At 38.9% G+C, this 144179-nt stretch overlaps 1 protein-coding gene across 2 annotated transcripts; it reads left to right on the top strand.

Moving 5' to 3' along the window:
• The first annotated feature begins 3166 nt into the window (after positions 1-3166).
• On the top strand, positions 3167-110762 carry OLFM3 (olfactomedin 3). Of its 2 annotated transcripts, none has more exons than XM_007062618.3 (6): positions 3167-3928; positions 87999-88145; positions 92130-92285; positions 95478-95697; positions 106630-106736; positions 108045-110762. In XM_007062618.3, exons 1-6 carry the CDS (start codon positions 3860-3862, stop codon positions 108720-108722), a joined length of 1377 nt encoding a protein of 458 aa, XP_007062680.1. In that variant the 5' UTR covers positions 3167-3859; the 3' UTR covers positions 108723-110762. The 2 variants fall into 2 exon arrangements, with proteins under 2 accessions (XP_007062680.1, XP_043377252.1); XM_043521317.1 differs by lacking the exon at positions 3167-3928 and adding an exon at positions 82798-82927 and having other exon boundaries at positions 108045-110516.
• Positions 110763-144179: the final 33417 nt, after the last annotated feature.

Here is a 144179-nt window from a genome sequence, read left to right on the forward strand (position 1 = left end):
TATGTGGGGTCCAGTGGAGAGACTGAGCAGTGTACACAGGATTGTGGGATGTAGGAAGGATTCTGAAAAGGCATGGGTGGAGACTGAAGAGCATGCAGAGGGAAAGAAGATGGCAGAAAGGGAGAATGTGAAGTATGGAATATTGTTATAAATGGGCAGCAAAAAATATGGGGGAGGCAGGTGAAAATGGGGAAGAAGTGTGGGAAGGGAGATTGGATGGAACGTGAAGGGCGAGCAGTATAGTCAGCTTAAAATGCTTCAAAATCATGATTCAATCCCCCACCCCTCCATTATGAGATTTTAAAATTTTGGGTTGTCTTCTGACTTTGAACCGTTAGGATATACTCGGGTTACATTCTTAAGCTTTTCTGTGTAACCATGATTGCTAGAACCTTTTTTTAAATTAAATCTGAGATTGTTCTGTAAATACTCGTCTTCAGGAGCTGGGGTTTTAAACAAAAACTAGACGCATGATTCAATTGTGAGAGTTGTCAACAATAGGAAAGAGACCAGAGAAGATGGAGGAGATGGACAAAATGGCACTTCCCCATGCCAAGTGTTAGGATAAAGTAAGTAGATTCCCCCTTTGAGCACCCTGTAAAAAGGCTCTTTTTTATGACTACTTAGGCTTGAAATTTCAACTTGTATTGATCACATGCTAATTGCAGGCCAGCAGCATCTTTCTACAGGCTCAAAAAACAGAAGGCAAATAACTACCTGCCCTTACCCCCCACCACCATTGTATTGATTGTCATTATTATTATTATCCCTCATTATTACATCATGGGAATGATTTGTTTGTTTCAATTTGTTTTAAACAAATAGCTTCAAAACATAAGAGATTTTTAGGCATAAAAAGGGGAAGCTACTGTCTAAAAGGTATCCTCACGAGTCATCATTAAAACCTGATCACAAACTGACTCTATAGATTTGTGTAGTCAGGTATTTTGTTAAACGCTTCACAGAATTCCAGCATTTGTACACTTGTTCTCCTTTGACTTTTTTTAAAATTCTCATAGTGCTCAAGAGTGCTTCTAGAGGTCAATGATTGTGATGTCTTGCACTCCTGGCATGTTCTTGAGCTGCTCATTCATACCCCTAGGGATTGTTCCAAATGCTCAAGTAATCACTCAGATTGTCTTTGATCATTCCACTTCACAGAGCTCTTCGTACTTTGCTATCTTCTTTTCTTGTTTCTTTTTTTTTTTTTATGATTCTATCTGCTGGTATGGCAATATCAATTAACCTGGTCTTGTTTGTCTTCATTTCTACAACAGTTATGTCCAACCTGTTTGTCTGGACCATTCAGTCTGTGACAATATTCAGATCCCGCAAAATCTTAGCCTCTTCATTCTCTAGATTGTTCTCAGTTTGGTGGTCACAATACTGCATGGTATATTTAAATCCAGGGATGTATGGACAGTTGTATAATATGGACCTAGGATTGTCTGCCTCCATACAGCACAATTAATTAATTAATTAATTAAATTTTGGTGGGTTTAAAATTAGTCTCACGATTTGGGGAGTGACTCATAATTTTGGGGGGTTGGCTAGAAGTGAGGAGAGGGAGACTGAACCACTGGAGGAAGAAAACCAGTGGAGAAAGGGGAGAGAAAGGGCCAGGTAGTAGGCAAAGAGAGAGACCATAGTAAAGAGACAAAGAAATAGGAGATTGGGATTAAGAGAGGGGAAAGGAGGAAAGAAAACTGCAGGTACTTTGTAACTAGGGGGAGAATTGTCTAGTGGTTAGTGCACAAGCTTGGGAGACAGTCTTCCTAGTTTCAGTGCTATGTTCAGTGTTGTCAGAAGCTACCAGTGTGGTGCTCTGTTCGTGTTCGATGATGATAAGTGCGTGTTCCCTCTGTGCGCTGTCCCAGCTCTGTGCAGATAGCTAACACAGCGGACCCCGAGAGAACCCCCAAAGACCACAGACTCTAGTAAGGTATGAAGGCACGTCGGCCAGGTTTATTGCTCAAACGAAGCACTGTGATAGTTCCCTATAGACTCTACAGGGCATACTACGAATTTGTGCTCCCTGGCAATGAACTCAGCTCAGTCAGTGGCGGGACTTTCCACTGCCCGCTAGGCCGGACAAAGACACCACCCCGGGATGCATTCTTATACATAGGTACAAACAAGTTACACAGTGCTCTTGATGTATTGAGGTGCAACCCCTTTACATAACTATGCACCACCCTTCTACGTAGCGAGGTGCCACCTCTCACCTTGTACATGTTGGTTCGAACAAAACAACTCTATCCATCATACTAGCCTTTTGCCCCTGTCCTTGTTATCTATGTGGACGGTATAAGAATGTTCTTGTACCATTTGTATACAGTTCTGGTATCCAATACACTTTAGATATGTTTGTGCAACAGCATAATGTTTATGCAACCTCAGCCTTTTCCTTGCCAGCTTCTGTGAGCAGGGCCTGCCTCTGGCTCGCAGCTTAACTTTGCTTTATGTTAGCAAAGTCTTGACCATTACTTTAGCTCATGCCTTAGGTCTCATACCGGGCCTCTGATACCAAGGGTTTATGTTTCAGGGCCTCATCTTACTATACTCAGCTTTGCCCAATTCACTGTGTGACTTTGAGAAAGTCTTGTCATCCCTCTGTGCCTGAATGTACTCATCTATACAATAGGGACGGTGATATTGACCCATGCCCTACCTCAGAGGTAAGTGAAAGCACCTCAGGGGCAAGTATTAGCATTTATTTATTATGATTACATAGAGAGGGACAGGGTGACCCAGAATAAGCTTGCTCACTTCATGCCCTCACATCCACAATGATGTCCTTCAAGTTGCTACTTAGAACTTGACAGCTATGCAGCTCACTGCCGATCCCTGCCCTTCCTAGAGTCCCCATTAATTGGCTCTCCAGGTGGCCCCTAGGGGAACAGTCTGACAGCCCACGTGGCCTGTACCTGACCCTCCTGGGTCTCAGCTGCTTAGCTCCCTGGCTGCTTCTCTTCCTCCGACAGGGAGCGGCTCCTGGCTGATCTGTAAGAGCAGGGAGCCGACAGCACACATGGCCAATCCCTGCTCCTCGTAAAGTCCTGGCTGTTCACCTTCTCTGCTGCTTTTCTACCGCCCTCATCACCAGTCTATGTGTCTGTCTCTGGCTATTTCAAGCTGCCTATGGTAAGATTCTTGTGTCTAGCCGCCTCTAGACAAAGGGACAGAAATGGCGGGCTGCACATTGCTTTCTGGCCATAGTAAAATGCTTCTGTCACCAGCACACGGGATGGGAGAAAATGCAAACTTTATTTCGGGGCTTTGGGGAGCCAGCCCGCCCCCTGCCGGTGATTTCGGAGTGCCTGGGCTCTGCCAGCTCCAGTGCCCTGTAGCTCTTTCCTGTGTGGCTAGTGGAGCCCGCTCCGCAGCTCAGGCTGCCAGCAAATCCCGAAGTGAGGCTAGCGAGAGGGAGTGAGTCGGTCCGTGTTTGGTTAACAAATTCCCTGCAAAACAGCCCCCGAGCCCCCCAGAGCTGTGCTGATGTCACATCCGCTGCCCAGGTCTCAGCCCCTCTGCCAGCAGCTAGGGCTCCGCTCTTTTCTTGGGTCAAAACTTTTGCGGTGGGTTGGTTGCGGGCGGAGGGAAGGGGGGCGAGGGGAGGGGGGGGCTGGAGGCGCTTCAGCACCACGGCCAGCGCCTTCCTCGCTTGCCTTCCCTGGGCTGGCGCTCCCCTCCCTCTCCGCTCGAAGGATGCCTGCGGAATGATTGTCCCTCGGGCGGCTGCGGCTTCCATTCGGCTCCGGCGGGCGGGCAGAAAGTGCAACTGACTAGCCTGGGCTCTGCAGCGAGAGCGGAGTGAATGAATGAAGAGTGAAAAGAGCGGAGCACACCTTGGATCAGAATGCAGGCGGCCTCCAACATCCTCAACCTGCTGCTGCTGGCTTTGCTCGCTGGGCTCGATCCTTCCAAGGTAGGAGACGGTGTATTGTGGTTCGCATGAGACCATCTGAAAGCTGTCCTCCTATGCCCAAGGCTCCTTCCTTCCCCCCCCCCCCCCCCGCCCTTTCCTCCCGCTCCTGGCAGATGACAAGTTCACCTATCCCAGTAATGCCACCTCAAGGTAAATAAATAAATAAAAATAAATGTTTTATGGAGCAGGCAATGCGGATCTCTCGGGGTTTGGCTTTCGGCGTGGAAAGGCTTTTGTGTGTCCTTTTGTTGTCCGATCAGCAACACTGGATAGTAACGGGAAGGATATTTTGTTGTCAACATTCATTGAGATGTCTGGTTCCATTGTTTAAGAAAGAGATGCCCCCCCTCTCCCCGCTCCTTTTCTCTATGTGTATGCTGGAAATTGGTCAATAATTCTAACAACGCAGACGTGCTGCAGTTTGTGTCCAAAACATTTGGGGTGCTCCTACAATTGAAACCTCGAATAGAAAAGATTAATTGTCTCTGATCGCTGATATTCGGATTCCCGTCTCCCCCTCCGGAGTTTACTTTATCAGACAAAAATAAAAGAAGCTGGTGATAGAAGCGTTACAACGCTAAGACTAGGATGGAAACAACGGTTATCTGTTGAACTCTGGAAACTGTCCAGCTCTGGCTGAAATTAACACTAGACTACCCAGCACAAGTCAAGGAGATATTTATAGTGACCAATCAATATACATCAGCCATTATGAAACATTTAGCATTAGCATCAACACTGGTATCAGTGTTGTAAGAAATGAAAAAATATATATATTTAGACTGAAAAGCTGAAGTGTCACGGGGGAAAAAGGCTTAGGGTTTTTTCCCCTTGAGTACAATAGCCACGCTCTAGACTGCAGCAGAGTTTCATTATTTTCAAGTGCATTCAGGTATCAAAAATATCAGCTCTGAAACTGAATTATGAATACTTAAAAGTAAGCAATATCTTACATTATACAAGCTGTCTTGTGTAGCGAATTTAAAAATCCTTTAATAATTTATGGAAAATCAGCCTTGTGCAATACCATTTAATAGCACTGATAACTGAAAACCACTAGACCACTGTATTTTGTGCAGTATAAACTTAGAACTTGTCTCATCTGTCTCAGTATTTATGTTATGCAATCTTTGGATTCCTTGTAGGCTATATACGAAGGTAATGAGACAAAGTACTTTTGTTGAGTATATCAGTCCATTACCACAAGTAGTATACATTGTGTTGTCACCACTCATACAGTATGTATGCGAATGTCATTTTAATGATGCCTTTTTAATACTAAACAACTGTGTGAAACAGTTTCAGCACTAGTAAACAGCTTTTCTTCTCCAGGTAGATGTCAAAATTGACCACATAAAAAATAATGGGTTTCAGAGTAGCAGCCGTGTTAGTCTGTATCCGTAAAAAGAAAAGGAGTACTTGTGGCAACTTAGAGACTAACCAATTTATTTGAGCATAAGCTTTCATGAGCTACAGCTCACTTCATCAAATACAGTAAACAATGTCCATCTTGAAAAATACACTGAGATAAAACTTTAAAACCATTTCAATGGAAATCTAATTTACATTTGTAGAAATAAGTTTTGAGGATTTTTAAAAATAGCAATTCTAAGTGAAATTTACCTTACAAAACCCATAAGTAAGCTCAAGTAATTGTTAACATTGAAGTGTTTAGTAGCTATTATTGTAATTTATAAAGATAGATTCACCAAGCAAATACATGAGAGTTGTACATATGTATGAGCAGCAGCATGTGCTTGTTTTATATTAGTGAAATTCCATGCATACATTTTATGTTAATGAAATCCCATACTTACATTTTGTTTTATCTGTTTTTCTGTACATGCGAGAGGCAACAATCTAGCCACAGTCACACCCAGTCAACTCTTTTAATGTCAAAGGGAGCCACTGCCTGAGAGCAACTGTGGGCAGAATTTATATCAATTTGTCTATCTCCACAATAGTAAAACCCCTACTATAGGAACTGAAGTGAAGCTGGCATACTTCTTTCTGCCCCACATCAGGTGTCAGTGATGTCCCCCATATACATGATGGCATAAACTCTGCATCAACCATGTCTATACTCATTTAGAACAGAAAAGACGTAATGATCCACTTTAAAGATATGCATAAATTAACTTTTCAAACTTTGCTTCTAGCCCTTTTGGTACTGCATTATACTATGCAGAGGGCATAAAAATAGCCTTTTATTCTACACTCTGTGTGACATTTTAGGGGATATTAAAATGTTCATTGCAGGCTATTTTAATTTTGTAAAGGGGTCATGGACTGAAAAGCAAAAAAGTCCTTAGGATAATATAAAAATAAAAGGCCCTAGTCAAACTTTGCTATTTAACAGAACTGAGCTGGGTTTTCATAGATCTAAACACCAAAGGCATACACTTCTCTCAATGATTTTTTTCGCCAGATTAAGCATATAAAGTGTATTGAATATAGCAAATTATACATCTAATTATTCACATTTTAAGACTTTAAATAATAGCTTTCAAATTTCTGTGACAAATTATGTATATGCAAAACTCCTCTAGTTGTCTTTACTATTGTCTTTATTCTTATTGCCTTTTAATGTATTTATTTTAGTTATTGACTGTCTTCAGTAAATAAGTACAAATAATGACTGAAAGCACTTAGGAAATAGCAGTAGTACAAATATATTCATTTATTTATTTATTTAAGAAGAAATGAAGCAATAATATCCTGCCCTTCAGATTGGATAGCATATTTGCCATTTGAAATTAGTTGGGGGGACTAAGGGGATGTTAATATGCCTTTTTTGAAAAAGAATTATTTGTGATAACTTCGCTCAGCTTTTATACTTATCCCTTTTAGTGAGAGCTAATTCTATATGGTGTATATATATATATATACTTATGAATATTTACACACCCGCTGCACATGCACATTACCCTAATAAATCACATTAAAAGTTTTGGAATAGATGACATAATATATTTTTACTAATGTGCTAGATATTGTGATAGATTTACTGTGTAGACAGTAATAAATATATCCAATGTTATTTTAAAAAAAACAAATAAATAAATAGTAATAATAATACCTAGAGCTTATATAGCACTTTTTGTCACTAGACCTCAGAGCACTTTACAAAGGCGGTCAGTATCATTTTTCCCATTTTACAGATTTCACAGAAGTCAAAACGTTCCCCAGCAGAGAGGCCACTATTGACTCTTAGAGGATCATATGATATTTGCACTCTTATTGTGACAAGCATTCTGTGTTAGAACTTATTAGGCTATCTCCCAATCATAAAGTGTTTAAGTGTCGCCATCTCTTGGTAAGATATGTAACCAGAAAAAGTGTATAGTTTAGTCTTTAATTTCTGAAATGCTAAAGTATTTATATAAACTGAGTTCATTTATTTTCCACATTGACACATTTTCAGTATTTTTGTTAAACTTGACAGAATATTGACTGTGCATGGAAACTCTTCTTTAACTAAATGGAAAGCAGTTCACCACCAATTGATTTTACAAGTGTTTAATGCTGCTGACAGACCATCAATTTTAGTTCAAGAAAATGATTAAAATGTCTTGTCTCTTAATTAGACTACAATTATAATATCTACTTATATGGAAAATACAAAAAAATCATTGTTCATAATAATGTACTTCAGTAAAGTTTTATTTCCATCAGAGTGGCTGGATATTTAGCAAGAAGTCTAGTTTTAATCAAAAGGTTTCAATTAGAAATACGAAAGCTTCCCTCGGTATTTCACTCAGATCCAATATCTTGAGAGAAAGAACTATTAAATATTTGGAAATTCCTAAGAATTGCTGCTAGATGGCATCTCTGTGCTGCTTTTCTAAAAGCATGGTGTATTGTAATGATCTTGATAGTATATAAAGTGGCCTTCTGTTAAAAGGACCATTTTAGGCAGGCCATCATTTAATCACTATACCAAATAATCACGATAGTATAACAGAAGTAAGCATTTCAAAGCTATTCAGTGCTCACCTCTGAAGAAAATAAGCAGAGAATGTTTAAAGGACTGTCTTCATTCTAGCCAGAAATATTTAGTTTTAATTTTGAAATCCTAGAACTTAAATAGGCCTTAAAAATGTGCATGCATCATTCAAACACAAATTTTACATGTACATTATTTCTCTAAGTCCCGTAATTACTTTATGTTCCACATTTGATTGGTTTTGATTTCTTGAAATTTGCCAAAAAAAAGTTTCAGAAGAAGACGGACTAATGAAATCAGAACAGGACCAAACATATAGCATAGTCAGGAAAAAAGTGTAAATTATATATATGGCTTTTATTAACATGATTTTGGAAAAGCTGAAGAAACAAAAACAGATCTAAAATTCATTGGTTACTGCAGAATGCATACTATATCTCTGTATTTTCATCTTAAAATTGTTTGTACTTGTAGATTTTCAAAATCCATAAAGTTGTTCAGAAACTGTAATAGTCTTCATACTGTTTGCCCAACTAGCAACTAAAAACTTTTTTCCCAGAGAGTTAAAGGAAAAAAGGAGTTATATCAAGTATGCTTCATTAGTGTTACAAGTTAATTCATTCCCTTTATGAAATTCCATAACAGCAATATCATACATGTGCCAAAATACATTATTTTTATTGAAAATAATGACTCCATAGTTCTATGATCCATTGCAATGTACATGTAAAATCTCATTAGCCACTATGTAATTAATTTAGCCTATTTTTTCTACTATCTGTGGTTAGTTAATATGAAAATCTGGTATTAACCATCAAGCCTACATATGACATTGGGAGACATGAAAGTTCTAAAACATTCATTTCTGAGTCTTGTCAACTACCACCTGGTGTCTGATCCCCTATTTCTGAGCAAGATAATTTAGAATCCAGGGAAGAACTGTCTTCAATTACATGTAACTTTGTCCCCATCCTTGATCCTCCCATACTTGGGTTCAGAGTAGGATATAACACAGGGATGGCGTTAGCCACTAGCAGCTGTTCTATTTCCATTTATGAACAGGGTCCAAATACCACTGGTTCTCTCAGCAATAAACAATACGGTTGGTCATCAGACAGTAACTTTTTGCCTTAGAGACCTGGAAAGAGTGAATGGAATTGAATAAAGTTGGTTCATATATTTCCTCTCAATCCAGCCCCAAAGGGCACCACTTCCACATTGGCTGTGAAGTTACACAAGGATCTCCCTTCTTTTTTATTTTATTCTAATACTATTGGAAGAGATTGTGACAAAACAAGTGACACACAGAGTTGCCAATTCTTGTGATATTATCAAAAATGTCATAATTTTAGGTGTATATATGGGAGGAGGTGTTAAGCTGCTGCTATCAGAAGAAAAACAAAAACCATGTATTTTTAAGCACTAACTAAAAATGGCCACTGTTTCCCATTATTCTTAACAAGACTGGAGCCACAGGTTGTTTGTAGCCAAGATGGCTACTGTTGCAGGTGGAAGTTGGATGGTTATTGACTCCCAATGTTTTTAGTACAAAGACAGTTTCACACTCTCTAGATGAATGCAGACTTAGCTACAGCTACAGTTATCAATACATTGAAATCTCCCAGGTTGACAGTTATAATGACCTACATTAAGAAATGAACCTGGAGGCACTGAATAACCTACAGCTGATTCAGAACACAGCAGCCTCACTATAACATAGTGAGACACAAATACATCAATACACAGCTCTGGGTTCTAATAGAATCCCCTCCAAAACATTATTATTAATTAACGAATGCCCAAGTGAGACAATAAAGATGAAAAAGTTCAAATATAAAATATAAGGAATGGAGACAAAACAGATGCATAAGCCAAAACAAAAAAAATGCAAAAATGTCTAAAAGGCTTAGGAAGGTATCACACACATTTTAGCCATTCAGTAGCCTCGGGATCAGCAGTGCGGGGACTGGAAAGTCCTCCTGATAGTCCAACATGAGATGAGCTGCCATTCACTAGATGTGCCGCATTCTCCACTCCACCACAACTACACAGAGGGCAGTTCCTGAGTCCCCAGTTGCAGTCATTTGTACACCTCACCACCCTGCATTTGAAAATGTTGAGCTTGCATCAGAGCTAGCATGTCAGGTCATAGCCAGGCAGTCTCTCATCAGGCTGAGTAATGAGGAGGAAGTTTCTTACAGAGGGAGCAGCTCATTCCCATTTTGCTTGCAACAATGTGGCAAGATCCGATAGCCACTTGGTGTTTGCTGGTCTCATAGTTCCCGTTATTCTCATCATTTGTTTCAGCTGTACATCAACTAGCTTTGTCTGGGAAGAGTTTAACCACACAGGAGTAGCAGAGAGCTAGCAGCAAGCTGCACAATGTTTGTGCATTAGGTTCCCAAGTTGATCCTGCAAGCTTGATTAGGAGGCCATTTCTGGTCTTAATCTTCTGAGCTACCTAGGTGAGGTGGTCCTTGTAGGTAAGCATGTGAGCTAAAGTAACTCCTAGATAGAGTTTTGAGTCATGTGCCAGCTCTTCTCCATCCAAGAAAATGCTGAGCTCTTGTAGCTGAGATGGAAGCATGACAACATAGTCTTTGACTCACAGGACTTAAGTCTCTTAAGTAATAGCCACTAATGGTGGCTCCAGTTGTCCTCAATCTTTTTGAAGACTCTGTCTTTTGAAACGAGGCAGATGTTATCTGTCTATGTGAATTACCTTGAAATTGTCAGAGGCAGATCATTCATAAATATGTTCAACAATGTTGGAGCAAGAACATATCCCTGGGTATCATGTGGACATGGATGGTCATGCCCATTGGTTGGAGCAGTAGTCAGGCCTCCGATCAGAACACGAGTCAGGCATGGTGGTTAGAGCAGGAATCATTAGCCAGGATTCAGAGTTCAGGGTCACAGCTGGAGTCAGATGCCAGGTGTCAGAGCCAAGGCTCACACCTAGAGTCAGGAGCTGGAGCCTATGCTCAGAATCGGAGTCAGAGACCAGATGCCAGAGCCAAGGGTCAGAGCTGAAATCAAAGGTCAGGAATTAGAGCTGAGAGTCAGAACCAGGTTACCTGGAGTGAAACAAACCAGGGGAAGGGCTGGATCCAAGGCAGCAGCAGGGCTGGAACAAGGAGCAGGTCTGGGAACCAGCAGGCAGAGGCGCTATTGCAGCCATGGGCAAACACTTTGAGCAGCTAATGAACTGCTGCTACCACTGGTCTTAAGAGCTGATCTGATGACTTTTCCAACCAGACACTGTAGCCACTCAGACAGCCTCCTGCAGGTCAGTTGTGCTCATTAGGGTTGCCCAGAGACTGGCTGTGCTGCAGGTCCTTCTTCCAGACTGGCTCTGCTGCCAGACTCTGATTCCTGACCCTGAGATCCCATTGAATGCCAAATTAAATTCAAAGTCCTAGCCTTCATCTGTACAGCCCCCAATAGGCTGGGACTCTCAAAGACTTTCAGAAAGATGACAATCTATCATGATACCTTTAATCTCAGAGGCACTGGATATTTTAACAAGTGAGGATGAACCTCACAGGAGTAGATTCATGACTTTTTTTGGTGTCTGGACTTTGAGTATGACAGTCTCTACCACAAGAAATTAGAAAGACAACATTCAGGAGCAAACATAAACCCCATCTCTTGATCATAGCTTTCCCTGAATAACAACTGACTATAGTTATTGTAATTTATAAACATGATGATGTAGGTTTTTGAACTAGGCATGCTGCCGCACCATGTGGCTTGAAGCGATTTCCATTATATAGGGAGTTTACAGTTTGGTTCAATTGCTCTCAGCACCCCCACTGTACAAGTTCTTTCAGTACCCCTCAACTCCAACATAAAAAAGAACCCTCAGTATTCTCTCTGGAAGGGAGAAGAATACCAAAGGAGAAAACTAAAAATCATGTAGATCTTGCTTAATTTTTGTAAGACATTCACTTACCATGACAATGAACATGGCATATGCACCTAGAGACAGAGAGAATCTTTTAATGGCATATGTCAGTCAAATGTGTGTTTCTAAAATCATGATCGGGGGAGAGGGATGTATGTAAAAGTTCAACATGCTATCTAATTAGAGTGGAGTTCTGAGTCCCACAGCTAATAAAAAACTGAGGCTATATACAGTAATTATGCATACTATAATTTAAAGAATAATATTGTTTTAAATGCTGTTGAGGTAGAAACATATATAGTAAGCCTACAAAATATTTTAACAGATTTCAAGAACTTGGAAATTAGGATCAAAGAACTTTGAGGTCACCTACAGTGTAAAGGTGATAATCTGTCCTATGTCTCACAAACAGACTTGGCTGATATTCATGCACCTCAGTGCACCTGCAAAGCAGAGCAGATGTGCCTCATTTCACCATGTGATATTCATGCTTTTCTTTTTAGAAGAATATCTTTCAGAAGTACAAAAATTCCAAATATGGTCATAGCCACAATCCAAGTATGTCTATCACTACTGTTACTCAATCTGGCTCATTCAAAGACTATTTTTTCGCAGGTAAATAAGCTGGTTATTAGTTGAAAGGAACTTCCCAGTGGCTCCTGTAGTGCACATCACTGGTCTTCAGGGGCTTAGACTTGGCCATGTGGGCTTTGATTAATGCCTCTAAACAAAAAACAAACAAACATCATGTAAATTTAGTAATCATGATATCCATGCTGGATATGGGAATGAAGTTCTTTTACCATTGCTGCCGATAGAAGGCATGCCCCCACCAGCTACACACAGCCTAATTCTTACTGATAGCCTCTCCAAAACCTAAGAGGCATTAAGGGTCCTTTGTTAAAGGAGAAAGAGCTTTCTCTTCCTTCTTGTCTCCTTCCAGTGTAAAACCCATCTAATCGCCCATGTGCTTGAATGGAGGGACAGGTGGTATAGCATTTTTTTCTTCTGTATCAGAAAGTTGATATTGTGGTTGGTTAATTTATATTTATCTACGTTTTCAGGACAATTCTTGTAGGAGAATTTTGTAGAACAATAAGCTATTAAACTGGGGCGAGGCAGTCTTTGTCATCCAAGTTCATAACTGAGAGATCAGGGATTTTGCTATCCCAGGGTAGTGAAACCTTCTGGTAGAAACTGCTGGGGGTTGGCCTGGGCTAGTTCTAGGCCAGAATGTTTGCTGGGCTTGTGGTCTAGTCCTGTGGGACAGTCCAAAATTGATCCTCAGACCAGCCAGAAGGAGTTTGTTTGTTGATTCAGTCAGGAGAAAGATGCAGGTGCAATCATTTTGCAAGTATGTTTACTCTTGTTTGTTTTCCTCCCTTGGTTATTTTTGTTTTGTTCATGTTCAGTAACAGTTGCAGCCTATGGGCTTTTATTTCCAATCAGATTGTGAGCATCCTTTACAATGTTGCAGACTGAAGTCTTATATTTATTCACTGCACAGGTACAGCATAGGAAATGGCCTTACAAGCTTCTCCACCCTGCCTCGCTCACCTTGGGGATCACTTGCAGAAGTGAGAAAATAGTTCCATTTCAACTGTCCAATCTGTGTGCATCTTTGGCCTGGCTGCACAGCCAGCCAGCAAAGGTGTCAAATTAGTGTCAATGGAGGTGACAGTTTTTTGTTATATGGAAACTTTTTCACTGGGAACTGGACTGAGACACCCAAACTCATTTTATGTAAGTCACTAAACAGTCACAAGATGTTAACTTACAATCATTATCAGAACTAGGCTGGATTTGAACTGCCAGCCTAGAAATAAAAGGTTTTATATCTCATTGCCCAGTTGCCTCTGTGTCTTTGTGCTTTTTATTTAGAGGACAGATATTCTAGAACACATCAATTCCAACAAAATAAAGTTATTTACAAAATGTCTATTAGCATTTTATAAAGGATTTTATTGAGTGTGAGTCTACAGGATGAAAAAAATCCTTTAATATTTTGGCCCTTTCCGAGTCTCTCTCTCATGGAGTCTCCATGCAATCATTCACAACAGCTTTATATAGCCCAAAATGTAATACTTCTTGTTTCTTCATTCCCCTTGGAAATGATTATGATCAAGAAGAAAGTCATCAAATGGATTCCTTGACATTTATTCAAATGAATCCCTGTAAATCTGATTATAGCTTTAATCTCCAATGTAGTATTACTTCCCTTGAAAACATTTTTCAGTTGGGACAACCAGGATTTAGGTACATTCTACAAACAAAGGGGCCACACTTGTCCCTCTGATTTCAGGGAGTGATGCAAGTATTTGCACCTTTCTGCGGCTGTGGGGTAAGCTGTACTGGGGCAGTTGGGTGAAGGAGGATCCGCAGTAAAGGCATGTTGCAGAACTCCTTTATAAATTGTCAGTGGTAATTTTGGGAATGTGTTTGTTCTTATGTAGCTGATGTGCTCTGGGATAGCTTTCTTATTAATTGATATACTTTGCCATATGTATGCATGGTTGTTGGTTTCTATTTAATTAATTAATTAATTAGAAGCACCCAGATTAAGGTCCTGATTCAAGATAGCACTTATACATACTATAATCCATCCCTGCCTAAAATAGTATGTAAGCACATAATTAATTTTTAAGCATGGACTTCAGTGGGACTTGAGCACATGTTTAAGTGCTGTACTGAATAAGGATGATGTCTAGAATTAGGGCATAATGGTCCAATGATTCAGCAATATTTTATCACATAAATAGTTGTTAATTATTTACGGGAGCAGACCCATTGTACTTATTATAGAATTTAGTTGTTTTCAGTTGTTGTTTGTATTTATTTTATTTATTGCCTTTGGGGGTGGTGTTATTCCTTTATATAAATAAGAAAAGTAACTTATTTAGTGTCCAAATAAATATTTATTCCTACATCATTTGAATATGGGTTATTTCTGTTTCAGTTTCCAAATACTCTTCTGCATTTTTTCTGCCCTTTGTTATAGTCACACCAGTGCTGTGGTGTGCAGGTGAACTAACATTCTCAGCACACAATTTATTTCTGTATTTTTTCAAAATATTGGATTTGATGTTAAAATCAGTGGAGAACAGAGCAGCTGAAAACTTACAATGCTTTAACAATGTAATATATCATTTATGAAACATGCAACGACTGAGATTTACTATTCAGAAGCAGTTCAAAAGCATTTTATTTTTAACAATAATCCACACAGATCTTCATTAGATTTTAGTAATCGTAATACAACATTTTCAAAGTAAAACTGTTCTCTTTTTAACAAGACATGAGCAGTTAGTGATTTGCTTTGAATTGCCGGTCACTCTGGACCCAACAGAACTGATCCTGTTCCTACTACATTCCATAGGAGTTTTGCTGTTGTCTTTGGTTGAAGCAGAAGCAAGCCCATTATTTGTAGTTTATAGCTCTTTGGCTCCCCATTATTTTCCAATTAGCCAGCGCTAGCTGAACATGACTGTTCACAGGGACCCACAGTCTAGCACATTTTGTGAAAGCACAAAATTTTGATGTATTCCTTATAAGGATTCTATTTCTGTACCACAGAAACCTTATAAGTCATTTTCTTTCTTTGCTATTTAAAACAGGGTTTTTCTAAATGTTATTTTTAAAGGGAGACCTAGAGAGAGAAAAACTGTTAATAACTCCAAGTCCACATATGCCAATTATTATGCTCATACGTTATATTCATGGTGAGAAATCTCTCAAAATTAGTACTGGCTGGGAAATGATTTTTGTTTCCATAAAGAAATTTAAAAAAATATTTTGCCTTTCATTCAGATTTCCAGTTGAAATTTCTGTTTTGATGAAAAATGGCTTTTTTGTTAAAAAAAAAAATCAGAGGAAAAATTTCAGTCATTTCTTCTCAAAGACCCACTTCACATATAGTCTTTTATTTGCAGATTTTCAACTTTTTAAATAATTCTGAAGATACTAGCGGAAAGAAATACTTAAAATGCAAGGCATATATGCAGGTCCATTTGAGGATAACTAAGTCAGATCTTAAAACCCGTATGTATACACTGATGAATTATCTGAGCTTGTGTGGGAGAGTCTAAATTTCAAAATTACCTTAGTATTATTGTTCCTACACATGCTTCAGATTCAGTGGTCCAGTCTGGGTCCCTCTTTAATATTTAGCAAATTTTAAAGAGAGGTGAAATAAGCTTACATATAGAACTGATATAACGATTCACATGAGTGGAACACATAGACTATGGCTGCTCCTATAAGTTTATGAGTACTTTCTGTGAGATATTGTGTGCCCTCATCTCCCATCGGCTTTCCCAGAATTTGGGGCTTGGGCCCATAATGAGATCACAAAAGAGTCATACATGCTATCTGTGTAAGTATTTAAGTGCATTTTCACAAAGTGTCCAAAGAGACTTGTGTTTGACAGCCTAACAAATGTTAGAGCAGTCCAAATAATTAAGAAATGAACAGATTAAACGTCATAATCAACTGACAAGAGACTGATTCTGGTACCTTATTATAAAGGCTATTAAGTCAGAGAAGTGCATACAAGAGCCCCCAGAAATGCTTCAATTGTACCAAAGGAGAAGAACCAAAGGCAGTAAATAACATTAGGCTTATTGCATCAGTAGCCCACATATATAAACTACAAATAAATAAATAAATATAAAGAATCTGTAGACAGAAAATTTACTTCCTAACTGCCTTGCTAAGTTCTGAACTTTTTACTGAGAATTTGTTCCCTTAAATTATTTGTTACAGTATGCCCTGAATTAATTGTTTTAATGTTCACAATACATCAGCAACATTTTTTATTTTTGTGATTTATGCGGAGAGGATTTCTGCCTAATAGATTTAATCTAGCATTAGAATGCTTATGTCACCACAAGTTAAGCCAAACAATTACTTAAATGTGTATTTCAAACTCTTAGCATTACATTCAAGATTGTTGTTGTTTTAAAATTGTGTTTCCTACTGTCAGTCAGCAGAGTATTTTCATTTTCTTTTGTGTTGTGCCCTGATACACTCATTGATTTTTTTCCAATCAGAAGCCATTCATCCATTATATTTATATATAGATATAAAATCAAAAGCTCTGGTCAAGGTACTTGTTACTGTGTAATATTCATTCAGTGTGAGTAGAATTTCTGGTCCATTGGTTGTTATTTTGGTAACAAATAGTTTTCATCCATTATTTTACATACTTCTAATTGTATTTGAGATACAAAAACTGAAATGAATTGAGCAGTGTGACTATCTGACAAAGATTTTCAGAATGAAATCTGAAGGTGCATGGCCAATACATCATGGGTGACAATGTGGGAAAATGACTGATCTTCCACTAACTCACCTTACTTTTGTGATTATAGATAAATAGATGAAAGAAGAGATGATTGAGAGGAAGGATGGTTTTGTGGTTAAGGTGCTGGACTGAGACTGGGATCGATTCCTGGCTCTGCCACAGACTTCCTATATGACCTTGGAAAAGTCACTTAATTTGTTTGTACCTCAGCTCCCCATCTGCAAAATGAGGATAATATTCCCTGTCTATATTGTCGATTTTGACTGTACATTGTTCAGGACTTGAGGACTGGATCTTGGTTGTGTTTTCTCTAAGCGCATCCTAAATACTAATACTAATAATTTTATTATTTCTAATTTAACTAAAAGCATCATTCAGTCAACTGTCTTTACCATAAATTTAAAACAAGTACTCATTAACAAATTCACCAGTTCACACAAAGATAGCTCCTAGCTGTTGCTTAATCCAGCAGCTTCCAGTTCTTGATCTATCATCTCCCATTTCCACAACCACCAGTAAAGAAATGTAGCTGTCCAAAGTTACTATTGCCCTAGGGCTAAAGTTATCCTCATTGTGAACAGTAATGTGAGGGGGAGGGAGAAGGAAGAGAGCAACTAGTAGTGTGGTCTTCCTCCCTTAATTTAAAACAATTTCTATTAGGACAGGTTGGTTTGAGGTGCTTTTTCTTCCTGATTCCATAAATTGTGAAAATGGATCAAAATCAGAACCTTGAATACACTCCCTTTTACACCTAAGAGAGGGGAGGGACAGAGCAGACTATCTAGAGCCAAACCTATGGTTTTAGTTCTGGATTGGATTCCAAACTGGAAAGTGTCTATTGTTTTCTGTTTTTGTTTTAAATGATTTTACAGAAAAGAAATATAAAACAACAACTCAGTGCACACACATCTTAGGAGCTGATACTCACAAAGCATTCAAGATGCATGTACAGCAAACCAAAATGTGTAAAGAAGGAAATTATATCAATGTTCCAATAACCTAATTACAAAGCAATAAAAAATACCCTGTGACCATTCACACAACATAAATGCCTAGAGGTAAATAATTGTAGTCAACAGTTTACACACTACCTATAGTCTGGAAGTTGTTCATCCAATAATTACCTATAATTAATACATTTGCAAAAATCAGGAAAGGTTTGTATATTATTCATGAACCAGAATGAAGACCTAAATTCACTGAACTTTTGATTTGTTTATTCCTGTTTTACTAGCTCTACTTTATAGTTGATACACCCAGAGGTAATGCAATATCCCACAAAGGTAGCAATTACATATAGATAAGGGCATTTTTATTAAGCAGAAAAAAAAGAATTATAATTTTTCCTTCATACTTATGTTCTCTATCCATTACATCTCTTTCTAAATCATAAGAAGAAGCCAGGCACCTGCAAAGACAGATAACTTTATGAACTTCATTAACTGATACAACTTCTGGAAAAAGAGATAAAATGACATTTTTGATAACATGTGACTTGTATGATATCTGGGCTATTGAATTTTCTAACCATTTAAAAGATAATCTGAATAATGATGAGTTGTCTGAAGTATCCATTCACAATATATGACTGCATCTTAGACCAGGAGCATCTGACTGAGAAACAGAAGTCCATCCTTGTAGCAGAAATTGATGCATTCAAATTATGTAAATTATGGATGAGTCCATGTGAAAACTATTTTTGCTATGGTTTAGATATGCTCTCATCTGTTCCGAAAGTTTCTTTCAAATATGTATTACATTTATAAAACCAAATGTCCAATTCAGTTCTACCAAAAGAAATACTGGGCAATTTACAAAATGATGGTTTAAATATTTCAAGTTCTTTTCTTGATTTTCTACATGTCTGCACCATGCAATGTTGTCATAAATACTAGCAGACAACTGAGACTGTGAAGTTGTAATCTTATTTTTTCATTATCTTTTTCTTGAAGAACAGTTATTGATTTTTCCACATTGGGAACTCTTCTTCTAAAGACATTAAGAGATGAATATATATTTCCTAAAATAATTTCCATCTCCTCAAGAGCCATAATCATAGACTCTAATTCCAGACATTTGAGAATTGGTCAGTTGATCAGAATCAGAGTGGGCAATATCATGTAGGTTAGATACTAAAACGCTTCCTGAGGTGACAGGAATCTTTTTCAAAGTAACATATAAAGTGCCATACCAGACCACAAAAAGGTCCATCTAGGTCAGTAACCTGTTCTGGCAGTGGCCATTATCCATATATATATGATCATTTTTAAAAAAACTTACTAAGTCTAAATTATATCTTTTGGTAGTGACTTTCACAGGTTATATGTTGGGTAAGAAGTCTTTACTGTAATAAATTTTAAATTTTGGTCTTAGAATCTGCTATAAGAGTGGTTCCCAAACTAGGGGCACCGCTTGCTCAGGGAAAGCCCCTGGCAGGCCGGGCCGGTTTGTTTACCTGCCATGTCTGCAGGTTCGGCCGATCGCAGCTCCCAGTGGCCGCGGTTCACCACTCTCAGCCAATGGGAACTGCAGGAAGTGGCGCAGGTCGAGGGACGTGCTGGCCACCACTTCCTGCAGCCCCCATTGGCCTGGAGCAGCAAACCGCAGCCGCTGGGAGCTGCAATCAGCCGAACCTGCAGATGCAGCAGGTAAACAAACCAGCCCAGCCCACCAGGGGCTTTCCCTGAACAAGCAGCGCCCCTAGTTTGGGAACCACTGTGCTATAATGTCTCCATGTTCTTGTATTACTAGAAGTATCAATTTACCTTTTCTTAACCATTTGTTATTTTTCATACTTCTCTCATGGCCTCCCTTATCTGCCTTCTCTCCATACTAAAGGGTTCCAATCTTTTCAATCTCTCTGCATATAAAAGTCTTCCCAGGCCTCTAATCATTTTGTTGGCCATCTCTCAATGACTAGTTCTGCTCAATCCTTTGTGAGCCAGATTGATCAGAACTGAACATAATGATACAAGTGAGGGAGTACTGTTAATTTTTCAGGTTTTATGTTTCTGGTTCTGAGGAGAAAGCAAACCCTTGGAATAATAAGCAGCAATGCCATTCAGGGAGCATGTGTACGTCTGCAGCCACAAAGGCAGATGGGGGGTTGATAATAGAACTATAGGGTCTGGTTCTCATCTGACGTCAGTTTTACACTGGTGTGGAACCCCATTGATTTCAATGGAGGTACTCCTGATTTACACTGGTGTACATGAGCAGAATTTGGCCTGGTGTTCTAATATTAATCAATATCAATCTATGGATTAGATTGTGCCTCTGAAGCAGAGCTCTCTTTGGGGATGGTGCAAAGCCACACTGTACGGGTAAAGCACCAGGGGCACTCTGACCAGAGCGACATGGTGTATCAGAAAAGCACAAACGGTTTTTAAGGGGAGCGTAGCGAGCTCTATATATGGTTGACAGCTGTACGAGGCAGCAGGTAGGAGTGGGGAAGAGCCTGGATCTGTTTACTCTCTGCCCTTATTTGTGTATCAGACTCCCCCATAGAAAGCAGTTCCGAGGGCAGAATATGCCATTCACATATTCCTGCTTTACTCCTACCCCCCCCCCACCACCCTCCAGTGTACACCAGCATTAGAGGTGGCCAGGCTATAGCCCTATGTAAATGTGTCAACACATAGTGTAAACCACTGGGTGATGAATATGTCAACAATTTGATCTATCAGTAAAGACTGGCCTCAAACACCAACAAAGAAACTGGTCTCTGAGGCTCTCCTCTTTGGAGGCCCCACATTCCATGCCAGCTCTTTAACCTCCAGGCTGACCCTATTTATATGTCTCACAGTGGCACAAGAGGGAAGAGGTGGCTGATTTCCACCTATCATCTGGGGCCCCACAAATCTTGCCAGCCAGCCTTTCCATTTACTTCGCAATTAATATATTCCTATCACCCTGACACTAATACTACCTGACATGGTTTAACTAGCTGAGCAAGCAGTGATTTCTATACCTGTGTCAGTGACATATGCTACTAAGCTGAGAGTTGGCAAATGCATCCAAGGGGTGTGTGTGTGTAAAAGCTAGAAACTATATCTGTTTCCAATAGTTTGCATACAATTGTCATACAGTGCCACTACTCTTCTCCATCAGACAACTGTATCCAAATCAAAAAAGGTAGAAGGGGAAGTGCTCCCATAATAAGAATTTGTATAATTAGCAGGGCCAAAGTAAATTGTACACTTTTACTCCACCACATTTCAACATACAACCATCATAGTGGCATTTAGGCCCTGTGGTTGTATACTGCCTGTCTCCATATTCTGTGGTAGCAACTGCTAATTCATGATCCCCCTGAGCATGAACCAGTTGTGACTTTCAGTGGGTTAAATAGCAGGTTTGCATTCTAATCCTTTCTAATGGGAGGGTTATAAAGACAATCCTTACAGACCTTTTGCTGTTCCAGTACTGCTAGACGCTGCTAAAATAATACAGCTTTGTTAGCTGATATTTACAGAAATACCTCTCTACCCTGCTTTCCTCCAGTGACTGCACCACAACTAAGGTGGTGCAGAGTTTATCTGTGCTTACTCAGGAGGGGGAGCTCTGCTTTGTGGTGTGGGAGGAGGAAGGAGGTCAGAAACTGCTGTAAAAGAAGGTGCTCGGTGGTCAGCTTTGCAGCAGTGACTCACCCTCCACCCCAGGAATGTGTATAAAGGTACGAAACCTGGGTGGGGCAAGTCTCTTTGTTCCACGCAGCGAGGAAGCCAGCACCCACCCTCCCTCCCCTAGTGGAGGTGAATGGCGTGCTGGGTTAGGAACTGCTGTAGGCATTACTCTAGTCGCCCCTTTTAAAGGGGGGCTGGGAAGGAATTTTTCTCTGCAGCACCAGAATTGGCTTAGGTGGAGTGTGGTTTTTTCACTTTCCCCACAGCAGGTGTGAGGGAGGACCTTTTCTGGTGAGAAGAAAAGGTGGTAGGGCATATGTTGAAAATTATTTTGTAAGGTTGGGCAGATGTTCAGTGCAGGTACTCTATTGGGAGGGCAGCCAGTGACCAGATAAATGGCCTGGTAAAGGACTTAAAAGGAGGTACTGGATAAAGGAACAGAATGGGGGAGGGGGTTGGGGACTCCATTAATTGGCTGGGAGCCAAACTCCCTCCCACCCACCCCCGTGTTTCCATAGCCCTCCTTAACCCACTTATAAAGTTGGTGGATGGTAAGGTCCAAGCCATGGGTTGGCTGGGGGACCTGGATGGAAACAAGGGGCGGGGGGGGGGGGGGGCTGGTGGAAGCCCCAGAGAATTGTTTTGAATAAGCATGGAATTGCTCGCACTGTATACTTTATCTGCCGGGTAGTCCCAGACATCTATATAATAAAGTTGAGGCCTGATTAAAACCCATAACAAGTCTCCTGTCCTTCTTGCGGTATACCAAGACAATGCTTCCTGCTGTGTTCTACAATCTATACAGTACTATCCCAGGAACTCAAACTTCTGTGGCTTAGTCTTCATCTTCTGTTGATCTCTTTGCCCTCAAGAGTTATTTTCTCATTAGACCATGTATATATTCTATTACATGTTCAGTCAGTGAATTTGAAGATCTTTATTTCAGCAATAGATGAAAATCACTGAATCTGAAGTACTGGAGAAATTCCAATTACTGGGCTTACATTTTCCTCAGTGGCCTTTAAACTATTGCTATCCTCTTCCTCTGCAGTGGCTATTGCCACAACTCTCGAAGCTATTTAGAGCTGTTCACAATTTAAACAGCCTTTAAACATTCATCAGCCTCACAGCTGGAACACTAATTCAAGTCACTCTTACCAACTACATTTCTATTTAAGACATTTCTGTTTGCACTGTTCTGTTTGTCACAACATTAAGAAGAAATGTATAAAGCATAAATATGGAGCTTGCCTCATTCTGCTTTTTCCATCTTTCTCCCACCCGGTTACATATATTTCCTCATCTGTTTCTCTCCTCTCTGTGTTTAGTATGAACAATTTCTCTCACACACAGATATGCTCTTTGTATGATGGACCATTTCATTATTTATCTTAACAGTGAATGGAAAGAGAGTGTGTGTGTAATCTGCTAGATAGACACTGCAATGAAGAACAAAGTCCTCATCTGCAGCATAGGCACAGTAATGGGCAGTGAATTTTCCCACTACCCTGATAAGGGCTGGTCAATATTTTCCATTTGAAATCTTTCTTCAAAGAAAAAGGGCCCTCTTTTGAAAATAAAAATATTCATAGAAACCCTTGTTTTTTTCAAAATTTCTGATTCTTTCATGGAAAAAGCAAAGACTGCCTAATTGAAAACTAGTCAGTTTTTCACTGTTTTGGTTTATTGCTCTTTCTCTGGTTTGTCCTCGCCACCTTTTCTTTTTTCTTTCTTACCTGTCTTTCATTTTCTACTCTGCGACTGTAAAAGGAGCGAGGGAGTAAACAAGAGAGAAAATGGGGTAGGAGAAATAGTGGTGGGGGGACAAAAAAGCTGAAAATGGGGTTTAAGATTTTTAATTGAAACTTTGGAAAATTTGAAATTTTTATTAATTTTTTTTATGATTTTTTTAAAAGATCCAGAGAACAGGCTTTCCATTTGTCAACCATGAGCTCAAGTGCGGAGGACTTAAATCTAGGGATGAAAAAGCAATTCATTTTCCCCAAAATTCATTTAATTTTTACTCTCTGCTGAGACTGGTAGCTAGATTCAATTGTAATGGTGTTTTTTGGTGATGCAGGCACCTGTTTACTGACCATCTCTTACGATGCTTAGTAAACAGGCCATCAGCTCATTTGAGCAAAGCCAATGATCAACCATTGGATAGTAATGACTTTTCCTAAATGTCTGATCCTGCTACCATGCAATTCAATGGCAAAACTACCATTAACTTCTGCAGTGCAGGGAGAAATGTTAACATGGTGATTTAAAGGAAATAAGTTCTGTATCTGATTACAAATCTGCTGAGCCATGCATTTCTCCAGCTTAACTTCTCAGTAATCATTCCAGAAGCATAGTTAAACAAACTTCTTATTTTAATGTTTAATTTTTCTGTGCAAATATGAAGCATGTTTCAATTGAGTGTATCCATCAGCTTTCAGAAATCTAACTTCCACTTCAGCTATTCTCATCTCACAGGCTTTATGCCTGTTTTTTTAGGAAGTGAGGGATTGCTAGTGTTTTTTATCCTGTTCTGTAAATCAAATCCTTCTGTCTTGGCATTATAACAGTTGTTTTACTCAACAGTGCATTATGGGAATTTTCTTGTACAGAAATTCAGTCCCCATCACTGTCTCCTCTGTATTGGGTATAGTGTAAAACACTTTGAGATAATAAATCATATCACTAATAAAGATAACATTATTGCCATCTGCTGTTATATGGCAGCATCTAACAGTAAAACCCAGCATTAGCAGGAGAGCTTTGTGGTATCTGTGCTATCTCTCTCAATCCAGGGGAGAATGTATTTGAAGAAAATTCTGAATGTGTTTATTTAAGGAACCAGTGCTCTCAGAATGTTCCATTTGTTATGAACATGGCTTTTTAAAATATTAAGCACTACATCCTCTATGGTGCTGTTACTCACTTCAGAGACTAAGAAGTGAGATGCTGCTTTGAGAGTGAACCATGTGGTCATGATTAAAAAGTAAACATTTGCTGACAGCTAACATGTCGCTGAATTGAAGACACCACCTATAATAAGAGCTACAGTCTGGTGTTTTACGCCAGCTCTTAGCAGCAAGCACTGGCGAAGCACACATACTCAGGAGGCACAATCCTCCTTCCCCCAGCTCTTCACTTTTCAGAGCACTATCTACTGGGATTGTGCAGCCTGCTCCCCCTGAGAGCCCAGTGTGGATAGGATGCAGAACTATGGCTCTACCTGTTCATCAAATGCTATGTGTCAGGGGAGAGGAGGACAAGAGGAGTAGTCTCTAGAGCATAGGGACTGTGATTATCTCTCACAGATGGGGTACAAAAGGAGGGAGGAATGCTCTTGTGGCCTCCCATCCCTGAGCATTTGCACAAGAGTAATGCTTAGAATAGCCTCCGCCTTGAATACATTGTGCATATTATTTTTAAGATAAAAGTCATTCACACCTGTTTTGGTATGGCTGCTTCTGTCATCTGAGACCCATGGCTCAAATCAAGAGGACAAACATACAATCTTCTTTGATCTCCTTTTAGCCAGTGTCACTTACAAGCTTTTGGAAATATTTGAGTTCTTTAGGCTTATATTTGTAGGTGAGATCCATACTTGTCCTATCTTGAAAGACCGAGTGGGGAGACACATTGGGTCTCTGTTTGGTGGAGATTATCAAGACCTCCCTTTAGTAAGGGTAGGCTAACAGAGGTTCTCAAGGAAGCTCTAGTATGGCCCCTTCGCCAAAAACTGTCACTTGACAATCTTGCCAATTATCGGCCAGTTTCAAAGCTTGCATTTTGGGGATGAGTGATAGAAAGGTGGTGATGATGGTGCACATTTTTTTGCAGCACTTGCAGTCCTCAAGTCTGTCAGGTTTTAGACTTTGGCTGGTGGCCTTGGCTTACGATCTCTAGCCATGGACAAGGAAAAATTATCCATGCCGATACTTTTAGTCTGCCAGATGCCTTTGTACCATTGACTATGTTTCAGTACCTAGCAGGTGGGATGGATTCACCTTGAAGTGGCTATGATCCTTTTAAGAATTATATTATTTATGTATTTAGATGTAGGCAAGTAAAACAGCTCCCTTCCATTTGTTCTAGACACCTCTGACATTACTCAAAATTCACGTATAAAAAGTTCCTTTCACTATGACTCTCACTCCAACCAATAAATGAGACAAATTAATGATTCGAACAATAGAGATGTGATTCTTCCTGGACTCACTAGTTGCATTTTGGGTAAAGTAAGAGAGCAAGAGGCACTAGGAGCTGAGAGTGAGAATGCGGACTGTTGGAGGACTGAGGTGTACAAGCATTATCAGACACCAGGAGGAAGGTCCTATGGTGAGGATAAAGAAGGTGTTGGGATGAGGCCATGGGGAAGTAGCCCAGGGAGTTGCAGCTGTTGCACAGCTGTTCCAGGAGGCACTCTAGACAGCTGCAATCCACAGGGCCCTGGGCTGGAACTCCGAGTAGAGGGTGGGCCCAGTTTCCCCCCAAATCCTCCCAACTCCTGGTCAGACACAGGAGGAGTCGACATGGACTGTGGGTTCAGAAAAATGGCCAAGCTGAGGGCTGATGTGAAGCTCCAAGGTGAGGAAATCCACCAATAAGCACAATACCCACCAAGGTCACGATAGGTTAACCAAACATATGTCTGGGATGGCCTAGGTACACTTAATTCTGACTTGGGGGGGGGGGGGGGGTGGAGAGGAGGGGTATTGGACTATACACTTCTATGGATCTATGTTGTTAGACTTTTATGGGTATGTGTTCTTTTTCTTTCCTAATATTTTGTCACTCTACAATGAATCTGCCCCTATGCAAAATTTTGCTGCTAAAGACCACTAGGCTTTTCTTTCTTTCTTTCTTTCTTCCCCATTGAGATGTTAATTTTCTATGTATACGAATGTACCCATGGCTTTCCTACCTAGGAAATGCTTTCTGTCTGTCCTTTACCTGGTTCCTTACTGCTTTCTTTAACTAGGTTAGCTAGTGTTTGCTTTTATCACTTACCTTAAGAGGGTGATATCCTTACTCAGGAGTCTTTTCAATCTTGTCTTCCCCATCCTGCCCCCCTTTACAGCCCATGCCTTTGATCTACCAACTGTTGCACAGCAGGCCAAATTCACTACTAGCATAAGCTAGAGCAACTCCTTGGAGGTCAATGAGAGTTGCTTCTGCCAGTGGTAAATTTCTGCTATGATGTCCAAAATATTTTAAATCTGCTATTCCATCCCAAGACCTTATGTATTCTGTTTTAGGCCCCACAGCTCTCTGATTTTTCCTAGGAGTAAGTCCAAAACAGACAGATCTGATAAGCTGCTCTTCAGACTGGAAAGACTTTGGCAATCTCTGCAAGGGCACGCATCCATATTCTGGAGTTGCTACTCCAGCCAGGGTCAGTGTAACTAAAATAACTCATGACAGGCACAACAGAAAAATAAGAGAAACATTGCCCCAGACTACCCATTTCTTTATACATAGATTGCTGTGGGGAGGTTGTCTTTTTACAATCTATATCTACTACTATAATGTACAGAACGTTAATCACAGTTGGAGGACTTAATCAGCAGCATATCTATCGCTGCCAATTTAAACATGAGAATAAGAGATTCCTAGACTGGATTATTTTCAAGTCAAAAACGTTCATGCCTTCAGATCAGACAAAGTTTATATTTTCAGATCAAGCAATATTACTTCAGAATAGATGGCCACTTGATCTTTGAATATAATGTCCTGTTAAAAATCAATGTGTAAAATTCTACTAGAGAAGTCTTTAGAATCATGCAAACCCTGCCGACTTCTGCTCACAAGGGCTTTGAAATTCTGTTTTCATTAGAATCAGTTTGCATGGGTTCACTGGCCCTGACATTCAAAACGTTTGAGTTTGGATTAATTAAGTCATACACGTATCACAGTGTGAACCTATGGACAAATCTCACAGTTCTGCATTGCTTCTCAATTCATTCAGGTTTGCAAATGCAAACATATATTAGACTACTGTGAGCAATACACACACGCGCACGCGTGCACAGTTAGGACTCATTTTTGAATTGTTTGGGCGGGACCCCTTAACACACCACAGCTCAAGGAATTCTTGCCTCAAGAACAGCTTCATATCTCCATGTCATCTGATTCCGCTGGTTCTTATTTGAGCATCATTACTAGAGTTAAGACAGGAGCCTGGATGAGGGCTAGCTGGCTGCAGTTTAACCCAAGGTAATATAGAAATCAGTGAGAGCTCCAGGTTGTATTGCCTTTAAAGAGGGGGACATTTGTAGTTAGGTGTTTAAATATGGATCAAGGTATCGAACTTCAGGCACCAACATTTGAAGATGTTGGTTGCAGGTTCTGGGGAAAAGAGTAGGCTGAAGCAGAAGATGAGGAGGACAGTATCCATTGCATAGCTGTTTAATACTTGTTTTTATTGAAGATTACTATATAAGGCAAGTAGGAAAGTCATTTTTACTGGGTCACCCTCCTCCATAATTTGTATAATTGTCAATTATATGTTCAGTTACTTAGAGACATTAGAGGTAGGTGACTATATAAATATAATATGTAATTACATGTATGGATGGGGTTCCATTGGAACATGTTTGGCAAAGACTTTCCACTTACTCCGCACATCTCCAGGTGCCCTTGCCCCGGCTAGTCGTAGGGCTGCAACACTGGCACTAAACCGGGAGCTGAGAGTGGTTGGCACTGTCTCTATTGTACCTTTCCCTCCAGAAGCCCGTTTTCTACTTAGGGAAGTGTCTCAGGATCACAATGTTTGGGGGATAAGTGCCTCCATGTACATTTTGCTACTATATGCCACTTGCAAAATTAGCATTTGTTTCTATGTTTGGCATGCGGTACAATTTCTGTTATTTTAAAAGTTAAACTATTTCTTTGTTTTAGAGGGAGATGTAAAACAGAACTCAAATGAATACATCCTGATTTAGTTGGGGCTTGGGGTGGAAGGAGAAAGGACAGCTATTCGGAGCTATCAGAATGATGTGATATATCATCACAGCACCCTTAAAAATATACTAACTGTAATAAACAGGAATAGACTGTATAGGCCAGATAAGGAAAAATAGTAGGAAGACCAAATGCTAAATAATTGCAGAAAGGAATTGTGGGCACACAAGAGAACCAGGAGTATTGGGAAAGGCATTATAAAATTTTGTGGACTATGGATGGTATTTAAGAAATATATTGAGCTAATATTAATAAAGCATGCTAGAAATGCCACTTAGACTGTCAAGGTAGATTAGGGTTGAATTTCATGTCACTGAACTATAAGCTACCCCTTGCCTGGAGAAACCTCTGTCTCAGTCTCCCAACAAAATGAAAAAGAGAGTCTCCCAAGAAATAGTTAATGGTCACAGCAATTACAACAGTTTCTTTCTCACTGGTTCTGCAGCATCAATCAAATGTGAGTTAGGGTATGTTACCACCTCTGCGGCTAAAATAAAATAAGAGTCACCAGAACACCATCCATCAAAACTGATCTCCTAAAGGACAAGCACATCAGCGCTGACTGCCTGCAGGAGAAAAGCGATGATGGAAAAGACCTAGGTGGTTCAGTGCATTTGCCTTCCAAAGACACTATTCTTAGTAGACATGAGCAAATACTGAAAAAAAAAAATCTTCCACAAATATTCATTCATATGTTTAAACAAACTCACTTTGACCATTAGCATGTCCTTTTTCCTGTTTTCATTGCCTAATACTGAAGCAAGCAAGACTGCTGGCAGGCATGTTTTCTGAAATAGTGAATTGTGAGTGAGTATTCATGGAAAGTGATTTGTGATTTGTAATTGTATTGGCACAGTACCTGATTCTTTTAAAGTTTTGCTCATTTACGTAGGAAATAAAAAATATTTCATGTGACCTATTCATCAGATCAAAATAGCTCAGATTGTCATTTTCTCAGTTTTTCCAAACTATTCAGAGAAACATACATCAAATAATTCCTGGTCTGTAATTCATTCCTGGGCATTTTGTTACACACATTGGAAAGTTACAATCTGTTTGTGGACCACTGACCAATAGAATAGTAGACCAATTTTCTTAGATTACGTAGCACAAATTATTCGTCCAGTGACCCAACTGATGGAGTTTTAACCATGTCTCTATGTCGGGCTATTCCACAACCAAACACATTTCACTGTTAGGGAATTTTTTTCTGATACTGAATCCAATCCAACTCCCTCTGAAATGCATGAAATAGTCTCCAAAGGGCTGGGTCTGTGCAGCCTTGCCCAAATGGTCCATATCTTCATTTTACAACTTCTTGTTGTTATAACCCCTCATATCATCCTAAATCGTCCCTCTCTCGTGTCTGTACTCTTCAAAAATTGTCAATGATCATATCACCCTTGCTCACTTCTTGAAATAAGACAAGGAGCCCTGCATTCACTGTATAGAGTCAGGAGATGGAAAGTGAAATAATGTAATCAGTCAATGAGGCTTTGCAGAAAATTATCACACTATATTTCACTGGCAGTGAATACAAGGAGGAGGAAGACAGGCTGAGAAGATTGATTTTTTTTCAGAATGGATGTCTGAGGAGTACGTCAGGAAGCAAACAAAACAAGGAATAAGCTACTGTATGCTTCAAGCATCACCCCACAAATGTGAATCACAGCTATTTCCAAGCTGTATCACTCTTCTTAATCAGCCATTAGTTTCAAATGGTTTGCAATGAAGAAGAAAACAAAGTATCCTCTTTAAAAAAACAAACCTGCATATGAAAGGAGACATTTTAAAGCTGATTCCTAATATTATATTTTCATGCATATATTTATTTATGCACAATAAAACAAATACAAAAGTTACCAAAAATAGACCAGAACAAAAAATGTCGGGGGGGGGGGGGGTGTTTTTGTTTTATCTGTTTTGTATGTTTTTTTAAAATATGTATGAATTAAAAAACTTCACCTTTTCTATTATGTGTGTTACACTAGTATTGGTAGTCATTGGTATCAATACTGAGTGGGGCATGGAGAGGTCCACAACTGAAGAAAATAGAATTTCTGGCTCCTAGATCATTTCTGCTTTCTTTCCATTGTGCCTATTAGAATTTGTCCATTAATATTTTATCCAAATTTTTTAAAAACTAATTTTATTCATGCTTACATAGTTTTGCTTGTTTTCCATGAATATTTGTGCAATAGTGTTTTATTAGCACAATTCAAAGAATCATAGAAAAGTAGGGCTGGAAGGGATCTCAAGAGGTCATATAGTCCAGCCCCTTGTATTGAAGTGGGACCAAGTACCTAGACCATCCCTGGCAGGTATTTGTCTAACCTTTTCTTAATAACCTCCAATGATGTGGGTTCTAAAAACTCCCTTTGAAGCCTATTCTAGTGCTTAACTCTCCTTACAGTTAGGAAGTTATACCTAATATCTATCAAAATCTCCCTTTCTGAATATTATCACATTTCCCTAGTTTGCTTGTGAGAATGTCATGTGGCATTGTGTCAAAAGCTGGACTAAAATCAAGAAATAATATTTCTCCAGTTACCTCTGCCCCATCTACTAGACAAGTAACTCTGCCAAATAAATAAATTAGGTTGGTTTGGCATGATTTGCTCTTGACAAATCCATGTTGGCTATTACATATTAACCAATTATCCTCTAGGTGGTCACAAATTGATTTACTAATTTGTCCCAGTATCTTTCAGGTTAGGCTGACTGGTCTATAATTCCCTGGGTCATCTTTGTTTTCCTTTTTAAAGATAGGCACTATGTTTGCCTTTCTCCAGCTCTCTAGGACTTCTAGACCTCCATGAGTTCTTGAAGATAATCATTAACAGTTCTGAGATTGCTTCGGCTCATTCCTTAAGTATCCTAGGATTAATTCCATCAGGCTGTGCTGACTTGAATACATCTAATTTATCTAAATATCCTTTAACCTATTCTTTCCCTATTCTGACTTGTTTCTTCTCCGTTGTTAATATTAATTATGTTACATATCTGGTCAGAATTAAACATTTTAGTGAAGACTGATGCAAAATAAGCATTAAACATCTCAGCTGTCTTGATGTCACCCATTATTAACTCTCCTTCCCTGCTAAATTGAGTGCCTATGTATTTCTTCATGTTTGCCTTGCTCCTAACCTATTTATAGACTCTCTTCTTATTGACTGTGTCTCTTACTAGGTGTGACTCATTTTGTGCCTTAGCCTTTCTGAGTTTGTCCCTCCATACTTTTGCTATTTTGTACTCATCCATAGCAATTTGTCACATTTCCACAAAAGTGGAAACATGGACAAATTCCTTTTTCATTTTCAGGTCATTAAAGAGTATTTGCCTCTTACTGTTCTGTGACTCTTTTCTTTAAGAAGAAAGAACAAGGAGTAATTGTGGCACCTTACAGACTAACAAATTTATTTGAGCATAAGCTTTGGTGGGCTAAAGCCCACTTCATCAGATGCATGCAGTGGAAAATACAGTAGGAAGATTATATATATATATATATACACAGAGAGAGAACATGGAAAAATGGGGGTTGCCATACCAACTCTTAACAAGACCAATCAATTAAGGTGGGCTATTATCAGCAGGAATTATAGGTGCCACAAGTACTCCTCGTTCTTTCTGCTGATACAGACTGACATGGTTACCACACTGAAATCTTTTCTTTAAGAAACTGCGAGTTATCCCAAACTCCTTTTTTCTCTTAGATTTCCTTTCTATGGGACCTTACCTACCAGGTCTCTGAGTTTGTTCAAGTCCATTGTCCTAATTCTGCAGCACTCACTGCTTCCTTTCCTTGGTATCATGCATTCTACACAAATTGTCTTCAGCCTTCAGAATCACAACCAACTCCTTCCTATTAGTCAGAATCAAGCCTAAAATTACTGTCACCTGGCTATTTCTTCTGGAACCAAAATTGTCCCCAGTACATTCCAATAACTTATTGGATATTTTCTGTTTGTCTATATTACAATACATGTCTAGGTAGTGAAAGTCCCCCATTACTACCCACTCAGTTTTGGATATTTTTGTTATTTGTTCTAGAAATGCCTCATTCACCTATAGTAGACCCCTACCATGATGTTACCCCTGTTTCCCCCCCACCTTTTATCTTCACCCGTAGGCTTTCAACTGGTCTGCCTTTTACCTTCTTCTTGACCTCAGAACAAGTGTATATAATCCTGATGTATTATACAACCCCTCCTCTTCTTTTTTTCCTACCTATCCTTCCTGAACAAGCTATACCTTTCCATACCAATGTTCCAGTCATGAGATTTATCCTACCAAATCTCAGTAATGCCAATTAAATCATAATTTAGCATATGGACTAATATTTCATTCTTCCTATTTTTTCCTCATACTCCTTGTATTTGTGTATAAACTTCTAAGATGTTGGACAGATTCCCCCACTCATTTCACTCGTGTTGCGCCTATGACTCATAATGCTTATGGAAAGTTAGTTTCAAAGTCAGAAGGTCACATATTTGCAGAAATATAATTTTAAATTCACAAGGATGTATATTTATACTGGAAGTGCTCATTCATTCATAGAACAGAATGAACACGTGACTTATCTGACCAATCAAAATGAACCTATGCAGCACGAATACTGATTACTTGCAGCAAACTGTTCATGACTCGGGGGAGGGGGAGTTTCACCTTCCTCTGCAGCCTGTTGCACGGGTCTCCTGCAGGTTTAAACTAGTATAAATGGTGGATTCTCTGTAACTTGAAGTCTTTACATCATGAGTTGAGGACTTCAGTAACTCAGCCAGAGGTTAGGGGTCAATTATATGGGCGAGGTTGTGTGGCCTGCAATGTGCAGGAGGTCACACTAGATGATCATGATGGTCCCTTCTGACCTTAAAGTCTATAACAAAGCCATAGAGATTTTTTTAAAAAGGCAAATAAAGAGTCAGATACCAAAACTTAAATATGACAAACGAATTTGAAGAAATCAATCTAGTCACAGATGTTATGTGATTGGACAATTAGATTACATATATTTGATAAATTATGCTTTGAAAAAAAATCACCCAGCTCCAGACTTCGTAAGAATATAAGAACATCACCCTTCTTGCAAGTGACATGATTAGCATAACAGTTCAGGAGCCTGTTGTCTATGAACATCAACTGAACCTAGCTTCAGAGGCTGTAAATACAAATATTACTAAGCTGCTCAAGACAATGTCCAGGCATTCTCAACTTTCCAGGAACCACTTAGCAAATTGTAGACCCTACCATAAATAAATAAAAAATAATGAGCTGACAGAATGTATAGATTTCCTTTGTAGTATGGTGTAAAATAAATTTTTCATCGTGTTTATGGAAGTAGCTGAGCTGTTCCTGCCTAGTCATTTTTCTCTAGAGAAAACCATACAATAGAAAAGGAGACTGATAGCATCACTGTAGCAGAGAGAGTATACAAAGATGCATAACGTGATCATTTTTATTGACCCGCAAAGAATTTATATAATAGTTTTGAGGCCAAAAGTTCTCCTCTTGTTCACATGGAAAAGGGGCTTTGGGGGCTTAATTAGTTTGAGGTCCAATCAAAAGGTATTACATTACCTAACTTTTCATTTCTACTCAGAGATCAATGTGGTTCTAAATAATTTTCTGCACTGCAGCAGAAAAAACAGAGGCAGAGTCTTGTGATTGATTCATGACCAAAGAGAATCACGGATGGACCTGTCCTAAAAGTCCCATCCACAGAAGAGAAGCAGGAGTGTGAGCTGTTTTACAGTCTTTATTATTCTTGCCACAAAGCAACAAAGTCAGCTTTTCAGTTAGAAAAATGTAATTGTATTGCATTCCACAGAAATTCCCAGGAGGAACAAATGGTCTTTAAAAAATATAAACCTTTTTTTACTTCCCTAAAAAATGAGAACTTCTTGTAAGTTTTTAAATTATTTTTCACCCCTTAGAAAAGTTCATGAAAGCACAGGGAACTCTGACACTGAGCATTATAAACTCAAGATGGCAGCTGCAGTGAAGGAAGAATGAAAATAAGGTTATTTTTTCTTATAACACCACAGAAAGTCTTTGTCTCTTAAAGGGAGGAGCCAGCCAAAGCAGATCAGGACAGCTACTCTATTTCTTGGCTGATTCTGTGACTCTGGGAAGCCTAAGGGTCTGTCTGAGGAGCAGGAGGGTCGAATTAAGTCAAAGGCTGCCAGAAACTGTGACTTTCCTGATTAATTATTTATTTTGTGATTCCTTTTTGACATTCAGGATGTGTGCATGCAAATGGCACACTATTCCCTTATGTTCCTACTTCCTGCTAGAAATAGATGGGCCAGATCCTTCGCTGGGGTAATTTACAGCAGCAGAGGATCTGGCTGTGACACTTTGGCGTTCAACCCAGACCACCGCCTGCCCTGCAACTCTAATTGCCTCAGGTGCTACGCTGCTGTGGCTTACATCCCTACCATCAACAGCCAGCCAATCGGCTAAGGTTTCCAGAACTGTGAGGTTACCGTGTTACCACTCTCAGCCTCAGCAAATGAGAGTTTTGTGGCTGCTAAACTGTGTGGCCACTCCCTGACACACCAGATTGTCTGCCTTCCTAGCAAACTCTTCAGGACTCTGCACATCCAAACCTGGCCTTGCAGGTAACAAGCAGTGCACCCCAACTCCTGAGTTCCCCAGAAACATCTCTCTGAAGTGTCCAGTCGTCTCCTGGAACTCTCACAGAAGTTAAGTTTGCTGCTCCTTTAAAGAGACAGTAACAGCAGTTTATTAATTTAAAACTGGGGTGAACAATCACTCCAATTTCAATTACAGCTCTGGACTGGTTTATAGTAAGAGTAAAACAATTTTATTTAACAAAAGGACAAAGAATTAAGTGATACCCAGTATAAGGAATAAAGATAGGAAGTGTTACAAGCAAATAAAAGAAAAAATGCACTTCTACAATTAAAATTTCATTTCAGGAAGTTACACCCAAACTCCATTCCCAAAGACTTCAACCCCAATGGTTGAAGGATTCAAAGCTCTGGACCCTTTAATCCCCCAAGTTCTGGATACCTATGAGATTCTCTCCCCTTTCTTTGCATAGTCCAGTAAACCTTTGCAATGTATTCTTTGAAAAGTGAGCCCAGAGCAAGCTTCTCTCTCTTCCTTAGGTGTGTAGATGCCATGCCATCTTCCCAAAGTTCATTGACCCTGTTCCAAGAAGAAGAAAGGCTTCCTGCTGTTCTTCCCTTCCTGTTCACTTCCCAGTCCCTCTGCTGATTCATATATAAATAGGGCTTCCACTGTTCTGGTTAGTTTACACTGGAGACAAGTAGACAGTACCTTCCCCCCTTCTCGGGAGAAAACCCACAGACTTTAAAGCGTAATATCAGTGCGTAACTGTAATTCCCCATATAGTGTTAATACACACATTTCACAATGCTATTAATCACCAGTGTGTCACTCGCTTTCATAAAAGACCTTACTAGATACTCTTTGTGACAGACCCAGACAAGGGGAGTACAGGAGTCTGGTCGAAGGCAAATATACTGGCCACTGGATGAATAGTTTTCTGTTCCCAAAGTGACCAGAGCAGGAGCTACCCTAGAGCAATCAGAACCCTGCTAGAACCAATTAAGACAGGCAAACTAATTAAGACACCTGGAGCCAATTAAAAACTTACTAGACTCAATTATGGCAGGCAAGTTAATCAGGACACCTGGTTTAAAAAGGACCTCCTATGAGTTAGTAGGGGGGTGTGCAGCAAGTGAGAAGGTGTGCTGCTGGATGACTGAAATGTACAAGTATGATCAAGCTTCAGGAGGATAAAGAAGGTGCTGTGGGAAGGCCCTGGGGAAGTAGCCTAGGGAGTTGTAGCTGTCACACAGCTGATACAGGGGCTAGTGTAGACAGCTGCTATCCATAGGGCCCCGGGCTGGAACATGGTGTAGAGGGTGTGCCTGGATTCCCTCCATCTCCTTCCCCCCATCCCCAGATCCTGATTGGTCACTGGAGGAGATAACCTTGTCTGTAAAGCACACCAAAAGGGAAGGTCTAATTTGGAAAGGGATCTGGCCTGTCCCCAACCCACTAGGTGAGACACAGAGACTGCAGGGATTGTTCTCCATTTCCCCCATGCTGGCTAGTGATGAGGTTAGCTGAGTGAATGGCAGGCTTGAGCCTCTAGCAGAAGCGGCCAAACTGAGGGCTACCATGAACCTCTGAGGCGAGCAAATCCACCAAAAAGTGCAGGACCCACCAAGGCAGAGGAGGAACTTTGTCACAACTTTTATAATACAGTAATATTGTACACAACCAGCTGATTCAATTGCTTATCTGAGGTTCAGACCACTCTCTAATTTCATGGCTGTGTTTACCTTTTATATACACGTACCTTCATTGACTCTGCCTGAGGGCTAGGCAGGTCAGACAAGCAAATACACATTCCTTTATCTAGGACAGACTGCTTATGCATTGCTTGCCAAATACATTTTAAGAACGTAATTCTAGCACATAGAACTCTTTGTACACAATCCATACATGTACCATTCAATAAAATTAATCATTAGTGAGGTATTCATTTTTCCAGTGATATATTACATGCCACCTTTTGGGCATATATAATGACAACAGTGTGTTAGGTGTAGTGAGTGTTGGGCTTGACAAGAGTTGCTGACTTACATAGTGAACCACCAATGGCCCTCTGTATCACACTGGCTCAGCTGTTTTTGAAATATGCTGCATATGATCAACACTCTACGCTGTTCACTGTAAATCCACAGCCTGTGAACTCCATGGACTAGTTGTTTTCTGTCCCCAATTTCTACTGGGTGAATGGAAAGGAGAGGAAGTCATGTGCCTATCTCACTCTGGGGCTGGTTCTACAGCATCTGGCTGTGGCTCCTAAAGAGCCATCCACCAGCCTGTGGTCCTGGTGCATATGGCCATCCCCACTCCCTGCCCTGGCATGCCAGGCATGATGGGTGCTATGGTGAGGGTGATATAATATTTGGCCATGAGTTCTTAGCCTGCTAGGGATCCACCAAAACTGGAAGAATCCCAATCTGTGAATATCCACCAAGTTTTTGGCCCCTTTCTGTCACCAAAGCAGCATAAAGGGACCAGGCAGGTTCAGAGAATCTGATCCCATTTACATACTGAAGAGACCTCTGAGTTCTCTACAGGCAGTAAAACCCAGCACTGCCATTTCTTTTCTACTTGAGAGGTTTTTAACAAAGGCTGTCATGTTGCTGTTTACTCTCAATTCATCATTAGCTAAATAAAACTGCCACATAAATATTGCCTTGATATTTGAATAAATCAAGACACTCTGACACACATTTGTCTATTATTATGGGTTGCTCTGAGCTGACCAGGCATGTATAAAGATTTTTTTTCCCCTAGACTATAAACAGCACTGTTACAGTTTGGCAAGGATAAATTGCCCCTACTGATTTCATTCTTTTTATCTGATGACCCACTGATCTACAGATGTAGTGAGAGACTAAAATTGTGCTGTCAGTTACATTGGTGTAAATACAGAACAACTCCACTGGCATCGGTCAAGATACTCCAGGTTTTCACCAGAGTAACTCAGGACAGAATTTGGCCCTTTGTATACAGAAGAGAAACACGAACACACAGAACTTCAGTGGTTGCCAGTAAATATTAAGAGATGTCACCCATCATCCTAAAGGCAAGCCAAGAGCTATAATTAGAACATAGTGAAGTAATGGAGCTATGCTGATTAACCCCAATGGAGAATCTCACTCAACATTTTGCTATCAGCTATCTGTAGATTCCTACTAATGGTGGTTCAGTATCTACTACTAACATCAATAACTAAGAATCTGCAAAATATAAATGTTAATTCTGAACTTTCACATATCTTCTGAGCTATAGTGTCCTGGTCTTCAATGTATATTCTAGGCATTCTACATGTGGAATACTCCATCACTTGAAAACTAGAGGGACATGTCTTATTCTTTTTTCTTTTTTTTCATTCACAGTTCATTCATTCACATTCTCTCATCATGAATGTTTACAACCAGATATATTTGTTGCTGTATAGACCCTGAGAACCCAAGTCTGCAGTTCTTATTCACTCCAAAACCCTCATGGATGGTTTTGTCTGAATAAGAACATCAGGATTTGGCCCTCTGAGGTAGTACTTTACTGAACAAAAGTTGTGTGTGTGTGTGTGTGTGTATATACACATATGGTGTGTGAGAATATTATTTATATATATATAGCTCTTTAATTATACATTTCCAATAAATCAAGTTGCTAATAGAACTTTCCTATGTAGTATATATGTTGTATCAGATATTTGATTTACTGGAAATGTATAGTTAAGAAGCCAGATTCACTACTGGTGTACACAGGCACAAATCCATTGAAGTTGTATCCATTTCTGCCAGTAGTGCATCTGGCCAATGTTTTAGTGACCATTGTGACCATCTAGTCTGACCTTCTATATAACACAGGGCACGCAACATGATATAGTGGTTGTTTAAAGTGTTTGAGATCCTTAAGGCACTATATAAATTTGAACCATTATTATTAAAGAGAAATTATGGATTAATTTAAGAGTGTAAGTATCAGACGTGATTTAGCAGACTAAAGGAAAGCAGCGCCAACACACTGTCAAAGCTGCTCAGGATTTAGACCTAAAGGCCCAACCATTTGAGCAAGGAATTCAGGATTGGAGTAATATCTTACTAATGAGTACGGAGATGTCCTATGCAGCCCAGAAAGTGGTTGTCTGGAGATAGGACATGGTCAGAGTATACAGGAGACAGTGTATTCAGTACGTCTCCTGTGTACCCTCCACTAGTGGGGATTTTAGGAAACATTTTCTGTAAAATAAATTTGGCTTCTACTGGAAGAATCTCAAGGGGGGGGGGGTGGAGTTCCTCTGACTGCCTTCCTTCCTCCTAGGGTAAAGCCACCTTCTGGCACAGATGTCCCAATGGATGGATTGGGAGGTGATTCAAAACACTGACTTTAATGAAAATGGTGTGGCAAGGTTCTATCAATTCTTTAAAGATTTAGGGTCCAATCCATCACCAATTGATGTCAAATGTCTTCCCCGTGAGCGTAAATGGATTGTGCCCGTGGAGGTTATCTGTGCCTAGACTGTTTCCCTAGGATATCGCCCTCAGTAACGGGTATCGCATTGCTGTGCTGTCTCACAGGTGACACAAAGAGGAAATTGTGTTCCCCATTGCTCCCAGGGGTACTAATTTACTGCTGGTCTATGTGTTGCGAACCCTGGCAAGCTGGCTCATTAGCACTGACAGATGTATGGGGGGGAATGGAACCTAGGATCCACTCATTCCCTCTCCCTCCCCCTCCCCACCCATAATATTTGGGTATCCCTTGAAGGGGAGAAAAGAGGTGATTCTAATGCTTCCTTAATCCCCTGTGCAGGCACAAAACTCATTTCACAGTCTAACCCTTAGTTCTGACTATGTCTATAATTTAGAAACAGAAATTCCGCTTAGATGTTCAGACAGAGGTGGTAAGGCTTTTCCACAATATATACACTGATAAGTGTGTGTGTGTTGGGAGGAGAGGGGAGGCTGGTTGTTCATTTTTCATAGGAATATTGTACAAAAATAGACTTTATACGTAAAAACAATAATCTGTTGTTCCTACTGACATTTCCTTGGCATTTATTTTACTTCAGTTTGGTAAAATATGCCCCAACAGTTTTGAAGTTTGAGTTAATCCATTATGAACTCTGCATGAAGTATTTTAGATTTGATTTTATTGAACCCACTATGCATTAGTAAATTGTTTTTAATTCATATGAGTTACCTGAATCTCAGAGCTCCATTAACTTTCATTATGCTGTCTTTGCAGTTTACTGTGTGGCAAGATGCCAAATTTCTGAAATTTCTTGGGAGAGAATAAAGAACTAGAAAAAACAAAAAATTAGTCCTACAGAGAAAATGAAACATGTTAAGGATTCTACATTTTAAAAGGACAGACTGCAGCTTAATTAGCATATTTGGCAGATGCAGTCCTTTGTAGTGAGTATATAGGAAGACATAGCTTATCAAAAGGGTTGAAGTTCAAAGATACCAGTGCATTAAGTTTGCAGGTGTGTGTGTGTGTAAGTAAGCCGGTATCCTGAAATCTTTCTGAACTATCCATACACGGATAGCAGAAAAGACCAGAACATGACACCATGAACATTATAAATAATTTTTAGACCAGCAATTACACTAATGTTTTCTTGGTTAGGTTTTTTGGTTACAAAGAGAGTAAGTTCTGTATTATCAAGGACATGATGTAAGTGAAGACAGATGCAATATGATAATAGGAAAGAACAGGCCATGACTTCATTAGCCCTTGAATGAACAGGATGTTCTCAACGCAATGACTAATAGAACTTCTTCCAGAAGCAAAAGGCCTTATGATGATCTCTAGCCATTTTTCGACAGGCCCAAAGACCGCATGGCAAGAGGGATTCCGCTCATTGTGCTTTCTACCAAGCCCATTCTGGAGGTTTCTAACTGGGTTGTCAGTTTAAGTGTTCTGCTTTGTAACACTACTTGATCCTGCCATCTTCACCTTGTTCCACAGTTTCAAAAGCTGGAGCCCATTCCGTTAACACACACCTATATATTCAGGTTCACAACTAGACCTACTAATCCCAGCAAGGTCTGCTAGCCCCCACTAGCAGATTACTCAAATAGGGCCCAATCCAAAGCCCGCTAGGGTCAACTGGAGTCTTTTCACTGACTTCAGTAGACTTTAATCTGACTTTTGATCCTACTCTTCACAAACATTCTCTAGGTTTGCAGAATAATTTATATAGAACTAGGGTTCATTTAATCACTATTGTAAAGGCCTTCAAGAGTAAAGGAAAGAAAAGCAGCAGTCATCATAAGAGAACATTAAAAACATACAATTTTAGGCTTAGAATAGAAAAAGACAGGCCAAGTGGTGTAAAGCTCACCTGTGCACTCCCCTAATCTTCATGCAGCTTTTGGGTATGACTGGTCTCCCTGTACTGAGTTGCAGATTTTCTAGATACAAAGTTTCACCAGTTTAACTAATTGTGTGGTTTTTAAAGAGATTTAGTTAAACTGGTACTAAAGTAGTGTGGTGCTCTTAACACTAGTGTAACTTTTGCATGGAGACAAGATCTCAGATTATCATGGTTGCTACCCTTATGTAAACTGCAAGCCGCTGCAAGGAACTGAAACCAGAACCAAAGATGTGTGTGGAAGTACCAGCATCCCAGCCATGTCCCCTTTCCTCTGGCCACACCCACTTTCCCTGCTGTGTCAACAGAGGAAGTGGCATAAAAGCCCCTACACCAGGCTCTATGCCATAAGAAAATTGTTGCAGAGGGTAATCTTCTCTCAGCCAGTTAAGTTTGCCATTTGAATATAGCCAAAAGCTATGTGGTGCAAAAATGCTGCACAATTCTGGAGGTTCTAGCCCTACATTTTTGTACCTGAACGACATTTCTTTCTGCATTTTTTTCTAACATATTTGTCTTCAATATTAGTTCATATGATGGTAACAGGTTTGCACAAACATAATAACTGTGCTCACAGACGTAAAGAGGGATACAGGAGTCAGATGATAATCCAAAAATGAAATTTTATCAAACAAACTCCAGTGTGAGAGAAATTATAAGCATAGTTGGCATATATACAGTTTATATACACTTAGCCTTAATAAAAGGCCGCCATGGATCTAATGAACCGATGTCTGGTCCTTGAATGGTAATTTTCTAACTTTCATGGCCTGTTTCTGCCAGCTTCGTCAGAGGCGCTCAATTTCTGTCACTCCTGTGCCAATTTCTGTCACTTCTGTACCTCAGGCTAGACAAATCTTGTTTACAGTTCCTTTGGGTTTTTTACACCTGATATTAGAAGAAGCTGAGGAACTTTCAGGCAGGTGAAAGACCATTTCCTTCACAATCCCTGCTCTGCACAGCACAACTCCTGCAACTTCCACCTTCACTATTATCAATGGCCAGAGGAGCTAGAAGGGGAGCCTTCCAGGCAGCATGGTAGAGACCATTTACTAGAGCTGGTAAGAAAATAGGTTTATTTTTCACCAGAAAATTTTGACTTCCTGAAAAACCAAAAACTGAAAATTTTTAGATGACAAACAATGGAAGTCCTGGTGGGGGGGGCAGGAGAGGAAGTGGGAGAAATCAGCTTTCTGGTTTTCATTTTCCAACAAAAAATTGAAAGTTTTCTAAGAAAGCAGATACTTTCTGTGAAAATATTTGTTTTGACAAAAAACCCACCAATTTTTAGTCAAAAAAAAAATTTAGATGGAAAATTTTCAACCAGCTGTACAACTGAGTCTTGGGATCTGGAGAAACTGCAGGGTCAAGCCCACAGAACCTCCATATTTCAGTAAAACAGTTTTCATTAACAAAGGAATAAAATAGATATCATTTGAGAAAAAGTAAATGGATTTGAAAATCCATTTCAAATGCCTAAATTCTAAGGAGCACATTTTATAATAAACCATTAACCCTGCACTGTGCTTGAAATACAGTTGAAATTAATTATGTGAAAACCCCTCCTGGTTATCACTGATATCATGGGACCCTTTATTTTAGATGAAAATGAACAAAAACTGCCTCAAGCTAATAAAGATTTCAGCCTTCGCAGCTCTTGCCTAACTCTGGCTCCAGAGTCTCAGAAATCACCTTCCTGAATTTATCATCTAAGAATTACAAAGTTCTCATACACTTATCACCGTGGCAAGAGGCACTTCATGCAGTAGGCAACTGTGATTTGTGCAGATTTATAATACCATGCCATGGAAATGGAATAAAGGCAATAAAGTCAGGTCTCTGAGAACAACAGTAAATCTTATTAGGTCTCAAGTTCAATAATATGTTGACCACCTATAATTGACATATATTATGTTCACTTTAAACTGTAAGTCACTTTTGCTTCATTAGTTTCTTTGTTAGTGCAGCCTCAGTTGCTACAAAAATAAAACTTGTGATGTGCTTTAGAAAAAAAAGCATATTAAATAGCAGTGAATTATTCTCAGCTTCCCACAATAGCTTTTAGCTCTCATGTGTTGGTGCTGATGGAATGCTATTTATTTTAAAATGTTTGACTCTGGCCTCTACTTACTGATAGATCTTCCATCCTTTCTCTCTCTGAAGGACCTGGGGCAGGGAGGAAAGAGTGGGTATTGCTCAATACAGATGTCTGATCTTCTCCATGTCAGAAGAGGCATATTTGCATACTGAGGGTCCCCTCCAAGAACCAATTTCAAAGAGACAATCAAGCACAGACATTTGAGTTTATAGTTCATGAAGCTTTCACATACAATATTCCAAATGCTGATGCACTAGATAATGGAAATAAGGTATCATACTTTACATTGACATCAGAGTGGAGGGATAGCTCAGTGGTTTGAGTATTGGCCTGCTAAACCCAGGGTTCTGAGTTCAATCCCTGAGGGGGCTGTTTAGGGAACTGGGGCAAAAATTGGGGATTGGTCCTGCTTTGAGCAGGGGGTTGGACTAGATGACCTCCTGAAGTCCCTTCTAACCTGATATTCTATGATACTTCTAAGTATTCAAATTCTGTTTTTAATTGATTGCCCTCCATAAAAGATTAAAGTTATACCTATATAGAAATGGAAAATATTGTTAGACTGGTAGACCACAGGTGATTACACACCTTACACACTGTTTTACAAGGTATTTTTGTTAGCATGGTAGCACTGTTCAGTGTTTGCAGAAATGCTGAATAATTTTGAAATTTTGTGATGTACATTATTTTCAGGGAAGCTGTTGCAGACAGCAAGAGAGTTTGCTCTCTGTCTTAATTTCTCTAGTTCGAATAAGTTATGGAGCTAGAACTGCTCCCAGGGAGATGGGCACTGATGATGAGTGGGGCTGATTTTTTTTAAGTAAGAATTTATATAAGAAATTTGTTATTCCAGGCTGAACAGATGCATCGCCTTGCAGGCAGGCGTGGTGTAGCAGGTGAGCCGTAAGTTGATTTTTCCTCACCCAATGTATCAACAAGTCCAAACAGTCCAGTAGGTGCTAAATAACACCTCCCTGGAAAGGGTCTCATTTATTAACAGAAAAACCAGCCCAGAACATAAACAAAACTTTAACTCCAATATCTCAGCTGGTTGACTGGGTCATTCTTAGACCATCTGCCCACCCCGAGTCCAGTACTTACCACTCCCCAGGCTCTTCCCCAGGAGTTCTTTCTGTTCCAGTCTCTGCCCATGGTGTTAGGCTTCCTGTCCCTACTGAAGTAAGATTCTTTTCTGGAGTCAGGGTCCAGAGTCATCCATCCACTGCGACTCTTCTCCAGTGACAGCAAGTGAGACTTGCCAGGACAGGTTTCTAGCCAGTATCTGGGAGACCCCTGGCTAAGCCCAGGCCTTCTCAGATGCCTGCTGACTGCAGCCTTCCATCTAGGAGACTGCCCTCTCTATGCACCTTTTGTAGGTTCTCAAATCTGGTGGGTTCCCCTCTAGGCTCCCTGCTCAATCCTCTGGCTCAGGCCTCTCCTGGGAGCTTCACTCCACAGGAACGTCCTGTCTTCCCTCTTCTTCTTGGGTTTTATAGTGTAGCAGATTCACTTTCTGGGTCTAAGACAATCATGCATTGTAACTTTGTATCTTGTTCATGACTTAGAGTCTCACACTCTTTCCAGTATTCTTAAAACTTTGCAGAAATGTTTCCTTGTATTCTTGAGAGGTTCTGCAAGGAAAATTTAGTTACTTTAAGGCCTCTGAGTTTTCTGTATAAAACCCTCCTTTCATAGGTACAGTCTTTACAATCCCAAATTATTTCCTGGACCTTACATGTTACACATAATCCATCTTTATGCTTCTGAATTAGAAATTCCCCTCTAACTGAGAGTGGGTAACCTTTATTAGGTTCAGGTGCTCATTTACAAGTCAGCCACCAAGGGCAGTCAGTTACCCCGCCCCCCCCCGCCCGCCGGTGGGGCCTTCATAAGGCAGACAGTCAGATGAGCCCTAACTCCCAATACTGGGCAGTTGCCCCATGACAGTGCCGTTTGTGATTACCTCTGTTCAAGTACTGGCGTACACAGTGTAGATAAAGCAAGCCACACTATGAAAATTACCACACTCCATCTCATGGATTTCTCCTCTAATGGGAAACCAACCTGCAAGGCTGCAAAATTTGCTCCTCTTTGGCAGAGGTTCAACAATGTTATCTGAGAAATGCACAACTGCACAAGGGCTCTAGAGAATTCTCAGCTGATTGGGAATATGCATATGGTCATAAAGAGTTCTTTGTTTTGCTTTTTCTGGATCCTGACATTTTATTCTGTATCAGCTACTTATTCAAATAACAGCCAACCGATCTTCAGATTAAAATATCACTTTTTGCGTTGTCACACTGTCTGGGGAGGCTCATGATCATGAGTGCCAACCTCAGGGTGGACTGTCAAAAGGCCGGGCAGACACCCCAACCTGGTTGTATGATCTATAATTAAACTTCACCAGCCTAATAACAGGTGGGAACTCCTAAAGTTCTATAACAATCTGACCAGGGAGTCACAGACAGTCCTGTTGGGCATGCCAGTCTATCTTCCACCCAGACAAGATGGACTATGTGATAGATGGCCGCTTTATACCAAACAACAGACCAATATTCAGGTTACTCCCAGTACCAGGTCAATTATATTCAAATCTCAAACCAAGGACAATGCCTATAGCCAATCCTGTAATAAACTAACTAAAGATTTATTAACTACGAGAATTAATGAAAGTTATTTACAAGATTAAAGCAGGTAAGAATACACACACAAATGGGGTACAATCTTAAATGCAAAAGGTAATAAAAGCTTGCTTATTATAGAAGCTTATATATCCTTTGGGGATCACCCAAACCAAGCAACTGGGGGATTTCTTGCTTATATCTAGGAATCTTTGCCCCTCAGAGTTCAAACAGCACAAAGAGGCCCACTTGCTCCTTGTCATGGATTTTTATACCCCTCATCCCAAAATTCAAGTTGATCAGGTGAACACTCTTTCAGGTAACCTCTCGGTGGGTGGGTGAGTGAAGCAAAGGACAAAGTCTTTGTTCCACAATGGCCCATTTGGATTCAAGAGTACTTCCTGATGGGCAGGAGATAACACCTCTTGGGGTAAACTAATATTTCACACTTGGTAATGCTTCTCCCCTGACTGTAGGGAATGTACAGTCTTCAAACATTTTTATAGTTACAGAGCAAACATTTAAACATTATCTTATAACATGGGATACAGATGTTATAAGTAGGATTAATACATGCAGCATCCTACAAGTGTTCCATAAAGTCTAAACATATTGTTATAACTCTAATATTTTAATAATGCTAACAAACAGTTAAGCTGGACTGGTTTCCAGCTATGCTTTTGTTAGTATTCAGTGAGACCTAGGGACCTTGGCATGAGCTGGCACCTGGTCTGCTAGTGTCCCATGTGCACCTTTAGGTCCTGACCCTGTATGGAGTACTATGCATGCACAGTGACCTTCCCACGAGACTCACCCAGAAAGATCAGGGCCAGAATGTGTCTCCTTTTTTTCTTTTTTTTTTTTTAATGCAGGACATGTCTGAGCAGGAAAGAAACACTAAATATGTTTTCAGTTGAACATTAAGTGTATTTCCACACTAATAGCCTGATTTTCAGAGGTGTTGAATATCTGCAGCTCCCACTATCTTCAGTGGGACAAATGCTTAGCACCTCTTACAATTCAGCAACAGAATCCAATTTCAATTTGTAAGAGAAATGATCTCAAACATTTTGGTGAAGGCTAGATTCAGACTTTGTGGGGTAGCTTCCACTTACACTAGAGATGAATTTGTATCTTAGACTTTCTTCAAGTTCTTCTCATGCCAACTGTGTAAATTCAATCACAAGACAAACAAGTCACCCTTCCCAGTCCCTTCCCTCATCTGCCTCTGAGAATTTCAAGTTGGTATTTTCTGCCCTTTTCCTCACCAGCAACCTATTCATTATCTTACTGAAAATATGATTTTATACATTTTCTTTGAGAGCAGTTATGGCCTTTTGATTAGAGCAGGTGTCTGGGCATCAGGATTCCCATGTTGTCTTCCTGGCTCTTCCACTGACTTGCTGGGTGAACTTGGGCAAGTCAGTTAACCTTTCTGAGCTTCATTAATCTCATCTGCAAAGTGGATATAATTAAAGTTGTCCACCCTACAGGGTTGTTGTAGGACTTAATGTAATATGTTAAAAAGATCTTTCAAATGCTCAAATCAAGGGATCTGTACTGTTGTAATGTATTCATATAGTAAATAACCCAAAGTGAAGGTAAAAACAATAAGGCTTTCTCAACTCCCCCATCAGAACAATTCAGTGCAACATCTTTTAATTCTTCTCATTTGCAGGCATTGCGTAGGAGATCTGGGGGGAAAATCATAGTCTTCTTACCTTCAAAGAAATTTTCTTTCTTATTTCTTGCCTCTGATAAAATCTTTTCTCATTTTCTAATATTTATAAAAGAGACAATGAATGTTCAACTTGAATTGCTCCTTTTTTCCTGATCATCTCACTGGGATATGCATAATGTTTTTCCCCCACACAAAGCAGATCCTTTTTTTGTATTGAAGCTAAGTAATTAGAAGGAATCTCTTTCCATAAATAGACTTGGGGATACTTTCCAGCAGAAACATGCAATAGCACTCTGATATAACCTGAATGTATCTAGTTTTCCAAAAGCTCAGCAATCATTCCCAGGAGGACAATATTTTGTTTCCAGACATTTTACTTTTCAGTGTAGTTTCTGATACATGAAGGTGTAAAGTTCTGTATTACAGTTCTGGTTAGTTGAGGGTTCTGATCTCTACCACCAATATTCTCCTCCTTACTGTTCAGTCTTTTGAAGATGTTTCTGTTGAGTGTAGCACATCCTGTCCAATTCAGATGTGCCCCTATTTGACTGATCTTCCTCTTTCTGGCAGATAATTTAACACTGACATTGCAGGACACAGAATTTGTGGTTCCATTTTTTTCCCCTATAGTCACCTTTTCAATCCCCTTTAGTGAATCTGCACAAAGGTTTTGTCTGACAAACTCCTGATTTTTATGCTTGTTAAATTTATAGGCTTAGTTATAGGTGGAGCATAAGAGTCAGCCTTCCATACTTCCACTCTGCCACTCACACTTACATCCACATTTCTAAGCTTTCTGTAGCATGTTTCTATTGTTTATTGTTGCCATTATAGTTTTGACACAGTGCTTTAGTCCTTACTTGTTTTCCAGCACATGGCACAAGAAATCGAGTCCCTTTAATAGCTGAAAGACGTTCTGGCTCTGAGTAGGTCATATTTGCCATTCCAGTGCACTATTGGACATCTTTGCCTTTCTTAAAAAATCCATCACAAAATCCATGAAGGATAGAAACATTTGTCTTAAGTTCCTGCACTTATGGATTCATAATGGCAATTACCATTAGAATACCCAGGGGGTTGGCTTCCTTAAGGAAGTAGTGTTTGATGAATCTTCAGTGGCCCTGCAAATGACTTTGTATAGCTCTGCTGAAGAACTGATACAACAGAACGGACAAAGAGCTATTCAAGGGGAAGAAATGTGGAGTTGTTTGGGGTGTCATATAAAGGCAAAATACTGTGACAATTTTGAAAGTCAAGAATGGAGGAGAAGCAGCTTATCTTCCATACTTTATTTATGCTAAATGCAAAAAAGTAGGAAAAAACTCTTGCAAGTGCATAACAAAATTAAGGTACCACCTTAAACACTAAAATCATTCTTATCAAGGCATTTTCCAGGGAGTACTTGTGCATCCATCTCATCTTCAAGTAAAAACACCTTCTCTCTATTTAGTATACTAAAAATCCATCAACAGAACTATTAAAAACAGAGTTAGCTACAGTGGCAGAATTAGTAATATGCCCTCTTAGATGTTTTTAACCAAATTACCATAGGATTCTTTACAGCCTATTGATCTTCTGTCTGTCTTTCCAGAAAATATGAAGCACTTTTATTCTGTACCTTCTCTTCTAAGCCAAGCTATTTCTCGCTTACCGTAAAAAGGGTAGATGGAAAGCAAAGCCTGTCCCGGATTTGTAGATTTCCATTCCCATAATTACAGTAGGTCAGATCATGCCCTACAGTGGAATAACCTGCATAGGGTATGGAAACAGTGATTTTATCCTCACAGAATCCCTATGCCATCATTCCTTTGGAACTCCCTGATTGTCCCCAAACCCCCTGATCAGCTGATTTCAAGATCTGCAGATGCCTGAGCTATTTGCCTGGGGGTCTGGTGGGTGGGTGAAGGAAAAGTGGAATGATGCTGTAGTGGGGAGTGGGAAAGGGGCTGTAGAGTTAATATCTTCATAAGCAATGCTTTTCCTACCAAATTGATGAGAAGGGAAATGAAGATAGATTGACAATCTCGACATTTGGTACAGTAGAGCTCCTAAAATGCTCTGCTCCTTCCAAACAAGAAATGGAGTGGTGCATCTAATCCTCTATGTTCAATACAGTTTCAGGCCAGGATACAGAACTATTCAGATAAGTTTTATAATTAACGTATTTTATATAGTAACTTAAAAAAAAGACTATGCCAGACAACAACATGTTAGTTTATTAAAATCCATAGATACAAATTTGGAGCTTTCAACAGCATCCAAAACATTTTGAACAGGTTGAATAAAAAGAGACCTTTCCATTACCTGTGAGTAACTAGTGATTTTTATACCCTTTGGTGGGCAGATGCAGAACACGTATTACACATTCTTGGATGCATTCCGTTTATTCTAAGGTATTCATGAGTTTGTATCACAGACAGAGAAAAGCAATATTAAAAGACAGTAAGATTATGTTGAATAAATAATAGGTGGCTCCGTATGGTGAGAGAAATGTTTTTCTACAATAATTCATTTAATGAAATACAGTCAACTCACAGTAGGAAATTCTGTCCTATTGTTGATTGACATGAAATAGTTTTCACTGGGGACCAGTTGTAGGAACATTCATTCATATTTAAATTCTATTGTGCTTCAATAAAAACTAAACCTCTATCAAGAAAGTATTTAATTTAATTCACATGTAGAATAGAAAGCATCAGAATATGCAAGGCCTTTTACTGACATTTGCAATACTTCCTTAATACTGATAAGATAAGAAAAGAAACACAGAAGAAACAGTAACATGACAGTCTTCTTAGTAGTGCCTCTGAAAAGTGGTAGTTGTATTGTGAACTCAAAAGACTTTGGACTCAAGCCTCAGCAAATGTGATCAGTGCTCAGTACAGGACTGGAGAGGTGGGATTAAAGTGATCATAAATCACCTTTCTGCTGCCCCAACCCTGGTGCTGCTGGGGGCTTGTTCACCACAAGATAAATTAGGGCCTCCTCGATGCCTTTATGCCACACAGAGGTTGCCAGAGAGCTCCAGGAACTAGAACAAGGTGGGAGGAGTTGCTCTATGTCATCTCTGGATTCCTTCAGCCTGGGTATTCCAGACATATTTTTCTGGGTTGTTGTGTCATTGATAGGGCTCACTTTTCAGTTACACTACTGCTCTATTTCTCTCTTTCATCTACTCCCACCCTACAAGAGAAGAACATCATACAGCGTTTCTTACTGATTTTCATATTACCCTTCCACTGCATACAATTCCATTTGGTTCCATCTCCTCTGTTGTTTTTATTTTTATAGCTGTAATTTCCCCATCTTTCATTGAACTTTATGGTAATTCCTGTAAGTCTTATCTGCTGTATTTGTGTTTCTATTATTTGGTTTGTTTCATTTTTATACAAAATCAATGTAATTTATTGTGTCTAAATCCTTGCGGATTCCAATTACAGTATGAATATGGTTGGTGAATTTTTTGATGTGCTTCACAATAGCTGAAAACTGATTGGCATTGTGTGTTAGCATAGCTGTGCTCCCATTTAACTTTGGAAGAATCTTATCAGATCTGTCACAGGTATAAATGTATCTTGTATTTGATTCCTCATGTCTTATATGTCTTTGGCATTAGTAGTGGGCTTCAGCAAGGTAGTCTGGAATTTGTCACCTGCTCATCAGCACTTGATAAGTGACATTCTCCCCTAGGGATGTTTTTATTTTCCAAGATAGTGATCATCTCACTCCCATCCTAGCTGTCAGCCTCTTTAGCTCTCTTTTCTCTTTAAAGAGTCTGCAGTGTCTTTGCAGCCAAACTATTTTCTTTGATGCTTCTAACTGATCAGTCATGTGTTTAAATTTCTACTCTTATATTACAAAAAGCTGAACTTCTTCACTTATAAACTGTGGTCTGTTCTTTGCCTGTTTCTCTTTATGTATCCCCTGCGTTGCTGGAGATTGCTTTTCTGTAACCAGGCAGGGTCGCTTTTGGTGCACTGGAGTTGTGTTATTTCAAAACAGTTCTATAAACACTAACAAGATATCTTAAATAATAAAGTCTCAGACTCAACAATCTTCTCCGGGCCAGGCTGGACTGGACTTTTTGCTCAGTGGAGATGAGTATGGGAGTGAAAACTGCCCCCACCCCCCAACCCAAAGTTCCCTCCAGTCCAGCTAACTCCATCTCTAGCAGAGAGAAAACAGACAGCCCCACTGCAGTTTCTACCACTCTCCCTCAGTATGTTTGCTAGCCTTTCAGCAGCACCCTGAGCAGTCTCTTCTAGTTTACCCATCCTCCTTCCTTTTCTAGGGTGTTAGACATTTAGAATCCTCTTTGATCCAGGCTTTAGCCTTGGGAAATGTAATTCATTCTACCCTCCTGTGGAGCCAGATAGGAAGTTTCCTCCCCATTGATGACCCAGTCTTTGTTATCTTAATTTCTTTGAAGCTGTTTACCACAGGTGTCTTATCTCTGCCATCATTTTCTTTCCTGTAAGTTCCCCCCCTTACAGCTTCCTTTGAGTTAACTCTATGCATTCAAGCAGGATAGTATTACCTAGATAAACTGATGTGCAGATGATATTTATAAAAAAAATACAGATATTGCCCCATTTTCCACACAGCCCTTCTGCCCAGGCATGCACAAGGACTGTTCAGTGGAGCTACACATCACCTCAAAGGGGAAGGAGAGGATATGGGGCTATGGCCCCCCTCTGCACATGTGGGATCCCAGGAAAGGCTGTCCATTGGTGAGTTACAGTCCTTCCCCAAATATAAATTTTGGCCTGTGAGACTCCGCACCATGATCTTACTTGAGGCTGTGGAAGGCTTGCACAACCTAACCTTTTATTTGCAAACAAGTAACTACACTTGGCCAGACTTTCTAATTGACTATCAAACTTTAAAGAGATGGGGCCGGACAACAATGTGATTTTTACTCCTGTGTTTCTTTGGACAGATACGCCAGGCCACAAAGGTTAGCAGATACCCACATCTGGGATTTTGGACTAGCCTATATCAAGGATATGGACCAGTCAGCAAAGTTCAATTCTAGCTCTGAAGCCAAATCTGAATTTCTTCAGAGTTCAGCTGAAAGCAAAGTCAGGTCAAGGGATTTGATTCATCAACTATTTTAAACACAGAAATTAATTATAACACCATAAATACATGTTAGGAGAGGTATAGCTGTATATCTATTTGTCTGAAGATAGTAGATAAGGTGCCAGTCGATGGCACTCAGGAAAACATGCTGTTCTTCATGAGTTTTGTAGGTGCAATAGAACTTGTTGTTATGCACTGAAAATAGCTTCCATCATGCAGCTCTTTACACAGAGCTCTCAGCAATCTGCTAACACAAGAAACTGGTAGCATGAAAATCTGTGATTAGATTTCAGGATAAAACAAAACTACCTCCCTGTCTCCCATTTGACTGTGTTTTACAAGCTATTTTCATGAGGCCCTGAATCAGTTAACTATTGATTCACGTTTTATTTCAAAGTATGGCAATATCCAAGGACTCAGACCATTGGTTAACAATTAACTAAGCTTGTTTCAGGTCATTAAAATTTCTCCAAAAACAATTAAGATATTAAGATAAGAGTTGATATTTATTCTAAACCTCTTAAATCAAGAATCTGTTTTTGCAGTCTGAAATATCCACTCTGATTACCAGTAAATGTTTGAATATATAAACACTGCCCTGATTTGAAAGCCTTCTGAAGATCAAAAACTCATTTGTAACCTTAGGGCTTGTTGATATATATTAACAATCCATAAGTATCTTTTCAAAATGTCTCCTTTTCTATGAAACCTGCATAGCAATATTTTCAGTAATAGTCTACGAAGAGTAAATACTCATCCCCATTCTATGGGATCAAATCTGTTCTCAGAATTTGCCATGGACAATCTGGTTTCACCTTTGTCAGTTTCTGACTTAATCTCAGCTAGTTTTTGTTCCCACACTGGCAAATTTTTTTTAATTAGCATGTGTAATTCTTCATCCATTTTCACATGATTATCTATAACATTTTCATTAATGCTCATCACAAGATCCGCACTTTCACAATACTTTATTTCGAGGTTTTGAATTTACTCTTTATAAAATCCATACATAACTGTGTTGCTTTTGTGTCACCATGGTAACAGACATTATCCTTTCCTTGGTTCTTTGAAATCCTTAATAGGTAAGAAGGATTTGTTTTGTTCTAAATTAGCTGCATATTCTTGTATGTTACATTAAATATCCTCCTAACATTGCATTTATCCTATTAATTTTGAATGTAATCCTAATTAAATTAGTTTCTAGAGTCCATAATAGAAACCATACAGACAACTGTCCCGGTAAAGTGTTCTTCATTTTCAATTTGTCTCTAATTGTGGCTGTGTTTTGTGCTTTGATGTTCCTACATAGTCTGCAAAGTGGTTCCTAAAATTGTTTAAAATGGTGTTTCTTAATCTCTTTTAACAGAGTATATTGTTTGAACATATTGCATTTTTTACGAAAGTCATAATTTTCATTTATTGTGGTGTGGTCTTTGCTGCCTTGCACACAGTGTTTTTTTTATATGGAGGTAGAGCTAAGTTATGATCATGCAATAATCATCTAGTTTCATCAATTCACTGTAATAAGTGATGTAAGTGATTTAGGAAGTAGCATTTTGTCCTCTGTTTTTAGAAGAGTCCAGCATGAGTGACAAGCCACTGTGCTTGTATTTTTGTTATATTTTCTCAGATTAGAAAAAAAACAAGTTCCTGACTCCCTGTTGTGACTAAAAAAAGCTTTTGTACTTTTCAGAAGAGTAGGGCAGTTCAGCTGATGTTCAGCAAAATTTCCTTTTAGGTAATTATATTCTTTTTACCTTTATATCTTGTGCAATTTAAATTAATATGATAATCTTCTTTATTTCCTGTCCAAAACATGTTGTGTAGTTAGTTATGTTTCACTCTACCAGGGGGCCTGGGCTGTTGGTAAGTGAGATCCATAGAACACCACTCACTGTGGTATCTAGCAGGTGATGCAAGGGCCAATACAATCTGCTTTCCTATGGTTGGTGTTGAATACAGCAAAGTTTGGTCATATATTTAGGTGTGCAGTAAGTGTCAAATATTTTCATTTTCTACTTCTGGTTTTAAAGAGAATGTTGAGTGAGTGTGTAAATTGGTAGATCTACAAGAATGTAAATAAAATCCCACTACAGCCACAATCCTGGTAATGCAGTCTTCTTGTGTTTCTCACCACTGTTCTTGAGGGACAAACTCCAGGGGCAGAAGGGTGACTCAATAGAACTACCTAGAAAAACGTAATTGGGAATTTTGGGAAATGATCTGGGGTTTTGTTCTTTTGTTTTATTTTCATTGAAATTTCCTATGAATTTTTTTAAAGAAAATCTGAAAACCTCCCCCCTCCACCCCAAATTTTTGAAAACCAATTATGGTTTTACAAAATTATTGAAAATTAAACATTTCCATGAAAATCTTTATTGTTGATGAACCACCGGTTTTTGAGAAAACAACTTTCTGATTAAAATCTTTTGATCAGCTCTCTAATTCAGTCCCAGGTTTCTTTGTTGAGAGTCCAACAAGCAAGGATGAGTGATCTGGATCACATTATGAAATTGGAAATAGCACAACAGAGGCTGTTTTTGTTATGTCTCTGGCATGGGTAAAACCAGAAGTAACTTGAAATATCTCCTGTCATATCTGGAGGCTTATCCATGCTAAATCTCTGATCCTTTAGAGTTTTGATTATTACTAACAACAATGATGACTGTTGTGATGACAACTGCCCATCACCAACAGGTACCAGATAAAAGCTATTATTAAACAGCCTTCTGAAGATAACAGCTTTTGGTCAGTACTAGCCTAGAACACATTTGACCCGTTGTCCTAGAAGATTAAAGGAATCATATTTCATTTGGGGGGGAGGGATAGCTCAGTGGTTTGAGCATTGGCCTGCTAAACCCAGGGTTGTGAGTTTAATCCTTGAGTGGGCCATTTATCGATATTGCAGATTGGTCCTGCTTCAAGCAGGGGGTTGGACTAGATGACCTCCTGAGGTCCCTTCCAACCCTGATATTCTATGATTACCAGATTTATCCAATCTCCCTTCATTAACATGACTCCCCGACTGCCATTTTTAAGCATGACTCATTTTTTTTTCTCTCTTGTATACATGGATATAAATGAGAATTGAATCAGGATGCTCATGGTCCTTAGACAGATCTTTGCCCGATAAGCAAAAAAGATCCAGCCAAGCTAGTGGGAGTTGTGCTAAACTTTTCACAGGAACAGCAAAGAGTTTTTCTTGTGAATAAAATTTGATTATTTAAATATAATGGATCAAATCCATTCGCATAGTGACTGTGATTTCAATGGAGCTACACCAGACATAAAACTTTCCCCATGGTTTTTGCATTCTTCCAGAAAGAAGCTGCAGAGATCTCACTGTGACCTTTGTTTACGCTTCCTACAGTAAAAGGTTTACTATCCGCAAAACTTGTGTGTTGGAGTACAAGGAAAAGAACTCCCGGAGGGGGAAATTTAGAAAAATACGATCAACTGAAATTGGCATAAACATCTTCCAAAACCCAGAGTATCATATATAAAGTTCCAACTTGCTTGTTAAAATGTAGTTTTACTCTTCTAAGGTTACAGTTAATTATACAATCACTGAGCCAAGTTTAATTTTTTTTTTTCCAAGGCTTTTCACAGCTCCACACACCATTTAAGAATGTCACAAACATTTTATCCAATTTAACCTCCTTTCCTGCTTATCTGTGAGCAGATCATAATGTCCCTGGAATTATTCATTTGAAAGTATTTGATTAATTATTTTTGAGATTCTTTTTTTTAATCCATGTATTGATTACCTACATTTCTGTGTGATGACTCACTATTTGCTATTCAAGCTTTGCTGGTAATAGTGATTGGTCAGATAAGTCACATGGTATTGTTTTTGTCCCCAAATTGTATAAATGCAAGTAAGGCTTGATTGCATGAATGCTTGTGGCAATAATCACACATGGGAAAGGAGAATAGTTAAAGCCAATATATTTAAAAGTTGGGGTGAATGTTTTCACACTTTCTTTGCTCTGTATGTCTAAAACAAAAAGCTTTCTTGTTGTACCACATACTGGGGCATCCCATTTGGCTGGAGGGAGCTGACTGCAATACCCAAGCATATGTCTGGGACAGGTTTCATCCATAACTACTCTTCCTTTTTCCTGTGAGAATCAAACTGCATATACTGTGTTTACAAAAGGAAACAATGAAGTGCAGTGTAATTTGCTAGTCCGTGAATGGCTAACATGAACATTAACAGCAAGAAAATAAATATCAGTGAAATATGGTTTCTTAGTCTTCTCAGTTTAAACTCTGAATTATTTTCTTCAGCTTCTTGGCATTTCAATACCTCTGTAAAATATTGCAGGTTTTAAATCCTTTTATTATGAATCTAAAACTGACCTCCAGGGCTAATGATGATGGGAGTTATTTCTTTATATTGCTATTTAATGGCCTTAACAACATCAGCACTTTGACAAGTTGGCTAAGGTGTATTGATTTTTCCAGTTCACACTGATAATCTTTGCTCTTAAGTTTTAAGCTCTTGGTGTCAGCAGACTGACACATTATAGTTATTGCTAACAATGTGTTCAACTCCAGGAAATCTTAACTCTTGGATGTGAAAGGGTTAATAAAAAATAGTAACTTAGAGTGGAATTCTTTGTATGGTGAGAATGGATTGCTGCAAAAAGATAAAAAACCATATTGTGCCTGATTAGCATTACTCCTGTTTTACATTAATGTAATTCCATTGATTTTTCCATTACACCAATTTAAAAATGGAGCCGTGAATCAGGCCCAATAATTGCAGGAACTCCACATTTACTAGCTGTGGTCTGTACGATTTTGAGTAGCTTTAAAATTTTTATTCTCTTAGATGGGAACCTTTTTTCCCCATTGTCATAAAACAACTAAACCAGCTTCCATTTCACAGCCCTCCTTCTTTTCCTGCTGTGTCCAATAGTTTGAATGCTGATAACTTTGTTTCAAGCAGGATTAGTAATCGCAAAAGCAACACTTCACATTCACTTACCCCGCCTCATGATGTTGTGATCAGAGCTGACTGACCTCAGGATGTTACACAAATTAAAAAATTTGCAAAACTAGTCAACTTTTGAAAAGTGTATTCATTATATCAAACAGCAGTGGCTAGCAGATGTCTCTGATAAGTAAGAATAAAGGTATATATAAAATAAACTACAGTAATTAGGAACCTTCTTAACTCCAGCCACACAAAAAAATCGTCACAACTCAGTACTGATCATGGGTTATAATTTCTGTCTCCAAAGGACAAATTCAAGAAGATCTTTGCTGAAAAAATTATGTAGGGCTTGACCATGCGGAGTGCTAAGCACCCTGCTCCTGGTCCAGGAAAACATTTAACTTCATGACCCTAAGTCACTTCTCTAGTATTAACACTCAAAGACATGCTTCAGTGTTTTGCTGGTTTGGAGCTAGGATATTATGCACGCTGCAAGATCAAATCCATGTTGAGGGCTTCTCGAAACATATGCATCTGCAGCCAATATATGATCCTGTGTTTTTTCAGCTAGATTTCCCCCCCCCCTTCTCCAATGCTTAGTCCCATATCCAGAAAAATATAAATCAAAACTTTTTATCTTCACAAAAAGCCCTGCATGAGAAACAATTGGCAGCTAATAGTTCCCTGCATCTTAACAGGATGCAGGATTTATGTTGCATATTCTTCAATCATTCTTTAAGTGGAGTTTCCATTGTTGCCTATGAAAATTCCATGTGCATAAAAAGTAGAGAATATGAAATCTATGAGTACAGAATATAATATAGAAATATGTAGGGCAGGCTGGAGAAAATAATTTTCCTATTTATCCAAACCCCTCCAATTGTTTAAAGAATATTTTTCTCCAGCCCCTGAGTGGTTTAAATAATTTAAAAATAAATACATCTAAATACAAATGTGTAAATTCAAAATAAATATGTAAATAATTCAAAAATAAACGTGTTTGTAAATAAATATATGTAAATGAATACATTTTGGGAATGGGCAACAAGGTGATTGATGATTACCTGTTCTGTTCATTCCCTCTGAAGCACCTGACATTGGGCACTGTCAGAAGACAGGATACTGGGCTAGATGGACCATTGGTCTAACCCAGTATGTTTTTGTACTATGTACATTTTTTCTAGCTTATGGGAGTTCCATAGACTATTTTATATTCATTTTATTAAGTCTCAGCTATTACATATTTTAAACCATCAACATTTTAAAAACACCTCCTACATTCTCTAAATCTACAGATGCCAAAAATGGTGAATGTTTCTTTAAAAAAAAAATCCTGCCCTGGAGCAGTTTGGACATGTTGGGTGATAAATAAAACGTGTGTTTGGCCCCAGTGATTCAGTTCTAAGACAGAAAATGTAGGAAAAAATTACAGCTATGAAGCTGATCATTTATTTGTAAAAATGAAAATGCCTCAAAAGACAACTGTAATACATTGTGTTCACAATAAAATTTCCAATGAGATACTTTTTTTTAAATGGAGAGAAACCTCTCAGAAATTTTCTCAGTACAGATCTATTCAGAAATATTAAATTCTTTAAAATCCTCTTTTCCACAGAGTCTACATTTGAAATATTTTATACCTCTGTCCTGTAAGCAAGCCCAAGACTACCAAAAAAATACAGTTGCACCCCATAAAGCAGCACGTCCCAAACAGCATACATTATCCCTCTGCTATGTTTATCCACTGGCTTCTAGTTGGTCCAGGTGAAAATTAAGATGTTTGACTATAGAGACCAAAATTATGATAACTTGTCTACTTTAGAGATGATCTCTCTCCCTGATGAGTTGAGGCACTCAGTCGAACATCATCTGGTTTATATACAGGATTGGGTCCGGTGGCATGGTGTTTTCGTTGAAAGGATTCAGCTCTGAAATTTATTCCCCAAATTGGTCAGACAGAGTCCAGGTTTCTTGACTTACAGAGCTTGCTAGTTGTAATGGCCTGTGTGTGATTACGACTCGTACGAATAACATTTAGTGATAGGGCTCAGTGTGTTTCTCATAATTAAAGGAGTTTTCCTTTAGTTCAAGTGGCACCGCCTGTGCTATTGGTGATGAAGTGTCCCGGGCTCAGTTCCTGCTGATAACCATGGTGTCTGTATGGGCATCCATCCAAAGTTCCTTGTAGCATAAGGACTACTTATTTTCTCAAATATTTTTTGATGAGATGAACTGATTGTGGGATGAGTGGATTGTGAGGACGAGATTTTATTTATCTGATGCATGGTGATCCCAGTAGTTATTGATCTTCTGGAATTTTGTATGGCTGTTTTTCTTTTTTAATTAAAAGAAAGGGTAACCCAGACAGCTGAACTGGTTTAAAAAAAAACATGCTCTGCTCTCACATTAATTTGTGTAAAAAACAAAACAAAAAACAAAAACGCTGTCGTTCAGTCATTTACCCAGAGTTTCAAAGTGTTCAAGGCATAGTGGCCCCATGGAACTGAACTAGATTTTCATTCCTTCTTCATACACACAGCTTTGCACTGAGCTGAAGTAAACAAGTTACTTTCCCCTCTTCTTTCAGACTGCTGTATATTGTTCCATACCAGGAGGTCTCACTTCATGCCTTTTATAGACAGAGTTTAGTTGAAAAGACTTTCAGGATCTGCTGCACAAACATTTTGGGTCTAAAATGACAACTGCTCTTGTAGCTCAACCTTTTGTACACTTCTACACCACTATATTAGTTAAGTTGCAGAAATGAATGACAGAATTGTAAAGCAGGTACATTTATCTGTCATTTTCCAATGATGTAGTGCTAAATTCCTATTGTAAAACCTGAACTGAAGTTAGAAAGCTCTGTAAAGATCCTACTATAGAAAGGACTTGGTGCTAAAAATATAACAATTACTTTAACTTAAATCTAAAAGCACACGTTAACATTTACTCGAGTTGGCTGTGAATTCTGTTCCTTGCAATCATATTGGGTTGCAGTTGTTTAAAGATCGACTGAGTCTGTCATGGACACTTTGAAAAACAAACATTCTACTAAGAAACAATTTTACTTTTACCAAGTTCTTTTTTTAGATGAACTCCCTTTCTCCGCCCCCCTTTTTTTTTATGAAAAGGAACATTTTCCTGAAAGCAAAATATTTGTTCCTTACAGATTTATCTAGTGGCATATTCCTCACATGAGGTCATATTCCTCTCCTTGAAGGATTAGAACTTCACATGAGGAATAAACAGTAGGAGTAGTTAAAAAATAGCCTCCATATTAAAAGCAGAGGAAAAAAAATATGAATATAGGTCATGCACTGTATGTAGAATGGTCTGTAAATTGAATATTTCTCATAATAACCCAGTTTATATCACTCGGCACATCAACATTCATAATCTACAGTCTTTTACTGTAAATTTATAGACGCTCTCAAACTTCTATAAAATTCAACCATTCCAGAAGGGGGAATGACCTTTCTTTCTTCACTTGGTTATAAAAAGTTATTGTGAATGAATGCCTTTAATATGACATGACATGTACCCGGTTTTCTAGACTATTTTGCATTTGAAAGCTGTGAGCCTTTTGTATGGAAAGAGTCATCCATCAGCTTCATGTCAGAACTGTTTACTATGACATAAAAGGTTTTCTCTCCTCCATTACAATAGTCTGTGGTATCACAGATTCAGCCACTGGACTGCAAAAGAAGACAAAGCCTAATCACATCATTTCCCGGGGCCTCTACAACTTGTGTAACAGCCTAGATTTGTAATAATTGAAGAGTCATTTATTATCAGTCAGAGGGCCCAGGTCTCTAGCTCAAAAGATATTCTCATTTTTGTCTGAGACACACATACAAGAATGATAATGCATTATGTGGTGAGTAATCTCAAGCATTCAGAAGATTAACTTCTCCCAAATATTCGTAATGAAGAGCTGTCCTGATAGCTACTAAATCTGCTTTCAATAATACAAGTCTAAGGAGTCGTGGCCACTTCTGAACTTTAGGATGGAAATTATGTGAGCGACTGACTGAGAGGTCCAAACTTACTGTATTTCATTGATAACTTAGTAAGCAATGTGCTTGTCAGCCCTAAACTTTAAATGTTTGCAGCCAGTAATGAATGCAGACAATTGTGCATATGAATATTTGAAATTTGGCATCACTTACCTATCTCATATTCACTATAGTAGTTGGACATAATCTCTTTCAACCCATGGACATTCAAGATAGTTGATCTACTGTGTATAAAAGGGCATATCATTTGTTATAATATGGAAATATATAACATAAAGCACTTGTAGCTGATCCCATCATATAATATCCCTTATGAAAAAGTAAACTCTTAATGTACTATTTTTTAATAAGTGTTGCCAAGTAAACCAGATAGTTCATATTAAAACTAGGGCTGTCAAGCGATTTTAAAAAAATTAATCACAATTAATCATGTGATTAATCTCACTGTTAATAGAATACCATTTATTTAAATATTTTTGGATGTTTCTACATTTTCAAATATATTGATTTCAATTACAATACAGAATACAAAGTGTACAGTGCTCACTTTATATTTTTTTACAAATATTTGCACTGTAAAAAACAAAATAAATAGTATATTTCAATTCACCTAATACAAGTACTGTTGTGCAATCTCTTTGTCGTGAAAGTGTAACTTACAAAGGTAGAAGTATATACAAAAAATAACTGCATTCAAAAATAAAACAATGTAAAACTTTAGAACCTACAAGTCCACTCAGTCCTATTTCAGCCAATCGCTCAGACAAAAAAGTTTTGTTACAATTTGCAGGAGATAATGCTGCCCACTTCTTGTGTACAATGTCATCTGAAAATGAGAACCAGCATTCACATGGCACTGTTGTAGCCAGTGTTGCAAGATATTTACGTGCCAGATGTGCTAGATTCAACCACCATTCCAGAAGCCATGCGTCCATGCTGATGACGGGTTCTGCTCGATAACGATCCAAAGCAGAGCGGAACGGCGCATGTTCATTTTCATCATCTGAGTCAGATGCCACCAGCAGAAGGTTGATTTTCTTTTATGGTGGTTCATGTTCTGTAGTTTCTGCTTCGAAGTGTTGCTCTTTTAAGACATCTGAAAGCATGCTCCACACCCCGTCCTGATCAGATTTTGGAAGGCACTTCAGATTCCTAAACAGTTTAGTGCTGTATCTATCCTTAGAAATCTCACATTGGGACCTTCTTTGCGTTTTGTCAAATCTGCTGTGAAAGTGTTCTTAAAATGAACATGTGCTGGGTCATCATCAGAGATTGCCATGACATGAAACATATGGCAGTATGTGGGTAAAACAAAACAGGAGACACAATTCTCCCCCAAGGAGTTCAGTCACAGATTTAATTAACGCACTGCTTTGGATCGTTATCAAACAGAACTCATCATCAGCATGAAAGCATGTCCTCTGGAATGGTGGTTGAAGCATGAAGGGACATATGAATCTTTAGCACATCTGGCATGTAAATATCTTGCTACACCAGCTACAACAGTGCCATGTGAATGCCTGTTCTTACTTTCAGGTGATGTAAATAAGAAGCATTCAGGAGTATCTCCCATAAATGTAAACAAATTTGTTTGTCTTAGCAATTGGCAGAACAAGAAGTAGGACTGAGTTGACTTGTAGACTCTAAAGTTTTACATTATTTTGTTTTTGAGTGCAGTTATGTAACCAAAAATAACCTACATTTGTAAGTTACACTTCCACAATAAAAGGTTTCAGAGTAACAGCCGTGTTAGTCTGTATTCGTAAAAAGAAAAGGAGTACTTGTGGCACCTTAGAGACTAACCAGTTTATTTGAGCATGAGCTTTCGTGAGCTACAGCTCACTTCATCCGATGAAGCATGAGCTCACGAAAGCTCATGCTCAAATAAACTGGTTAGTCTCTAAGGTGCCACAAGTACTCCTTTTCTTTTTACTTCCACAATAAAGAGATTGCACTACAATACTTGTACGAGGTGAATTGCAAAATACTATTTCTTTTATTATTTTGACAGCGCAAATATTTGTAATCATAAATAATGTAAGCACTGTACACTTTGTATTCTGTTTATAATAGAAATCAATATATTTGAAAATGTAGAAAAAAATCCCAAAATATTTAATAAATTTCAATTGGTATTCTATTAACCGTGCGATTAATCACAATTCATTTTTTAATCGCGATTAAGTTTTCAGCTCTAATTAAAAGGAAATATTCCCTGAACATAGTAGTTTAGAAAATGTCACAACATTTTTACATTAATGTTCCTATATAGTGCAAATCTACACATTTCTTAGAATTTATTGCAGTGTTTTCCCACCCTCCTAAATTTTCTGTGCTGTTTAAAGGTTATCTCTTTCCCTTGTAGTGAATTTATGCTTCTCTTCTCTAATAAAGAAAAAAAGCTTTCTTTTGTACACACAGCACTGATTTTACTGAGTATTGCATTATAAGTTGAAACTAATAAAACAATTCAAAGTGATGGTGTTTTAAATGGTTTCCATGTCTCTTAACATTGCCAATATAGAAATACCTAAGCAAACTATTACTGTTTGTGGAGAAGGGGAAGGGGAGTTAGATATCTGAGTGAGGCTGTGGAAGAACAGATCAAATGCGGATATCTGTAGCTGTCTTGACACCCACTGAATGTCAGTTGCAATGGTCTTGTAACAATTAAAAATGTGTCCAGCAATAGAGGCAGTTTTGAATACGCAGGGTTTTAACTAGCTCACTGAATTGCTGACTTCTTTGTTTATATTTGGTGCAAATTACCCAGGTACATGCACAATGCACCAATAAAAACCATCAGTTACAAATCAATGGAATACAACAGAGATTTCTTGCGGGACACAGATGGGAAAATACCGCAGAGTATTTCCCCAAATATTCACTCAAGTATTTACATGAATTTGCTTTGACCATGTTCTGTGTTCCCGTTCTGCAAATTTACTGGCATGAATATTCATGGAATGAGAATTTAAAGTGCAGTGAGAGAGTAGCCATGGAGCCAAATTTTAAATTTCCACATGCAAGTCCTTGAGCTTGAAGAGCCTGTACATTCATCTAGGCCTGATTCAAAGCTGATTGAAATCAATAGAAATACATCACCTGACTTTGGTGAGCTTTGTATGAGGCCCACTGTCAGGAACAGACACCTGTGACTTTTCTAACCACTCCCAACTAAACAATGGTGCTTGAATACTTCCAGATCACTGTTTGCTATGATTAGGGGTGTCCTGATTTCCTCTGAAGAGGCTCTGCCGAATCTCTTGCAAATCTCATTGATAAATTCTTTGAGACACACCCAGCATTTAGCAGATTTTTTTATGGGCAGGCCCAGGATTGTGGGGGTGAGTGTGGGTACAGTGGTTATGGAGGAAGTGCTGTTTTGCTGAGTGTATTTATTAAGTCTATGGACAACACATTGGATTTTCTTTTTCTCAGCACTCTTGCTCTTGCCACATTCATAGATATGTTAGGAGCAGAGAGAAAGCAATTCTTAAAGAGGAGCCCATTTGTGGATATTTCTCAATATTTATTGCTCAATTTTTTCTCATTTCTCCTACCCTCTATGTTGTCTCCCCTTCCTCATACACTCTTTACAAACATCACCAAGATTCCTAGTCATAGTCAAACTGGTTCTTTTAATCTAACACTTCACCTGTTTGCAGAAATCATGGTAGATCATATAAAACAATTTTGGCCCTTTGTTTGACTCTTGTGAATATTGCTGGGCCCTCCAAAATCAAACCATTTATTCGTTTACTTTATTTGAACAATATGATGAAATGGCACATGAGGCAAAAGTAGTTGATCTTGACAGAATGTGCCACAGATTAGTATTTTCCAGGCTCACGTATAGATTTTGTTCACTCTTGTGGATTGCTGAAGTTCACTTGTAACAAACTAATGTCATCAGACAACAGACAATTTTATAAATCACACACATATCCATCATCAGCTAGGGGCTGTGATTAGAACCTTGGTCCTTCAAGCTCCATTATCAGATTCTTCTTCCGTTTGATGTTAAAGGAAAGCTCTTTCACTGGCTGATAATAGGGAATCATTTAGCTTCTCTGCAGGCCACAAGAGGGCAATACCAATTACCCCGTTTGTACCCATAAAGCCAGTACAGCACATCATGACTAGTAGATGCTTTTGCTTTACAGACCATACTAAGACCAATAACAGGGTGTACAGCAGCCTCAACAAAAACAACCAGCAATTAAATGACTTAAAATGTAATATTTTAAAATGGCATTTTATTTCTGATCAGTAAAAGAGAAACAGGAAATAAAAAAGAATTCAGCAGTCTGCATACTCTAAGTGATAACTGGAATAAGTCGAGCAAGATACTTGGGTGAGATTATTTATTTTTCTGCTGTTAAGAAACATTTTGCTTTTATTCTCAAATAAACTTGCCTGGTCCTGTTTAGTGTTGTTCTTATTAAACCAAAATCCAAAAAAAAAAAAAAAAAAAAAAGAGCTTTAAAAACAATCAAGGTGTGTTTTGTATGCACTTAATAAATAAACATTATTTTACATCTTTAGTGTTTTTCATCACAAACTGAAATACACAGTATATGGTCCATAGGGATTACTTTACCCACCACTGAACTGCAGCCATCTCAGAGGTGAAACAAACAGCACTATGTAACAGTTTAGGATAGACTACAGTATCCAATTGAAATGGCAGGGATCATTTTGCTAGGCAGAATATAATTAACTAAATTGTAATTTGGGTCACAGCACTAGGATTAATACCCCCTCTACTGCAACAAATAATGCCTTTGGGATCTCCTAAATAGCCACATATATTTGTATCTAGTACTCATTCACCGTTGTTTAAAAGTAAAACAATTGTATCAGAATGGTCCTGCAGAAACATAGCATGCATTGAAAAATAAATTGTCACCAACAAGTTGATGCCTCATCAGAATGTGATTTTGCAGAAAACACATATTGTACTTTCTGAAAAGCCACATCGTTTGCCAATTTCTGCCTTTAGACCTGCTGAGAGAGAACTCTCAATCCCAGAGGGGAAATGCTGTTAATGCTACTAGGACTAGAGATTCATAACAGTAGATGAGCTCCAGCCTTTAATGCTGAAATTGCTGTCATACTAGTTCAAGCCATACAACAACTCTTGCTAGTCTCTAATGCTAGTAGACATGGGGATATCAGGCAAAAGGAACTGAGTGCTGATCAAAGCTACTAGACCATCTCTCTCACCTCACCACCACATAGAGACAAGCAGAGAGGATGATACCTAGGGAGAGAAAACAGGACATGCAGGTTGAAAAGATAATGGGTTGCAAAGAAAAAGCACTAGGCATGGGGTGGAGGGGGAAGGGGAGAGTCATTAGGATAATCACCCCTTTTCCACATAATATTAGTTAGGGGGGAGGCTATCCCTGTAAATGTTAAGGGCTAGAATGATTATTACATTTAGAGCAAGAACTGAACCACTACAAAAAGTGCTCCAGGAGGAACAAAATCCCTATCTCCAGCTACCCCAGCAAACAAGGAAACCTTGCAAGTTACTGTTCTTTGGGACAGGTCCATGACCCTACCACATTCCAGTCTCACACCCTTTGGGGCAATTTGCAACAATGGGAGCCATGCCTGCATTTTTCTGAGGGCAGAGGCTGCAATTGTCCTTGAATCCCACTCGAGAGGGCTCCCTGCACTCTCTCCCAGCCTGTGCACAAGGGCCAGGAACAATCTTGCACAAATGCTTTTGGCCACACAATAAATGGATCCTCACATATCATTCAGTACAGACAATTTTCTAATACATGTGAGCTATTTGTAAATGTTGATCACCTACAGGAATAAAGACATTGGGTTGAAAGAGCATGATTCTACTAAACTAATTCTCCAGAAAAATTAGTCAGTCATTTTTGTGCATTTGATTTAACAGACCGGCTGGCATCGGAAATAAAATGAGAGGTTTAATTGGGAATTTGATGTAACCTTTAACAAAAATAGGAAACTGCAGGGATTAATTGAAAACAAAGGGTTGGTTTCACTTCAACCAGTCACTTCTCTGTCTCCTTTTCTTTCTTTTTTTTAAAGTTATGTTTCCATGAGCTGCAAGCTGTTCTAAAGTACTCTGTCCTGCTTTCTTCATGTTCCTGCCAGCTCATTTAATAAACTAATCCTATTATAGATGCAGCACTCAAAAGCAGCTCTGTACATGCAGGAATCGTCACTGGCCAGGCAGGGGAGGGTAGACAGAAAAAAGATGCAGATATTCTCAATGAGGACTGACTTGCCCAGTGCAGAGGGCCTGCACAAGTCCCTATGGACCCTTTAAGTCCATACAGTGAAGATGAAGCTGTGCACAAGGATTTGTGCAAGCCCTCTCCATTGGGAAGAATTTCACCTTACTTGCACTATTAAGAACAGACTAGAAGTGAATCTAATAAAAAAAATTGAAAATGTTCCCTGCATAATACCACTGCAGTTATGCTCAGTGAAGGTGCTTGAGCTAACAGCCCCCTGGTTGAAATGGGAGGGGGTTGGTAATGGAGTATTCTCCAAGTCAGCTCCTTGATTCTGGAATTCACTTTTCCCCATTTCTTGGCTGAACACTGTCTGGCTTGTATTAACTTCATGTCACACTGCAAGGCTTAGACTGTTCTTGAGCAGGGTGGACAAGATGTTGTTTAGTGAATGCTCAGGTGTGGGAAGTTACTGGTTTCTCGGGTGTTGTATATTTTTCAGATTTGGGGTTGAACTGACGGGGCAAAGGTCTACTTGCTTAGAAGTATATCCTTAGTTGTGTATATTATAATTGTGAAAGTTCTTTGAATAGGTGCTCATTAAACCTGTTTGGAGAAATAAATAATGGAAAGCTAAGAACTGCTGATTTAATATGCTAACTGGTAAATTATTTGAAACCCATTTCTTCTATTACTTCTGGAATATATTCTATTAGGGACAAACGCTAGAGATGGTGCAAACCTTGCCATTTCGCTATAGATTTGGTTTCAGAACCCTCCCCTATCAAAGTTCAAGCGTCCTAGCATTTGAGGTACCAGTTTGGACCCTTGTCTAAAAGAAATTAAGCAAATAATGCCACTTTTGTCACAGGATTATGATCAATTTTATTTCCAATCATTTATACACATTGTTTATAAGCCAGTGGATAAATCATTTTTCAAACCAAACAAACTTATTTTGCTAGTCTAATAAAATCAGTTTTGCAGCATTTATCTAAATTTTGACCATAAAGCTTTCATTTTGGTCATATTAGTCTGATTTTGAATGCTAGGAAAAGTATGGGACTTGTCTCCCAGTCCTTTTATATACATTCTGTATGCTAGTAGCTTGGTTACAAGACACCACTTCAAGTCTCTGGGTACTGTTGTTTTGTCCTGGTTCCTCCTGGTGACTATTACTGTTCCTCTTTTTCCAGCCAGGAGGGAAATATGTATTTTATTGTATTTATATATGGACTTTTCTATATCTTTATGACTCCTCGAGATATTTTCTTTGTTGATATTCTTAATATGGGATTTAATTATATTATAGCATGGTTTATTGTGGCTACATATCATTCATGATGATCTACTTATTGGACCGGATTCTTATTTACATTATACCACCTGGCAGTGGCCTTAAAGTAAATTACAAAGATTCTAAAAAGCATCACATCAATTTTTATTTGATTTCAGTATTTCAAGCATCTAACACTTTAACAATGATGATTTGGGTTATATAGCCTTGAAAACTCTTAGATCGATATTCTGACGTCAGACTTTCAGTTTGGGACATTCCTAGAAGATAGAAAAGAGGGATAGAGTGAAAGAGGAACAGGTAATACCATTCGAGTGACAATCACCCTCTCCTCTTTCAAAGCCCTCTCCAAGATTCAATTTTGCCATGATGCCAGCTAATAAATGGCAGGTTGAGATGCAGTCAGGTATAGACTATACATAGTTATTCTTATGGTATTCCTTTCCCTAACACATTGTATCTTATTTAGATTTGTAAGCTGTGTCTTCTTCTGTGTGTGGACAGTATCTAGCACATTGTAGACAACACCAGAATACAAATAATAAACAGAAACGAAAGAGGAAGCCTCATGCATCAACAAAGCTTCCAGCCAAGCTCTGATTCAGTAGGACGAAATTGTCCTCTCATATCATACAGGAAATTTTGATTCCTACATTTTACTTTCCCGTGGTGCTCAGAAACCCAATGTAATGTCTGTTTTCTGTGTACCTCACTTTTGCATTTCTTAAGAACTCTGCCTCTCCCCAGAGAGCGTGGTCATTTTGTTCTTAGAGTTGCTGTACCCTGCACAGATTAAACACACTGTGCCCTCTCAGCAGTGCCAGACGTTAACTTCAGTGGGCTTTGAATCGGGATCACTTTGTTCTTTCTTGTTGTTCTCCTTAACCTAAAAATAAGCTATTTTTGACTGAAAGTCATGTTTTGCTCTTTGTATGTGAAATCATGACAGAAACAATGACCAGTGATATGCAATATACAAAGCAGAGAGAACTATTTGATATTCAGGTACCAGATTGAGCCTGCAGTCTGGTCTGCTGGAAAAATATTTTTAATTTTAAAATTGATCAAATTTAACATGGATGTCACTGAGGGAAAATGTGGCGCACCAAGGGTTCACTTTATAGTCATACTTCATAATATAATTAGATTTAACCAGTATCTGAAACAGGACTTTTTTTGAGGGGGGGAGACACTTGGAAAGTAAAAAGAGAAAATAAAATTGGAATGTTAGCTTCTTAAATTTCATTTAAAAGTATACACAGTTGTATAAATCTCAGTTGCTTTGAAAAAAACATATGCTTGGTGTGGTACAGAAAAAGGCAGTAATAAGAGCCAGTGTTACCACATGGAGTAGCAACAAGTTTTACTCTGTAGCTTGCTTCATGTAATAGCCTTGCATATCTCCATGCAGGATTGGGTGTTTATTTTTACGTCAAGATAGAGCTTTCTTGTTTTGAATGGCATTTAACAGTTAACAGAACACTTCAATATGAGTAATAGTTAGTGCACATTTTAAAGCCCTTTCTCCATGTGCTTTAACTCATGAAGTTTCCTGTTAATTCTCCCATGGGAGGTGGGGTTTCTCCCTACCAGCAGAAATGCTAAGGGGAGCCTGACAACTGACTTGAGAATCCGGATGATTCTCTGTGTAGAAGGTTCCTCGTCATTTAATGGAACTCTTTCTTTCCATATAAGGGGACTGATTCTCCAGACTGTTACTCCAGTTTTATACTCCAACGACTTCAGAAAAGTTACATCAGCATAAATCTGATGTACTGTAGTGGGGAATTAGGACCAAGACATTTATGTAATCAGAAATTTTAATATGAATGGAATCATAACTGTTATTTACATGCTTTTAAGTTTAATTAAATGTACTGTAATTCAATTTGCTTTCATTTTCCATGTCCTATACTTAATGTAAAACAACTTTAAAAAAGTAAATTACATTCTTAATTTAGTTAATATATGGCTTTATGAAGCAAGTCATTTCCTAAGACACCCCTGATTTAGAGCTGAGAAAAATGACATTACACATTTTTCCAAGTAATAAGAGATGTATTAATTCTGTGCTTAAATATGGATATTTGTTCAATAATAGATTTCAGATAAATATATTTCAGTTCATTTGGTCACATTTTCAGTCGACAGATGGAACGATGTGAGTTCTGTAAAAACTGATAGATGTTGATAATAGAAAAAATATTATTTCAGTTTCTCCTTTGGAATGTTAACTGAAATAACAAATAGCCTTGTTTACTAGACTAGGAAACTTCAAGTGGGATATGATACTGTATCAGACAAAACTCCCACTGATTGCAACAAGAGTTTTGCCTAAGCAGGATGGGGTTAATCTTTTATAATATTACTATTTCTAACATAAAACTTAATAGTATGACTAAAACTGAAAGTCTGAAATCTTTAGATTAATCAGTGAAAAAAAATATTTTTCTTTCTGCAGTGTCAAGCCTATGTTCTTGGTGGAAAAATATACAAAGCTATAAATGTCTTTTCAGGTTGGTTAAATGCTGCAGCAAAGCTGAATCATCTGGAAAGCACAGAAACTGTTTATTGTGAGTATACGCAGAGTTAATAAGAAAAAAAAAGAAGAAAATATTATTTCTTTGCCTCATGAGGGTTTTCAAAATACAGGGTTGCCCCTCTCACAAAATTTTCAATGACATTATTTTAGGGTACTGTGGTTGCAAGCAAATAATTGTTTGGGGGCAAGGTTTAAAATACACGTTATGTGGGATTTTTAGAACAGGAAATTCTGTTTATTTGAGAGGAATAAAGATCCCCTCTTTTTATATCTTTGGGTATTGACTTCATCCTTTCAGATGGTATTAGATGAGGGTCTAGTCAGCCTCTCATTTAAAATCACCCGGTTTCTTATATTTAGGTCTTGCTTTTCTCATTTTGTGATACGGACCTGGTAGAGGGACAAAAAACTTAGGATGCAGCATAATGGTCCAAATGTTCAATGAAACTTAGACCTGGCCTCCATTTGCATGCATGACTATCACACTTGCCTGAAATATTTGTCCATTAGCAAAATAAATGATAACATTTAGAAACACAAAGCTTGATTATGCTCAACTTGCACTACGCCCTGACTGCTTTTCTTGGCCTTCAAGGTGCTCTGCTTGCGTAAATTCTACCTCTTGCACCTACAAGTGATAGACAGGCATAATTGTAAGAATAAGTGGAGACCTAGCAGTCCTAAAAAGAGGAAATTTATTATTGTTCATTAAAAATATAATAAGGAGAAACTTCTCTCTGTAGGCACAGGTAACAGCATATGTTACAGGAACTTGGGAATCCTGGAGAGAACACTGAACATGCCAAAGGTCCAGACGGAAATCCAGACACTAAAAACCCAAAGACAAGTATGAAGAGGTGTATAGGTTACAGTAAGGACAAGGGACAGCAGTAGAACTTAAAGTCCTTACCCAGAGCTGTGTTCTTTCAGGCAGTCATTTTCTTAAAGAGAAGAAAAAAAAATCTTACTTGCATCTAGGTGTCACATTAAAAAGATCCAGTCACTGAGGTGACAAAAGTAACACTTGTTAGTAGGGAAAGGACTATGAAAGCTTTACAGCACTATGACCTCAGAAAAGTCTACCTGCTACTTTTCAGATGCCAGCACTTTCAAAGTTCAGCTCAAAAAAGGAGCCTTTCCACTATAAATAAGGATTGCCACTGTCAATTTTATTCACCAGCTCTTGCCAACAAACGATGTATGGATCTACCATCACCAGAAAAAGCCACTTAAATACAGAAACTTAGAAAAATAACATGGCCTTATTCCTCGACGTATAAAAGTGAAATTTCATTCAAGGACAATCATGAAATGTAAATCGCTGATGAAGGAATGACCTTGTGGAAGGCATTGATTTGAATGGTTATACTGGCCAGTTACTCTTCTCAGTTACATGGGTGTAATTCTGGAGGTCGTCCACTGACATCTGACATTGAGCTGTGTTAGATTTGATTGGAAACGTAGATCAATCACGTGGTCTTGTTTCTGCTCTCTAACTGGATGAGAGTAACTATTTGAATCAGATTTCTGGTGCAAATGCTCATATTTATTATTTCAAACATTTGTGTCCCGCTAATATTTGCTTAAAATTCTCATTTCTATGATCATTCCTGTTCTGTAAATAAGAGAGGTGCTAAAAAAGGCAAAGTGATTTAAATGCTTTATTCCTTCAAATCACATTTCCAGTGTACAGCTCCATTGTTCGAGCCAAATTCTGTTTTCAGGTGCACACATTTTCCTCATTGAAGTGCTCTGTGGCTGTGTGATTTTAAAGTACATACTTCACAAATGAATGCATAAAATGAAGGGCATTAGATACATACAGTATGGTGTAAGGAAAAAATATTTCATAGAACTTTTTATTAGAATGGAAGGAAAAAGTTGTAATTTGTTCATTTAATTATTTAAATAATATATGCCTGAAATTTATGTAACCCAGATAATTTTCTGGCACATTTACAATGAAGAGAAAATTGAATATAATGTTTGCAGAATGAAATATGTTCTTTTTTAAAATGCCTGAATAAGTAGTTTTCCTAGTTATACTAGAAACATATAACCAACGATATATCTGTTTCCCCATTAGAAATTTTTGAAATTCCACAAACACTTTTGGGTCCTGAGGGTCATATTTCAAGGAGGACTTTCAAATATAATTGCTTAAATTACATAAAGATTGTTGCCAACTGTGTCCACATATCTATTCAGGGGACACCATCATAGGGCCTAATCACATCAGCCACACCATAAGAGGCTCATTCACCTGAACATCTACCAATATGATTATGCCATCATGTGCCAGCAATGCCCCTCTGCCATGTACATTGGTCAAACTGGACGGTCTCTACGTAAAAGAATAAATGGACACAAATCAGACGTCAAGAATTATAACATTCAAAAACCAGTTGGAGAACACTTCAATCTCTTTGGTCACTCGATTACAGACCTAAAAGTGGCAATTCTTCAACAAAAAAACTTCAAAAACAGACTCCAAGGAGAGACTGCTGAATTGGAATTAATTTGCAAACTGGATACAATTAACTTAGGCTTGAATAAAGACTGGGAGTGGATGGGTCATTACACAAAGTAAAACTATTTCCCCATGTTTATTCCCCCCCCCCCCCCGCCCCCAACTGTTCCTCAGACCTTCTTGTCAACTGCTGGAAATGGCCCACCTTGATTATCACTACAAAAGGCTCCCCCCCCCCCCCCCCCCCGCTGATAATAGCTCACCTTACCTGATCACTCTCATTACAGTGTGTGTGGTAACACCCATTGTTTCATGTTCTCTGTGTATATAAATCTCCCCACTGTATTTTCCACTGAATGCATCCGATGAAGTGAGCTGTAGCTCACAAAAGCTTATGCTCAAATAAATTTGTTAGTCTCTAAGGTGCCACAAGTCCTCCTTTTCTTTTTATAAAGATTCAGTTTAGTCACTACACTAAGATTTTACAAAGACAGTGAGAAAAGCAGTTTGAAATGAGATTTCATTCAAAGGCAATTCAGTAAAGGCAATGTCTGAAATTTTCAGCAATTGTAAGTCAAAGAATATGATTTTTTCAAATGTATCTAATCCAACCAGTAAACTTAATATGAATTGAAATTCAGATGTTTGTCATGGTTTGATATAATGGAGAGAAACCAGACTTTCAGAATTACAGACACATACAGCATTACACAAAGGGTGCACAAATGCTTTGGATCACAGCCCTCAAGGGATGACTGGGATATACTTACCCCACAGGTACTGTTTCCAAGGCACTGTCAGAGACTAAAGCCCAGATCAGATAATGGGCTCTTCATGGGCTGATTCGGGCACCAAATAAAGCATCACAGAAGTCAATAGAGCTCTGGGGTGCACAGAATCATTACATTCTCATCCAGAGTACTGGATGGCAGCCTGAGCTGTACCTAGCTTTAAAAATGGGTCTTGGGGCTAATTACAGATCAGTGAGTTTTGCTTCAGTACCAGCCAAAGTAATTGAAAAAATAATTAGTTATAAAACACCTGGAATGAGTAAAGATAAACCAGCATAGCCTCTGTAAAGGATAATCATGCCTCTCCATTAATGACTATTCTTTGAAAATGTTCATATATAATGGATAAAGGACAACCAGTATTGTAATTCATTTGTGCTTTCGAAGAGCCTTTGATGAGTCCATCACAAGAGACAATTAAGGAACTAAGGAGTCAGAAGGGGTCATGTAATGTTCTGCTGTGGATCAGAAACTGATTATGAGGAGAAAAAGGAAGGAATAAGTAACTGATTTTCAGCATGGAAGAAACTTAGCAATGGTTTCCCCCAAAGGAATTGTACTAGGTCTGATGGTATTTAATGCATTTATTTAACTTCTGGAAGAGGTGGTAAACAGTGAAGTGACAAAATTGGTGGATAACAGAAAATTGTTTGAGTTAGTCAGGTTTAAAAGGGATGAGGCACTTCAGAAGAAGCTAATAAAACTAGAAAATTAGGCCACCCAGTTCAAATGAAAGATAATGCATATTCGAAGCAGCAATCAGAATTACTCACGTATATTGATACGTTGTAAACTAAGTGTAACTGTTCAGCAAAAAGATTTACAGTTGGCATCATTCTGGATTTAAAACATCAGTAATCAGGAGTGGTCAAGGACAGACAGGACGCAAGGCTGCATTAAGAAAGGCATAGGAAATAATAATATTTCCTCTGAATGGTATTAATCAATGGTATACCCTCATCTTGAATAGCGTGTGGAACATTAGCCACCACACCTCATTAAGGATCTGCACAAATAAAAAGTTCCAGAAAAGAGCTACAAAAATTATGAGATGATTGGCAAGAGGAAAGATTTTTAAAAGATTAGGACTATATGTTTTAGAAAGGAGAGAAATATGATGTAACACATTCATGATATCTAGAGAGTAGAGATACTAGATCAGGTGCTTCTATTTACTCCTTCTCATAACACAAGAACAGAGGGACACCCATTAAAATGAAAAGTTAACACATTTAAAAATTGATAAATGTAAATGCTTCTTTACAGAACTCATCTGTAGAACTCACTTCCACATTACAGTACGTTACTGAGTTAAAGAGCTTACGGGGATGCCAAAAATGATTAGATTCCTTTCAGTTCCTGGGGGGAAAACATGCATGTTTAGTAGACAGAAAATGAGATTTTTCTTTTTAAAAAATGCTCAGTTTTCTTTCCAGTCTAGTCTAGAAATAATGATAGTACTACTGCAGATGTTCTCTAAGTTTTAATGACATTCAGTTTTCATTGGATAGCAATAACACAGAGAACATTTACGCTGTGTGTGTGTCTCTTTCTCTCTATTTCCACACACACCATAGGGGCCTAATTCTGGCCTCACTTCCACTCTGCATATCTTGGATAATTATCTAATTTGAATGTGTATCTCACAGTGTGTCTGACATTCAGTGTTGGATGGTTTGAGCAAAGTGGAAGAATGCCCTGATTAACATCCTGATGGGACAGGTATTTTGGAAGCAGATCTTTTTTTGGGAATCTTAGGGGTTTATTGAAGGTTTTCTTGTTGCTCCTGTTATTACAAAATTCTAAACTTTTCCCCTCTAAAAATCATGGCTGGCAATAAAGTTTAGAACTGAAACAGACTCTTCTCCATAACTGTATTGGAAGTTGATTTGATTATTACATTTCCCTTTTGCCCTTCCTGTTGATGTTACAAAACTGCTTTGGTAGATCCAAAATGTGACTCCTTGGCACTGTTGTGCATTTTGGCCTAATCCTGAAGACCACGCTCAGCCCAGTTACCTGGAATATGTGGTAGGAAGACAAAAAGCAGAAGACAATTCTTCTCCCAGACATGCAGAGTCACTCCCAGAAGCTCCAGCACCCCAGAGTTTGAAGCAGCTATGCACTCCTAGTAACCAATGGATCTCTGCCCCTGCCCCACTTCCACCTGCCCTCTAGAGCACTGAGGTCTGCACTATACGCTAGGTGTGCATGGTTATGTGCTGGCCATGGCTGATACACTGGGGCATGATTCAGCAACCTCCCGAGCAAAAAGTACAAGCTCCTACAGCTTGAGCTAAAGAGACCTGTAACACACACTCACCAGTAAGTTACATGCACATTTCATTTGGCTGTGAATCTCTGTCTTACTTTACCAAATGGAGATGTTAAAGATCTTTGAGCTCAGAACTTCTAGTTGCACTCTAAACTTTTTTGAAGCAAGTGAAATGGGCTTTTCAGACTATTGTCTTGGCATGTGGAGCCGCCAAATTATCTCAAGAATCTGCTGTCAGGTTTCTCTCTCTTTAGCACATCATAATGTGAGCTATGTGTGGGCCTCAGTAAAGGAAATGACTTTATATTGAAAGTGTTCTTCTTAACTTAGTAAAGGACCAGTTCACATTCTTCTGTTCTTTTTATGGATGTAATGTATTTTTTATTGTAAGGCTCCCCAAGATTTCCTTGGGATAATGTCCCAAATGGCTTGGGATATTATTGTTTTATCCAACAGTATAACATGGCTCTTTTGTTTTAAGGCTGACTATCTGCATGATCATAAGTAGGCCTTTTTGCATTGCAATGTGAGGTTCTGTTTGTGTGGAAATTTCCACCTGCACCCCTGAGCAAAGTAGCAGACACACTGACAGGTAAAAAAAGGTGGATGAATGTAAGTGCTCCTGCAGTTATTAAAACTCACTTTGTATACTGCAGCAATAGCTTTCAGATATTTATTTTGATTCAACTACAAGCAAGATATATAAATGTTCTATATTTTTACATGCTGATATTTTTTCTCATTTTACTGCTGCCAGTTTTTGCAGTTTTGTGGGATTTTGGTTAAGAATCAATCCTATGTCAGATGAGTGAGAAGTGAGTTGATACTTTCCAAATAACTTACTGTAACTTTTTAGAACTGTTCAACTCAAGCAAATTTTCACAACTGAAATACATTTTCCTAATTCGGTTTCACACCACTCAGATACCCCCAGGAGATTCTCTTCAGAAATTGGATTAATTTGCCTAATGTAATTTAGTGTGTGCCACCTCTCAGTCTTTGGAAACCTTCCAAACAAGGAGTTTATGCATTTTCAAAGGGAAATATTAAAACTAGGAAGGGGGAGGAAATGGCCATAGTAATAATAATAATTAGCATTGATATATAGCTCTTCTCATCTTCAACCAACTTCACAAACATTAACTGATGGGTTCTCATGGCATCCATGGTACAATATTAGCCCATTTTACAGACAGGGAAAGAGAGGTAAAATGGCCCAAAGAGCGTGAGTCAGTAGCAGACCTGGGATTAGAGTTCACTGGCTCCCAATCCTAGCAAAAATATTTGCACTCCCAGAGATGCAAGGAGAATGCATTTGGGTTCTGAATTCAAAGTCAGTCTTCTCACTCAGAGTCACTGGGGCTGGAAACACTGGCAGTCGCACGCGCAGCCCTGAGGAAAGGAGTGTCTTGGACCTATGTATAGAGGGCTCCTGTGGTGGAGGGTGAGACGAATACTTACAGAGGAGGGAGGACACACTCAGCCCAAATCTGTTGAAAGGAAGATCACTAACAGGGGATTTATGAAAAGGGAAGGAAGAGTAAAGAAAATGGTGTCTTTGTGATCTTACAAGTCTCCTGGATAAATAAGTGTGTAGATGTTGGGCACCTACATTCATATGCCAAGTACAGGTAATTTTAAATACTTCATGACCTCTATATGTCTTGGAGAAATATGGTGGTAGAAGAAGTGGTTCTGTGTGGTTGGTTGGTTTGAGGTTGGGTTGGGGCTGGAGGGAAAGTTCCCCTCAAGAAACAGCTCCAGGTAGAAAATTGTAGCATTTACTGCTTTTCTCCAGTTGTGGAGGGAGAAATTGTAGTTGGCTGCTCATCTCTTTTTGTGTGAAGATAGGAGTACGCGTCCCGTCCCACATTAGTGTGCAGTAGCATCAGCATGAGCAAAAGAAACAGCAGCTTTTTGGACATCTGCAGTGCAATATAAGGAATGGCAATAGGACTTATATGTTAAGGCAGCACAACCATCCAGTTTGTGGGAGGCCAATCAATACTTGTATTACAGATGGTGAAAACTTCCTCTTCTTAGCAGAATGTGGTGTAAACAGTATAATAAACCTTGAGTCCACTTGTTAACCATTTCTTTAGATATGGTAGTCATATAAAAAAGACCACAAGTTCTTGAAAGATCCATTCCTTTACACATTCTTCTATAAATATAACTATAATAGACACATCAGTGCCAGGCCTTTGGCCTTGGCTATGACCCTTTGGAACCAATCCACTGAAACCAATCGGACTTAAAGCTGCCTTAATTAGAGAGCTGAGGATCCCCACTCTCCCAACTGCATGCTGGCATAAAGATGGCATAGTCATAGCCACTGGAACTAAGGGTGCTGTGGGTGCTACCGCACCCACTGGCTTGACGTGGTTTCCATAAGATACAGGGTTTAACGGTTTGGTCCAATGGCTCTCAGCATCCCCACTATAAAAACTGTTCCATCACCCCTGAGTATAGAGGGCCTTTACAGTACACCCTTACCCCCAGCCATGATGCCGTAGGAAGCCTTTCAGAGGTATGTTAGAACCAGAGGGAAATCCTGAGCCCCAGGAAAGCTTAAGTTAGAACAACCTTATGGTTACTCTGTCTGGATCTGGTGACTGGTTCAATCTCCAGCTGCCCTCAAGACGTGGGAAGGATTAGAGGTAACCTAGAACCACCTTTGCCTCCTCCTTTACTTGACACCTCTGAGCGTCGAACCCATTAACATTAATTTTAGTCTAAGGCAAAGTATTTGTTGAACAGAAACCATGTAGAACAAAGCAATATACAATACAACGGACACATTGGGGCTGATTCTGCACTCATAAATTCTGGTGCAAATTAGGTGAAGCCATTGGAGTTACACTAGTGTGGAACCAAGATCAGAATCAGGCTCATTTCGTTTGAATAGTCAGAATAGTCAGACTCGTGAACATGGCAAAAGTCAAACACAACGGAGCAGAGAGTGTTATTTGTTAGATAGCGCAAAAGACAGTTGTCCTTGGTGGTGGCCCCCATCTCTGCCACTGATTTACTGTGTGACCCTGAGCAAATCACTTACACTCTTTATATCAGTTTCCTCCATTTGTAAAACAGAGATATTAGTTACCTACCTCAGAGTGCATTGTGAATTATAATTAATGTTTGTACAGCAATTTGAGATCCTTGGATAATGGACAGTTGAAATCCTGCCCCTTTGAAGCTAATTGGAGTTTTGCCATTGACTTAAATGAGGCAAGGATTTTACCCACTCTTATCTAATGTGTGTAAAATACTATGATCTTCCACCTAAAACCCATATATAAATCTATAAATGGTGTAATGTTTTTTGTAGTTATAGTCCTTGAAATAGGGGGCACCAAAAACTCTTCATACTTAGACCTTTTATTAACATGACTAATAATCCAGGGGTAAAATTGCCGACATTCTATATTTTATCATTTGTGTTGAAGTAGCTCATAAATAAGTAAACCTACAATCTGCCTCACATTTTAAACTGTTAATTGTTGTTGATTTGCTGGACGTGCATCTTTCAAAAGGAGTTTTGTACTTTACTAAAACCTCATGGATCTCCAAATGCACTCTTCAGTGAGGAACACTTTTTTTAATATTTTGAAACTTAACATTTTAGGTCAGTGTGCAATTCCACGAAAGTAGTTACTATTTAGATGCATGTGATCTCTCTTGTATTTGCTGCTGAACCTTTGTGCCACAAGGTCCCTCATAAGATTATATGGTAGTTCTCAATGTGTTTTTTCCTGTATATCTTGATTTTAAAAAGACAATGACTGATTTTCTGTACTACTTAGTTAAGTAACGGGTTGATTGAAATCATTTTAAAAGCATTTTGGGAGAGAGAAGCCTAGCATGAATTTGGGACACAAGCTCTGAGTATTTCAAAAGCTTTTCTGGAGGTTTAGAAAGCTTAATTCCAGTGAATGCATTCATGAGCTCCCACACTTCCATATAAATATATATCTTTTTCAATTGCTTTGAGGATTTTTTTCATATCACCTGCCAAAATTGTTTAAGAAAAATATATTTCTGTGGAAGTAAATTTTGAAACGAACTCCAGCATTCACCTTAGGAACAAATACAATATTCTGTCTCCTTGTAAACTTTTAACCAAGTAAATACTGTTAAGAAACACTTGCTCTACCTACCCTCTTTAGAAACATATTCAAAATGCACGTACTATACATAACAGTTACCCATATTGCACAATTTGTGGTACAAGCTTTTGTTCTGTTATTTCTACATTAATTATGACTTCCTTACAAATCAGTACAAGCTGCCACTGAACTTAGAAATCATTGTATCACATTAGACAACAGAAGACCCTGAAGCAGATTTAAGGAATCGGTAACCCCTACTTGAATCATACATCATTTATTTTCTGTTCCTCTTCTCAAAAGTAGCATAGCTATTTGTTCTTCAGTCACTCTAGTTCTGTACTGCTCGTGAATATGTAATAACAAAGCTTTGCAAACTGTGGAGTTATTGATATTGATAATTTAAGTGACTACTCTAAAATCAGTGGATAGCAGTTTTAGGAAATAATTTCTGAGAATGACAGCCTTTGTGTTTTCCTGGCCTCTCTAATAATCCTGCCCACCATTAACCGAGATGAATATAGATACAAAGTACTATATTAGAAATGTTCCCGGGCATATTTTTAATTAAGGAGAGGGAGTTGCGGGGGAAGAGTGGGCGGGGAGAACATTTGGTTTGTGTTTGGGTTGTCTTGGTTTGACATTTTAGACAAGTCTTCACATCAGCCTGCAAAAGTTGAACTAACTAGATGTTAACTAATACTGTAGCATCTTAAAATTTCTCTCCCCCCCCCCACCTCTATACACACACACACACACACACACACCATGAAACCGTAATAATTATTGGCATCTAAAGAATGGCTTAGTGGTCAGTAGAAGACAGTCTGTTGAAGTATCTGTTGGTAAGAGTAGAAGAACAGAGGCTGGGAGAGGCTGTGTGTGGGTTTTAATGGATGATTAAATCTGGGGAGGTTGATCTCCTTTCATGCTGTGGATGTTGAGTGCTGCAGTCACGCCTCTCACTGCCAGCCGACACTAGGATGATAATCAGTCACTATGAAAACTCATTAGCTTCACAGCAATGAGTCCTCCACTGCTCAAGCTTGGTGCTGTTCTTAGTACCATGGCAATGATCTCTAACTGGATGTCCCAAACTCTCCCATCTCTGGTAGGACTAAATACCACCAGACTATCCACTTCAGATACTCTAGTAAGTAGCTCTGATGTGTTATAAGCCATCTTCATGCTGAACTGATATTTTAAGGGACCACAAATGCTATGGTTTAAGTTGCCTTTTTGTAAATCTCTCTGAAAGCTATTAATCTTTATGCTGTAACTGACTGCATGCTTCTGTCTGGACACTTCAAACTGCACAGCATTTGTGAGGATGCTACAGACTTACTATACAAGAGAAACTTTTTGAAAAATAGCCTCATTAAGTATTTAAGAACAAATGGCTTCATTTTTTTAGTATGAAATGTTTAAAATATCTAAGAAAATACTTGTTTCTTTAGCTTAGATTTGTTTCCATATTTATTGTTCCAGAAAATATATACTGATGTATTATAGAATAAGATAACTGAAAAGAAACCTACAGTCTATCTTACTCTGTAGCATTGCCACAGAGTTTCTTTTCTTAATTTGCAGAACAGTCAAGCAAAGGAATGTCTTTTAAAAAGAAAAGAAAATAGGTACTTTTCAGTTTGGCCACAGGACTTTTATGCAGGCTGATTAGGAAATAATGGAGATGATGAATTATTAGTTAGGTTAGTTAAAATCTTCCAGTACTTGTATTTGATGTTCATATGTCAGTAAATTTTAACACAACATACAGTAGACTCTGTTTACGTAGAACTAAAGAAAAAAAGTGTTATTAACGCTTTCTCTGAATTTCTACATGTAATCTAAAAATTAGATTTATATTTGAATCGGACAGGTGAACTCAAGGACCTTTACAGTAGCATTTGTAGAAGAGCAAATGGAGTTGGAACAAAATGTATTCTACCAAATATTTGAGAAATCCTATCTGTGTAATTTCAGTGTAAATGAAATCAGAGTAGAACAGCTTACTATTCTCAGGACTGAATTTCAGTTGTTGCTAAAAGTGATTAATTAACTGATCAATATTTAATTATCTGATTATATGTGGGTAGGAAAAAAATATTGCATACAAAGTTTTTAATACTGTTACTTTTAAATTCATTGTATTGTTATCCTAAAGAAATGAGTTTTTGTTTTAGTACAACACCAGGTTATGGGGGAATGGGGAAATCCTGAATTTTTCTTAAAATATAACTAATTTTCACACTGAACTATATGGGGCATGTCTCTAATTCCTACCGACACCCACAAGTCAGATGGGTTCCTTCATCCAAGTATACATTTGTGCTTGACTAGTTGACGGGGAGACACACACACACACACACACACATTTATTTGCAGGATCAGATCCTGAGCTAGTGTAAATTGACATCTTCCTTGACTTCAGTGAAGTTCTGTTGATTTTAAACCCACTGGGGCTCTGGACCATAGCATGTATGCTTTGTCATTATTTTTAACAACACTGCTTGCCCTTATTAAGATGGAGCAACCATGCTTGTTTCATGCTTTATTGAGCTGTGAGGTAATAGAAGTGTCAGTGAAGCTAGCATACACAGGGATAAAAGCCTTATATCCAAAGCAGAACAGCCTTGTAACATTCATAGGTGGGAAAAATCATATTCTGTAGCATATCATAGTCAAGAGAATTTCTTCTGCTTTATCCATCTTGTTATCCATCTTCTTATTTCTATGGCATGTAATTTCTAAAATGCGGCATTATGAGATAAGGCCCTATATGCCGTGAATTCAGTACTAACCCTTGACACCTGCGCATATATTGCCAACATATCTTCAGAAATCCACCAACATACATTCATGAGCAATCTGCAGTTCAAACTGAATCTTGCTATGTATAAAACTTTCCACACAAAATTTGAAAAATTGTACATTTTGTACAAGAGAGAAAGGAACAAAAACTCCTCATCTCCTTTATATTTAATGACTTCTTTTCACCTGAGCTGAAAAAAACTATTATAAAAGGAGAAAGATAGGACCAAATTCTCTGCTGGAATAACTGTTGAAGTCAGTGGAGTTATACCAGAAGAAAATCTGGCCCATAATGTTTATACACAACTAGTCATAGGAATTATATGTATTGCAATGACATGCATTTTCCCAGACAGTGGTGACAATGAACACAGCTATAATATTCTTATTGAAATATCTGGTAGTGTAAAGGAAAAAGAAACCTTTTGGAGCTGAGTACTGGAATTCTATAGCACAGCTGCCTTTATTCCAAGATAACATGAAATATTAGCTTTTGCAGGGGCTCCTTTCTCTTTTCATAAGATTGTTAAGAACTAACATGAATATTTTTGTTTCTCCTCTTTGCGGCTTGGTTATTTCTTTTCTCATCCGCTTACTAAGACCTGTCAGTGGTAAGCCTGCATTTGGGGTTTGGATTTAACATCTTTCATAAGATGTTGATGCCTTCTAGCGCCTTCTCTGGGAAGCAGAGCAACTTCTGCTGGAGGGTGGGATTAAATGGGAAAGAACAAAAAAATAATAAAATAAAAGCGCAGGTGTGTGCAAAAATCACACTCACAGTCACAGAGATAGATAGATAGATACTTCCATCCATACCCTCTCCTGACAGCAATTTCTTTCCTACTGAATGAAAGAATCCTGGAAAAACAGAATACAGTAAAGCAATGGAGCCTAAATGTAGAGTAATATATCATCATTCATGTAAGCATGGATAAACAATCACAATGCACTTCTAGTATGTGCCTGAGGGTTTCTCATTGTGAGATATACATCACAAGTGTAGAACAAAAAGAACAGAAGTACTTGTGGCACCTTAGAGACTAACTAATTTATTCATTTATTTAATCTCTAAGGTGCCACAAGTACTCCTGTTCTTTTTGTGGATACAGACTAATACGGCTGCTACTCTGAAAAGTGTAGAACACTTCATTTTTAAAAAATCGAATGGCGAATGGTTTTATGATTGTACAAGTGTCTCTTCATCTAACACCACATTGTAAGGAAATTTGTCCCTGGGTAAACATGCTTTTTGTCAGGAAATGAGACTGAAATGTGTGGTTTCAGCAGAACATATACAGTGCTGTTTGGACAATACAACCCGAATTACATCCTTTTTACTATAGACTGGGCATGATTCTGGTGTCTCATCATTTTACACTGGTGAAACTTCATTAACATGAATGGAGTAACTCCTGAGTTATACCAGTATCAGCTCACAATTAAGCTCAAAGATTGCAGTGTATCTGTACATTAGGGGTAAGAATTCCTGTGCCTCAGAAGGGATAGGAGCTAACATTGGGTTCTGCAGATATTCCTAAACTTGGTTTCAGTATTCCTACAGGACATCAATATCTGGGTATGAGGACTATGGAAAATCATAGAAGCCACCAACCTAAAAGTAGCTAACATTGTAACGGTTAACTGCTTTGACAAGCCTAAATTGTTCAAGCTTACAATTTTACTTGCTATTCAAAACCAATTTAAATTGTCCCTGCAGCTGTAATTTTGTTTAGATTTTATTGTTCACCATCTCTGTCCAACTAGATTCCCTGTGCCCTAAAAAAATAAAGGTTAGAAGAACATCATAAAACTGGCATGATTTAGCAATGAACCTTAGATAAGTCTTTCTAGCAAACCCTAAAGCAAGTTCAGTTGTCCTCCATTTACCATCCCTTTAAATTATAGGCTTTTATTTTCCTAGCAAAACAGGGGAATATTACAGTTTTGATCTTTCAATTAACTCTACAGAAGGAGAGGTCACTGCTTTCTTCAGTGACCCCAGCAGAAATCCTTTGGAAGAAAAGAGGTGGTTCTCTTCTCTTGCATTAAGATGACATGCAGAGAAGAATCACCAGGGAATACTCTTTCACCTTTTATTCTAAACTCATTCTAGAGAGATACTGTATCTGCCCTGTAGTGATGAACTATGCAATAGCTGACTGTACTTAGGCCAGTAAGCATCAATATTAATGCTTGCCAGTTTTAATAATTACTGTTTGCACTGATGTTAACTAAGTTTTTATAATATAACTGGTGGCTCACATACACTGTGCCAAAATGAAATTATTCTGGTGGCAGCCATTAGCCTCTGAGCTTTGAAATCAAGTAGCCAATATTGTATATGTTAGATATAAAAAGAAGAATGCATAATTTTATCTTGACTAGTCATCTCTAAAGCCAATACTCAAGAACATTAATTCTATTAACAGATTTAATTCTATCATCTGAAATTCCTTCATCGTCAAGATTTTTTTATTTCCTTCTTTCATCTTGACCTCTGTAAATTTCTGTACATCTTATTAAATGCATGTCAACCAACTCTTTCAATCATATAAGATTTAGGGAAACTGGCAGATAGAGCTTGGGGATGTTGGTCACCACTGGAAAAAAAACCATAAAAGACTAGGAGAATTTTTGAGTTTTACCATGACTGCTGAAAGCAGAATGTGCTAGGAATTTCCAGCATACATTACAGTCTTAATGACTAAATTTGTTCCCTTTCATCTAAACTAAACAGATTCTTTGCTGTACTTCCCTGAGGCTTCTCTGTTGCTGTTGGTGTTTATAGCTATGTAACTGCAAGGCTGTTTTTGGTGTACTGCACCTTTAAAAGTAAAGTGGGCCCTCTCTAACTTGTTTTTAGGCCTGAGAGTTAGTCAGCATGGATGCTGTTACTGTGCTTTCTCATGGGGACTTTATATTAGTTCCTTTCTATCTTGTTATTTTCTTTCACCTAAAGTAAAAGTCATCCAGTAAGAAAGGACATATTTGTTCTTTGTTCATGGAAAACTATAACACCCTATCCACAAAGAATGAAATCAATGAACTTGTGTTGAATCATAAGTAGAAAACTGTTCTCATCCAGACTGAATATGATGATTAATTAAGCAGGGCTGTCAAATATTTCTAAATAACTATTAACAAGGAGTCAGGTATAATGGAAAACTTTGGAAAAATGCAAAATTATCAATCATCCATTAAGGGGGTAATAAAAGATAATTAAAAGGAAAATCATTGTGAACACATATGGTATGTAACTGTGCAAGCATATTTTCTTAAGTTTAATTTGTGTGTGTGTGTGTCTCTACATAGAGATATTTTCTTTTAAAGAATTTGAAAAACCAAAAAGTCATTCATGAATATCAGCTATTTCACTCCCTTTGCCTTTGCTTATTATTGTTTTATTACTATAGACTCAAATTAGCCCCAAAGAAGGATGGCAAGTGTATAGTTCAGCCCAAGACCCAGATGGCCGATGCATTTGTACTGTAGTTGCACCAGAACAAAATTTATGTTCCAGAGATGCCAAAAGCAGACAACTTAGACAACTGCTAGAGAAGGTAAGTTCCCAAATGTATTCCTTCTTTTTGTCCACTAAGACTTCCATAGTAATCTGCTCCTTTCCCTCTTTAAAATAATAAATACAGCATTCAATGATTACCTATCAATGTTATTTCTCTATTTCCCCTTCCCAGTTTTCCACCGCTAACCACACTTCATCTGGTTTCTTTACAACACAGCTCTGCTGACCTGAGTCATTGATCCAGCAGCTTAATGCTGCATTTTCTCTCATTTCTGCCTCCCAGATTTCTTTCTTTAAGAGAACCAAGTAAATGCCATATTGCTGAAGATGGGATCAGCAAAGATTACCGTGCTGAGCCTTCTAAGTATAAAAGGGAGGTTGTTGGCAGGGTATCCTTCATAATGTAATGTATAGTAAATGCAATGAGATGTGTAATGTATATAAAGGAAGATGGTTTCTGTGTAACTTTGGAGCTGTGATGTACCCTGCATCCACACACACACCCCTCCCCACATTTGAGCTTGAACAGCTCATCTTAGAGATGCTGTATGACAAACAAAGATACTTGAGTGACAAAGTTTGGAGTCTAACTGAGTTCTTGGGAAGCCAAGTGGAAAGAGGTCTCGGAGGGAATCCCAACAGGAGCTACACCAGCAGTTGGAACAAAAGACTAGGATCAAACCCAAGAAAAGTTTAGAGAACTGCTGTCAAACCTACACTAACACTATGTCTACACTCTGGACATTACAGTGGGACAGCTGTACCACTTCAGCTGTGCTGCTGTAAGGTCTCACATGTAGCCACTCTTTGCCAGCAAGAGAGAGCTCTCCTGCCGTCATAATTAAACCACTCCCAACAAGTGGTGTTAGCTATGTTGGCAGAGGAACCTTTCCTGCTGACACAGTGCTGTCCACACCAGCACTTTTGTCTGTGCAACTTATGTCGATCAGGGGTGTGGACTTCATTCTCCAGAGCTTTTACTCTGGCATGTTTCTCAAGCATTAAAATACTCATAAATAATGTTTTTAATCTTTTCTTTTTCTTTTTGAAGTCCACAGCACCAACCCTCTTACAACTAGCCCTTTGATAATTTGGGGTCTTCTATGTGGAGGCTTAAGCTCTACAAATTATTTTCTTTCACTGAGATGATGGTAAATGTGGGTACAAAGAATCATTTTACTACATCAATAAAGCCACATATTGCTGTTTATTACAGTTTCTGTGGGAAAGTGGCTTCTGGCAAAGTGAAACATTTCAAGTTTTATCATAGCTCTGAAAGGATTTATTTTGTTGGCTTCAGTGATTAGAAAGAACATAAAAGAAGACAAAAATATGGATTTATTCCATTAACAGTACTTTCTAACAAAAATGTGTATGGCTAATTATTGCTAGTTAATCTACACTGCTATCAACACTATTTTTAAGGTATTTTTAACGAGGTGGTAGGTTAAGTAAAATCAAACTGTATCAGATCCACAATACGTTACAGGATTGTAATAACCAGATGCAGCATGATACAGTCGTCATCACAATGGGGTGCCAACTGAAACTATGGATAACACCTCAAAGGTTATATATGTTAGTGTACGGAAGGAATATCACCCTTTTCTCCCACCTCCATTAGACTGGATGGACAAAAGGGGTTTTGCCTGAGCAAGTTGTGAGTAAGATCTTTAAGATTGGGCCTAATATTTTCTAGTGGTACTTCCCCCTCCCCCATTTACTGTGCATGAGTTAAAGTTAATTTTGGCATAAAATTATTGCACATGCAAAACTCTCTGAAAAAACAAACAACAAAATGTTCTACTTCAGCTTCATGTCTGGAAATGTGTCACCTCTTCCCACATATTTTGTCTGATTTTTATAAAGTGAACACTGATGAAAGATACATAAAGTACCCACAAATTAAAGTTGTCCTTGTCTTAAAGATGGGAATGGGCTGTCTTTTGTTCTACATATGCTCAGTCAGTTACTTGAAACTCATTTCTTTTCATCTTTCAGTGATTTTTTTCTATGAATGATTTACAGTTGAATAGATGTATTTTATTTCTACTGATAAAACTATAAACAATCACATATCCTACAGTCTGGCCACCTGTTACATTGTTGAATTTTATAATAAAATCTCAAATGTAATGTATTGCTTTCCACCCTACTAAATACATACTAGCAATTAAAATAATGATTTCCACAGCAAACAACAAAAACTTTTCCAACTCTCAACCCATCCTCTCCTCAAACGGCTGGAGGAAAAGTGCCTTGCAGCATATCCTGAAGGATAACAGATCTGGAAGTGATTTCCAAAGCTTATGATCATGAAGGATATCCTGCCAGCAACCTCCCTTTTATACTAAGAAGGGTCAGCACAGTAATCTTTGCTGATCCCATCTTCAGCAATATGGCATTGAAAGAGGCAAGTAGGATAGTCCAAGTCACTTAGAGCTTAACAGCCTTTAACCTGCTAGGTGAGCACTCTGGCCCTGATCCAACAAAGCATTTGAGCATATGCCTAACTGTAAGCACAAGTCCAATGGGACTGTTCACATGCTTAAAACTGAGCCCATGCTTAAGGGCTTTGTTGGATTGAAATCTGTTGTAGAGGCATCTAGGAATGCCTCTACAATAGATAGAGAATCCATGGACCAGGACCCCTTTGTATTAGGCACAGTACAAACCACAGAACAAAAAGACAGTTCCGGCTCCAAAGAAGTTACAGTCTAAGGAATGTACTAGTAGTAATAATGTTGGTGTCAATTTAATAAATCTTATTATCTGTATCAGAGTTAGGAAATATTTCTGAAGCATGCATAGATAACTTTGAGTAAAGATATTTATAGTTAAAGTAGGCCTCAATGTATGACGAAAAAAGTTCAAAGCTTTTTTAACACACACTAGCATTTTACAGGCTCAATCTTGCTTCTGTTGAAGTCAGCTGGTATTTTGCCATTAACTTCAATTGGAGCAGGATCAAGCCCTAAGATATGGTATTTTGCTGACTCACCAAAAACAGTGGCGTAGTCCTCCTTAAAATTTAAAAATCTAGTTTGAGTAAATGTCACTCTCAAGCCCAAGACCATGTTTTTCCAAAGCACTGACATTTAAACTAGTGCATCACTAGAGTGTAAAATATTGGCTCTGCAAAGCTTGTATTCATATTTATCAAAAGCCCAAGTTGTACATATCTCTTAAAGGAGACCCACTGGCCCTGCTCCTGATCTCTCTTGCACTGATTTCACACTCAAGTAACTTCACTGACTTCCGTAGAATTATTCCTGATTTTCATTTATGTGAAGGATCAGAATCATGCCAATTCTCTTTAACAGAGTAGTACAATGTTCCGGGCTAAATGATTGCTTCTAAGAGCCACATGCTGTATACAGAGCACTTGACAAAATTCAGCAAGTGCTGCATTATATAGTACAAACTCTGTGTGGGTGGCAGCATGCATTTCATTTGCTAAGTATAAATTCAGATCCTTGATGAAGCTTGACAAATTTAAATTCAAGATCAAAACTTTACCCCATTCTTCCTCCACACCCCCCAAATCTTCTATAAATTGGATTAAGTAGTGAAGTGGCATGGAGTTATAAGTTAACTCAGGTCAATATCCCATTTTCCTGAGTTATTGAATACTTACATTCTTTCGTTCGGGAATGTTGAATCCCAAACCTCCTTTATGATTCCTTGCCCTGAACAGTTCTTTCCCTTGCTGAATTGTCACAAAACTCAGTGCACAGTTTTCTTTTTAAGGTATTATACGACGGATAAAGACATTGGGCTAAATCCCTCTAATTTATAGTGGAACAATCCCATTTATTTCAGTGGGATTATATGTGTGACCAAGGCCAAACTGCGGCCCACTTTCTGTATTGTTGTACAGTTATGAATTCAAAGCTCCACTGAGGTAAACAATGGCTAACAATTCAAGCATTGACAGAGGCATGACATTTTATCGTTTGACATTTACCTACACATACAAGAAAAAGAAAAACAGAGTGCAGCCAGTGTTCTTCTTTAACAGGTTCAGAATATGTCCCAATCTATTGAAGTTTTAAACCTACGGACGCAGAGGGATTTCCAGTATGTTTTAAAAATGGAAACACAAATGAAAGGGCTGAAGGCTAAGTTTCGGCAAATTGAAGATGATCGGAAGACATTAATGACAAAGCATTTTCAAGTAAGTTTTATTTTAATAATAATTTTGAAAGCCTGCTGCAAGCTATGCACTAAAAAGCAATGCATGAACTGCTAAGATCTCAGCTTGAAAAGCTTATACAAAAGCAATGTTGAAAAGGAACCACAATATAACCTCTTTTATTATGATAATCACTTTATTCAGTTTAACTGTAATAAGGAGTGACCATTAATTATTAAGACGTTAGAGAAATGTCAGTATAAACAGAATCCTATTTTACTGTGTCAATGTGCAGTTCATATTGAGAGATTTATATGCAGTCAAGCACTGGTGATAAATGAGGAAGCCAGGGAATTAATAGCAAATGACCAGAGGGTTTTGTACTTTTACAGTTGTCTGACATTTCGTAGAACTGAAAAGAAGAAAGATCATAATGAGGGAAGTTATTGTAATTGGTACTTAATAGCATTAAGATCTAAAAGTTTCTGATTAGAGATTGGGGGAGTTAGTTATTCGGGGTGTTCCTCCTCCCCTCTCTAATCCACATGTGCTGTAAGAAAAAATGTCCATGTTAAATTTCCTAGTAATTTTTCACTGAACAAAAACTTTAGCCACCCTATCTCCTATGAAGTCTAGTTGCTAGAGGTTAGAAATGGCTATTGTCTATTCTTAGGAAGCCATCTGGACTATACTAAGGAGACAACGTTACAGACATATAGTATTGCAGGTACTGGGCCCTAATGAGGGAGAGTTTTGAGTGTCGCAAGGAATGCAAGATAGGGTCCATTAAATATATCCCAAGGATGCACATTTTATTCTGTCTTTTGGAGGTGCTCATGATAGCTGAAACATGAAAGCATAGGCTTACATTTTCAAAAGGAGTGGCACCTAACTGAGTGGCATCTGCTTGTTCAGAGGTACTGAGCACTGAACAGCTCCCATTGGTTTCAGTAATTAATTATACTAATAACCATACTCTCCAAGTGATCTCTTATTTATTATTCTCAGTTTAGCTGAAAGTCTGAGTATAATTCTGCTCAGCCAGTTTCAGCTTCATGAAAGTTTTCACCTTTACCCCTTGTGATGTTATTTGCCATAACACCACATTGTGTTGTGCCATTATATATTTTGTATTATTGTTATTTTTTTTTCCAGAGGAACAAAATACCAGAATTTGAAGGTCCAATTTGGCTGTCAAAGGCAGCAACCTGTTGTAGTACTCCAACTTTTTAAATATTCGATATTTGCATTGGCTGGACATTCAGCTTCAGTTTGACAGTTTGCCAGGAGACTAAAACAGACAGACAGACAATCAAATTAAAGAGTAATTGAAATGTCAAAATAATACTGTCTTTCGGAATTTTGACTGACTAAAATTTTGGTACTGTACGTCATTCCTGAGACACAAAAAATTGTCCTTGATACCCCCACATTGCTCCTATTAATACTAGTGGGAGTTATGTGGCAAATCAAAGGAGAAATAAGCTCAAAAATGGTGCAATTTCCTGCTTTTATTGCAATGTGAATTCATTCTTGTAATAATAGATTTAAGAGATGTAAGTAGTATCAATAAAATCAAAAGAATCGTTATAGTTACAGTGATCACAAAATCTTCACTTCCTTTAGTGACGTGATAAGATGCTCCAACTAAGAAGTTAATTTAAAAATGAAATACCAAAGGTAGTACAGTTCTGTAGTTCTACCCATTGAAATTTCTTAGGGCTTGATCCTGTTCTCACTGAAATCAGTCACAGTGCTCCTATTTACTTCAATGGGTGCAAAACGGGGCTCACACATTAAAATCTTTGGGGCAGAGAAAGTTTTTAATGTGTGTTTTAAATTGCTGTAAGTTTATGTTGCTGTATGCATAGTTTTCAATAATAATAAAATAAACTCTCCACTCACTCCTCAATGTCTCTGTTGCCTTTGACAGTGTCACCAATGCACTTTCTTTTGCTTCGGCTTCCATTACACTCTTCCCTGATTTCCTTTCTACCGTTAACAGAAGATGATGCTGAAGTAATCAGCCTTCTCTTCTGTCTTGTGATGTTCTCAAGGATTCTAACCTGGAATCTCTGTTATCTCTGTGCTGGCAACTGTCAAACCTATATCTCCATCACTTTTTCTCCCTCTTCTGTCCAGGCTTGCATCTCCTCCTCTCTCTCTCTCTCATGGAAGTCCTGCTGTTTCCTTAAATTATCAATAGAATTATAAAACATCTATGTGTGCATCATCTGAAAAGGATAAACCCACTTCCATAAAAGAAAAATCTCTAATCTGCTAGGATTCTTTCAGGGTATCTACATGTTAGTCGCTGAACAAGAGCCAGTTGCCGTAATGTATTAAGACTTATTTTAACAAACTCCCTGGCAAAAGGTATTAAGTGCATTACAGTTATGGGACGAGAGATAAATAGCCATTATGGATTAGAAATAGCTAAAAGACAAACATTCAATAAATGGGGATAAATGGTCGATTTTCAACATGGCAAAAGTTTAAGTAGGGGATGTCTGGGAAAGAGAAAGAATTATGAGGTTACAAAATTTGCAGATGACATACAATTATTTAAGTTAGTTAAAGCTAGAGAAGAATTTGAGCAAGTTCAGAGGCATTTAACAAAACTAGTTGATTGAGCAGTGAAAAATCACTAAAGACAAATGCACATTGGCCAATATAATTTGAATCTCTCGTATAATTGTTGGGGTCTAAATTTAACTCTAACCACTTAGTGGAAAGAAAGACCTAGACATTACTGTGAACAGATCCATGAAAATGTCTGCTCAGAGTGCAGTGGCAGTCAAAAAAAGTAAATAAAATATTAATATTTATAAAAATTAAATAGAAAATCAGTGACAATACAATGTCACTGTTTCAGTGCTGTATCCTCACCTAGAACTGTGGGTCAGTCCTGGTCACCTTTTCTCCAGAAAAATATAGTCAACAGGAGTTTTGTATCACGTGCAGGGAAAGACGGGTCTCAGGAGATTTCTTTCCAAACTTTTAAAAATGAATTTTGTACTTTCAGTAGAAATTGAATATTCTCTTTTACATTTTATCCAACACATACTGTTGAATTTGCTAGACTTTCATGATACACTAGTAATGGATCTGAAACTAAAATCAATAAGAATTTTAAAGTCATTTTATTAATCAGTTCAAAATATTATATTAAAGAGTGTTAGGGGACTGAACTCCTTTAAGCTGCTCTAATGCCCAGTTGACTGCTTTTTGCAGGAGTTGAAGGAAAAGATGGATGAGCTGTTACCATTGATCCCAGTTCTGGAACAGTATAAAATGGATGCCAAGTTAATCACCCAGTTCAAGGAGGAAATTAGGAATCTGTCTGCAGTTCTCACCGGGATTCAGGAAGAAATTGGTGCCTATGACTATGAGGAACTACACCAGAGGGTGCTCAGTTTAGAAACCAGACTTCGAGACTGCATGAAAAAACTCAGTAAGTTAACCATTACATGGCATATTTTGTCCCTAGGTTATATATTTTAGAGCTTTGATGTAGAAACATAAAATCCTCTATTTTTCAGCTCTTTGACACACTGGAACAGATTCTGATCTCTGTTACACTAATGTGTATCAAGAGTGACTTCACTGAAGTCAACTGTTATGTTACTCTAGATTTCCACCAGTATTATTTAAATTAGACTCTGACCCATTGTTAACAGAAAGAGTTAAGATGCAGGGATGGCAACTTGGAAATCCTAGGGACGGGGGGTCTTAGGACTGAATTGCTCATGAGCTTGTTAATAGGATGCAAAGATTGTTTCCTCTCTCACACTAGTTGTAATATCACTCAGGCCAGGATTGCCATCCAGGTGCTTTTTGGTGGCCAATGTGATATATGTTGGCGGTCTCTGTCCAGCGTCCAACGGAGAGATATCCACATGACAAAAACCATCATCAAAATTTAAATCTTGGTTTGAAGTTTACAAATGGCCAGTTCAGAAAATGACCTCTCAGACTGTATTACCTTTGGGCCTCTAGTACTAATAGGTTAGGTGTGATCCACTGATGAGCAGCATAATGAAATTAGCACTGTTATTAGCTACTTTAGCGGAAATAAGGTATTGGTGACAGCATAGCTTTGTGTTTGTTTCTAGCAATGCCATAACCTTCCTGTGTGACTTTGGGAAAGTCTCAGTTTTGGATGCCCAGTCGTTGGCTTCAGTAGGTGCTTTGGGAAATTAGGGACTAGTTGTCTAATATTGGGCACCCAAAATTAGAGGCCTTTTTTGCAAATGTCATCCTGAACAGGGGATAATTAATTCTTCTCTACCTCAGAGGCATGTTCTGAGGATTTAAAGGCCCTAGCCTGCTCCAATTAAAGATACTTTGAGATACTTGGCTGGAAGGTACAGTTTAGGAGCCAAGAATTATTATTTATTGAAAGTCTTTGCCTTCCACTTCTCTCAGTCTGACCCCTTTTATGAGAACTAACAATTCACTATGAAAAAACATTAAACACTTAAAAATAGAACTCAGGCTTATGATAGGTTTCTCAATTATCAAATCTTGGGTGTGGACTTTTATAGGCGGTGGGTGGCATCTGAAATATGAAAGAGGTGCTGCCTATTATAGAAGATGTACATTTTTGACATAATGGAAAAAGACAGAAAAAGTCATCTAGACTGGGTTAACCTCTTCAATTATTTATTTTCAGCTTCTTCTTTTTACACTGGATTAGCACATCTGTGATGGGCAAAAATACATGAAAGATTTCCTCAGACAGAAATCTCTTGTGAGCCAATTCTCCCCCTCAATACATACACATAATAGCATGTTATTACCCTGACAGAACATGTACTTGTGCAGTCAAGGGGAAACAAATGCTTTACTATGCAGCAGCAAGCAAGAAATTTGGTTGAAATAGCGACTTGTCTTGATAGTTAATGTTCTGAAGCAATATTAAGGAGAAAAAATTGGCATTCCATATTTTTCAGTCATCTTGTTTTCATTTTTTTGTGGTGAATATCTGTAACATAAATCAATGAATTGATTGCACAATGGGAGGTGTTCTGAATATCAGAATCATCCTTGTTATAGTTATGTAGTCTTTCCTACAGGTTCCTCTCACACCTTTTACTTCCCTTCTAATTATTTTCCTAGGTCAAATCCCTTCTCTTAACTCTCTTCCCATGAGTTCTTCCCTAACATACAATTCTTCCTTTCTTTCTTGACCAATAAAGACGTCTCTGGGCCCAACTTTTTTTTTTTTTGTATTGGCAATTGAAGGGGGAGAAGTTCTACCAAATAAAAGTAGCAAATACACACACCATCACCACATTGAACTAAAAATCATACCCTACTGCTAGTATCTGTATGCAAGTTGGATGAAACTGCACTACAGGATCAGAAAGCCCCCTTTTATCTGTGCGTGCGCATTCTCTCTCTCTGTCTCTCAGAAATTCATCTCCAGATTGATTCTGAATCCAAACTCTGCAACTCAGTTATCTCCCTATATAGATACAATTATATGATTTCCCCAGGGCTCCTTTTCCCTCTGCTCACTGCCAGGATCCCATGTCTTTCTCTGTTTTTATGGTTCTTTCTTGTTTTCCTCTCCACCTCCCTGGACCTATGTCTCTGCAACCCTCTTCCTTCTTTAGCCATGTAACAGTCACATATTCTCCTAGTCCACAGGCAACTACATTTTGAGCCTCAATAGTATGATGATGCCAGACAATAACACTAGTAAGGATTTACCATCTAATGTTTTCATATTAGGGCCTATGGTGTGCCTGCATGCTTAAGGAGTTTAAAGGGGGTTTCTGGCTAACTACTGAAAGGATTTCAGCCTTCTTAAATCCTAATGCAGAATTGTCTTTGCTCTTATGGGGGTAATTCTCAGAGGTCCAGGTGCTCAGAAAAGGCTGAGAAAAGCATAGCACAGCTCAGGTGGCTTTTGAGCTCCCCTATTCCTGGACTGGCTGTGTTCCTGGCAAGTCCCCACATGCAGGTTAGAGCAGCCTGAAATCAGCTTAAAGTTAATCTTGCTGTATATAGCTCCAAGAGGCTGATACAGCATCTGGGGATCAGGGGGCAAAAGGAAACTCCAGCTATCGCCCATTTCACCCCAGTCGTGCCCATTGCACTGAAGGGCTATGCCTGCTCCACACCACTTGAGGATCCCTCTGCGCTGGGGTGACCAAACTGTGGCTGTCCATGCCATTCTTAGGACCAGAATCCTCTGGCAGTGTAGGACAGAACAGCAACACTGTACCCAGGATCTGGGCTTGAATCATTACAGAGTTTTTGTTGAATCTTGCAGTATAGCTATCTAACCAGCACGTGTAATGGCTTTTTTTCCCTCTTCTTTTCCCTAGCAGGTGTTTTCCAGTAATATAACTGTTATATTATGCATTATTTATACAGTTCTAGCCACTTAAAAGTAATCTTCCATCTGCACTGGCAACCCTTGCAACATTCATTAACATACAGTGAGCAGTCATTTCACTTTCACTGAGATTTAATGATTTCCACAGCCATTGTAAAGAGTGAAACTTGTTTCTTCTCCTTAGAACAGGAAAATGTCACTTTGCAGCAGTTGATAAATATGGCCTACATTTTCAGAAGTGTGCATGCAGTTTAGCATACGCATGACTTGTGTGCATACATTTTGTTGTCTGCATATAAAAGGGTGTGTGTGCTTGCATGCATTTGTGTGTGCAAATCCTCAGCTGGCACGCATGCAAGTCAGATACACACAAGAAAATGTAGGCCTTAATGTACTGCACATAATGTGCTGTACATAGGGACAATTTTTACTCTAGTAATACACTGCTTTCCTATGATTTATCACCTTCATTGAATCAGCTACTGTGCATTAATGCTATTTAGTAGTGACAGATTTTTAAAAATAAGATCAGTCTAGTAAATCAATATTCTCTCAGACAACAGTTGCCTATGAAATATGAAAGAAGCTATTAGACTGGATACATGCTGGACTCATTTCCAGCTTCTTATACAGCAAGGTCAAGGGAAAATTTGACATTGATATTTTTGCTTGGGGCCAGGAAAGTGTGATATCATATTCAACAAAGAAATCCCATCATATTGATCACAAAAGAGATGGTAACTTTGGCAAAGAATTCTTTTATTGATAATAGTGATTCTTTGTATGGTACAATTCCTGTAGATTCTGAGGAGCTTTACAAACACTAAGCTGTACAGCCTTCTGTGAGGGAGGTAAGAATGATTATCCCCATTTTATAGATGAGGAAACCATAAAACAAAGAAGGTAAGTGACTACACCACAGATTAAACAATGACTCAGTGACAAAGCTCAAAACAGAACCCAGGAGTTTAAACTCCCAGTGGTAGGCTTTAACCACTAGACCATCATATTTCCCAGTTTGGGGCTAAGTAGGATAATAGATACATAAACTCTAAGTAAAGGGTGCGTTCAGTCTCTAGCTCTTCATTTTACAGTGTAGTCCCATAACAAATTTTATCCTAAGGAAGGATACAAAAGAAGTAAAGCATCTGGAAACTGCTTATGCACACACTGAAAAGTGGGCTCACTTCCCTCTACCCTGTTCATTACCCATAATAATTCAGGTCAGTGTTTAGTATCTAAATAAATACCTGAAACACTCTGCATATAAAAGCCCGATTGACTGTGTTTGAGACAGAAAAAGGAAAACCTCATAACTAGGTACTAGCAGAGTTCAATAGATAAATATTTATTAATTAACCAAGAAAACTTTTATTCTGTCCTTGTACTAAATGTATTCAGCTCATTTTCTTTCAGCAATACATCTAAAAAGTAACCTTACATAAAAATAAAAATGACTTATATGATCATTACAGTGGGATTGTTTTGTTTTGTGGTATATGGTATAACTTGTAATCTTCAGGGTAAACACTAGTCATCACAGAGATTGTGGGGATATATTAGCATTGGCTACCCACACCTATGTGTACCCTCAAAACAGCCACATGCTCAATGGTCTTCCCAGCCTCCCCCACACGTTCTAGTGACATACAGAGTAGGTGCTGGCAATGTCTCATCACCCCATGGACAGTTCTGGAAGGCATTCTGCTTTTCAGGATTCCCTAGCATGCAGGGATAGTGCATCCGCTTCTACACTCCTTCATGGGTAGTATACACTCCTCATCCCGTACCCTGATCCTCTTCTTAAACCAGCATAAATCATGAGCAGCTGTATTGAAGTCCATGGAGTAACACTAGTACAAGAAGGGAATCAGGCCACAAACACCCATGAGATGGTGCACTGTACTCCTTATACAGTCACATTTAGTGAACAAACATTAAAAGGCTTGGCTGTTCAGTTAGGATAACCTTTGGGATTTTCAAATGCGCTCAGCATGGGCCTTGCTGTTTCCATTGAAATCAATTAAAGTTTTTCCAGTTGAAGCAGATTTAGACCAATACTCAGTGTTTTAGAAAAATCTCACCCTGAAAATCTGCTGTTATCTAAACCTATCTGGATATCTTTGTTCTGAAAAAAGTACTGCAAATCTATCAAACAAGCTCTCACAAGAATGTTCCAAAATTTTCTCTTCTTTGCTGGGATGGAAGTACATAAGACTTTCCTTTCTCACTATCATCTGGTATTTCTGCTTATGAGGAAACTGAAGGGCTGAGATGTAGTATAGTCAAAAGTTTATGTGCCATGACAAGAGTTATTTCTACATTGACACACTGTTCTTCTGACAGAAAAAAAAGGAGCTTTTGGCCCTGAAAAATAATCTGTGTTTACATTTCTTAGCCACTGTTACTATTGTAGAAAATTCACGTGGCAGATTGTTTCTTTGCTTCGCTGATCTTTCCCAGCTATATTTCTGAATTCACAACTATATCACAAATAGACACAGGATAACTCTGTGATGCAAAAAATCCTGTATTATGGTATTACTATTAGTCACTTAAAAGATAGTAACAAGGTGTTTCCAATTAACACCAAGATTCAGTAAAACAATTAACATGCATGTCTAATATAGTTGTAGTTGCTAATGTCTGCCATTCATTTCAGAGTTGATGAAAGGACATAGCAGGGGATAAAACAACGAGGAGTTTTCCATCATCTCCTCTTTTGCCACTCTGCTGTCAGCATGTCTGCCTCCCAGGACTGTTTTTAGAATATTCACTTTCTATCTTGTTTCCAAAGGAAACAAGAAACCGACTATCCAGAAAACATCTAATGAATTGGATCAAGAGCTTTTCTTTTTTAATTTATTTTCACCTCAAGGGAAGGAGGGCCAGGACATTTTCCCCATTTTGTTGTTTTTTACCAGCTCTTTATTTCCTTTCCTTTTTTAATCTGGTCACTTTCTAACTTAAAACAGGATCTAGAAATTTTTCCAGCTGCTGTAGCTGAAACCCCTGTTTTGGCTTCAAGGGGTCCAGTTAGACTTCCAATCAGAGAGGACCAGTGGGATCCATATACTGATCTACCCCATCCTGGGAGGGGGAATTTCAGTCATCTCTGCAGCACTTTTCCCATGCCCTGGACTCAAAGAACAGCATTGCAGAAAGCACTTCAGAAAGCCATGAGAAAGTTAATGCAGCCTGAGCCTGAACTAATCCTTCTGCAGCTCCCATCCACAGAAGGAAATCCTCCTTAAAGGCAGGTTCTAAGGGCAGCTTCCACCTGCAGAGTCCCTGGCAGTTTGGCTCCACAGATGCAGAAGGGAGAACTGATACAGGTGGCAGGCCCTGGTAGGTTTGATGGGTTCTGGGACAGAACCGCTGCCCATTGCACAAAGCAGCAATCTGTATCCCACTCCCCTCCCCACAGAATAATTCCAGGAAAATTCGACTAGGGGAAACTCTTGGAGTTTTCCTTTCTCAGAGCACCTGCCTGTGGAAGAGGCCGTGTGTTTTTTTGTTTGTTTGTTTTTTACATCAGTCAGCTACAATATATAACATGACAGAGTAGTGTTTTATTTTCTGTTGAAAAGATGATGTTCTAAATGTAACCCAGACATGCCATGTCACTGACATTTTATGGGACTGATACTGCATCTTCAGTTCATTAATATCACCATTCCCTCACAAACAACGTTCGCATTCAAGAACAATTCCCATGCAGCCAAATGGACAATTATGGGAGTTTGCACTGAAGATGAGAATGAGCTGGGATTAGATCACCACAGTTTAAAGTAGATAAAAAAGTACCTGTTTCCATTTTTTGCTCGGAACGGAAAATTGGAACTACTTGTAACCATGTAACAAAACTAATCTTGCTTCATTTATGAATTGTTAAAAGTCTTCATATCAAAACAGTTCTCTTTCTCCAGACGTCCCTGTAGAATGCTGCACCACAGTTGGACAAATAGGGGAAAGTTAAAGTTAATATTTAATATTATTTTAACATTAAATTGATAAATAACATTTCATTCTTTAATAACTTGTTATAAAGAATGCCATGAAATGCCTTAGGAATAAATTAGTCCATAATAATTAACAACATTTCAATAAAAACAACTAATGTTTTAGCACAGTGGGCTTGGCACTTTACAATGTACACAAATACAGATTGCCTCAAGGTCCAATCCTGCAAAATCTTTACAGCTCCATTGTTACATGTATGCAAATGTGTTTGCAGGATCAGATTCCACAAGACAGACATGGAGAAAATGATGAGATCTAGGTACAATATTTCCCAGAGAAAAGGGGCAGCTTACTTTTTCATTGTTTTAAATTCTGTTAATCAGATTCTCTTTTCTTCTGATGTGTCACTGGTCAAAAAGGCATTGCACGTGATTTAGTGTTTGTGTGATTCATGGAAGTGAAATGAGGAGATGGGGCTTATATTTTGTCAATTAATTTCCTCCTCTGGTCTCACAATTTGTCTCCGTCCAGTCAGAGAGCCCAGAGCCTCACTCTGTTCCCAGGATCAGAACTTAGCAGGTTAGCTGATTTGTGGCACTCTCAGAGTAATTTTCAACCATGAAGGTTATACGCAGTAACCCTAAGTAGTTCTAAATAGTACAGACTGATCCATCAAGATCACTGCTCAAGTTGAGATGTGCTTTGGGGCCTCCATTGTCATTCTGTCATTCCTTCTGAATTCAAATTACTCATTGGTGCACATTGGATACTGATGTTGTGCGTGAACAAAATTCCGACTGCCCTTTGCTTGCATCAGCCTTATGCAAAAATGGGAGTTTTATTTTCTCTTTTCCTCCGCACACTATCACTCTATAACACCACCTCCCACACACAAAGCAATATTGTTGATAAGATTGACCAGACTTTTCAAATGAAAACTGAAGAGGCCTTTCTAAGTGTTGCCACAAATGAGAGATGTATGCATACATGCAACTGGGGGGAATCTGTTGAGATTTGAAAGGAGGGCAGGACTGAAGGCACATATCACTGCACTCCATGAGTGAAAGTCTCAGCTGGGAAGAGGTTGTGCCAAGATAACTTGTTCTAAGGGATGTAGAAGGACTGGGGACATTAGTCATTGAGGTGGGCGTTGATTGCTCCTCCTGTCTCCCTCCAAATCACAGAGGGGAATAGTCCAGTCTACATTGTGCACTAATATGAGAGCAATTACATTAGGAAGCCAACAGACCCACAATGCACCACTGGGGGCCATATCAGAAACTTCTGCACTGGATCCAAAGTTACTTTTAAAGTGGAGATGGGATGTGGTGGGTATAAGATGTGGTAGCCTTAGTTAGTTCTAAATAGCACAAACTGATTCCTCAAGCTCCCCATGCACAGAGACAGAAGCTTTGGGGCTTCTGTTACCAATAAAAAGGAAAGGGAAAACCGGAAACTGCAATAGAGAGAGAGGAGAAAGTGGAGGCAACATGTTCTTTGTTGAGGGGATGTCCCCACTGGATTATATGAAATCAGAATTTTGTCTCTTTTTAAATTCATCCCTCTTCTTCTTTGATTAGCCCACCATGGGTTTTGAAAGATAATTATCCAACAGTTATTTTGTAAATTCTAGAGCTAAATTTCAGGGCTAATTTTTTATACTTCTGTATATTCCTGAATTAAATTTTCCATTTTCTTTTTAAAATATCCTTTGTTTTAGAACTCCAAATTTTTCTAAAATGGAAAGGGTGTATTTTAATTCTAATTTTAAACACAGTACTTGAATTATACTAATTATGTACCCAGCAAATTCTTACATTATTCAGTTTGTATTTTTTCCATTAGTTAAAAAAACAGCAAGTAAATGTTAATTAGTTGCGGTGACTAATTTCATTCTAATTTCTTTCAGTGCTCTGTATGTTTTCCACTAATTTGATTCTCAAATCATAATTGTTTTAGTACTTTCCAAATGGTTTCTGACTTCACCACATATATATCCTTCACAAAATGAGTTTGCTGACATGTCATCTTAAATGAGGGTAAAACTTGGCCTGACTGGGATATATTAGTCAACTCCCCACAATGGAGATTTGCAAATCATACCGGAATGGAAGCATTCAGGCCATGTGTGACACTGGTAGCAGTTCTGTAAAAAAAGTCCCTGGAGAGATAGTTAATTAAATACTATAAGCAACTGGGGAAGGGGGGCGGGGACAGAGAACAGAATTTTAAAAAGTGGTGTCTTCTGCATGTTTAATCCCAGTATGTCTTCAAAAGATTCTGCAACCTGAGTTTGAGGTACACAGATGCTTGTTGTGTAGATCAACATTAACAGCCAACTAATAAATTAGCTCTCTTTTAAGAGGGCCTTAACAGTAAAAACACAACCTGTGCTGTTCATGAAATCCTCAGTATGTACTTAGGTTATGTTAATTTTTGTTATAACCCATTTTCCTAGCCTGGGATTGAATTGCTTTTGGTGATAACTCAGAAACTACCTGAACAATAGCCCCATTATAACTGTCTGAAATAGGAACATACAATACAGTGCATTCTGTGTCTGTTACATAAATTACAAAATGAAATCATGATGTAACCTGCTCCTTTGAATGATATACCTTAGCTTCTAAAGGGATATATTCTTTTTGTCTCTTACCTTTTCTGACTAGATTGTGTCATGTGCAATAGCAGTTATATCAGAATGAATTATATATATATATATAAAATACTTTTTTTAAAACAATCATGAAATGTTTCAATATTTACATTCAGCTGGAATATAATTTTTTTCCAAACTGCCAAGGTCACTTATTTATCTACACCATTCTGTGATATTAAGTTTTTGGCAATATAAACTTAGAATAAATTCCCTGTGAGCTTTGTTGGTAATAGGCATGTTATTAATGTCCCCTAAAATATAGATTTTGGGGGATTATTAGGAAGGTCAGCATTCAAGATCATATTGACTCTCATTATTTCCTCCCAGACAGCCTAACAAGGGACAGCATGGTGGATTACATGTCCATTGATGCGCAGACAATTCCAGAATAATTCTCATATTTACTTTCTTCATTTATGGTGTTTCTTGCTGATTACTTTGCCCATAAGCCTATGGTGGTTTTACACATTCGAGTCTATCTCTGTAACTGTTATCTATGGTATATTGGAGTTAATTATATTATAACTTGGATTATTATTCCAGATGCACCTACGGAGTTGAGTTGATTTGATTGTGTGGGGAGAAATTAGAAAATAATGAGCTGTGCATTAAGTCTCATAAACTGAGAGCAGGGATGAGTCAGGTCTTTCTGTAGGGGCATGTGGATGGGACTTTAGATCTGCCATTTTCAGTTCTCTAAGAATGAAATCCACTCCACTTGCCTGAATCTTGAGTTGCACAAAGTATTGGGGAGACTGATAACAATGGAATTAACTCACATTAGTAGGCACTAATGCCAGTAACATTTGCAGGATAGAGCTGTTAGTGCTCAGACAATTCATTCCAAGACAGCAGGAGCTCAAACATAGCTTCTTTTGTAATCTTCACCGAGATGTAAATTGAATATAATTTTGAAAAAAGTCAATTCAAAATCTTTAAATTTATGAATATTTGGATTACGCAATACTGGGAATCTGCATTAGAATTTTTTAATTTCCCTTTTCTCCTTCTGATGTGTCAAGTTGTTAATGAAGGGATAGACTTCTCAAATTCATTTGGAGGCAACACTAGCTTCTGGCTTTTCTGAGTGTGGTGGGGGAGATATTTTAATATATTTTATCTTATTTTGTTTAAACCCAGAAGGTATAAAAGTGTTTCAGAATCTTTATTAACTTTTCTAAAAAAAATCCCTGTCTCCTTTTTCAATAGAGAAAATGTAAACTACCCGTCTTCATACGCTAAGGATGAAGATTCATTTTCAACCAGCAACCCCATACATCCTGAAATCATTCTGTGGTTTATAGCAATTAGTCTTGTTCCCTAGACAGCTCTTTGACATCATTCAGAATATGGTCAGGTTATATTTAAATTGTTTGTGGCTTTCATAAGAGGTACATTTGTTTTTCTAATTTCAGCATGTGGCAAATTGATGAAAATTACGGGCCCCATTACAGTCAAGACCTCTGGAACCCGATTTGGAGCCTGGATGACAGATCCTTTAGCATCAGAAAAGAATAACCGAGTACGTTGGGGCATTGAATATCTTTCTGTTCTTCTGATACTTTATTTGCATTTTTAATCTTTACAAGGAGCTATTTCCCTACATGAGATTTTCCCAGTTAGCATTTATTTCTCGTATTCCCTGCATTTTCATATCCTATATTTTGAAGTAATTCAGTGGAAAAAAGGGTTAAACCATCCTCCTTAAAAAATTAATTCAACCGTATTACATATTTTCATTAGTTTTAAACTGCTTGTTTCAGGGAGGATGCATACTAGTCTGTATTCTGTATACAAATACACATTATTTTCCTTCTTTTCATTATATTTTTTTCAATGGCCATCTTCTAAGGACCCAATCCTGTAAACAGTTATTCATGAGTAACTTTACTCATGTGGGTAATCTCACTGATGTCAATGAGCTTCCTACGTGTGTATACTAATGCATATGCTTGCAGAGTTAAGCCCTCAATGTGGTTTATCCAGGTCTTTACCTGATAAGGCCAATACTAAAAAATCAATGCACTTGAGTTTGCTTGATTTCAGTCACAGCTAGTTGAAATAAGGCACGTATGCGTCACAAAAATTAACAAAATTTCATCTTGGGGGGAATTTTCCAAATTTTCAGCAAAAAGAAAATTTGTGTTTGTTTTTATTTTATTGTTTTATTTCTTTACTTTCTCTTCCCTCCCCCCTTAGCAGGGGCAAAAGGGGGGAAAGGTGGGGAGTGAAATAAAGGAATAAGGTGTGGAAGATAAAATGGGAGAGAAAGGTGATAGAGAACCAAAAAGTGGAAAAAAATCGGTAAGATACCAAAAAAAAACCCAAAAAACACATTTTCGTGGAAAACTCTCATTCCTGAAAATATGCCATTTTTCAACAAGTAAAGTTTCAACTGAAAAATTCCAACCAGTTCTAATTCTGGGTGTGACTCAAAGGTTCGAGTCACACTCAACTTTCCTTCCATCTTTGGGATTTTCACAGTCTGGGCACATCATTAACAATACAAACGACCCCTTGAGCCAGAGGCCCAAGCTATTAGAACACTCTAAAAGCAAACTTCTCTGACGCTGGCAGACGTTGTTGTGAAAGCAGCCTCAGAGAGGCTATTGAGTAGGTTCTGATCCAAAACGCTAGTGTTACTAATGTCTTTGCAACAGAATAAATATACAGACACATCCTGCACTTCTGTAGGTTTTATGAGCAAGTCTAGTAACTTACAATGCCACAGGATTTCTGGAACATTTTTTAAAATGTACTCAGAATACAGCATGATCAGCCAAGGATTCTATTTCAGTAGTTCACAGCCTATTCTTTATTTTTCTTTCAGGTCTGGTACATGGACAGTTATACTAACAATAAAATTGTCCGTGAATACAAATCAATCACAGACTTTGTCAGTGGGGCTGAATCAAGAACATACAATCTTCCTTTCAAATGGGCAGGAACCAATCATGTTGTCTACAATGGCTCCCTCTATTTCAACAAGTATCAGAGTAACATAATCATCAAATACAGCTTTGACGCAGGACGGGTGCTTGCACAGCGTAGCCTGGAATATGCTGGCTTTCACAATGTGTACCCCTACACTTGGGGCGGCTTCTCAGATATTGACCTGATGGCAGATGAAATTGGGCTGTGGGCCGTATATGCTACCAACCAGAATGCAGGCAACATTGTTATCAGCCAGCTAAACCAGGATACGTTAGAAGTGATGAAGAGCTGGAGTACAGGCTATCCAAAAAGAAGTGCTGGGGAATCCTTCATGATCTGTGGAACTTTGTATGTTACCAACTCACATTTAACAGGAGCCAAGGTCTACTATTCTTATTCCACAAAAACCTCAACTTATGAGTATACAGACATTCCGTTCCATAATCAGTACTTTCATATATCCATGCTTGACTACAATGCAAGAGATAGAGCTCTCTATGCCTGGAACAATGGACATCAGGTCCTGTTCAATGTCACCCTTTTCCACATCATTAAGACCGAAGATGACACATAAACTTGTCTCTCCCCCTTAAACCCCCACCCCCCCGGCACACACGCACACTTCAAAAGTGTCATTTGTGATAAACTCTAAAACATCCTTCTGGATTTCTTTTTATTTAAGTTCTTTTTCATTAAAAAAACAGAAGCATTTTCTACTGTGCAATGTGTTCCAAATATGGCTGAGCCTGTCAAAAATGACCGGTTGGAAATACAAGCATCCTAACTCTTGAAAAAACAAGGCCTGCCATGACCTTGTCATGAAAAGCACTAAAGAGGGTTTAAATGGCTAAAGACAGTTTTAAAAAGATTATGATCTGCCTTATATTAGAGTCAGAGACTAATGGTGGCTTAAATGCATGAATGTCTTTTTTTTACCTTATGTCTTTTTTGACTCTGTCTATTGCTCAACATCAGGAAATATTTTGGTAGCAATCTGAAGCATAATGCACATTATTATTATTTATTCCAAGAGAAAGATTTTAGGGATTTGATTTACTTTGAAAAAATGTATATGATTCATTTTGCCATCACACAATTTCTGATGCGGTGCTGTACAGTACGTTTTGAACTCACTTGCAGTTTATCGACGATATGTATTTCTACCATTGTAACCACCATTGTGCAATTGTATCTCTTCACTTCCGTGAAAGTAAACTAAGTACTATTTTTTATAAAATATATTGAAGTTTAATCACAGTTCTAAACATGGGTCAATTTAAAGTTTTATCAAACACATGACAGCGGGTCCCCGACTTTTGGCTGGTAGATCACGCACACACACTTGGGGCATGCTAGCAAATCAGCACTATCAGCCTACATCCTCTTGTGCCAGTCTCTGTTGCCACCATCAATTGCCTTGCTCATTTTCTCTCCCGTGCCATTTTCTACCTTTCCTTCCTCCCAATCATTTTCTTTTTGATGTATTTTTTCACTGTCTAATTTTGGGTGTTATTTTGCTTTCATGTTTTGTAGCTCTCCCTATCTGTAACAGAAAGCTACATGCTGCTTTCTGTGATCTGTCTATGGGTTCCTCCTTTGGAAGCAGGCTCTCAAGGTTTACATGAATACTGCAGAATAAGAGGAGAGATACTTAGGACTGTATATGGGCTGCTGCCTCAGCCTGCACTCATATATGTATGAACTGCCCCTCTGGCTGGCTGTAATAGAGGCCACTGTAGAAGCAGGGATGGAAGGGAGGTGGCTTTCCTGGATCTACCAACCTCATTACCTACAATAAGAGGAGCACATTTCCACTGAGGGAAGGCTTATCTGGACATATAGCAGCTCAAAAAAAAAAAAGAGCGGCAAAGTGGTCAGGCATGATATCTGGTATCCATCATGATAGTTGATGTCTACTGATTTAAATGGGAAACGTAGTGCATGGCGAAACAAACTGCAACCGATATTTTGCAAAAATAGATATTGATAGATAGATATTGACTGAAATAGTATTGCTGCCTCTGGTCAAAAACGGATTCTCTTGAACGCAAGTTTTTTTGTGCAATCTGTGAGTTTTACCAATATTACCAGTTTCAAAACTGTGAGGGTGGGATGGGGTTGTTTGTGGAGGATTTATTTACTTATTTTTGCAACTGACATGGTAGAAAAGGAAAAAATGCTATATAACATGAAGAATGATACAGAATTATTTCATGTTACCATGATGCAGATCACAGATTATGAAAGCCACAAGTCTGCAGGACAGAGCACAGAGGCGCTGTTTCCCCCAAAATTTGTTTAGAACAAACACCTTTTTCAAATCCTTTTAACCAGAAAATGGGGAGGGGGGTGGGAATCACAAACCTTTTTTATGAACAATTTGTTCTTTTGTCAAAAAATTAAAAATTTGCTTTTTTTACCAGATCTATTTTGAAGCGATTTCACTTGTTAATTCTACCTTCAACATACCAATTGAGATCAGTTTATCTATTTTCAAATGTATATTTGGTCTCAAAGCGTGTCTGTTGTGCAATATGTAAGCACGCAAAGAATGGAATAATAGTGTGCCTTTTTTTCTGACTAATTGAAAAAAAAATAAACTTCTCATAGGGTGTAAAGAGTTGAGAAAACAACATGTTTGCCAATAGACAAAAGAGGAAGACTGCTGCCCAGCCCACCTTTTTTCTCCCTCTTCCTGCTGGAAAAGCAATGATAACTCTTCAATATCAGTTACTCTGAGCGTTGGGGTCACTGGATCCATGTAAATACTGATTGCACAGCCCCTGCCCTAACCCACCTCCATCACAGTCTTCCACACCAGCCTGTGTTAGGCTGTCATGGAGATCATCTCTGGAACACATAAAGGGTGGGCAGTACAGCTGGTCAGAAATGTATTTCATTTCTATGAAAATGGTTTTGGCTGAGTTTTTCAGGTTTCTTCCAAAAAGCTAACGCCAAAATATTTTTGGTTTCTGTTAAACTAAAAATTGAAACATTCTTGGTTCTCAGCTGTTGAAAACTGAAAAAAACCCAGCTTTTGTTTCCCCACAAAACCCACACAAATGTAAACACAAATGGAAATTTTCTCATGAAAATTGCCCTTCTGTCAAAAAAAACCCTTTTGGCCAAAAATCATTTGGTCAAGAAGTTTTCCACCAGCTCTATTGTTCAGACTCGCTAGTCCATGCTCACTCAACCTGCACAGCAGCTAGGGCTTAGGTCATGAAGAAGGCCCTTTGAATCATGGGTGAATTTCACCCCAATTTCTGTGAAAAATTCTTGTTCTGCAGATTCTCTAATGGAAATTCTGTAAGTTCCATTAGGATTCTTTAATTGCTGTCCATTTGCTACAACTGGTCGTTATTGGTTTCTACTGGTCTCTGTTCATTTCCACTTAATGACTAGGAGTCCCAAGTACCAGAGAAATGGGCTACTGTTTCAAAACCTAATTGCCAAATGGGACCTGTAGGAACCACTACAATCTCCACGGTGGTTGTTCATGAGGAGTTCCTTGCAAGTATTTGACATTCCAAATTCAAAACTTAAGCTTTATTCATGTTGACTGAACACATGGATCACCTGGTATCTTTTTGCTACTTGCCTGTATGAGCACAACTCTTAGAATCCAGATATGGTACCAATTCTCACATTTACAAATGCAAAGTTCTCTTTCTGCAAATATTCACCAATGTTCACATGCAGTTGCTCTTCCCACAAACATTCCCTCAATCAACCTCATTTGCTAGAATGTCTGGGGAACACAAACACAATCAAAGCTGGTTGTGAAGCAATGTTTGTGAAGCTTTTTTTCCAAACATTCACCTAGTCATACTGATGTGAATGTGGATGGATATTTGTATTAAAATGTTACAGGTAAACCCAGCCTTTCTTTAGGAATTATACCACCATGTTAGTGTCTGAGCTAAACTGCAGATTGATCTAGGAGGAATACGCCGCACAAATCCTCACAAATGTAATATTTAAAAAACAAAAGTTAGTATAGTGAGAAGTGAAGCTTCTGTTCATTGAATTACCACAAAACACAATTAATTCTTGTGCCAATGACGTGAGGAGCAGCTCTTTTGAGAACAATGGTTACTGCATGGTACATCAAGGTAACATTGTCATATTTCTACATGAGAACAAAGTAACTTCATACTGTGTCAGAAACAAAAATTTTCTTTGTAGTGTTGTTGTAGCCATGTTGGTTCCAGGAAATTAGAGAGACAAGGTGGATGAGGTAATAGTATCTTTTACTGGACCCACTTCTGTTGGTGAACAAGACAGGCTTTCCAGCAACACAGAGCTCTTCAAGTCAAGAAGGAGAAGAAGAGCTCTGTATAAGCATGAAAGCTTGTCTCTTTCATCAGCAGAAGTTGGTCCAATTAAAGATATTGCCTCGCCCACCTTGTCTCAGAAATACAAATAGATAACAGCAACAGCAATTAGTAACTATGGGCCAGATTTTGATACCCTAACTCATTTTAAGTAGTACTTTGTTTCATGAGGGGCCCACTGCAGTCAATGGGACCATTTGCGGAATAAGGTGCTATTCATTGAGAGTAAAGGTGTCAGAGTCTGGCTCTAACTGGGAAATAACCACGCAAGAAAGATGCTGCTTTCTTCTGGTTGTACCATCAGTGCTCATTTTTATGTGAATCACTATTGGTTGCCTGAATTTCTCTCTCATACTGGTGCCTCAAAAGGAATATTTTTTAAAAAACTAAAGAACAGAGTCATTTAATACATCAGAATTGTAGTTCAAATTGTTCTCAAAATTCAACAGCACAAATGGAAAGACTCCGTAATATGGCAGAGACCCTTAGCAGAAGTCCTAAATATTATCAAACAGAGTTTTATTCTCATAGTAAAGGTCTAGATATACTGACATATAGAGATATTGGTGCTGTAGAAAAACATCTCTACTGTTAAATGTGAACAAAATAACGTTAGAACATACTTTAATATATTTGGGACTGATCATGACCCCTTGATTCATGAGGAAAGAACATGCACTGATCACAACATTTCTGCACTGCAATAGGTTTAATAATTCCCCTTGAAGCCATGATGCTAGAGGGGAGGAAGGGACGAGGAACACAGACCTGGTACTGAGATATCTCCAGACAGATATCCCAGCCACATAGACTTTGGGGAATGTGCAGGATGTGGACAGTGGGATGCACAGCCTTTACACGGAACGGGCAAACCTTGCCCCCGATTCATAGATTCATAGATATTAAGGTCAGAAGAGATCATTATGATCATCTAGTCTGACCTCCTGCACAACGCAGGCCACAGAATCTCACCCACCCACTCCTGCGAAAAACCTCTCACCTAAGTCTGCGCTATTGAAGTCCTCAAATTGTGGTTTAAAGACTTCAAGGACAGATAGAAAGATCAGGGACAAACCTTCACAGGGAAAACCTCCTGGAGATTAATCTTTCCATTAACCTCCTCTGGGAAATTATTCTATTGGTAGGACCATCATGTCCATTGTCATTCAGAAAGACTGTTCATCCAATCTTATCTATCACAGTATATTAAGTAACCCTGGGCAGAGAGACTATATGGGAGTCTATTTGGCACTGTAAGCACTATAAGCAGACAATGGTAATCAATTAACAAAAAAGTTGAGTGAGTCAGGATGAAATGATGCTTCAATCACTGACTGCTTCTATCACAGAATATTCATTTCCAGTCAAGCTCGGAGGCACTAAATGTCACTCAGCTCAGTAGGCTGCATCCACAGCAAAATCAAGTTCATGGCATGATGTCTATTTCAAACAGACAACCACAGCTTGAATAAATCTGTTAGCTAATAATTTGTCATGATAATTGACTGCTCAAAGGGGGCTAGTACTAGTGCTCAGCAAACAGTTAATAAGAAATTATGTATCCACTGAACTTTATCTTTACACTTTCAAAAACTGTCTGTGAACAGACTGTGATTTGTACTAATTTGTTGATGAACATTTTAGGCAAAACATTTTTTACCTGTGAGTTGCTGCTGAATTCTTTGCTGCAAGTATTGCTATGAGTCCATGGTATCTGCAAGGTAATATTGAGAGTTTCGTAATCTAAATCACAGTATGCTTACCAGCGCTACCTTTGAAGCACCAGTTGTGGAACATAGAGTCCAATTCAAGTCCAGCTCAAGATGTTCAAAACTTTCACTGGTTTGACTCTAATTACCGAAGAAATCATAGAATCATAGAATATCAGGGTTGGAAGGGACCTCAGGAGGTCATCTGCTCAAAGCAGGACCAATCCCCAACTAAATCATCTCTCCCTTTATGTTCCTGCTCTCCCATGACAACTATGTTCCACCAAACAATGAAACTCTAGAGTCTAGACCAACAGAAGGAGAATAGTGTGTGCAGAAGACAGAACTTCCATGGATGCCCATAAGAAGTGACACTCCAAAGGTGTGATAAATACCATTATGGATCACTCACACTGTACAAATATTGATGTACATGACATTTGTCAATACAAAGAACAGAGGTTCATGCATGTTATTTGTTTCCAAGCTTAGAGTCTGGGAATTCCCAGTCTTTCAGCGGATTCTCAAGTAGTATGTTCACTAAGACTCTCCCACTGAGTTGCAGCCTTACCCTAGCTCTCTCTTTTCTTGCAAACATATCTATCATTATTGGTATATCTGATGTCAAACAAGCTGAAAAAACAAGGGGCACATACTCTCCTGGAAAAAGAACAGGAGTACTTATGGCACATTAGAGACTGGGTTTTCATGCTCAGTTTCCATTGAAGTCAATGGCGGTTACATGCTTGTGAATAAGGGCAGAAATTTAATTGTTATGCCTTTCTCTAGTACCACTACGTGCAAGAAGCCTCTTTTTTAAAATAATAATTATGTTTACTGAGGGAGTTGAAGGAGCTTAGCGTTTCCCCACGAGATGCTCAGCATCTTATAGGATCAGAGCTTTGTTTCTCTCTCTTAAGCAGAGAGAGAGCTAGTAAAGTTCATATTTTCCTTAACATCAGAAATATCTGCTGGGCTCATAAGCAGCTTGCCAGCTGAGCATCAGCCACAGATCCTATGGAGCTTTGCCTATATTTATTGCTAAAGACGAATCAATTAAAATAATTACATTGCAGGGACATTTAAGCAGCCCAAGTGAAACCAAACATGTTCAGGTTAAAAAGCATAGAGTTTGGAGTGCAGCACAGTATGAATGTAGAATATGATTAGATCAAATGAATTCTGCCTGCTGCCCCTGGTTTAGCTCTGTAGAAGTCCAGGCTTCCCTGAATACCGTGCAAGTGACATGCCACTGTCTCACAGAAAAGTAAAGGATACAAGTAAGAATGATGATTAAAAGGTCAAACCTGTATCTAAAAATCACAATCCATTTTACTGGACTTTTCACATAAAATGGTGAGTTCATATTGACATGGTACATTTTTCTTTTCTACAGCATGAATAGTCAGAGTCCATGGGAACTATAAATACCCATTTCACTTTTAGCCTGCAGGGCACATAGGAGTGTTACTCTTGCTCTATGCTGCAGGCTTTGTCTGGACCCAGAAAGGACATGCCTGACCTTTGGTCTCCTGCAGAGACCTCTGCCATCTGGCTGGCTGTACCTTCTTAAAAAAATGTTCATCAAACATAATATCCTCACAGTGGTTACCTTTCTTTTACGTTAATGAAATATTTCTTATTAAAAACAGTTCTCACTGTACAGTACTCACTTTATATTATTTTTATTACAAATATTTGCACTGTCAATATGATAAAACCAAAGAAATAGTATTTTTCAATTCACCTCATACAAGTACTGTAGTGCAATCTCTTTATCGTGAAAGCGTAACTTACAAATGTAGATTTTTTTGTTACAAAACTATACTCGAAAACAAAACAATGTAAACCTTTAGAGCCTACAAGTTCACTCAGTCCTACTTCTTGTTCAGCCAATTGCTAAGACAAACAAGTTTGTTTACATTTACAGAAGATAATGCTGCCTGCTTCTTATTTACAATGTCACCTAAAAATGAGAACAGACATTCGCCAAGCACTTTTGTAGCTGGCATTGCAAGATATTTAGGTGTCAGATATGGTAAAACATTCATATGCCCCTTCATGCTTTGGCCACCATTCCAAAGGACATGCTTCAAAGCTGATGACTCTTGTAAAAAAAAATGTGTTAATTAAACTTGTGACTGAACTCCTTGGGAGAGATTGTATGTCTCTTGCTCTGTGTTTTAGCCACATTCTGCCACATATTTCATGTTAAAGCAGTCTCAGATGATGACCCAGCATGTTGTTCATTTTAAGAATACTTTCACTGCAGATTTGACAAAACACAAAGAAGGTACCAATGTGAGATTTCTGAAGACAGCTACAGCACTCAACCCAAGATTTAAGAATCTGAAGTGTCATCCAAAATCTGAGAGGGACAAGGTGTGGAGCATGCTTTCAGAAGTCTTAAAAGAGCAACACTCTGATGCAGAAACTACAGAACCCGAACCACCAAAAAAGAAAATCAACCTTCTGTTGGTGGCATCTGACTCAGATGATGAAAATGAACATGTGTTGGTCTGCACTGCTTTGGATCGTTATCCAGCAGAACTCATGATCAGCAGGGACGCATGTCCTCTGGAATGGTGGTTGAAGCATGAAGGGAAATATGAATCTTTAGCGCATCTGACACGTAAATATCTTGCAACGCTGGCTACAAAAGTGCCATGAAAATGCATGTTTTCACTGTCAGGTGATGTTGTAAAGAAGAAGTGGGCAGCATTATCTCCTGCAAATGTAAACAAACTTGTTTGTCTGAGCGATTGACTGAACAAGAAGTAGGACTGAGTGGACTTGTAGGCTCTCAAGGTTTACATTGTTTTCTTTTTTAATGTAGTTATTTTTGGTATATAATTCTACATTTGTAAGTTCAACTTTCATGATAAAGAGATTGCACTTGTATTAAGTGAATTGAAAAATACTATTTCTTTTTTTTACAGTGCAAATATTTATAATAAAAAATAAATATAAAGTGAGCACTGTACACCTTGTATTCTGTGTTGTAATTAAAATCAATATATTTTAAAATGTGGAAAACATCCAAAAATATGTGTATAAATAGTAATCTATTATTGTTTAATCGTGCAACTAATTACGATTCATTTTTTTAATCGCTTGACAGCCCTAATTCATTCCTTTAGGATTTTAGTAAATCTTACAGGATTATTAATTATATTATATTATATAAAGCTAAGTATTATTATATTCTGCAGCTATGCCATGAATGACTGTCTCCCATCACACCTATACACAAGATTTTCTTGGTTCCAAGCACTATGCTACATTGTCTACATTTTGTATATAAACTCTTAATAATTTCCTCATGAACCATGTTGGCAGTTTGTCATATCACCTACGTGCTCCTTCCAAAACTTTTGGGAAACCTTTCCCTAATGGTGCTGGATCTTCAAAGGGAGAACTTAAGTAACTAAAGCAGAATATGGCACTTGAACTATAACAGGAGATTTTACTTTGTCCGTCCATGCTCCTTGATTGGGTATCCCAATAGATCTCACAAGCTGAATCTCTGGGCCTGATCGCTGTAAGGCATAGCCTAGGTACCTTAGAAAGTGGATGTGACTATATAGAGATGGTGCACTTCCCTTTACTGCATGGTGCTAGAGTTCTATTGTGACCAGAGGTTCTGAGGTCTTGTCCACATGTGGCCTTTAAAGAGCCCAAGGTACTTTTTGCAAGAATTAGAAATCTTAGCCCTCAAGGGCTGGTCAAGCTCCAACTCACTTTGGAATGTCACTTCACTCCCTGAATAATGTGCAGTGCTGCTATGCTCCATCAAATAGCTGCTGTGTTCAACTCCAGAGGTGGCTTCCTTTTGATGATAGGTGAAGTGATCCTAGTATATACCCTAAGTCCTTTCGCTTGCAAAACTTCCATTGATTTCACTGAGCTCATTTGTTTATAAAGTGCTTTGAGAACCTTCAGGATGAAAGGCTCTACTGTTTGTTAATAGAAGACACTGTAGGTTACAAGCTAGTCTCAACCCTGTGCAAGCAGCAGCACAGAGGAAGCTTTCTCCTAGGGTGGAAGTAACTTAGTTCAGCTCTTTATTAGGTCAGCTGCACTGGCCAAGGCAGTGAGAGAGGGAGCAGAATCCAGGCTCCAGTGGGAGTATTAGGCACTCCCCCTTGACCCCATATGCATGGAATTGGAAAAGGGGGAGAGCTAATGCACGTGCACAGGGGTTGGGGGATTTTATGCCCCTCGTCACTGCATAGGGCTGGGTCAGAGTCCAACCCTATGGAATATTGTTACTCAGGTAATCTGGGAGAGCCTATTAGGCACACTCCTAGTTATCCTCCATAGTTGGACTGAAGGACATAGATTCTCAGCTGTGTACTGAAAACTTCTGCTGAAGGAGCTTTCAGAGGTAAAAGTCATGTTTGATAAAATGCTAAAGGCCTGATTTTCATTTACTCTAAGGCCACTTTACCCTGCCAGAGTGAGCAAAGAGGCCTTAGCATAAGTAAGGATCAGACCCTACATATTTATTTTTATGCTGGGTCAAGCGTTACCCTACAAGATGAGAGTGTGGAAATAGTTTGGGGTGGAAAATGACTTTTTGGTGAAGCAGTCTAATAAATGAATCGAGAGTAAATTTCACTCTAGTATATTAGCAGCAGGTTTGGTACTCCATCCCACTTACTAAACTCTGAACAAATTATTCTTTTTGTTTTACCAGCATCATATCTTCCATACCCAAACCTCTCCAGATTCCTTTTATTTTCCGTGTTTTGGGTTTGAGGGTTTTTTTTTTTTAATTAATCTTCTCGATCACCAGTTACACCTGCTCTGGCCTGGCTCATCTGTGGAATGAAATTTAATGCAGGGTTATTTAGATGGAATTTGAAACTGCAAAGGAGATTTATAGTACAGTGAGTATCATCTGGAAAAGGCTTTAATTTATCTTCCAATTCATGTAAAATTTAGTTCAAGTATGCCTGTAAAAACTGCTGGGAATCAGCATTGATTGTATTTCATGGGCTGCTACGGGAATGATTTAAACCAAATTTGAGAGGTTTTTCTTTCCTTTTCTTTCTTTGGTTTTTAAGGAAATATTAAGATTCTTCTCAGCAGTGGTGAGAAATTAGATTAGAATCATCTTTCACAACAGCACATTAGGTGTTCATTTCCCCCTTCTGGATCCTACCCTCCAGGTGGTCGACAACAGTTTTGTCTTCAGAAATTCAAGCAACATGGTAATTGTATATGCATCCTGTCAAAGGTGTTTATGCCTCTCTAGTTAAGTCTCAGTTCTATGTTACACAACGCAAACAAGCCATTTATTCAGATTTCCTTCATCTGGGCAAACTGGAATATTGTCACCTTGGAGGACACTCTTGATTAATGGTTACTTGGAGCAATCACTGTAGCACTCGAAGACACAAGTGCCTTTTCAGAGGAAAGCACATGAGATAAAAGCTTTAACACTTTACCTGTTATTGAAAAAAGAACATAAAACACTTGGCACTTGTATAGCACCTACCATTTTAGGATCTCACGGTAATTTACAAAGGCTAATTAATCAAGTCTCACAACACATCTCCCCAAAAGGGAATTACTATCATCCCCATTTTACAGATGGAGAAACTGAGGGAACAGTTCAGCCAAAGTCACACAGGGAATCTATGGCTCACTCAGCACAGAAACCAGATATCCAAACTCCTACGCCTCTGCATTACTCATAAAACCTCTAGAAGGAGGAGACTATGTCCTATGCAGTCCTCATATCTAGTCTATGTTTCTATTTCATTCTTTTTAGAGACATAGGTTGCCACATAAATCAGCTTCTCACAGTGAGAAGTTATTTTTTTACTTAACAAATGCATTGAGGGAGTGGTCAGTACATTTATCAGGGTACGTGTCTCACGGGGTAACTGCTTCTAAATGGTCTTGAAGGTTCAGAGGTGCTTGATGACCCCTGTTCAGAGTAGCTTGATTACAGTTCCTCTATTCCTGCCGGGGACAGGAACAGAGGGGGAGTCCTAGGTGACTTAAACTACTTTTGTGCAGCCCATACGCTGTGGCTAGACAAGAGCCTATCCAGTCCACACTGTGAGGCACAGCAGCTTCCATCGGACTGTAATGTATATGCTTCCTCAGGCCCTGGAAAGCAGAGACTACACCGAAGTGCACTTGAGCTGAGCCCCTGACATGTCCCCAATCTATCCCCTAAATCAGGGATTGGAGCAAGTCCACCACAGAGCCCTTACACAAGCTCTGTACTGTAGAGGGCACCTTTTTCCACCTTAAGGACCATTTAAACTGCTCTGTCAGGGGGCCTTAGTGTAACTGAGAATCAAGTTCCAGACCTATGTCCCAGTTTAAGCCCTCAAACCAGAACTTGGCTTCTTTAAGTTATACAGAATTTCTTATTACCCATTACTACCCAGAAAGCACACACAGTTATATCTTTAGATACAAATAAACCAGTCATGCCTTTTACTCTGATCCACATAACAGTAACACCACCATTAAAGTAATAAGAAAAATAGATGAGTAAGTACAGATAGCAGATCCTTATTTACAAGGGACATCTAGCCCACTCCTAGATTAGGTCTTCAACCAGCTCCAAGAATGGCTGACTTCCCACTGGCAAATAGTTTCAACTTGTACAATACATAGGTCCAATTACAGGGCAAATTGCACCTTGGATGCCATTTTAGTTTCTCTTGCGCTCTTCCCAAAAGGTGGCAGAATTGACTGTCTGCACCTCACTTTGGACGGAACCAAGTAGTCCAACCACTCTTCGACTGGATCTCTGGGTTGCAGCATCCCTGTTTGCCACCCATATTGACACTTTCGGTCCAACTCTGTTTGGCACCTGTTAGCTCTTTCACTGTGGAGATGTGCTTCTTCAAACAGAGCATTATTTATTCACCAAAGGTACAACAAAATCAGACTAAAGGGGTAAAACAAAGGTCGACACACATTTCCCTTTACTTTACCCTTAATCTTTCCGTGCAAGTTTATGTACATTTCAGCCAGGCCAGTTACCTCTATCTCTGGGTTGTACGAAGGAGATTGCCCCTGTGCCTCCTTGCCAGCCTGTCAGCTCTTGCTGGCACTCCCAGGGTAGCCTCCCCTCCTTCCCAAGGCCAGGATATTTAAGGTTTAGGATCCACTTTGATTCTAAGCTTAGCCTTGAGAAAAGTAAGCCATTCCAGACTGGATAGAGACAGAATATTCCCCCAATAAGGAGCTTCACTATTGTTTCTTCAAGAACTCTTGTCCAAGTCATTGTTCTTTCTGTTTGGTTCCTTTAACAATTCCTTTCACTTAATTCCGTGCATTCAGGAAGGATAATATCACACTGTGACCTAAGGGATCTTGGATATTTATTAAAAAAATACTTCTCATAACTCCCTCATTCTCCACAATATATAAAAGGGCACTTTATTTGTGCTCAGAAAATAGTGATATCCAACTTTTATAAATCTGGGTGAGAGTAGAAAAGGAAAATATACTATTGTATATTCCTTTTAGCTGGTAATGCACTGTATTTTAGGGATGAGGCTCTTGTCTTTAAATACAGTCAACTACAAGATATCAAGTCTAATTACAGCATGACCGGGAACATTTTGTCCAAAGCTACATGGTGATTACATGGACCAATTCCCATCACCATACAGCGGAAATCTCAGCACTGACACTCACACAAAAGCTACTATGGCAACTACATTACAGGAGGGAGAAAATGAGACAATTTTTAAATGGTCACACTATGTTTTAAGACCTGAAGTTGAACTTAGAAGGTGCATAGGCCTCATTCCAGCCCACTGCTAGAAATGAATTTCACCCTTAAAGAGTAAATTGTATTCTTTTCAATATTAATCAGATATTGTTTTAGCAGTATAAAAATAACTATACATAGCAAGGAATACCTAAAGCATTCACTATATCCATCCAAATCAGAAAGACAAACAACACTTTAAAACTGTAATATATTCAAATTAATAAATTGAGCTCTGTTTGCTGTGTATTTTCTATTATATCTAGGTTCTGCAGTAAGTCTGTTGCTCTTGGTGAAAATATTGTCTATCTTATTGAATAACCCTAACTGGGTTTTATTAAAACATAAGTAAATAGTGACAAATCATTTTAGTGGTAATTACTGAATTTCAGTATTTATGATGTGTCTAGATCATTGTGAAATTGGATTTTATTTTCATATGAATATTTACAAATTATAATTAGAATGAGTCACAAAAAATTAGAAAATCAGTCATAGCCAAGGAGTACATTTATTCAATGAAGTTTTAAAAATACATATCCGTAATTCACCACAAAGGTACATTACTATGTAACATGAACCCTATATTACAGACACAGGTACAGTTTGGAAATCAGTGTGTCTAACACTTTGAATACCTGTGTAGGAAAGGTACGATATTAGATTTCAGGCACAGATGATGTTTTTCTCCTCTGCACAGTGCGAAGGGACTAAAGCACAAAATTCACATGCATAGTCAGCCTGTGACAGAGACTGACCTTGCTGGTGCTGTAGCGTGGCTGTTAGTTCATGGGGTCAGATAGCTCACCAGTTTAATTCACCCCTTTCCAGGGTAACAGAGTCAAACAAAATAGATACAGTCCAACATCCCCACAAAAGAAAGGGGTCATCAGCCAACTTCCAGGCTACTGTGGGTGGCACACCCTCAGCTCAGGGCTTACAATGTCTATCTTCTCCTCCTCCTCCCCCGCTACTTGGGGAGAAGAAAATGGGTTTATGTCCCCTCCACAAAAAGGGAGGTTGGTAGGGGAGCCCGGACCCTCCCCCCTCCATTGGGTTCTGATCCAGGGCCCTATGAGAGGCAGCAATATCCAACACCCCAGAGTTCTTCAGGGCTGCTTCCCCACCACTTGCTTCCCCATAAGGTCTCAAAGTCCTTCACTTAAAGTCCAACAGAAAATAGCAAAAACAACTTAATCTTCAGCCCAGCTGGGCACAGCTACTAGTCATCTTCTTTGCAAGCTACCTCCAGCTTCAAACTGGGCCATGTTCCTGGGTTTCAATCCCACCACCTGAGGCTCTCACACCCTCCCTCTACCAAGAGTTTCAAGGTTCAGCATTCTAGGATTCTTTCAGCCCTCGGCCCAAGAGCAAAAGCTCCCAACTACCTCTCCTCATGGGTGGTGCGTAATGGAGGCTGGTGAAGACTAAACCACCCCAAACTTCCACTAATGCTCCCCACTGCCGTCCTGGGGCCGAGCCGCAGCAGAGTTCAAAGCTCCTCTGGGCAGCCTGGGCCCAGGACTCAGCCCTGGCCGGCCGGAGATCCTCTGGACTGCTCCAGCCACCCATGGGTCAGCCTGGGTTCAGGGCTGCTCTGGGTGCCAGCCAGGGCTGGGGGCTGCACCAGTGGGCCAGCGAACTAGAACTGGGGGGGGGGGGGGTGGGATGGCAGAAGGGGCAGGACCTCTGGTGGAGGGAGCAGAGCAGGGAGGGCCTCGAGTGGAAGGGGCAGGGGGTTAGCCTCCCCGAATGGGGAGTGCACACGTCACCCACACCTCTCCTCTGGGTCTCTTCTCCGGCCCCTTTTCTAAGGGCCTGGTGTAGCTGTTGTTTGTAGGCTCCTCTATTGTACTAAAGGCTCCTGCTGTATCCTTATTCAGGCACTCCTAAAATACGTCTCTCTTCCTTTACTGGCTTCTCCCTTTCTGAGTTGTCTGGCTCTCTCTTAAGCTCTTCTTGCAGGTGTGGTGAGCCATAGTCAGCTGGCCCCAGACCTGCTCCTTAACCTCCTTGTCCCAGTTTGGGGTTTATGCCCCAATTCAGCAAGTTATTTATGCACACACCTTGGAGAGGATTAGGGAAGTCATTGGTACTCACTTATGCCTTGAAAGGAGCAACAGTGCTCCTCCACAAAGCATATTCACCTTGCTAACCAGAACAATTGACATCTGAAAGATTGGTGTACATTTCCACTACCTAAAGCAGCAGTATTTCATGCCACAAATGCCATCACATGGATCACTCTGCTTGTGGTACAGGAGAAGCCATTGCCATGCAGTCATTCCACAGAAGCTGCCATTGCTGGATTAGCACAGGGGATTGCTGTGGGTGGGGATGTCTGAGGAATAGTACAGAGTCAAAGGACTAAACATTGTATAATCTAAGATCTATGGGATATTCATTGTCCTTTCCTGTGGCTCTCCAGCCTATCCAAGAAACTATGGCTGCCATCCCCCTCACTCTCTCACACAGCCACAAGCCTTCCTGTGTTAAGTGGATAACCACGATGGGTATTGGAAGTGTTCTGAGAAACTTCAACTTAATCCTATTCCATAAGAATATGCAGGTCCAGCAAGATGGAAATGCTTTACAAATCAGGTTGATTTTGCCAGAATTTTGTTTCAAAAGAAAACCAGATGAAAAAAAAAGTTGACAATGTTCGAACATCTGACTTCAACATTTTCTAAACTAAACATTCCAATTTTTCATTTTGAAATGACTTTTCAGTTTGAATGAACGATTATTTATGTAACCCTTCTGCCAGGCCGAGTTGATAGCAGCAAGGGCCAGGTTCAGTACACAGGGGTTCCCTCTCATCAGAGCAAATGCAAAACTGGCTCGAGCCCACACCCAGTGTCCTGGGAAAATCTTACACACATCCCTGGGTGTTTCAAAGAGGCAATACTTCCCCACTCGCAAGCACAGAGTCTCGGTGTAGCAGAGAATCTTTAATAACATGAGGTAAACGACATCAGCATTAAATTGGGAAAACACCACAACTAGGGTTCATCAACCAAACCATGAGCAAAGACCCACCCCAGCAAATTGGGCCATGTCCAACAACCCAAACATCTCTTGAGTCCAGCAACCCAAAAATCACCCAAAGTTCAAAAAGTCCAACAACCCAAAAGTCCAGCCCCAGATTTCAAAAGTTCATCTGCAGAGTGTTATTCCCCAGTCTGGGTGAAAATGTGTGTATGGGGGGGCAGGGCGGGGAAAGAGGTAAGGGGCACTTTACATGATCTGAAGCTGACTGCCCCACAACTCCATAGGGCTTCACTCCGATCCACTCCACCACCCGTCCCACAAACCGCTCCGCTCCGCAAGCGGTTCCCGCCGTCCCACGAACTGCTCTGCTCTGCAATAGATCTTCAGGCTCCCCACTACTTAACACAGTGCTCAGCAATTTCAGCTCTTTAGTGATTTCAGCTTGTAGTAGTGGGAACTTCAGTGCTGCTACACCATAAGGCCAAAGTGAATTCAGCTCAGCACCTGTAGCTAGACTCCTAATAGACCCAAAATTAGCTCTGATGTTCCACAGTGGAGAGAAACAGAGATGCAATTGATGGTTCAGGCCCTCACAAAGGGGCCTGAACCACCAGGTACTAATACCTGTTTCCAACTTCTCTCAGTTCACAGAGTTTTGGAACCCATGTCCCTTGCCTAGCGAGTGCTACTAAGTTGACGGTGAGTCCCTCCATCATAACAAAAGGCGAAAGTACAGTTCCACTGTCCTTGATTCCCATAATCAGGGTAATAACAATTTATTCTTCCTGTCCCAATAACAGAGACACTGGGGATCCCACAGCAGCCAAAGTGACCATTTGGGCAGCTATGGCCTCATTCTAGGCGGGGTGGGTGTGCCTATGCAAATGAGATCAGCCCCTGAAGTTTTTCTCCACAACTTGCCACACCTCACCACCAGATGTTAGGGTGGAGCTCATCCTGACTCTGCTTACATTTATTTATTTTTTAAAATGTCAAAATCAAAACAAAACATGTTGATCAACCCCAAATGAGCAAACAAACAAAATTCAGAGTTTAATTTGCAGAGGATTTTGAAATGTTCTGCTTTCACCCCAGTTTGGAATGAAGTCAAATCTCTAAATCCTTTGGGAAACAGAACTTCCACCCTCCATACAGTTCTAACGGTTAGCCAGTTAACCCCACAATTATGGAGATCAGTGCTCATCTTTTATGTAGTTTCTCATTGTCCCCTTATCCCTTTGATATGATGGAATTCCTTTTCCTAGTAATAGTGAATGCTAACGTTAACGAAAACATGCTACACTGAAAGACACCTGGGGACTGAAGCTTTTTCTTTATTCACCAAACACTGAAGAGTGTTTACATATGTGCTATCCATACAGTGAGCAATTACATAGGTTATTTTTATTTCATACCTATTATAAGATCTTACAATGGGTTGCAGTACTGACAACCACTATGTGCTTTAAAAAAATCAGTATTCAAAGTCACGGCTCTTTTGGTGCAAACCTATTGTGAAATGTTGTTACTAGGCATGGATAAACCAGACTGGTAAATAAAGGAAGCATTGAATCTTCATCCATTCCTAAATCAAATTTGAACTCAGCCTCAGCTGAGATTCTGAAATATTTGGATATTTTTTTCCAACAGGGCCCAGAAGCAGATGTGCCAGAGACCTAATGAGAAAACCTGTTCTCCCAACTTTTCCAGATTAGCTTTGTAGGCTCCAAAAGTTTGCCTGCTGGATAAAGTCGGAAGTATCCAAATTGTGGATACTTACCCAAAGTGAAGCCAGTTTCTGAAACTTCTGAAACTTTTATCTCTATCACTAAAACTCCCATCACTGAGACGTGTATGAAACTGACCTGCATCACTTCCATATGTGAGCCTCTACCACCACATCTGTCATGACAATTCTTTTACTTAGGCTGGTTTGGCAGCAGGAAACATGAGAAGCAAGAAATCCCCAGAATAGCGTAAGTAGGAACAGTTTATAAGACAGTCAGCGGTCCTAACACAGTGAGTTCAGCGAAGGATGATTGAACTGACTATGGTCTGCATAGTGCTAACCCTGGCTCATTAACAACTTACTTCACATTAACTGAAGTACCAGAAACACGGAAGGGGTGGCACCACATGCAGTCATCGCATTTGCTGCAGACATGGATCACTGGGAGAATGTTTTCATAAACAGAGAGCTGCAGGCTATGTCATTGTCCTCATCCTCCTGCTCTCAATTCAGTTAAGAAACAACATGCTTTCTCTTCTCAGTGCTTTTCATTTTCCTCTAACTCCTCTGGTTTAGGGGGTATTTTGGTTTTTCTTCCCCCCCCCCCCCAAGGCCCCTTCATACCATGCCAGTAGTGCTGCATACTAATGAGACAAGATCAGGTGACTCCCCAACCAGTCATTTGTTTAATAATTTGTTTATGAAACATCTGAATTGCCTTTTTCTGGATGCTAGATAGTTGAGGGGAAGGTGTTCAATTAGCTAATGGTGCCCAGCTATGTCTAGTATTTCAGCCTTGATAGATCTGTAAAATCATATTTATTAAAACTCAAACAGACAATGATGTTCAGTAAGAAGGCTAGGATCCTCTGCTTAGTACACTGATGTAGCGCAGATCTGTACCAAAGCAAGAAGGATGCAAAGTATCCCAGATAAAGGCTCTGAGATTTTCTTGCCGCCCGAAAAGGCTGAGAGAGCCACAAAACAGAAGCAAATGTCTGCTGCTTTCTTTACGTCTCCATTTTTGTTGGATTTGGTTCTTCTTCCTCTTTGTAAGAAACTGAGAGAAAAGCAGCCTACAAACACATTTACTTAGGCCAGGTCTATACTTCCGCTGCCGGTCGATCTAAGCTATGCAATTTGAGTTATGTTTGTAGCGTAACTCAAGTCGATGTAGCTTCGATCTACTTATCACGAGATTCACGCTACACTATGTTGATGGGAGACGCTCTCCAGCCGACATTGCTTCCGCCTCTCGTTGAGGTGGAGTACAGAAATCGTTGGGAGAGCGCTCTTCCATCAGTTGAGCGTGTCTTCACTAGACCCGCTAAATTGGTGCCATTACATCGACTGCAGCAGCGCCGATTTAGCTCCATAGTGAAGACAAGCCCTCAGGCTGTAAAGTTAACTCTTTGGGGTAAAGGCCATTTTTGTTATGAATTTATACAGCACCTAGCACAATAGAGTCCTGGTCCCTGACTGAGCCTCCTACTATAATACAAATAAAAATTAAGAGTAAAGTTAAAATTTCAAAGGAAAAATAATGAAACCCCTTGGAGGAAAGCAAAAGTAAAATGAAACACTATTTTTATATCCATAACCATTTCCCCCGCCCCCCCATTACTCAGGAAACATTGGAGTGGACAGGTTATATTCAGACAAAACTCTGCTTTGTATGTTCTGCATGAATCCTGCCCTGTGAAGCTATTAGTCTACGAGATAATCAGGAAGACTGACCACTTACTTCAATAGTATTTAATGGGTCTAATCAGGTGAGTAAGGAAGCAGGACTTACTCAGATGTTCATTTATTTATCTGTAAGCTTCTCTCTGGCATCAATCACCATAGGATCTAATCATAAACACACACAAAAAGAAGCAGGTGACCAGGAGATTGAGCCCTCAGTGAGCAGTGCAGAATTTCGGGGGGGGGTGTTCGTTTTTAGTAAGAACAGCACTTCCAAAGGTGGTGTGGTTACATCAGTAGACTTTTGTCAAGGGTCCCTCCCCACTCTGAACTCTAGGGTACAGATGTGGGGTCCTGCATGAAAGACCCCCTAAGCTTATTTCTACCAGTGAAGGTTAAAAGCTTCCGCAAGGCACAAATCCTTCCTTGTCCTTGGATGGGTACTGCTGCCACCACCAAGTGAGTTAGACAAAGATTCAGGAAAAGGACCATTTGGAGTTCCTGTTCCCTAAAATATCCCCCCAAGCTCCTTCACCCCCTTTCCTGGGGAGGCTTGAGAATAATCTACCAACCAAATAGGTAAACCAGATTCTTAAAAATCTGAACATTATTATAAAAGAGAAAAAAAAGTAAAAGGACCACCTCTGTAAAATCAGGATGGTAAATACCTTACAGGGTAATCAGATTCAAAACACAGAGGATTCCCCTCTAGGCAAAACTTTAAAGTTACAAAAAACAGGGATAAACCTCCCTCTAAGCATAGGGAAAATTCACAAGCTAAAAACAAAAGATAATCTAACGTGCCTTGCCTTATTTACTTACTCTTTTTGCAATATTGAGACTCATTTTAGGATGATTTTAGGAGAAGGAGTTTTCTGACCTGATGATTCTCTGCTTCCCCAGAGAACACACAACACAGAGCACAAACAAAGCCTCCCCCCCGCCCCGACCCGAACCCAATTTGAAAGTATCTTCTTTCCCTATTGGTCCTTTTGGTCAGGTGCCAACCAGGTTATTTGAGCTTCTTAACCCCTTCCAGGTAAGGAGGAATTCTAGGCTACCCTTAGCTGTATGTTTATGACAACTTTACAGAGCCTGTATTTAACACCTGCAATTGCTGTACTGAAGTCCCAAACTCGTACATTAACATCGTACTAAGACTTCAAATTTTAAGCTGCAGAAGCCAGGAAATTCTCAGTAACAGTTTATCCAGAAATCATAATTCTCCACCTTTACTCATGTGAATTACGATAGGATCCTGTCCTATGTTGCACTGGACAGTAAGCTATATGGCAAAGTAAATCACACTCAAACTAGGACCAGGCAAGATGGTTTCTACCTGACAGGATTAATCAGCATTTGCCAAAGTCTCATGTCACTACACACCTAGAGCAGGTGGTGGAGCAGGTTTTGTGAATGTGGTGAGAGTTTCAATGCCACCTCGTCTCCTAGCCTATTAAGAGAGATTGAAGGGAGTGAGTCAGTGTGGAGATTTTGATTAATGAGCTGACAACTACATCAGGTCCACACAAAATTAATCAGGATTTTGTACAATTTTATTACAATTTGTATTCTTTTGGGATAACTTGCTCATCTGCTGCTAACCTGGGATTTCTTTGGCCAGCCAAATAACCCTTTTAAATTTGCATATACTTACATACATTGACATACAAATTGGATACACTGTAATGTTTGAATATGGTCTTGTCCAGATCTAACTATCAGTAGAGTTATTGTTCATGGCCAACAGTGAGTTGAAGGGATCCAGCACCTCATATAGTGATGCTCAGCCTTAGGTAGGGCTCTCTTCCTACAGCCACTTTTAGTTACTTAAAGCAAGGAATACTTTAAACAGGAGTATCTTGAGTATTTGTTTGATGCTTTAGAATTGTTTCTTCCATGCAGATTTTTAAAACGAGACTGAACTAGATACTTCAGAAATTGATCTAGAACAATAAAAGACTTAAGCATTAAAAACTGTGTCGTCTAGATTCCTGCTACTACCCTAATATCTGCTCATATAGGTGAGCTGGATAGCTGGCTCATGAAGTGGGTCACTATTTGGGGAACCTTTTATTAAGAATCAGTCATGACTGAATGACTCAAAAGCAGATGTTGCCTATTATTAGCAAAGTGTTATTTTATAGACTGTCTTTTGATGTTGAATGCAAGACTTCAACAGTTAATTACATTTTAACCATTGTCCTTTATATATAAATCATTAGTAAATAGGCTTTGGGGGTATGTTAGCCAATCAACTTACCTGGAATAATTATAGGTTGACTTCTGGCTTGTCAGTAACTCTTAGGGCATGTCAAAGAGGATTATAGTAGTACAAATTTGGGACCTTTAAGTTCATGCCAGCAGCATCCATATGGAGGGAGGGCTTTCATCTTAGCATTTCGATGAACAGTTATTCATATCCCCTTAGTTGAAACTGCAGGACAGTTTGGACATATTCTTAGTTTCAAGCACAACATGGATCAGGATTACAATCACAATCATTTGGGAAACAGTTAGCTAGCAAAATTAAAGGATAATTAGGTGGGAAAATGTCAAAGTCACAGATTTGAATATAAAGTTCAATTAGTTATACAGAAAGAATAAACGTCTTCTCTAGGTGTACATAAAGCAGCAACACCACACATACAGACTTACAGATCTCCATCTAGGCCTTAGTCAATGATAGCATCTCGGCCAGAACAAAAAGGGTGGGGCAAGGCAATAAGACTCAAGAGCAAATAAGTAGGAAGAAGCCTGGATGTAATAGGCCTTGAAGGTGAGGACAAAAAAGCTTGAATTTGACATAGCTGAAAAGAGAGCAGTAGTGGAGGGATTCAGAGAAAGGAACATAGACACAGGAGCATTTGTTTTAGCAAAGCTGAGTTGAATATGTGAGGTTTCCTCTTTGTTCAGAGGTTGGGGGGGGGGGGGGGTGTTTGAATTTACAGGGGGGTTGGAAAACACTGTAATGTAACTAGTTGACCACTGCGGGAGGGAGGAGTTTGGGAGAGGGGCGGAAGGAGAGTAGGGAAATCCAGTCATATTGATGTGTTCTGGGAGTGACTGTAAGCCAGTCACTACAGTCCACAACTGTAGGCCAGCTGTCAGAAAAGCTCTGGCCCCTGCTGTCATAAGTCTCATCCCTGTGGTTGACACTACCACTGCTGCAGCGTATTATAACAACTGTGGGCAACTGGTTACATGTTGAGAAGTAGTTACTCAGGTGACTTGGTTCCATCCTTTGAATAGCAGGACTAAACCTTGAATATGATTCTGTATTCCAGAGAGAGCCAATTGCGACCATGGAGCATCAGGGTGATGTGCTCTCAGAACCTTGTGTTACTGATTAGGCACACTGCTACACTCTAAGTCAAACAGAGCTTTTCAAGGGTCAGCAGAATCAATCCTAGGGGAAGTGCAATAATCAAGCCTAGCAGTCTCCAATGTGTGGTACGTGGTGGTCAAATCAGTCCTATAGTATGAGGTGCTCCCATGTGGCCTGCTGCAGATGGGAAAAGGTGCTTTCAGCAGCCTTAGGCTTTTTCGGTATGTAGCAGTAACAAAAAGAGTCCAGGAGGACCACAGGGATACAACTGTTTGACAAATTAAAGCCAGACAATCTTGACAGATGATGTTCCATGCTGGCTAACATGTGCTTTGCTTCTGCATGATTATGAGCCAAGATTCAGCCCTTTATTCATTTCAAAAGATCTTCACTGAGTGAGGATTTCCATAGATGGCCCACGAATAACACTAACAACAAAACTATCTTTATTTAAAGCAACCTTTTTGTTTTGGTAGTGTTTGCCTTATAGTTATACTGTGCTGAGGGAGAGGGGCCCACCATTTTTATGCTTGTTGTGACAACTGAAGAAAGGCAGACATTGTCATCATACTCTTTTACCCTCATCCTGCAAAGACATTGCTGTTTGTTGTTTCCATTTGAGAACATCTCGCCTGGACATCCCATCTTGTACTTTTCCTCGACTTTCACTTTTGAATATGAAAATGTCCTGTTAAAAAATCTTCAAGAGAATGGAGTGATCCCAGCTGCTCCTCCCTATTAAGCTTCACCCTGATAACAGGTGTTTCTTTAGATGATACTTTCACCTTATCTGATTCATTTATCAAGATCCAGCCCTTTAACCCCACTACCAAGGTTGAAGCAAAATTCCCTTCAGATTTTTTACAATTACTTTGGTGTAATTTACCAAATAATAGTAAATTTCCAAGAAATGTATTGTAAAATCTGTGCAAGAGGTCACTCTTATTAGGCCACTTCCTGGCTTAATAAACCATCCCAAAGAATCTCCAAACTTCCATTAACTAATTGATTTGTGTTGGTCCTTTAACTCAATTGCCAAAGACAGGTTTCACTGCATTTAAATTCTACAACATTCCTCCATGTTTCCAATTTTACAAAATTCCACATGGTCCAGCCACTTGTAATAATTACAGGGTGAGATTTTTAACCCCCATTCACTCAAGCACTTTCAGAGTGATTAGGAAGCTTGTCTCAGCCTAGGAACACACTATATACCAAAAGGAGTGGCTAGACTCATAACAACCATGTTGTTCAGTTTAAGTGGGAAAAGACAAAGAACTAAGTTAACTAGTATGTTCTGGTGATGCAAAGCTCAGGTAACCAATCAATCAATTTACCAGCCAGGTTTACAGCTGCTTTATGTCACCAGTGTGAAATAGCCAGAGCATACCCATGACTTTTGTAAGGGGAAGACATTCTCTACATTATTACCAACATTAAGAAAACAATTTACAGAAGGAACAGGCTGTATGAAGCTGATGACTTATAAATGCCTGATGGTTAACAGTTACTTCATCAGTCTTGACTGCTGACCTAAGTAGTGGTTAATTACACTCTGGTTTGCTTGGTCCATCAACTGTAACTTCAAAGAATGTATTAAGCAAAGTCAATAAATGAGAGAAAAGAGATACTTTAAATCCTTAAAAAGAACAAGCATACGCTCTGTCTTTGCGAGTTGGCATTCTACTTCCTATAAAGGCTGACACTACAATTAAATTGAGGAAGATTTATTTTATTTACTTGGGAGTTGGACCTTTATTTTCTACACTTTTTAAATTTTAAGTGCTAGTTAAAAATATTTGGGCAAAAATTCCCATTGGAATTCTTGTATTAAGTTCAAGCTTTTTACTGAGAATGTCACTAAATCCCACTTAATCCTATTTTCACTCAGTCATCAGTAGCTCTGTGCATACATAGATAGAAATAATGCTATAAGGGATTATTATGCTTGTCAAAGAACCATAAACTATGCTTCTTGACTCGTTTCTTACCAAAATAACTTGCTGATTCTAAAAAGCTAGTTTTAAACTGCCTGAGTCAAGAGGATATTGAAGAAGCTAGCTTAAATCTTTTTATAAAACTTCATGTAAATACCCTGTAGAAGAACTTCAGCAAGATCAAACCATGTGAAAAACTCCCAGTGATGAATGCTTGTCTTTGTATAGTAGTACATTACTTCAGTAGTACAAAGGTAGGGAATATGAGATGAAGGATTATAAGCAAATTCTTCAAATACTCTAAGCAGTGATAGGAAATAAAGTCATCAATAAATGTTTACAAAGAAGTACAAAAAGGATGCTATTCATATTTGTGTTAGCAAATTTGCTACAGGTTTCATAGGTTTCATAGATATCAATGGACATTTTTCATCCAGAAATTATCCTTTTGAAAGCACAAGAAAGCAGATATCAGGAAGCCTGATTAGTGCAAAATGTTCCAATAGTTTAAGAACAAATCCTATCAGAAAAAGCAAGACAGGTCAAAACTGATGAGCTTCCATCACCCCTAATATTATTGCACTCAAAATCAAAATCACAGAAAACTGTGTTCAGATTTTTAAAATCCTAGTAAAATTGAAAGAGTCAATGGACTAGAATGTTGTCTTTAGATAATGGCCTCCTGCTGCTCCATAAATGCCATGGCAAAGCAAAGATATTCAAAGCAGGAAGAATCTGATCTTGCAACAATATTCCAATACAAAGGCTGATATACCAAACGAATGATGTGGATTTAATTATTCCAGATCATGGATGTTGATGCAAGAAAGTAATTTACTCATTGCACCTTTATGAATGAATTGCCATAATCTGATTGACAGACACTGTGTGTCTCAGCCAATCAGATACTTTTTCAACCTTATAAGTGGAGGGGCAGAATCTCAGTTCATGTAAAATGCACTGGATCTTTTAAGTCAATGGAGCTACACTGATTTACATCAGGTGAGGATCTAGCCCAGATTTTTTTTTCAAAGTATATTGGATATTTAAGAATAAACTGGTTCCTGACTACCACAAGTTGGGTTTTTTAACTTTTATCCGTCAAATAAAGTAATTCATCCAACAATCTAATTAGTTGGCAGAGACTGCGTGTGTCACAATCATAAATATCCCTAGTGCCACACTGAAGGAATTGTAAGCTGTCTAATGACAATGAGGAACATCTCCCCTCTCCTATGACAAAAGCCAAAGCTTGGGCTCAGTGAGAGGAAATCTCCATGAGAATTGTTCCATCTATGGAAAGTTTCAAGGTCTTCCCTTCCAACATGGAGGATCCCCTGGAATCTACAACATGATGCAAGCATCCATTCTTAGCGCAGAGGCCCAGGACCTATCTCTGACCACCAGTTGGTCCTCTCCTGTCCTTGGTAATGTGCGGTTCACTATTAGGGACTCCAATGGGAAGAGCTCCTTTTGATAACGCTGCCTTAGATTGTATTTTTTCACTATGTAAGGTCCACGGGGGGGTGTGGGAGGGAATAACATATATTGTATCTGGCACACATTCTCCTGCCCCAGCCCACTGCCTTCCTCAGTGCAGACCCTTCTCCAGCAGTGCACCCTCCATAAACTGCAGCAAAGAGGGAAAGAGTACCACAAAGGCTTCTTCTCCCACCTTTTTTACATTAGAAAGGAGAGATGCAATCCAATATTGAGAAGCCAGTCAATTTATGCACACCACAGGATGTCAGGTTGTTTCCAGAAGATGAAGAGAGCTAAAGTGGGATTTTCAAAGGCAATGGAGTTAGGAGCACAAATCTCATTAGCCCAAAATGTGACTAGTTCTCCTAAATCTCTCAGCTATTTTGCAAATCCCTACTCCTACCCATTTACTCTATAGTTTATAAATGACTTCTATGGAACAGTATGTTTTTTTAGAATATATTTAAACTGCTGTTATGGTCAGAAAAGTGACTCAAAATGGCACTCAACAGTTTCTTGTCTGCTTATTTTTACTCTTATTAGACCAGTAGAGCCTACACAGCTCTACTGGGAAAGCAAGCAGGAGTCTATTCTGGCTCATTATCATCCCCAGAATTGTTAGTGAAGTTACTATTTCAGCATCTTCAGTAGAATAAAGTAGTTCTTCAGTGGTGGGCCCCTATCTGCTAGTCTCACTGAATTAATTGAAGATGGCAACAGTTACAGAATGAGCCACCAATGGAGACTTTGTACCCGTTCTTTCTTTGTTTCCTTTAACTACTCTAAAAGTGATCCAGACAGTGAAATATATTTGTTCTTTTGCAATGGGAGATCATAACGCTGATGATTATGCAAAATGAGAAAGAACCTAGGCTGATGTCCAAACAGGAGGGGGAATTTTTATGGCTGGAGGTTAGAAAAATCATCTTATACTTTTAAACTGGGAAATGTAGCCAAGTACCTTTCTTGCCCACAGAGACACAAGTGCAGAATCACTGTTGATGCAACCATAACATCTCTGGTGTAACTCTTCAGCCTCTTGAGAAATTCCTTGAGACATTTCTGGTATGTTGCATTTCTCTTACTTAAACCTTTGTCATTGCACATTTTGTTGTGTCTCTATTGTCTCCTTGAAATAGCTGGTTTTCAAAAGCTTCCTCCAACATATTACAGCAACTCCAGAAGCTCCATCTTTTTGCATGGTTACATTTAGGCTTAGATAGGTTTCCTAAATTGTTTCACACTATCGCTACCGAGAAGTAATTACACTGTATGTCTGATTTCTGGTTTTAAAGCAATATCAATAGGATGGAAAGTGTTCTTCACTTTTCATGGAATTCGTGTTTAGGAATACAAAAGTGAAAAGACCAATGGAAGGGAACATCACATACAGTACCAGTAACAAATCAGATTATTCAACCAATATAAATGCATCAGGCCTGAATTTACACCTATATTATTCGTTTAGCCTTGAAAATGTAATTCAATAATATGTGCTGTGCCACCTGAGCTAAAACCCTGAAGGACATACAGCTCTAGTCTCTAAAATACTAAATCAGACATTAACCTGAAATGTACCACAATATGTGAATTCAAGAATAAATCCCTCCTGCTTGTCCTGGCAGTAGCCAGACTTTACTCTACACCTGTTTTTATCTCAGAATCCATAGCCGGTCTCTAAATGCATAAAACTGGTACACAGCTTTTTACTTTTGGAATGAGACAGGACCATTACGTACCACCAGGTCACAAGTAAATATTTTTCTTAACCATGTTAACACTGTTCCTAATCTGAAAATAGGGAGCAGATTCAGAATTGGTATAAACTGGATCTACTTCAATGGTGGTCTATGGGCCAAGTTCAGCTGTGATTCATCTATTAACATAATTTTCACACAGGGTGTAAATTCACCAGATGATGGGTGTAACTGGGTGAGAGGATATGGAAAGCTGCACTTATATGGCACAAAGTGGGTGTGCAAAAAGAGTATAATTTACATGCTGAAAGGTAATAGAGGCAATTAGAAGACAGTATCCAACAGGAGGATATAACTAAAAGCAGAATTTGCTTCCTTAGCTATTGCACATTCTCATGGAAAACTTTACTTTTTAATCACACATTTTGTTCTAATATGAAATTGGTAAAATAGCAAAGTTTACCCTACCAGTACTCCAAAATTGTGGGGAACAAACAGTCCCTACATGTTCTTCCACATAAGGGTTTCCAAAATGGTGGCCAAGAGTAGTTTTAACTTAGAAAACTGAATGGGACAGATCCTGGCCCTGAGTAAGTCCTCTTTGCACCATTCCAGCAGCTCAAAGGGGATCTTTAGCTGCTTTAATCAGGCATCTGAGGATTATATCAGAGTAGAGAATCCTTAGCTGAATAAATCCAGTATAGCTCTCCCTTCATTGTAGGTTGTCTCTGGAGTAGAACCAAAATATGAGGCACTCCGTCTTTCCTGGACTAGTAGAATGGTCTCTATGGGACTGTTCTAGTTTGTGTGAGTTACAGCACTGTTTCTCAACCTTTTAGATATGAGGGACCAGCTTGCTGCCTTCCTAAGCTATGGCAGGGAGATCTCAGGGACTGACACCGGTCCAGGGACCAGTCATTGAGAAACACTGAGTTAGAGCAACCATGTGCCTCTTCTTAACTTGTGCCAGGAATCAGTTCAGTCTGCAGCTACCGCCCACGTTTGATGAGGAATACATATTTCTTAGAGCCATGTCAGCCAGCCACTTAGCTGTACCAGTTCCAAGAGTTTAAAAAATGGTTCCTGTATTCATATAAATCATAAGATTAAAGCTTCAAGTGTCTTGCTCTTGGACCATCTTCAGGCCTAGTGCAACCTGGTCCTTAATGTATCCGCACCCCTGGAGGACTTTGGTAGAGTTCTGCGCTGTCATACTCCCTCCCGCAGCATGCCACCCTATACCTGGGGAGATGGAGGGCACAGAGGCTGGATTGTGCCGATGAGCCAGCATGCACTTCCTCTTTGATAGGGGAATTTTCTGCTGGGCACCTGCAGCTTGATTACAGCCCTTTGCAACACCTGAGAGGTGTTTGGATGTCATCTCTAAGGACCTATGGATAGAATCACAGGCTCCACCTATGGGGCAGGGCTGAGAACCCCATTAGTGTAAAGTCTGAGGGTTCTGTAAGGCCAAAGTGTACAGTTTACTGGGGTCTGTAATGGAATCTGGCTGAGATCTGCACTGTTGAAGAAGCAGAGCTAGGATTTGCCCCTAAATTACTAAACTATGCATAAATTCCACCCTTGGGGCCAGATTTCTAGAGAGTTACCATGCATTTTCCCTAGGCCACCCTTTGCCCCTCCATGCTACCAAGGCTGTAGCTCCTTCACAGTACAGCATACTGGGATTGCAGACCCATAGCATGGACTTTCTACAAATGCACAGCTTGTATAACCATTTAGCACTAAGTAGAGATTTGGTTTTCAGGCCAAATAGCAAACGTGAATACTCTTCAAGACATTACTACATTAATGTATTTGAAATTCTTTTGCAAGAATTTGTGCATGAGGGTATGAGATTATTTCCTGTAACTTTATATTGTAAGGCAGATTTTCAGAGACTAGATGCCTAGTTTTATGTACAAAAAAAATAGGCAATTATATATTTAATCTGCAGTATCAACCACTACAATTGCATATATGAATGTTATAGCCCACCTTTACATAGAGGGTGACCTCTTGTGCCTGGGCACAGTGTAGTGGTCCTCAACACAAGCACCTCCTGGTCACCACTTCCTTACCCCCCCACTGTCCTGTTTATCTGGGTCTTCCATGACCTGGCCCTCTGGTCAGGTCACTTAAATTTTCAGTCCCCTTCTGGAGTGACAAAGGTCCAATTGTAAATCCAAATAAATATTTGGCCTAATAATCCTTCTGCTCCCATTAGGCTATATTGAAGTGTTCTGCTCTTTGCCTCTACAGTTTGCTTTATGGTGATTCTTCCCAGCAGGTTTCCCTCTGATGTCTCCCTTCCTCAGGGACTCCAGCTGCTTTCCTCAGAGCTCTCTTTGCTCCTTACAGGCTCTACCTGAGAGCCTTCCCCCAAGCCTGGCCTGCTCCCCAAAGTCTCTTCTAGCCTAACTACCCCAGGCCCTTTCCAGAGAGCAAACACTCCAGTACTCCTCTCTTCTGGGTCTCATTTCCCTAAAGAAGGGGCACAGCTCTGTTTAAGTAGTCCTTTCCCTGATTCCCTTGCAGCTGAGGTCAGTCATTATAATTAAGTCTCTATCACACTCATCTGGGGGAATAACTGTTTGAACGCAAGCAAGTCTGAGCCTGGCTTGCCTTCAAGAGACTGCCAGCCTGTGACAGTGAACTAGTTATGGGTTTGTTGGTAGGCACAAAATCTGATTTTCGAAATGCAGAGTCATCCTAAGTGAACTGTAAATTAGGCAGAAAATTGAGTGCCTGTTTTTCTGCATGGGCCTCCACTTCTGGCTCTTTGAAAATCTGGCCTCATATATTTTGAGGTCATGACATCATGTACTGTTAAAATATTTTATTAAAAATAGTGAAGACACAAAACCAGTAATGTTACTGGAATAATAAAATCCAAGTTGGCAAGCCACAGAAGCAGTTTAAAAATCATTATAAATTTCTGCATGTATCCCTGCTCAACAGATTAAAACAATTGTTGCATTCAGAATTGTATGTGGAATTAGCAATAGGCATTTGAGGTTTTATGTTAAAGGGGGATTATTAAATTTGAATTGGTTTCTTGTTGTGTTGTTAAGCAGATGGGCAAAGGGAAACAATCTATTTAACAGGTTTCAGAGTAATAGCCGTGTTAGTCTGTATTCGCAAAAAGAAAAGGAGTACTTGTGGCACCTTAGAGACTAACCAATTTATTTGAGCATGAGCTTTCGTGAGCTACAGCTCACTTCATCGGATGCATACTGTGGAAATTGCAGAAGACATTATTATATACACAGACACCATGAAACAATACCTCCTCCCACCCCACTTTCCTGCTGGTAATAGCTTATCTAAAGTGATCAAGAGACTAACCAATTTATTTGAGCATGAGCTTTCGTGAGCTACAGCTCACTTCATCGGATGCATACTGTGGAAATTGCAGAAGACATTATTATATACACAGACACTTTAGATAAACTATTACCAGCAGGAAAGTGGGGTGGGAGGAGGTATTGTTTCATGGTGTCTGTGTATATAATAATGTCTTCTGCAATTTCCACAGTATGCATCGGATGAAGTGAGCTGTAGCTCACAAAAGCTCATGCTCAAATAAATTGTTTAATCTCTAAGGTGCCACAAGTACTCCTTTTCTTTTTGCGAATCTATTTAACCAGAACCGTGAATGCAAAGAATGCTAGCCTTTAGAACAACAAGAAGTCAATGTGGTGGTGAAGGCTTGGCTTCTGGATGGGGGAAGAGGGTTTTATGACAATGTAAGGACAATTTACAAGAGAAAGAAGTTGCAAAGAGATCTGTGTTTTGACGTGGGGCTTCATGTGTGTAAACTTTACTAATGGCCTTGCAGGTTTATCCATTTTTAAGCAAGCTAATAAAATCATATTGAAAATAAAAATATACTGAGAAAATTGTCGCGTCAATGCCCACTCATTTTCCAAGGAAATTCCCCTTTCCATAAACCCAACCCTTTCTTGACTGCTTAAGAGCCAGAGCAATATGTCCAATAGCTGCATATTCTAATCTAAAACATTGGGCTCTGAGGCCCAAATTTTTAAAGGTATATAGGTGTTGGTTTGGTCAGCATTGCAACACCTGACTGACTCAAAAGCCTATGTCACCTTTTGAAACTTAGGCACCTAAGGCAGTAAGCCATTGCAATGCCAAATGAAGCAACATGTAAATATTGATAAAATCTGGGCCTGTAATGTATAAGGCTATGCTATGTGGGACAGATAGACAGACAGACTAGACTGTGCACAGCAGTGCCAGTTAAATAAATGAAAGAAAAAAGTACATTAAAGATAAGTAATACCAAAAATGCTAATTTTGAAGTCTACTCAGGATTTCAGTTCATTGTAAAACCATCATCTGTGATTACTTTAAGTATTCTATTACCACAGCTAGTTTGTTTTGTATGGTACCTGGTTATTTGAAATTATTATATGAGAAGATATAGTAAAACTATAATTGACAATAAAAAATATTTTGACTGTACTACAGCAAACCTAGATTTCTTCTAAGCAGTATTCATGGGTTGGTGAATAAATGGTTACAATTTTCCCATAAAAGTGAGACATTTTTCTATTGTATATTTTTATAAAGCATTTATGACAATACAAACTGGGAAAGCAGAACTGCACATTTATTGTAAGATGAGTCACACTGCATGAAGAACAAAATAATTTGCTAAGAATATCCAGAATAAAACCACCTACTGTATATCTCCATTTTTTTCTTCTTTGAACTTAAAAAAAAAAACCTAGTATCTGCATGCAGTTAACATATTAAGCTTTCTTTAGAAGATTTCATGCAAATTATTTTGAAAAGTCAGAGACCATTAACTGTCAATATTTCATCTGGGAAAAGAATAAAAGATATATTCACAATATCTATATAAGAGAGAAATGCTGCACTCCCCCCCCCCCCCCCACAGTATGTTTAGTAATATTGAAATATAGAAGTTTTGCAGTTTTGCAGTATCAGGCCATAAAATGGAAAGCTTCAGATTATCAAAAGGAAGAAAATATTTGCAATATTTTGATTCATTGGAATTTAAACCTCAGTTACAGTGCTGCATGGCAAAGAAAAACAGAGTAAATTCAGTTTTAGGCACTGTTTTATCGAATAAAATCAATTTCTAATTAAATGGATTTTCCTGTGCTCTAGACTGCCACTGCTTGTTTTTCTTGCAATGAAAATGTGTCTGTTATTTTTGTGAGGGACGAGTAGTCCATTATTGGTCCTGTTAATTATTATCTAAGTTATGAAAAATTGAAAGAAGTGAATAAAAATTAAATATCTGGGCATCTGAGCCTCTAATTCCATGACTGCAAAATGAGAGGCAAGACCTTAACCCTTTTGATAATTTACCTTTATATGTCATCAGACTGAATTTCAAGTTCACATAGTGAGTGAGCTCTTCCAGATCTAAAGTTGCCTGTTACATAGATGTATTTGTTTAGACATAGATTGTAAATTAATTTCCAGGTTTTCCAAACAGTAAATAATGAATTTGATCATTACCATAAGCTCAATACTCATATGGTTCATACTTGAAAGATAATAGAAAAGCAGTCAATGTGAAATTAATAATTTAAAGCTTCACTACTTTTCCCCCCATTTAAAAGAAAAGGAGTTGACTGAAGTATTACCAGGGATATATTATTCCGGATGCTATTGGTTGAGTCTTTTGGATGCACCACGTCAAGTAAGAATGCTCGTTCCAGTCAATTCCCATGAATTCAGAGACATACACCCTGTGGAAGGGCTTAAAGGTGGGAAGCCTAGTCAGGTTCCCTGGGCAAGGTGTCCCAGCCACAGTAAGGCACTGCAGGGGGATCTCTGCTTTCTCTTGTGTGCTGTGGACCAGTGCTCTTTGGCAGCTCTCTCTGCCCCACAACACAGAGGGGTTCTTGAGGAAGGGAAGGGGTTGCTCATGAGAGTGGCCAGTGGATCCATAACCACACAAATTCACTAGCCAAAACCCAAGAGGAAGGGAAATGCAGAGCTTTGCCTTGGGAAGAGGATTACATTCCTCAGGTGAAAAGTCTTTGCGTGGGAATGCCTGTTCAATCGTCTTTATTTCCTTGTGCACAGGGGGCACTTCTTCGATAGAGAAAAATTCGTATTTTTATAACTTAGTAAAACAATTGTCAGACAAATACTGCAAAAATGTCGGGCTAGATCCTTAGTATATATTACAGTTCCATTGAAAGGGGATCAGGCCCATAATTTAGAGGTATCTGAACAACAGTGCTTTGATGTTTCCAGTAAGTTAAAAGAGCTGTTGATTCACTTGTCCATAGGAACATGCTCATTTTTCTTAGTCATTAGTGCAATCTAAGACTACATAAGGCAACCCGATATTTATTCAACAGGCACTATTGCACTATAGAGAACATTTTAGGAGGAAAAACAATGGTCATATTCTCAGATACATTCCTGATCTGTCAAATGATGTTGAAGAGCAATATGAGATTATAAAGCATTGAGGGCTGGATTCAGCCCCGAGTCATGATATTTTTACTGCCATGAATCAAGCTACAGCCCCTTTGGGGTGGGGGTGGGGCAGAAAATCTGCTCAAATGGGGTTGCAAAGAAAAAAAATAATGAGATCTTCAACAGCACTGAGGCACCTAACTCTCATCAATTTCAATGAGAGGTTTTTAAAAAAAAATCCCACTAAAAGTGCCTGCAGCCTTCATCCACGGAGCTACCTACAGGGCACCAAGATAGGCCTAATGTGGCAATGCTGGCTGAGGAGGAATTTTGCCCATGGCAGGCAGAGGAGTAGCTTGTTTGAGCACATTAGCTGGGAAGCAGTTTCCATCAAACAGGCACCTGTGGAGCATTCCCAACAATTTAAAGCTGTCCTCCTAAAGTAATCTCATGCAATGGGACATACGGGGATGCTGGGGGAGGAACTTCTTGAAACAGTTTGCAACAGGTCCTCAGCTGGTGGAAATCAGCATCGCTCTACAGATGTCACTTGAGTGGTGTCAATTTACACAAATACACAAAAAGACTTTGAAACCTTCTTAACAATGTTACACCCTTGCCTCCAAAGTGCAAATTCTGGTAAAAGTTACACCCCATTGAATGCATTGGGACTCCATGAGTGTAAATGAGAGCAGAAACTGGCCTAACATCCCTTTCATAATTAGCATATTGTGCTGCTTTCAATTTAGTGCAGAAACATTCACTTTTCCATAGCAATCCTTTTTATCCCACCCTTCACCTCCCTCAGGGACTCACACTTTACGCTATTCATCTAGCTCACCTATTGTTCAACAGTTCATTCTAGACAGAATAACTGTCAAGATTTCCAATTCTCTTAATTTAGCCATGTCAAATTAACTCAAATGTCTTTAAGAATATCGAACAAACAATAC

The sequence above is a fragment of the Chelonia mydas genome, chromosome 8 (assembly GCF_015237465.2).
Source record: "Chelonia mydas isolate rCheMyd1 chromosome 8, rCheMyd1.pri.v2, whole genome shotgun sequence".
Classification (NCBI taxonomy): domain Eukaryota; kingdom Metazoa; phylum Chordata; order Testudines; family Cheloniidae; genus Chelonia; species Chelonia mydas.

Bases quoted from the DNA above. Each gene is read 5' to 3' on its own strand.
- OLFM3 (XM_043521317.1), top strand. From the start codon at position 82,799: ATGAGTCCTCCACTGCTCAAGCTTGGTGCTGTTCTTAGTACCATGGCA. The intron at 88,146-92,129 runs GTAAGTTCCCAA...CTTCTTTAACAG, and splicing joins TTAGACAACTGCTAGAGAAG to GTTCAGAATATGTCCCAATC. The intron at 92,286-95,477 runs GTAAGTTTTATT...TGCTTTTTGCAG, and splicing joins TAATGACAAAGCATTTTCAA to GAGTTGAAGGAAAAGATGGA.